The following is a 112038-nucleotide window of genomic DNA, read 5'->3' as shown; positions in this document are numbered from 1 at the left end:
CATCAAATCATGGTGATACATTCTACAGTATTAAATTCAGACAAGTTTCATTTACATTGTGTTTGGATAAAGAAAGGGGAGGGAGGAGAAGAGGAGGGGAGGGAAGAATGTTGGGTTTTCCTTCCAAATCTCTCCATTGTTGGAGAGATCAATTTCCTACAATTTAATCCCTCCATTTCTCTCCCCTCCAATTCCCTTCCTTCCTCATTTGTTATACAAATGAAAGATACCCTATCTCTCCATTTCCCTTCCCTTCTTTTCCCTCCATCTCCTTCAATCCAAACACACCGTTAAGGCTTAACGAGCTAAGGATAAAAGTCCAACACTTTTGAGTTCAATTCAGGGAGTTAGGGACACATAACTACGAATCGAAACTGCAATAAGTTCATACTCAGTATAAGATAAGTTCCGTTCGTATAAGTTCAATCAAAGCAACAAAATTAAAGCTAAAACATTCACAAATCAACAAATTAACTAACAAAATCAAGATAATACTACTAAGAGTAAGTAACAACATAAATTATGATAAATTAAGAGTAGAAAAATAGAGAATTCAACCTTCCATCCATAAATTGATTGAGCTGCTCCTGCAAATCACAAGGAAAAGCTTCAAGAGCCAAAGAAAGAGTACGATTACTCTCAACACATCTCTTCCTCAAATTCTTCACAATCTCAACCTCTAACTCCTTATCGCCGCCAATCGGAACTTGCTCCGCTTCACCTAAATACACAATTCTCGCATTCATCACCTTCTCCCACACCTTACTCTTATCCTTTCCAACCGCCAACGGCTCTCCAATCGCCGTCGCATCGTATATCCTCGACGATATCTCCTCCACCTTCTTCTCCGGCGGCGGCGGAGTAATCGCCGCTTCTGGAAGCTTCTCGTCTGCCTTAACAACCGCCGATCGGAGGAAACCAGCGCCAACAGCTAGCAATGGTGTGAAAATAATACCTCTTCTTCCGCGGCTAACTTCCTCGGAATTCTCGTGGTTTTCGCCCGAATTTCGGATAGTTAAACGGCATCTTGAGGTTAAAACTCGCCGGAAAACACGGTTATTCGCCGGAATTTGAGAATTTTCCGGCGAGAATTTGGCGGCGGAGTGATGGAGAAGCCGTGGAGTGTAATCAACGCCTCGGTGAGCTTGAAGCTTCATTGATGGCGAGGAGAGAGAAAGTGATACATTCACATGGCAACTCAAAGAGCTTGGTGAACAAATGGAAGGAGAATAAATGGAGATGATAGAACAATGTCTACTCCAAGAGGGGGGTGAATCGCAGACTTAAAAATTTTTGCGGAATTAAACTAACTATTAAGAGAGAAGACACTCGAGATAGGCAATAAATTATTTCACTATGTAAAGATGAATTACAAACGTAAATATTCTGCCTAGACTCAAGTTCCGTGAGGAACTCAAGTTACCCAACTACGATCCCTCAATCGCAGTTTCACACTCTATGTAATTCGACTCTGAATCACTTGTACAATGTGATGAACTCTCTCAAGCCTCACACTTACAACTCTCACAAACCCCAATCCCAATTACAAAGTAATCACAAGGATTTCCCTAATGTACTTAAGAGACTCTAAGGATGGAAGGAACTCAGTTTTAAAACACTTAGAAACTTTTTACGCTCAGAAAACTGAAGTTGTTTTTCCACACTTTCAAAACTTAACGTTGATCTGTTTTTATAAGGAGAATATTCAAGCTTCCATCAAATTCCCACTTCCCCCTTAATCCCACGTTTTCTTTGACTGAGAAGTTGGGATGTAGGGAACAACAAAGTTTGGAAGAATTGATGATGAATGCAAGCTTTCAAGATGTCCTCACAACTCTATATTCTTAGTTACTCAGTGTACGAACTTAAGAAACAAAAGTTTTGGAAGGTATTAAGAAGAAACTCGAAGTTTCTGAAGGAACCTGAAGTTCTTGAAGGAACTTGACGAATGACTCAGAAAGTTTTAAACGAAAGTTTTAAAACAGTTTTCATATCCCTTAATTTAAGGAAGTGATAAAAATCAGTTTTGAAAAAGATTTAAAAAGATTTTATAAATAAATAAATAATTCATTAATTTAAAAAGATAAGTTTTACAAGTTAAAAATCAGTTAAAGACTTATTCAAAAGATAATTATTTAATAAAAAAGATAATTATTTATTTATTAATTAAAAGATAAATAATTAATTAATTTAAAACTTATCTTTTTAAATTAATGAATTATTTATTTATTTATAAAATCTTTTTAAATCTTTTTCAAAACTGATTTTTATCACTTCCTTAAATTAAGGGATATGAAAACTGTTTTAAAACTTTCGTTTAAAACTTTCTGAGTCATTCGTCAAGTTCCTTCAGGAACTTCAGGTTCCTTCAGAAACTTCGAGTTTCTTCATAATACCTTCCAAAACTTTTGTTTCTTAAGTTCGTACACTGAGTAACTAAGAATATAGAGTTGTGAGGACATCTTGAAAGCTTGCATTCATCATCAAGTCTTCCAAACTCTGTTGTTCCCACTCCGGAACATGTATTTGTGTACCCTGAATCTTTCTGTTCAACCAAGACTCATAAACATCATTAGTTAGAGTTTGTTTTATGTAAGTCAATCATCAAAATATTAAGGTAGTCAATTCAACAGGAGACATGGATAATTTTCTGCCTCAAAAATAAAATGAAAATGAATTTTGTTTTCTAACGTGGATTTTGCGGCGAATTGATTTGCTGATCTGTACTAGTTATCGTCCAATAGAGGAATTTTGTACTTTTTGTCAGCATTTGGGTTTAGCTAATTATCCAGTGTAAATTCATAATTTCTTCAAGAAATTTTTATTAATTTTTAATCCTCCATATATAATTTCAATGGTATGTCTTTTTTCTAGAAAATTTTATAGGATAATCTAGTGATGGAGAAAATAACTTTGTGCACCTAATCATGTAAATTTTGACTAAACATGTTAATTTTATTCTATTATCTTGAATATGGAGTATCATTTTTTTAAGAGAAAATACAAGTTTTCTCAATCAAAGGGGTATGCTCGTCATTTTCAATCAATAAGTTAGATAATATTGTAATTTTGTCTCATAAATAAATGATTTTTGAGCAATAAGAGCAGCTTCAATGAAGAACTTAAGAACGACTTTTCTGGACAGAAAGTTCGGTGAAGAAATCGTACCGGAGCTTTAATGAAGGATGTTGCATCTACCCTTTAGGGTTAACCATGACCCTTATTTCTCCATTGTTTCTTAGGGTTTTCGTTTAATTTGGCGGCAAAGCCGCCGAAAACACGGTGTTGGAAATAGTAGTTCACGAGAAAAAAATCGACAGCTTTAATGGAGATAGAGGTGGGTTGCGGGTTGGGATCTAAGGAAGATGATGAAGTTGATTTGTGGACAAAGATCTAAGGAAGAAGGAGATGAGGGGGAAAAGTAATATATATATATATATATATATATATATATATATATATATATATATATATATATATATATATATATATATATATAATATTAATAAAGTTTGTTTTAATTACAAAATTGTCTTGAGAAACCTTAGTGTTTCTCCTATTGAGAAAGTGGGGCATGCCCTTTTTTAAAAAACCTCAAATTTGCGATCAGGATTGATTTCGGACTTTAAAGTCCTTTGGATTAAGTTTAATGGTACGATATAAATGGTAAATAAAATGTGGCTTATTTATGAACAAAAAAGAACATTATAATGCCTAAATTATTGGAAATGAGATGACAGCACCTACTACTCTACTAAGAATACTACCACCAGTCCACCATAGTAATCGAAGCTGGATGCAAATCAATCCAAAAATTGTGTAGCCATGAACTTAGTCGCCAGTTCAATCCAAGAAAGCAAAAGGAAAATATAAATTTCAGGAAGTAGTAAAAACTTTGTCACATCCCATGATATGAGCCAAAATGATATTCTCATTCGAACCCAAACGCAAGCAAAAAAAGAGAGAAAGAAGGAAATAGTATGAAGTTGTAATAATTGAGATTAGTCTTAAACATGAACTCATCATATGTTGTATCATGTGGGGGTTAGAACTCTATTGGAATCAACAATGGCCAAAGCGTAAAAAACCCACCATTACAACTCTTACATGTACTACAGAATTACAACTTTAGGTTCTCATAATGATATGGGTTAAGTTGTTAATTAGATGGCTAATTTAGAAACTAACCACATATATACAAACTTTTCATTCACAAAGATTCTCGATCTCAGCACGTCAATACATCACAGTATCACACCGCAACAGCTGAGAAAAAACATCTTTTCCCAACGGCCTTCAGGTCAGTTAGTTGCCATCCTTTACCTTCAGAATAACACTCCGCCTACCACCAAAAATAAAGGCAAGAGAGAAATTTGTTATCAATGCTACAAATTATTGTAATCAGCGAAGTTTACTTAAGAAAAGCATGCTTAATTGCTTACCGTGTCCAGGATTTCCTCATTCTCCTGCATCCCACCTATTGCGTAGATAGTGTTTTCAAGAGTCACACAACCCATATATCCTCTGGCATATTTCATCGGTTCCAACATTGTCCATGAACCAACGCGAGGCTCGAAAACTTCAACAGTGGGCACCATTTGAGCTCGATCATACCCACCAATGGCATACCTACACATGAAGCATGCTAATGAGTTTGTCTGTGCATTTGGTGCATGTGACGTTCACACTTTATAAAAACCAATATAAAACAAGTTTTATAGTAGTAAGCATTAGAGTAGAGACTACACTGCAGTTCTTTAATTCTTAGTAGAGCGGTCATGGGAAAGAAATCATTATAACAGCACATTCTGGCCATGAACATGGCAAAACCATCTAAATGGAATTTCCATCCAAAATTTCACATTATAACAGAGATAGAGAATACAGTTTAGATAGAAATTGACAGAAACACTATCTCACATTAACGAATGGGAATCTAGAAAAGTACATTAAGGGAATTGTGATAATTAATTGACCTATTGAAAGAACGACAAACTCTAAATTTCTTGTTTATTGTATTTATACTTCGTAAAACAAGTCTGCTGTAGTCTCTTAGCAACTGCTAATACTAGGCTACATGAGAGAGGTATCTAAGTGATCGTCCTTAAATCCAATTTATATGAATTCCAACGTGTGCAAGTATATTGTACTCGTAATAAGTAATTCAGAGTTCAGAAAGGCAGAATCCTAAAATTACACTCTGTAGCCATTGCTGTTTCACTAGTCTCTTATCCCTCTTACTAGAAAGAGTAGGTGACTGGTGAGTGTAGTGACCATTTTTTAGATTACCAAGTATATCAAAGAAAGGAGGGGGGAGGAGGGTGGGGGAACCTTGATCAACTATCACAAATTCCGAATATGAGAAAGAGTACTTACAACTTTTCATTCAGAACAGTCAGAGAGTGGCATCCTCTTCTTGTGTTCATACTCTTTAATTTAGTCCACGATTGTGCACGAGGATCAAATCTTTCCATGGACCTGCAAAGTGAGTGTTAAATGATTTTCAACCATGACAAAAAATTTAAAGAACAAGCCATTTCAGGAGGAGGTAGACAGAATTTTTTAACAAATATATTACAACAATTACATCTGACAAGGACCTGCAAACAAGAAATACAGGATCATGAATAAACCAGTAATGAGGAGCCACAAAAATAAATTACTTCAGAAAATTCTCTAAGATTTATTTTTAAAAAAAAAGCTCGAAGAAATATGTCAGAATTAATCTACACTGATATAATCCTAGAGCAAAAGGATATAACTCTATCCCCTACCTTCATTGGTAAATGACTTTGAGATTAGATTCATGTCATGGGGAGACCACACAACTCAAACTTTTTTTTTATCAAAATCCTACTTTATAGAGTATTAATCTAAGTTACATGGACTCGGGTACCCATGTCCGACACGGGTATGTGTTCAAGTGTTTGACTAGGCTATTTTGTGAAAAAAAATCCATGATTTTAAACTAAAAGTGAAGTGTCCAAGTGTTGAGGGTCCGACATGGGTACTTGAGGTGAAATGAAGAGTCCATGTAACATAGGTATTAATTGTATAAATGATCTTGGTTAAAAAAGAAAAAATTGCATAAATGATCTAATATCTTAAGTAATAATTGTAGTGTCTCCAATAATATACTGATGATCTTGTCACAACTCATAATAAATCTTGCACTTGCAACATACAATTGGTGGCTTGGTAAATGATTTGACCTAAAAAAAAAACCAATATCTTCTAGACAAATAGTCTTAAAATGCCTTGCTTTTTTTTTTTCATAAAGTGACATATATACCATTTTGAAACACTAACACAGAAACCACCATGAGACTCCTAAATATCACAACAGATTTCAGCAAAAAGAAAAAAAAAAGGTCATTGTGAAGGGACAAGACATTATACATCACACAACCAACAATGGAAACAAGGAATGTAAAGGCATTGTAACTTACCTTAAGTATTCACGACCATCATATCCACCAACAACATAGAGCACGCCATTTAATTGTGCTGCAGCTGGGCCAAACCTCTGAAAGTTCACAAGAATAGAATCACTCTATTGGCTATGACAGAAATTAACACTTTGTTTGGATAGAAGGAAATGGAAGGAAATGGGAAGAGAAAGGGAGGGAGACAAAATCTCTTGTTTGGGTAAATGATTGGGGGAAGGAAGAGGAAGGAGATGGAGGGATCCATTTTCCCTCTCTCTTTGATAAGCATAATCCCTCCAAAACTGGAGAGATTTGGAGGGAAAATGGAGCACACCTCCCCCCTCCCTTTCTTTTCCCTTCCCTTCCTCCTCTTTCCCTCCCCTTCCTTTCCTTCCTTAGTTTCTATCCTAACAAAGCATAACAGATGAAATATTTATTGAGATAGGCCTCCTGTTCCTACAATACCACACTTTGGACAGAAAACACTTGAATAGTTCAACGTGCCTACTGATACTAAAGATTGGGGGAAACCTCTCTTATGCTTCTAGATAAGAACAATGCTTATAAAATTTCAAAATTTTGAGAAAGAACCAAGCCATATTATAAAGGAGAAAAGGCAAAAACGTATACTTAAGCGAAATGCTGATGCTGATCACTCATTCCACAAACTACGCCAGCTAGCAAGTAAAAACTTTGGGACAATTCAGCAAGACTAAAAATAAGTGACAGTTAATTTTCTAGACGAACAAGATATTCAGCTACACAATCAAAATGCAAGAATGGATATTCAAATGTGGTTTTTGCATGTAATTGAACCAGAAAGGATTGCTTACATAAAAGCATATAATCAGAGGTAGAGCAAAAACTTGATAGTAGCAGGATGAACTATGTACATTACCTCTTGCGCCATTGACCTGGTAGGGACCCACTTTCCAACATTCAGATCAAGTAGTTCAACCTCCGAGAAGCAGTCACTAGCATTTCCACCTCCTATAGCATAAATTTTCTCAAAGAAAGAAACTCCTGCCAAACTCCCTTTCTTCTTGTTCAACGAAGGGCAGCTCATCCACTGATCCTTTTCCAGATTATAAGATTCAACTTTAACCATGAAAGTAGAATCAAAATTAATGATGATACATTATAATATTAGCATTAAACAATTGGAGAAAAAGATGGAATGAGTCATATGTACATGATTAGTACCTGTGTCATACCAGGATGTACCATATCCACCACCTAAAATGTATAATGCATTCTTATGTTTCACCACAGAAGCATATGGACGGATAGTATTCATTGGTTCAAGAGATTGCATCACATCTTCACAAGGTAGGTAAAAATCCAAGTCCCGAAGCCAGGAGGAGCCACTAAATCCACCCACTAAAAGTATGGATTGACAGGAATCTTGAGAGGTTCTCTTGAACTGTAGATCCTCAACATGTTCACATGAATGAGAGGTCAGGGCCATACCCAATCCCCGAAAATTTTCCAACTCGTAAACCTTTTTTTTGGTTTCTACCTGCATGTCAATATAGTCACATTCAAACAAAACCGTTAGTTCTTGCACATCATCTGATCAGAAGCTAATGTCCATTATATAAGCGCAGCTGGAAAAGAGGGGGGGGGATATAAGTCGTAAAAAACAGTGGCCAAACAATCTGGAGGACATTTCTCTTAAGTAACATCATGCAAAATAACATCATGCAAAATTATTATTAAGTTTGCAGATAGAGCTTGTGATTTTAAAGATTGCAGTTCATTTTGTATCGTATTAGTTATTCCTGTTTTGGGATCTGTACCCTCGGGCTTTGAATTCAAGACCACTTTTGTGGTTTTTGATAGTTAACCACTTAGCCAAAATATAACAATTATAAGGTGTAAATTACAAACAAAAAAAAAAAAGCAACAAAATTATACTGGAAAATCCCTACCAATTCTTGCTCCAAGCTCTGGATTCTCCGCGTTTGATCCAACTGAAATGCTTTCATCTCCCCAATGGCTTGGATCAACTACACAAAATAGATACTCAAAGGATCAGCAACACTAAAAGATGGAGAGAAATGAGAAGAAACTGATGTTTAAAAAAAACAAAAATAATCAATAAAATAATTATTCTGGCACAAAGTATGATGACCAATAAAAATTGCTTCGATCAATAAAAGCATAAAGTGACAAGTATGGTACCTTGTTAACACCAGTAGGATAATCTGTGTTCAACTCTGAACTGATTTCTTCAATAAAATAATTCACTTCTGATGGAATAGGTGATTCATTAACATAGGTCACTTCTGACACATCAGGAGCTTCTTCAAATTGAGGCACTTCTGTCATAAGAGGAGCTTCATCCACACAAATGGCTTCAGACATAACAGGAGGAGCTTCATCCACGCATATGGCTCCAGACATAACAGGAGGAGCTTCATCAACACAAATGGCTTCAGACATAGCAGGAGAAGCTTCATCCATGCAAATGGCTTCAGCCATACCAGGAGTAGCTTCATCTTCTGACATATTCGAAAAACCTTCACTGTTGGAGTCTTCTTCTTCCTTTTTTGGAGTAGAATCAGACTGAGGTTTAAACAAAGAGCTCCATGATTTCCCTTCAGAGGAAGTATTACCATTTGCCTGCCTCACCGCTACATCATGATCAGCTGCAGCTTCCATTCTTTGTTTATCTTTACCATTTCCCAAGTTGCCATGTTCTTGATGAACCATTGGAGAAATCGCTTGTTTAAACAGAGTACCCCACTTAGCTGTAGTGCGAGGTACTGCTACACTTTGGCTAACTGGAGAAGCTGAGAACAAAGAGATTAACTTATTGGTTTGGACTTTGTCCAACTCAAACCAAAAATGGTTGGGCTCATAGTTTCTGTAATTATTAGCAAGAATAGGCTTGTATTGCTCTTCACAAAGAGGTCGGCATGGCATACGAACCTTCACACGAACCTTATAACAAGCACAAACAAATTTATGTCAACTTTAAAGTAGCTAGAGTTGTCTGGATAGCTTTAACTACAGTAAAGAAACAATTTATATCATGACAAAAGTACCTGTGCAGGAAATGGGGTCTCATCTTCGCCATTTAAGCTCCATGCATATGGATTAATGTTCAATTGACCGGGAGATATTGCCTCAAATATCCCATGAAGTTTTCTGTCACTGTAGTTGAATAGGAATAGAGGCATGCCTGGAGTAACATGTTGCACATACTGAATATGTGCAGAGGGTAAGCCTGTTCAAGAATGCAGCAAATTGCTTGATCAAAAAGACAGATAGTTGAATACTAATAGCAAAGTGCAAATTATGAAAAGAAAAATCAATTTTAATAGGTGGCTAACAAACCAAATAGCTGTTTGATAACGCATTCATTGAAAGTGGCATGTTTGCAACCAAAGATAACCGCAACGAGGTCTTTCTTCGGCAGTCTACGAGCCGACCAGGGATTTTGATTAATCGTATGTTGCGGAGGTGGCTTACTCTGCAACGGTAAAGACTCTGTCTTCCTACCAGCACCCATCCTATCAACCAAGTTAATACATATTCGGTTAAGAAGTTATAGCCAACTCCAATACATATTTACACAATTAAAACAAAACGAAACAAATAATGAAGGAAAAAAGAAGCTTGGTAATGGTAATAAAAGAAAGCAATATAAGTTTCCCAGGATTATAATTCCTAAGCACAAATCATAAATTTATACACATCCTTTTCAGGCATCCAGTAAGGCCGTAACATGATTCTACTGTTAACTTAAAACCGACATTATGTTTTAACAAGTTATCCTAATTTCTCCAGGGAACTGGTAAGATATACAGCATCCACCATTCAGATCATAAGCAGTTAAACACAATTACTGGTTAATAATGTGCTGGGTTCAAACTACCAATGAGAAAAAACAACTTGATGTAACCCTGTAACTCTGTAAACAAAGTAAAACCATCATCACCAACTTTTACTAAACACCCAGAGGTTTCAAATGGCTGGACCTGAATAACTGCATTAAACCTTAAAATTACTACACCCTAAACACACATCTCACAGACATTGTTGTTGACTGCAATTTACCACTAGACAAAACCAGCTGGGTCAGTTCACATAATACTTGAGCAGTTGAGCTAATTATTGGAAAAAAAAAGGTCAATTAATCATTTTGTAACCAAATTCAAATATAGGAGTGAAGAATCTGAAGATATGAGCTAATAATCTTAGTCACCCTAACATACTGCATACTGTGTTTACATATGCAATTTTCTAAACAATGCTGTATAATCAACAACGTGACACCATCTTTCTCATACTCAACCCAATAACAGAAATCGCTCAGCAAAAATTTCAAACCCAAAGAAAATCGTTGCATGCAGCATAATACTCTCTCCATCCATATATAGTACTCATTAATAATTGCACATTCGCACCAAAGATAATTAAGAACATGATTCTACTAAAAGAACCTAAAGTAAAATATCTCTCTTACACTCTATCCATCACACAATTTCAATGGGGCTTTGGGAAATCCAATTGTCAATCATCACAATTTCACATAAAAACATACATTTCTTTCGGACATCCCAAAGTAGCATATGTGACTATTACTGAGACTGGTGGGGTATTTTCTAGACAAGGACCATAAAGTAGAGCAACTTCAATATTGGATGTTCAAAATTACAATTCTCTAACTCAAACGTACAACAATAGCCATTACTCTAATAAATCACAATCCATTCAACATCAAGGCAAAGCTACATCATCCATAATTTAAGCTCAAATTTAGTGTAATTGTATAGTGAAATCATCAATTTAAATCGTTAAAGGTGACAACAACGCTTTAAACATCTATCAAACAAGTAAATTCATCAAATTTAACAACATGAACCTAATAACTTTCCAAAACCCACAACATGTATCCCTAAGCACATCCAATGAAATAAATAAACTAAATTGAAGTATAAATTCACATTATTTTCCACAAATTCATCGTCAAAAATAAATTATTTTCCACAAATTCATCGTCAAAAATAACATAGAAAACAATACAAAATCAAAGTTTTTCAACAAAAACATCAACATTTCCAAACGCTTAATAGTAATAATACTAATAAACATGATAATTCTACAAAAATGCAAACAAACAATGAAAAAACTCATACAAAACAGCATCACATACACAATTTCAGCAGATTAACAAAAAAGAGAATATTTCCAAAAATAACCAAAAAATAAGATCAAAATTATGCCAAAAATGGAAATTAAACCTCAATATTACGACGATCAAAAGCGAATTCACGACGTTTCCAGTAACTTCAAAAGCAAGAGACGAAATTCGGCGGCGTTTAACGGAGAAGTAGTACCGGAATTCTGGAAAGAGGAGAGAGAAATGTGAAGTATGCGTAAGAGAAGTGGAAAAGGTGGTGGTGTAAGTGTGTAACAGTGTTGGGGTTTATGAGGCGCGAAAAAGGAATAGTACGTTGTATAAGGAAATGTACGGGATGAACTGACAAGATATACGAAAGTTTACGGTTTTACCCCTATTTTTGTTGTGTAGCTTTAATGGATTTTGCCATTTGTGATATTGGTTTATACAAAGCTTAGGGTATCCCTTTGATTTTTATGCAATTATTATTGGAATTTTTTTTAATGTACTTTCTTTTAAAATATTGGAGAGTAATTTTTTTTATTATGTTTTTTTTTTTTTTTTTTTTTGAGAAAAATAAATAATCTAGTTTTGACTATTGTTTTAAAAAAGGTAAACTATATACAATGGTAAAATAATATATACTTCTACAACTATGTATGTAAAAAAAATACATAAAAGAATTATGATCGATTCTCTCTTACAAATGAAATTGATCATTGATCATAATCTATAATATATTTTTTTTAGGAAAATAACCATAGATATTTTATTATAATAGCAAGAATAATAAAATCTAAGCTATAATTATATTTTAAAAAAATAATAATATGAAAAATAACAAGAATTTAGGCTACAGTTATATAAACATAGAAATAAAAAGTTCCTTAAAAAAAAGATATTGCCCTCTTATAGTTATATAAGTGGTTTATATATACGTAGTATATATGGTATTTTAGAGCAAGATTAGCGCAGTCTTGTTTTAAAACTTAAATATATTGCCACATCCGCTATTAACTTAAATTTAATTATTTTTTTAATTTAAAATTATGCTAAGACTCCTTAAGACTCAATCAGATTTATCTCTTCATCCCTAAGACTCATTCTAGATTTCTTTAAAAAAATTATTATTTTTTTCCCTTTAACATATTATATTTTAATATTAGAATTCACATTATGCAATATAGATGATGCATAAAAATAAAATATAATGGAATTACATGAAATTAAAAGATTTCAAAATATATGAAAAATAAAAAAAATAAAAAAACACATATTGCATTAAAATAGTTGTAATGTAAAGTAAAATTGACTTATGTAAAATTGATCTGAATTCAAATATCACTTCCCCCAAAACGACTCCAAATATGTTCAACCAAATCATGTTGCAATTAATGATGTCTTCTAGTGAGTCTTGCTGCAACAGGATGCATATATACACTTTGTTTCCAAAAAAAAAAATACAACGTACATTTACCAAAAAAATTTATATAAATCAAATAATTAATGTTTTTAAAAAATAAAAAGTTAATTAATTTTTTTTAATCAAAACACTGTGTTTTGATGTGTATATAGTTAAAAACACAATGTAGAAGTCTTAAGTTGACTTGAGATTTTGTTAAGACCAAGCCACATAAATGCATAAAAAAATAAAAAGTCTTATCTTAAGACCACATAATCAAAAATTGATGATGTCACCTAGAGTCTTAAAACCTAGGGCTAATCTTGCTCTTAAGGAAGAAAAAAAAAGCAATCCATTGCTAATGGTGTTCAAACTGCTGACTAAGGAACTTTGAACTCATTAATTTACCCTAACAACCAAGCTACACAAACAACATGATGATAAATGCATCTCTAAATTAAAAATATCTATATTCCTGAACTTAAAAGCTGAAAGCTGGGCCCTCTTTTTCGGTGGGCCCTGGGTCAGATACGGGTGTGGCTATAGTGCTATACTGGTGAAGGTTGGGGATCTGGAATCAACGAATGTTTTGTGTGATCTTGGGGCTAGTGTTAGCCTTATGCCTCTTTCTATGGCCAAAAGGTTGAATCTTGGGGAGATAAGCCCCACCAAAATGTCAATCCAACTAGCCGATCACTCGGTTAGAGTCTCATTGGTAGTCTTAAATGACATCTCAATTCAAGTGGGAAAAGTTCTTGTGTCATGTGATTTTGCAATGGAGATGAATGAGGACTCCAAAATACCTCTCTTATTGGGTAAGCCCTTTTTGAAAACCGCGGGTGTTAACATTGACATGAAACAAGGGCGACTTACCTTAAATGTTGGGGATGAAAATATCTCTTTCTCATTTCCGAAAATTCAAGTGAGCCCATGGTGAAATAAGCTCATCGGATTGATGTTTTGGTTAATACTTTGAAAGAAGACATGGAGGAATCAAAAGTGCTCTGGTATTGGTCCGGTTAACACCCGAAGTCGCTCATTTGACACACACACACACACACACACATATATATATATATAGTGGTTTTCTCATTTTCTCATTTCTCATTCTAGCAATTCCATATATATATATATATACACACACCTAGGTGAATAATGAGAACTAAGAACCAATCTTAGCTATTGATCGCGCTCTATCCGATGACTTACGTTTCACCCGTTCTCATTAATGGCATTTTTGTAAATTCGCAACATTTCAAACTTTTTTTTTCCAATTTTTAACTTTTAAGGCAATTTCATTTACTTTATGACTGATTTCATTTACTTTTACTAAGTTTTCATTTACTTTTTAGAAATGAAACTGGAAACTACTTTGTAAAGTTGAAATATTATGAAAATGCCATTAATGACACGAGAAGCACATGGACCGTTCGATTAACATGATCCAAGGGCCTAGATTAGTTCATAGTTCTTATTTTAGCCCTGGTTCTCATTATAACTTGATTATATATGTTAGATAATCTCAAACTCCTTAGGTTGGAGTGTTTCTATTGATTCATATATATATGGTTACAAATAAAGACGAGTCCTAATCACGTTAGGAAATCTCAAAAGATATTTACTGAATATTCACAAAGATATATCCTTCTATACAGAATAATTTCTAGAATATTTATCATATTCTATCACACCCCCGCAGTCATAACGGAAGGAGGACGTACGCTGAGACTAGATCTGAATTCCAAAAATAGTTGTCGAGGTAGGCCTTTCGTGAAGATGTCTGCAAACTGATAATGAGATGGAACGTGCAAGACCCGTACATGCCCCAACGCCACCTTTTCTCGAACAAAATGAATGTCCATTTCGATGTGCTTGGTGAGTTGCTGTTGTACGGGATTATGAGATAAATAAATTGCACTGACATTATCACAATAAACAATAGTGGTCTGCCGGAGAGGACAATGTAACTCCAAAATAAGATTACGAAGCCAACATGCCTCGGCAACAACATTTGCGACGCCTCTATATTATGCCTATGCACTTGACTTTGAAAGAGTAGGCTGACGCTTAGAAGACCAGGAAATGAGATTGTCCCCTAGAAAACAACAATAACCCGAGGTCGACCGACGAGTTTCATGACACCCGCCCCAATTTGCATTAGTATAAGCGATCAAGTGCATGGATGATGAAGAATATAAATGTAACCCGTGATCAATGGAGCCCTGAATGTGACGCAGTATGCGTTTCAATGCATCATAATGAGCCTGTCTTAGGTCATGCATGAATAAACAGATTTGCTGAACTGCATAAGCTATGTCAGGGTGAGTAAAAGTGAGGTACTGTAATGCACCTGCAAGACTACGATAGAGTGTTGGATCATGAAATTTAGGTGATGTCTCTGCACTAAGCTTGGATTGAGTATCCACTAGAGTCACCACAGGTTTACAACTAGCCATTTCTGCGAGCTCTAAAATTTCCTGTGCATATATATATTTCTGCTGAGACAAAAACAGATATGAAGGAGTACGAGTAACAGCAATGCCCAGAAAATAATTCAGAGGACCTAAATTAGTCATTGGAAATCCGGTACGCGAGATGATGCGGTCACGTAACAAATCTAAGGATGTAACTAACACAATATCATCAACATATAATAGCAAATATGCCATGTCTTTCTCATGCCGGAAAATGAATAAGGAATTGACACTTTTAGCAATGACAAACCCTATCTGCAAGAAATAGTTAGCCAACCACTGATACCAAGCTCTTGGAGCTTGTTTAAGACCATATAGAGCCTTGCGGAGCCTGCAAACATATCCTAGAAACCTCTTGTCAACAAACCCAGGGAGTTGATGTATATACACACACTCATTTAAATCACCATGCAAAAAGGCATTTTTCACATCAAGTTGGTGAATAGACCACTTACGAGCCATAGCCAAACTCAAAACTGTGCGTATAGTGGCTGGTTTTACAACCGGACTGAAAGTTTCATCACAAACTAAACGAGTTTTGTGTCTTTCAAGATTACCATTAGCATTCAATTTATGACGAAACAACCACATACAATTAACAATGTTCACCCCCGTAGGTCTAGGAACCAAATCCCAAGTCCCCGTTTCAACTAAAGCACTATATTCATCACGCATCGCAGCATTCCAATTTGGGTCTGAAAGGGCTTGTTTGTGATTTTTTGGAAGCGAGGAATAAATAAACACGGTTAAACCAAACTTGGGGTTAGGTTTAAAGATGCCGTGTTTTGATCGTGTTTGCATTTGGGGTGAGAGTGATGGTGGTCGAGTAGGAGATAAGTTCACTTATTTCAGGTCAGATAAGTTCAATTCAGAAAAAATAAGTTTTGATAAGGGTTGCCTAAGTTCAAATTATAACTAAAATAAGTTAAAATAAGTTCAGGTAAGTTAAGATAAGTTCAGATAAATAAAAATCAGGTGAATAAAATACACTCTATAGTGTCACAAAAAAGGGGATAGTATTGTCTTTTTAATAGTTTAGAGAATTCCCCCCAATTTATTACCTGCCCCCTCCCGGGTAATAAAATGTAGGAAATACAAGCTAATTATTCCAAGCCTATTCCCACTTTATATGATAAAATTCCACCAACCAAATATGGGTTTACGAAGACTAGGGATTATTATTCCCATTCCCAACCCATAATCCCACATACCAAACAACCCGAAATAGTTGTACATAAGAGTTGTAGACCTTGTAGTATTCTAGAATGTTCTAGAGTAGTCATGGAGGGAAGTGTGTAGAACCTCCTTGTATGAAGTTCCTTTGGAGGTGGGGACAATCTAGAGAGTAGGAGTCTAAAGCCCTCCATTTGAGGAGGTTAGGAATTCTCTAGAATCCTAGGGTAGGAGCTTGGATGCTTATAAATAGGTCATCCCCATTCATTTGTACATTTATCCAACACCTTCAATTATAAAATTCTCTCAATTAATTAAAATCTTCTTTGAAATCTCTTGTGAGCATTACTTAGCCAAATTCGTAGCACACTTAGTCTAGTAAAACAAGGGGAGTCCTGACTAGGAATGGAATTTAAGGTTGATGTCAATTTTAGGGCTTTAAGTCTAATTTGTCAAATCAATTCCGTCGTAATCGGCAATACTCAATATTATTAATTATTTAGTATTCTTTATGAGTTCAAAATCAATATACCGTAAGAATAACAAATTATATTAAATTCTAGCTGGAAAATACTAACAAACCACTCCATATATTAGAATTTTGATCTTTTTTCTTGTGACCAAGCCAAGTTCATTAACACTCCTACAATATTGAACAAATAACGCATTAAACGCAAAAAAATAAAAAAATAAAAAATAAAAAAAAAATAAAAAAAAATAAAAAAAATAAACCTAAAATAATTAGAAAAAAATTACTATGTATAAAAAATTCAAAAAGATGATGATAAGAAAAAGGAAAAAAATTGAGGCTATCTACGAAAAAGGGAGAATTGAATATGTCAAGAAATTAAAAAGAGTTTCATGTAAGAATATTATGAAAATTCCATTTTATAACATTGCTTGCATGTCGTTGGGTCATTATTTTCAAGATGTTAAGCGCACTCTATGAGAAATTGATTTGGTAAAGAACTTTATATTTGATGTAAAAATATAAAATTATGACAAGGTTTGATAATTAGTTTTTTATACGAATTATTGATTGACTACTATGTAATTAGATAATTTGATTAAACAATTTTTAAGCCAATTATTTTTCTAATATGTCAAAAGATGATGAAATGACGTTATTCAAGTAATTTATGAGTTTTAAGTATAAATGATAGCTTATACACAGTCTGTGTGTATAATGGGCCTAAAAGCTAGTTTATATAATTAACCTAAATTATTAAATAAGAGTTAATTGAAAAAAAAATGACAAATTTGTTTGAAAAGGTCTTTTAAGTTGGTCTTATTGCATAATTTTAGACTTCGTACTATTAATATATTAAATATCATCTCTCTTACAGAGCTCAACAGATTTCAACTTTTCGCCAAATGCCGTGCCACGTAGGTAAAAACTAATTATTAGTATGACATGTAAGATAAAAATGTTGGATAGTTTTAGATAGATTTTGTAAGGAAAAAAAGAAGTTAGTTTAGAGTTTAATCTAATATATATATATATATATATATATATATATATATATATATATATATATATATATATATATAAATATATATATAGGCATTTTTGGAGAGCATTCAGAGCGCCACGTAAAAAAATATACTTATTTCGACCAATAAGAAGAAAGATTTGTATTTTATTTTTGAATTAAAAAATTATGTCGCCACCTAGATAAAAGTAACGAATTAGATTTGATATATCTAAAATTTTAATGCCACGTAGATTATAATCCACGAATTAGATTATTTTAGAAAAAAAATAAAGGAAAAATATAGGAAAAGATAAATTTATTAATTCAATACTACGAGTATAAGAAATCAAAAAAAAATATACTAAAAAATATTTAAATGATAAACGCTTATAATAAAGTGTGATACCTATCATTATAAGATAAATTTTGATAGTATTTATGATAAGAAATACAAATTGTTCGTTAATTATAATTAAATTAAAATTTGTGATACCTACCATTATAAAGTTGACACATCATACAACACAAACAAAATTTCGTATCAATAAAAAACCCCATCAAGTGAATTTTGTGTTAGTAATTTTGTGCTAATTTTTGGTCATCAATGGGTGGGTAATTTTTAGCTTAATTTTTAAAATCCTATGTTTAAATTAGTATTTCTAATTATTACTTACATTGTATTAATTTGGGATACTCAACGATAATATGCTTATGTTTTATTTACTAAATGTTTTTTTACATGCAGATCTAACACATCATACGATACAAATAAAATTCGTATCAATACAAAACCCCATCAAGCGAATTTTGTGTTAGTTTTAGGTCATCAATGTCCGGGTAATTTTTAAAATCTTATGTTTAAATTTATATTTGTAATTATTAGTTACACTGTATTTATTTAGGATACTTCACGATTATTTGTTTATATAATGGCATACGATTAGATGTTGTATACTTAATATATGGATGACTTTGGTTATTTTTGGAGATGATGAAGAAATTCCGATGCATAGATTTGATTTTATATCGCAACAATTTTTCATTTCCTGGTAAATATATTGATTTATCTTATAAAAATATAAAGATTTAATTTATATCAATTTCAGTTTGGCTAACATTTCACGGTTCAATTTATCCATTGATGTAGTAGGTTGGTTGTGGACGAGGTTGGTGATTCTAACAAAATAAAAGATATGGTAAAACAATGAATAATGATTTAGGATTTAAATTATTAAAAATTTATCATTTCACATTAAAGATTTTATATAACAAAAAAAATATCATATTTACAATATATTTATATTTAATAAATTCATTATAAATTATAGTAAAAAAAAAATATTAAACTTTTATACTTTTGTCTAAAATTATTAAATACAATAAATCAAATAATTAAAAATCTTAGATGAAAAAACCGTGCATCGCACGGGGTTCCATCTAGTTTTCAATAAAATAAGGATAGATTTTTAGGATCAAAATGTTGATTTAGAGTTTTATTTTCAATAAAAATTCCAATATTTCATACATATAAATTAAATTATAAATTTCAATAAATATCTTATAAAGTCGATAACTTCTCGCTATGTCGCACACGACAAATAAGCATTAATGTGATATACAAGATCTCCCACTTAGCTACCATATGATGAGCAGTCGTATTATCCACCTGTCAACCATGAGTACAATTATTGACATGAAAGATAACATATCTTAGAAATATCGTCCAATAACATGAAAATAGGTGCAACTCAAAACTGATTTCTTTTCATTGTTCTGACCATGCTACTTGCGTCACTTTTAAGAGCCATCAGATAGCCCAAATTTTTTCCCAAAACCACCCACAACTTTATGAGTAGTGGTAGTACTATTTACTTAAAAAAAATTTACAAGTACGAGGTCAATTGATTATTGTTTCTTGAGTAATTCCTAACAGAACCCTCAAGTAATCCCTGACCGAATTACTCGAGTAACCCCTGACCGAACTCCTTGAATAACCCCTCACCGAGTAACTCGAGTAACCCATCACCAAGTAACCCCTAACTGAGTAACTCTTGACCGAGTAACTCGAGTAACCCCTCAAGTAACCCTTGACCGAGTGAACCCATCGAGTAACCCCTGTTAGAACCCCTCAAGTTACCCCTGACCGAGTAACTCGAGTAACCCCTAACTGAATCACTCGGGTAATCCCTAATAATATAACTCGGGTAACGTTTGCCACACGGTGACACGGTGTAGCCTGTTGCACCAAAAGTTGCTGAACATTGTTTGTATAAATAATATGTTTTAAAATTTGGCATATAGCTAAACAATCTGGACATCGCCCGAGGCACAAAGCTAGTTTTTACATATTAAACATAAAGGAAAAATTGGTAAAAATAATCCCAACTTTCACGTATTCACTTTAAATAATACGAATTTTGAATTATTTTTTAATAATCTGAACTTTGGGATGTATTCGCTTTTATTGGTTCAAAGTGACCGTTAACCTGTTAAGTAGGTAATTTTTTTGTTTATTGAGATACCATTAATTTTTCTTTTTATTTAGGAAATAGAATTACCATTACTTAGTACGGAGTGATATATTTCAAAAAATCAAATAAAATAATTAATTACGGAGTAATAAACAAGGATCTTCTTCTTTTGTCCTTATCCTCCTCCTTCTCTTTCTTTTTTTTTTTTCTTTGTACAAAATAATTCTAAGGACGTCTTCCGTTTTTAAATACTTGCTCCATTTCTCCATGCGCGGAATTTTAGGAGGAATTGGAGAAAGTAATAAAATATGGATATAGTGGGATAGGTGGAAGAATAAAAAAAATATAAAAAGCAAAAGTAGTTGAGAGAATTAGAGAGAAAATATGAAAGTTAATAAAATACGTAGTATGATTTATATTGGGTCCACTAGTTGAGAAAAATGATTAAATATTATAAAAGCTTTCCAAATAAGAAATTGGAGCAAGTATTTAAAAACGGCCGTAAACGAAAAGTGGAACAAATATTTAAAAACGGAGGGAATATAATTGATATGACGACAACTTGACAAGTTAGGGAAAAATTAGCTTTGTTACAGGAAGCCTTGGTAGGTCAGCAACTTGGAATGACATTGATATCAAATCAATTGATCAACATGAACCTCAAGGTGTGTTTTACAACCAAGGAAGTTTTTCGCAAGAATCTAGTTCTTTTGCTTTAACAAAGCAAGAGTAAGATACAAATTCGATAATAAAAAAAATCTATAGATAGTGTAGATACTAACTTAACTTACAAAAAACTTACGAAAACACGAGAGTTTCCCTCATACAAGTAACAAAAGAAAATAACACTACAAGAAGAGATGCCTAAATTAATATTAAAAATCCATAAGTTTGTAGTCAATCAATCGATGTGTGTGTAAGTGGTTTTTTTTTTCAAGAAATAGAAATCATATATCATGCATGTATGATAAATCCAATAAGTGATTGCAGTTACCAGTGAAAATGCAAATAGAAATAGAAAGAACAACTAAAGCTCGTAAAATTTAGAGAAATACCTGCTTCCAAATCCAATGTATCAAGAAAGATCATACAACACTGAGATACAAATGTAACAAATCGATATAATGTATGATTGTTTTTTGTCCAACTAAGAAAATCATCGTACTGTAATTGAACAGATTCTTCATACCTTTTGCTTCAAAATGCTGCTAAATGGCAAGAAATACCTACATCTAAGTTCTCTTTTTAATTGAAAAGTAACTGAAACATTAGGGTGGCTGAAACGAATTGAAATAAATGCAGAATCGACAGATCAAAGAGATAACATTCATCTGAGGCCGTGAAATGATGGCAAAACAGCAATAAGGGGGTCACCATAGCCTACAGCTTCTGCAAGAAACAATTGCAGAGTAAAAAAGTTAGAAATTGTAAATAAAGAAAGCTGAAAAAGAAGCATTTTTGCTAGGGGCAGCCTTTATGATTATTATGGTTTATTTATGCTTTATAAAAGGTTTGAATACGAAAATCATCTGTTCACATACCTCCTTCCTCAAAGAGCAGCTTCAGGACTTCACCAGCTACATCCGACTGCTCATTCAATAATTAAATTAGTATCGAGAATATACTTGCATTGTCAATGCGAATGTAAAGGAAAAAAAGCAAGTTTTGAGCGAGACTGTCTCGCCCTGATCACTCATGAGAAATTAAAAGCCCCACTCCACCCTCCCCAAAAAAGTAAGAAGTCGCCTTTCAGTTACTTTTAAAACCATACAAGCTTTTTGCCAAGAAAGAATAACTGACAGAAGCTAACCTTGACAGGAAGCTCAGTTCCAAATTGATCAATGTAACCAATCACTTGTCCCTCTTTGATAATATCACCCTGCATTTCATTGGCAGCAATATGAGAAGGGTTTGTCCGATTAATAAATATTTAGCCACATTTCACTCACACGAAAAACCCAAATCAAAATTGAAAATTCAACATGATACTGCCTCAGCTATAAAGCATTATTCAAGTTGGGTTAATTAGACATTTCTCTCATCTTATGAATGTCAACAAGTGCAAGAATATCAAGCAATTCCCATTGCTTCAGGCCTTCAGTTCAGGAATAAATAATCTACTTAGTCAGTTTCAACAAAGATGTTCTCAAAAGATCAGCTGGATAATCATATATTAATGCAAACAGCCTACTCCATATTCAACTGTTACCTGTTTACAGTTATTAGGCTGCCTTTTGCCCTTTACTGTTCTTCCTCTCCGGAACGAGCCCACCTGAACAAGGGGTAAAAGATTTAGTGATACACTAGTCTCTTAGTTGTTATATAGAGATGGAAATTTAAATACATACTGTTGGCGATGATACTAATTTAAACCCATTGGCTCCAGAAGAGGCTTCTAGTGAGGCCAATTTTGAAGATACTGCCGAGGAGGCACTTGGAAAGAGACTGGTCTTTTCAACAGAGGGTTTTGGAGCTGATGAAGGTGTGGCAGGAGCTGATTGAACCATGGGTTCACTTGGTATAGGTGGTGCAATTGGAACCGGAGCATTCACTGCTCCAACATTTCTCTTAAGATGCATCTCAAAATCTCCAACCTGCAACACATTACAAGCTACAAACTTACACAGCTGTTGATTAAAAGTAACTCCCCACCAACAACCCCCCAAAAAAGGCCAAGCCCATATGTCAAACAGAACACTACATTCTCATGAAGATCACAGTTCCACGTCAATGGTGCAATACTGAACGGTTCGAGAAAAAAAAAAACAATTGTACTGTGACTCTGAGAAGTTTAAAGAATAAAAGTTTCTATGACAGCACAGTGAAGAAATTTTTGGGTACTAGAAGCTCCAAAATGAAACATTTAGAGCGTTGGATGAAATATTGGACATTAGAAAAGGAGAGCCTTCTGACATGCATAACTAGCCATCAGTAGAAGCCACATAAAGGCTCAGCTCAATGACATGTAAATCTGCACAAGTGTTAGAAATCCCAAACATTCGAGGTGATCAAACAAACAATGATTTGGGGCGATTCTTATATGTTGTACTATACATATTTGTTTCCAGAAATATTCTTTTTCTTCTGACATGGCTATAATAGAACAATCACAATTTCATGAGTATATATCTATAGGATTCAAAGGCCATCATGTAAAAATAAGTAGACTCACAGTCCGGTATCCCAACTACTCCCAGTAAAAAAATTCATCTCACAAACATTAACCTAATCAACAAAACAGTAATCTTTTTGGGAATGGATACAAAACCCCCTAAATTTGCAACTTCAATTCAGGAGACCTTAGCATGAAATATCAACTCAAGACAAGTTTGTTTGACTTCCATCATTATAACTTTAATTAAAGCATTAGTAATCAGTTGGAGATCTCAAAACTCGATCCCTAATAAACTTCAAGAATACCTGAGAGAGTTTAACATGTAAAAAGCAAACCATCTATTACATTTGAATTAAAAAGCATTACCTTTAGCTGTACCTCAGCAACACTTGTTTCATCACAAACCTCCAAGAGAAATGCCTGAAGAAAGTTTCAACCATTAAAATAGTTTGTAATTAAACAGATGAAACATGTGAAAATTAAGCTTTCATGATTTTCCCCCTAAAAGCATTTATATACTAAGCATCAATAACAAATGAGAGGTAGATACCATCGCCCCAACGGCCCTACCTTTTAAGGTTGTAAAATTTGAATAGTATCAATTAAAATATTAATTTAAACATAATGAATAATTGAATACTCTATTATGATTTTTTTTTTCTTAAAAGTTGTATAGTGGCTTACCAAGTCATGATGGATGGCATTTTAGTACTTTTATCATTATTTGTTCTCTGAAAAAGTCGAGTAAATAAATGTGCAAGGCAAACCAGCTATCTTTCTACCTTCAATGAGTTGGAATGAAATGCACCAAGCATGGCATTTTGCTCCTTTGTTTCTTCAATTCTCAATACTAGCTAGAGGTGTTAAGATGGTGCTAATAGATAATATAAGTGAAGGATGCACACATATCGTATGTAAATGATGAGTGTGACATTTATAACATAATGCTTTGAATATTTTTACCTTGTAATCGTCCCTTGCATGAAAGACATGGGTTTAACTAAAGAGTGCTGCCAATGTATATTTTTTTGGGGAAAAAATTCTCTTTGCACATAATGCACAAATTATGTTAACATGCATCATGAAAAAGCATGTTGAAAAGAGGCCAACATACCTCAAATGCATTGGGGAAAGTAGTGCGCACAGCATGTTTCTCTGTTGAGCCTTTTGATCTGTTGTTTACTGGAGCTGTCCCAATAAAGTCATTAAATTATAGTCAATGGCTCAATGTATGACTATAGAACAACATATTCATGTACTGCTATCAAGAAAGCTACTACAAAACAAACAAAAGAGAGTTGCAAAGATTCTGCTCCCTCTGTCCAATCAAATTATCCACCTTGAAATTTCTGACTCACAATATTGCAAGGCACAAATTTTCAGGTGGATGAATTTAATTAAGTAGATAATAGAAACATTCAATTATTTCAAATTGAACTGTTCATAATACTTATTTAAGAAGATATCCATGGCTAAAGTCAAATCAGGAAGGGCATACTTGAGGGAAAAGAGAGAATGAATGTTAGAATTTAGAAGATAACATAAGCTAACAATAAAGAACGCACCATCAGAATTGGATGACACAGTTGTTTCAGGTGTCTTTGCACATGACACTACAATTCTTGCTTGCCTTGAGGAGGAGGTGAGCTTTCCAACATTGAGGGTTTGGCACTGAGATTGAACCACAGTGGGCCAGGAAGCCAGACCAGGCTTCTCAAGCGAAGAACAAGCATGTGAAATGCTGCCAGCAGAAACTATGATGCAGAAACACCAAGTTCCACACAGAAAAGCAGTGTTGTCTCAGTGTCATACCATAATTATGGCTTATGCTATTATAGGCCAATTAAAGACAAAATGACGCATCAAGAGATAAATCTACACAATCACATCATATTTTCATTGCTCCTAAATAAAGACATAGAATTCACAATGCAGAAGAGGATCTGGATATTATAAATCTGGGACCAGTAACAACAATTAAGCACAGAATGAAGGCAAAATATACATTATATAATTTACAGAACAAAGCCACATTTTCATACAGTTCAGCTGAATAGGCCTAAATCCAAATTTTATAAAACAAATTTCGAATAGAGACAGTCCATTCTCACTGATTTTTAGAGAAGAATAAAACTAACGACAGTCTTAGTAACCAAAGATATACGTGTTCATTGGGAAAGTAGTAGTAGTGGGTGTTTTAATATTATCACCACATCCTAAAGGCCAAAAGAGTGTTCAGAACTTGCTAAAATCCTCCCTTACCTTCAATAAAAACCACTCCAGACAGGTCAAATCGGAGTTTTTCCAAAGTAAATGGTCTAAATTATGTTTATTTGGAGCATAAAACATGATATTTATATATAGATCATGTTATCATGTGATCATGTTATGTCCTCTTCCATATAGATCTCATCCCAATCACCCCATCATAAAATAACTAGTATGTATGATAGAACTCTGAAGAGTATGTAGGATGAATCCACAAATCCCTCACTAACCATGAAACTCCAAGTGAATTAAATACTGAATTAAAATGATATTTATATTTTTGTATCCCCTGGAAAGCTTAGAATGCCAATGGCTTTCACACTATTAGTAAATTTTAATCATCAAGGTAGGGTAGCTGAGACAGAATCCACAATGAAGGCATCCAAAGTAGGCACAAATCCAAAGAATGTAGAAATGGGATAATGCCATAATGGTGATATCAAAAGAAGTTGAGGAAGACAGTGGATAACTTAATATGAAGCGGTATAACAAGACAAGACACAATTGAATCTCCAAGATCACATAACATCAGTTATAGATAAACACAAGATAGTATTCATATGAGCGATTCATGTGCGTTCATGTAGCCAACTCCATCCTTTTTTGTATCAACTCTCCCAGTCTCCCTTAGTCCCTTATTGTCGTTAAAATCATCAAAAGCCTCAACTACTGGGCAAATGTTCATAGAGGTGCCAATCTACACTACAACCCAAAAAAGTCTCTAATTTTGCTATCCATAATCACAAATGTAACAAGCAGGAAACCATATTTCGCAAAATTTGATATGCTTAATGCAACATTACTTGGCTACATAATCAATAACTTCCATCAGTCTATTAGGATTGTCACTAATTCGACACAATCACCTCAATTGCCACTAACATAAAGGGGGAAAATTAGTCATTCAAAATTTCCCAAATTGTATCAATTAGAGATATGACCAACCAATCAAAAATCACAGGTTTAAGTTAAAAAATCATAAAACAGAAGATAATTTGTGATAAAATCTAAACACCCCATCAACACAATTACAATTCCAATCTAGAAAAAGCTGGGAAAAGGGGTTGAATGGATCAAAGATTACACCAAAAACAGCATAAATCAAACAAGAAAGTGAAGGTGAAAATGAAGAACAATAGCATACAGAAACAAAAGTGAAGAGAAAGAGAGAGAGGATAGAGAAAGGCTTACGACGGAAGGCGGCAGTCTCCATGGAAATGAAATGAAGAATCAAACAAGAAAATGCAGGGAAAAATGGAGGAGATCTGTGGGAAGAGAGAGAAAGAAGGTTGGGTAGTAAGAAGAAAGTCTAAGAAGTTGGAGAAGGTGAGGAAGTAGTAGTATGCCCAATATTGCTTCGAAATGTCCGCCCCTCTCTCTTTCTTTGTCTTAACTGTGAAAGCCTCACTCTTTCTTCACGGCCGTGCGCATGTTCTTATTTTTAGATATCAAAATTATTCTCTAGTTAGCAGACAAAACGCATTAAAAATGGGGGAAAGGGTAAAGGAATCCCCGCTTTTTAGAGAAAATTATTCCATAACTTCAAGGTTGTGAGATAGAATCCTTACCATTAGACCATGTAGTGCTTGGTTCTCTTGAGCAATCCTCACTAATAATCATTTTAGTATACTTTCATTTAAGTTAATGACAGGCGTTGCTCTGACAAAAATAAATTCTAAAAAACCACTATGTGTAGAGCTTGTAAAAAGTTGTGTTGTGTCTTGATCTCGTGTACATTTAATGTTTTTCACAAAACTTATCAAAAACTATGCAAAATTTCGGATAATTGCATGATTGACTAGCTTATCAAAACGTGCCATGTTTAGGTTAGTTTCATGTCGCATCATGTCAACTTTGTGTTTTCTTTCGTGTTCGTATCGAGTCAGTTCGATCATGTTATCGTGTCGTCATGTAAAAGATGGCTAGCTCTATTTACATATTTTTGCTCATCATGTTGAGTATAGAGAGAAACATAGGGTAAATAACTAAATATTGCCACATCAAACCATTTTCCAACTCCAATTTGTGTGTTTAAATTATACATTGTACTCGTATATGTTAAGACCTTTCGGAAACAAAAATAATGCAGAGTACAGTATAAATATTTTCAAAATTGCACGGAGTGAAAAATAATAACGGGACAATTTTTTAAGGCACGGAGTGAACAATTACCAAATCATACCTCTACTTAAGCAACTAACAAAGGAAAGGCTAAAGTGCCGAGTCAGTGGCACTTCTGCGACCTGGTATTGGCTATTAAACTTTATGTTCTATAAATGTATGATTATGTAATTGCATTATTTTTTCTTGTTCAATTTGATTGGTAGTTGAATTACTAGGGTTTAGATGATCGAAAAATTTCATCATTTTTTGTACGTGTAATTCTTTTTGATTTGTTAGTTCTTGTTTGTTATCATAAGTTAGTCACTTGAAAGTTGAAATCCAATGAAAAGATGATTGATTATGACCTTTTCTTTTATTGCTAATCGATTGACTTGTAAGTAGACTACCTTATAATGTCTATTTCCAGAGATGTTTTTTTTTTTGGTGTTTAGAGAGCCACAAGGGCAGGGTGAGAATCGATACCAGGATCTCCACTAGATAAAGACTTTATTGTGGATTATAGACTCGTGTCGTCTATTTTTGTTGCGCCACCGGTTGTAGTTGTACTAACTAGAGTGATCGAAGAAAACGGATGATCAACTTACTGCCCTCTAACTGCTTCACAAGCCAATGAGCCATACAGGTGTGTAGGTTAAATCGTTAATTACTGGTAAAATTTGAAAGAGAGATATATTACATTACAGTGCAACATGACATTAGAGATTGGCTAAACTTGAGTTTATCTACATGGTTAACTCTAATCAATCTACATTAGTGTGAGCTGCAGAGTTTCTCTAAACTCGGCCCTCCTCGTTTCGTTGTAGAATGTCCTGTATTTATTTGGCCAGTATGTTAATCCAATACAACCTGCTAGTTCCCATTCCATTGTTTTCTTCCCGATAGCTGATTTGTCCACCTTCCAACATACCGTCTCTGCATACTGATCTCCTGCAAATATGACCCCTCCCTGTCTGGTAAAAGGCCTGTATGCACTAGAATACCGGTGTTTAAACCACGCCTTAGGCTGAAACAATTTCATCGGAGAAGGCTTAGATGAAAAGACCTCTCTTCCGTTTCCACTGTCATGCAGAAACCAGTTCAAACCCCCACTGTCACCCTTTGCAGTCTCTTCAAATTTCCATGGTTTGAAGACTGTTGTTGTTGTCTCTCCTGCTGATACCTGTACTCCCACTTTGTTTAGAGGCTCGAATGATCCTTCTATTGTCTTCTCTATTTCGATTTCCTTCTTGGGATTCTCCGAAGACTTGCTCACTGAGACGCTTAAGATGTCTGCCTGAGACGCTGGAGTGACCTGGAGTGAGATTCTTGAAGGGAAGTGCTTTTCTGCTGCCCCTGCTCCTCGATCATTTAGAATTTTCTCACTTACAAGTCGGATGACATCTAATCTGTAAGAGAAGATTTAATATAAAACATAAATCAAACATTGTACTTACAAGATCGAGCAAAATACTTTAATAAAGCCAAGAAGAAAATGGTATGGAGTACATTTCAATACTTTCAGAATATTGAAGATTAATTCTAATAAGTAAAATCTATTGTAAGAATTGCAGTATGTGTACTAGAATGATTTTCCTTGGTATTTTTTGTTTTTGTAACTGTAGTTGAGATTTAAATGTAGTTTATTTTATTTTTGTATGAATTGACATTCGTATTAGTGCCCTAATCAAAATAAAAGTATATAGGTTGTGTGTGTATATATAGTGAATACTCCGTACCTTATGTTGTCGATGTTTACCATTACTTCAATCCATTTCTCCCTCAGTATGGTTTTACAGTTGAGCTGCATGACACCCTCCAGATGGTGGTAGTTTAGAGAAAAAGCTAAACGCTCATCAGCTGAACCGTTTGTGTTCTCAACTTCCATGGTTATTATAGGGCAATATAGCTGAACTTTCCACAACCCAGAAGTTGAAAATCCATGAGAATATAGAGGAGAAGGTCCTTTGAGGATGCGGTTGGCTGCTTTTAGCTCCATTTTCCAGTTTGTGATAGCGAGATTTAGACATCTCATCCATTGCTCCTCGGTTTTAGACCCTAAGAGCCTTATGAGTTGCTTTGAGGCTTCACGAGATTGGGAAGTCGAAAGCATATCTTTTAGAGATTTAAGGCAATTGTAACGAAGATCAGTAGGAGCTTCATAAATGCAAACTAAGAAAACTAAGGTAAGAAAGGAAACATTGAAGATGTCTTTCAAGTTAGGCGAAGGATTAAATTTGGGGAGTATGAAGGGATGAGTTTGTTTGGTAGGTCCATATTTGAGAACGTCTTGGATGAAATTTGAAATGAGATTGTATATCGTGTTATCATCACTCAGGAGGTTTGAGGAAGTAGAGATATATACTGGTTTTGAGATCCAAAGGGTTACAGGGAGGTTAAAATTTGCAAATATGGCAAAAGAAAGTGATTGGGTTGAAGTGTTTCTGGTTATGTTGAGACTAAGGGTTGCCAATGATGTGTTTGATGAGCATATGCATGTTGACATCGAATCCTTCATCCATTGAGTTGGTGGTGGAAGGTTTTGGATCCATGCCCATATATCGGCATTTCCACATGTAACAATAGCCATGTTTACTCTCTGTGATTCAAGGACGAGCTTTGAATCTATTTATAGACTCAGAATTGATTGGGAGGAAGAAGCTTTTTTTGCAGCTAGATTCCAGCAAGGTGAAAAAGTCAAAAGAAAGCAATAATAATGCTAGAAAGTCTAAAGAACATAGAACCTTAAGAAGGTTGATTAATTATATATGAGGCCTATGATTGGTGAATCGCGCAAGAAATCCATTCTTTGGGGATGTCTTGTACAAGAATGAGATGCCTTGTAGCATTTTGGATATGAACAAGCTATATTTGGTAAAATTCTGTTAGCTGAAGTTACTGCAAGCTGAAGCAATATGCCTAAGTAAACACCTCCTCTGAGTTCCTTATGAGATTGTACTGCTGACATCTCATAATCTGATGAGTCAGATATTAACCGCCTTAAAGTCGTGGAGTTTTAATTAAGGTGATTAGATGATATGATTAAAAATCTAGTTGGACTTATCTGAAAGTCTGTTTACAATCACATTTACAGTTTACTAATAAAGGAAATGTATAATATGAGGAAAGTAATTGTATATACATTGCTAAACTTAGTAATGTATGATATCAGCTGGAGTATAACATGCTCATGTCATGGCATCTTTGATATTTCTGCTTGCTTGTTGAGCATAGGAGGGAAAGCCTGGAAAATAACTGATGTTTAGGTAACAATTTCATTCTTACTTTGTTTTTTTCGCTGAAGCATACCTGTTTTTACCCTTCATTTTTAAATTTGAGGCAGAAAATTAACTGCTTGTTTTTGCAGGTATAAGTGTTACACAAGTTAGTTCAAGTTAGCTTATGATAAATGATTACCGTTCATATTGGTACGTTGTATATAGAAGATGAACACAAGAACATGTATACATGATGTAGTCGGGATAGGCAAAAATACTCTGTTTTTTCTTTTTTCTTTTTTTTTTTTTTTTTTTTTTTGGATTATGGTTTGTAGAAATTATATTAGGAAACCTCTTCATGAAGGGAAAATTTCATATGATAACATTTCACAAGAATAACAACTATTTATTGTGAGGCCCTTAGTGAATTGTTACCTTTTTGGAGCAATATTTCATGTTTGCATTTAATTACTATTATTAAACGGTCTTATTTAAAACTTTCTTATTCAAATGTCCGAAATTTTCTCATGCATACATAGGCCTCTAATCGCCATGATACATTTATTTTTGATATCCTGGTCGATTATATTAAATGGTTACAGTCATGGATTAGTACTCATGACATCAAATTGAATATCATCTACACCATGTCTCGCTTACAACCTTTTCTACTCCAAATGAAAATAATGCCTCCTCATAAGGTACCGTATGTGTAACCTAGCTACACCCACCAAGAGATAATCGTATACGTATATGTTAATACCAATATAGTATTGGTGGATCTGTTCAAAATTAGAGGCTGATATCTTCTCATCTTCTTCACGCCAAGGAATGTTTGTTACTATGTTGGTAGCCGAAATAAATAAGCAAACAATTTGAAATGCGAGTCAAAAGATTGATGTAAGCTAAATAAAAAATAAGGGTTAGGCAAAAATTCTAGTATATCCTCAATGGGTATGCTTGAATACTTGATATAAAGCTCAACATCAATCATATGCCAGAAGACAAGATTATAATTACGATAACATTTGAAGATGATAATGCATTCATGTATAATTATATAATTCTAATTTTAGAAAGGGTAGTGATAGAATTTTACGATGGAAATTTCGTAGATATTTTAAATGTTGAATAACATTATTTTGACTGTAATTTTAAAATCACACTAATTAATTACTATTATTGTATCATTTTATCGCCTTCTAATGAATCAACTTCTCTTTTTATAGGACACTTCTGTCACAACTCACAACAGAGGGAAGATGGATTAAGATGTCTATTGTTCAGATGTACCACAGATGTACTAGAATCACACTCATTTTTCCTAGAGTTTATAAACTAATTTAACTTGTTAAATCTTGAAAATGGTATTAAAGACTTGAAATTAAAATCTCGTCTACATCATACATGCGAGCACGTTTTGCTATTACATGTGCTAAAATATCTTTGAATTAGATCAAATATATCCCTTTTTATTTTTATTGGTTTTAAGCTCAGGCATATGCTTCTTAGAATCAAAGTGGCATCATCTTTTTCATATATTTATGACTTTTTTGGTCATAAATTTCCGCCAAAAAAGTACTTAGTTTTAGGTAGTGACTTTAGAACTTTGAAGCTAAAAGGGTGAGCACACCCCACAGGCTATAATTAATGAATCAAATGCCAACCTAACCCAAGCTATGTTTATAGTAATCTCACATTAATAGCACCTATCAACATCAAATTGAAAATACTCTGAAATAAGGAATACACAATTAGTCCTAGAATGTAAAGAGGCTTAAAAAAGTTGCAAAACTGTACGAACAATTAGTCTTAAAAGGATATAGTTTTAACATGAAGCAGAAAAAAGAAAGACATGCGCAAAAATTGTCTTGATTTGCAATCTTGAATTTGCGTAGTTACAGTATTACTAAGGTATTGGTCACAAAGAGGAATGCCAAAATTAATATCAGGAGTGTGAAAATCATTTCTTGGCACAACATAACTACTCCCTCTGTCCCTATTTTGCCCCATTTGACTGTGCGCGGTCTCTATGACGCGTTTTAAAACGTCTATATCTTTATTTTCATATACGTAAAAATTATAAAAACATGATATTAATAAAATATACAATGAGACGAATTTAACAAGATCACGCATGACTATATTATCTTTTATAGATTAACAGTAAATTATGGTCAAAGTTTTCAAAGTTTGACCCAAAAAATGGCAATGGGGCAAAAATAAAGGGACAGAGGGAATATAATGAAACAATTGAGCATTGACGCAAAAAATCTTAATTGCCAGCTACACCATTACCTTCCATGGTCGAGTGAAACCACTTCTCATAGCAAAATATACGAGCATCAGAATTGATGAATGCATTTCTTGTACACTCTATTCCACATCAGCAAAACCAGAGACAAAGATTTGATAAATCTCAGTCATCCATGTCGAGAACTCTGAAAAAGAATGTGTTGGCTTGTTGCCCGGTCAAAAATACAGCAAACAACACAACACCTCTTAGCAAATAGAACAACCCTCTTGGAAAAACATAATCTTCTGTAGACTGTAGTACTTATTCCTTTTTTGGGTGTGGAGGAAGTTGCTTCATCAGAACATCATCAAATTTGTTGACGTCTGAACAACAAAAGGTTCCATTAACAATCGAGTCAAGAAGTAAAAAATTACCCCTAAAGCAATTGAAATAGGCAAGGCTGGTAGCGCTCGACGACACACGGACAACAAAATGAGAGTACAAGCAAGCCCTGATATAATAGCAAGGTAACAAGCATATACTGTCATAAGATCATACATTGCAGCTCTACCCACAAGAACACTGTAAAACACAAAATCTCCCAGTCCAAGTTTGATACCAGCAGTCATGGCTTCCTCATTACCATCACCGCCATCTCTCCCCTCCCCAGCAACCATCTCCACAAGGGGTGACCTTTCTTCATCTACCACGCCAATCTCACTTGAGTTCGCTACCACCAACGGTATTGTTTCCCCTTGATCATCACTCCTTTCATTCCTCATTCTCTCTCTTTCATCATCAACTGCAATCTCCTCATTGGAATGATTTCCAATAGTTGTTGCCAGATTCTGAAGCTCCACTGACGAATTATCTGAAACCCCACCAACCAAAAGCCCCAAACCCCCATTTCTTCTTCCCCCGCCACTAGACGTAGAAACCGTAGGCCTTGCCTCATAAACTAAAGCTGGAAGATCATCATCCCTCGACTGAGACAGTTCCACTAGAATCTTCAACGGACCACCAGGAGCTAAAACTGCAACCAAATCATACAACGCCAAAGCAACCAGCAGCCCCCAGGTAGTCCATTCAGGTAATTGGGTGAACCAAGCAGCAGTAATGATCCCCAAAATCACAGTGTAAGTTTGGGTAATGATAATTGGAACCCCTCTGCCGAATACTGAGACAACCCCAAGTACAGAGAAGTTAAAAAGAGAGAGAAAACACGTGGGGGCATCAAAGGGGAGAGAGAAATGGCTGATGAGAGAGAGAAAAATGGCACCCCCCATAGTGGTGAGGATGAGAAAAGCAGATAGGCGCATATAGTGTTTGAGAAAGTTGGTGAAGTTATAGTAGTAAAGGAGGACAAGGATGAAGGTGACTACTGCAATGAGTACAATAAATACAGCAGCATTAAGAAGAGCGCCTTCAAATTTTTGGGTTGTAGAATCGGATGGATTTTCTGAATAGACTAGGTTGGCCGCAGTGACAATAGGGGTTGGAGTAGGGGAAGATGGGAAAGAAGAGGACGGAGAAAGAATGGATACCAAAAGAACAACTAGGAGCATGCAAATTGAGACAGGGGACATTACCCCGATTAGTTCTTTGCCAAGGGAATCAAGGATGCTCCCCTCCATTGCAGCTACTTTGTGCAGATGAGAAGAGAAGGGACTAGAAGGTCAGGGACCCGCCATTGAGGGGCTTTTTGAGAGGAGAAATGATGAATGAGCCCAAAAAGAATGATTCATCCGCACAAATTTATGAGCTGTATTTATTGAGGTGTTCCATGAACTTTCATTTGTCCCGTTAGGCCTTTACCCTAGTTATTTCAACATGGACAAACAGCAGTGTTGATAGATGTCCCATGGAGTCCTACTAAGATCTGCACAGAGTAGCAACCCAAAAAATTAGTTCAAGACACCATAGCAGCCAACATTCTGAATGAATTACATCTAATCCTATCAAATCCAAACGCTTCACAAAACAAACTATACAATAATTCAATTGCAGATAACTACATCAATTATAAAATAAGTATACTCAAGCAATCATCACCAATAATGAAAATAACATGCACAAGTTCCAACATGAAACCTAAGAACCCTGTATACATTGCACAAACAACAAAGCCAATTGCATCATTGTCAAATAACTAACAACTTAGTTAAGCAAAGGCAATATGGTAGCTTAGAAAATCACTAATCACTAACAAACAACCTATGATCCCACAGATTAGTATAGCTACGCCAAGTACTTGAAGGGAAACAAATCCACAAGATAGAGCCACAAATTCACACAGAAGATGAAGAATAGAACCAGTAATGAGATGTTATATTCTCTCAGATCATCTGTCATTGTCTCCTGCAAGGTTCAAACATCAAAGAGGTTCCTGAACAAGAAATCTAATATCTCCGCCTATTATTTTCCTTCTTTTTATATTGTAAATGAACTAGAGTAAATTGCACTTCTATACATGCTAAATTAGAGAAGGTACAATACATCTCTTGTGATCAGTAAAAAAAGTGGTAAGTCCTCAAATTGACCTGATTGTAGTCACTGGCCAAATTTCTCCTTAACATGTTCTGCACAGATGCATGTTAGAACTTCAGAATGCAAGAGAAAGTGCAGTTGATGGTAAATCACTACATCAGAGACTCAGAGTAATATATCTGATGAAGGTAGACGCACACTAGAACTTCAGAGTGCAAGAGTGAGTGCAGAAGATGATGAAAAACTAATCACTGCTCATCAGTCATACCCCTAATGAAGGCAACCTAAAACTTTTAGTAATCTTTCTTTAATATCATTATTTTGATTGTAGGCAATCTACAATAAAACTGAAACTAAGTTATACAGACAAGGTGCCTTGAGCAATCCTTAAACTAAACTATCCGTACGCTAAACTACCTCTACACAAACATAGTAGTTTAGTATAATGATGTAGTTGAGCCTCTAATTGAGAGCTGCATCAATGAGTTTGTCATCTAGAAACCCTAATTATAACAACACATAAATAAGGAGCTAGATCTAGAAATCAAGAAAGAACAATAATATTCACTCTCTTCTTCAAATATCAATCTTTAAAAAACCCCCAAAAGCTTACAATTATCACTAAGTCATGGTTATTAGACCACTGAAGCCAATCTAACATAGGTTTAAAATTTTATTTACAATCCCAAACTTACATTTTTTTTTTTCTTTCTACTCAAAGAAAGAAACTTATACTTGGAATTAGAAATATCAACCAACACCAATGAAAATGCATACGAGCATGGATTTTCAAGCATTTGCAGCAGTACAACAAAAATCTAATTGGAAAAACTTAGCCCAATTCTCTAACTTTCAACAATCATGTAACCTAACTAATTGGACAAACCCTTTAAAACATCAAGTGCTAAAAATGGCAAAACCCATTTTCCTTCTAAATCATTTAACCTAATTGTTAAATAACCCAGAAAAAAGGGTCATAAATTTCCTTAATCACTAGTCTAATTAAAATTATTTAGTATCAAATTCATTAAGTACACTAAATGCCAATAATCATTCATAAAACTGTAAGTTAACCCAAAACCCATAACAGAAAAATCAATTTGAATAAAATTACTCGTAGTTCATTAATTAATAATTAGAGATTAAGAGTCTTACCTAGAATGATTATCGAGCAAAAAAACCCACATCAACAGAGATAGATTAAGTAGAATTCCTCGCCAATTTGAAGCTGATTCTGCATTTGAAGCTAAATTTCAAGAAAATAAATCAAATTTAGAGAGAAAAAAGGGAGAATACAAATGAAACGTTTTGATCTATAGATTGTAGTCAGTCTTACCACATGAGGTAGATTTGCGAGAAAATTCAAAGAAGAATGGCCCAGTTATTTTGAGCTTCTACTCTGCCCTGTTATGCTTAAAAATAATAATTAATAACAATAATATTTAATATTTAATAAAAATAATAATTATTATTATTATTAATATTTAATAATAATAATTAATAATAATAATAATTAATATTTTATAATAATAATAATAATATATAATATTAATTGATAATAATAACTAATGTTTAATGATAATAATTAATATTTTATATTATTTAACACAATTTTTAATATTATAAAAAGAGTTAAAAATCAAATAATAATAATGCGATGATGATAATAATAATAATAATAATAATAATAATAATAATAATAATAATATTTACTCTGCTCTACTTTGCCCTACTCTATCAGAAGCTCAAACAGGGCCTGAGAGAGAGAAGGAATGAGAGAAAGGGCTAAACGACATCATTTTTGCTTGCTGCCTTTTTTTTTTATAAGCTTTGTTGCCTAATTCTGTAAGAAAAAATTTACTTTTTTAAAAAAATAAATGCATAGAAAATAAAGGGCCTTTTTAGGGAAAAAGTTAGGCATCATTGTAAATTAAGATTCGCCATAGTTATTTTGATTTAGGGAAAGAATTCATAAATAGTTAACTACTGAATACTAGAGGTAATGAGATACCGTATTTCCCGCCCTCTTAACAGATAAAATAACAAAATCACTAATAAAATAAGGACGACTTAACCCTATCATGAACCGAATTAACGAAGACTCCCAAATTCCCAATAGTTTAATTGTTGACCACTTTTAATAGGCCTTGTACCACATTAATTACATCACCTTTAATCTAATATGGAGTACATTGTAATACCAACTTGAAAACCAAAACGCCCTACAGCTTCAGGCTTTTGGCCAGTCACACACACAAGTAACTTTCAAGACCATTGTCACTGATGGATAAAGAAGAGTGAAGGGATGTTTCACACTTTCACTAGTCTAAAATCCCTCGATCATATCTTTAGTCCATTTTAAAATCTCGAATAACAGAATTACACTTTAATCATACCATCATAATCGAATAACTACATATCAATACCATCCAAACAAAATAAATTCATTCCATTGGAATCAAACAATTCATTTGTCACCTCACTCTCCCACTTAGAAATTATTGAATTGATTTGTTGTATCACCAATAATCATGTATCTCCATCTCGTTCCACAAAGAGCCAATTACAACAAGGTCTACAACTATAAGATCAACAATGTGTATGTGGGACCCCACCGACAACAGCCATTGTTAAGCCAAAACACTCCCTTCTCAAACCACACACCCAATCACTTCTTCTCCCATCATCTCCTCAACCAACCCATCTCCTCCTCCTTCTTCTTCCTCCCTTCAACCGCCGGCAAACAATGTCGTCGCCGGCGACACTTCCGATGACCACCCAACAAGCCACCACCGCCGACAACAACACCGCCATCACAACCCCCGCATTTCGCAGCTTCATCTCCCGCTTAACCACCTCTCTCCGCCAAACCTTCGCGCAACGCCGCCCTTGGTACGAACTCCTCGATCGCACCGCCTTCACTCGCCCCGAGAATCTCTCCGACGCTTTCTCTCGCATCCGCAAAAACGCCGCTTACTTTCGCGTCAATTACCTCTCTCTCCTCGCCGCAGTCCTCGCTTTCTCTCTCATCTCACACCCTTTCTCTCTCCTCGTCCTTCTCTCTCTTCTCGCTTCTTGGATCTTCCTCTACCTCTTCCGCCCCTCCGATCAACCCGTCGTTATCTTCGGTCGCACGTTTTCCGAGCGTGAGACGCTTGGGATTCTCGTTGTTTCTACTGTGGTTGTTATCTTCTTGACGAGTGTTGGGTCGTTGTTGATTTCCGCTGCTTTGATTGGGGTTGCCATTGTTTCTGTTCATGGAGCTTTTAGGGTTCCTGAAGATCTGTTTTTAGATGAACAAGAAGGTCCTAATGCTGGGTTATTGTCGTTCCTTGGTGGGGCTGCTTCCTCCGCCGCTGTTGCCGCCGCGAATCCCGCCGGAAGAGTCTGATTTTGAATTTTGAGGTATTCGTTTTTGTTTGATTTGATTTGATATGATCTGATATTAAAGGGGAAAATTGGTGGATTCTTTGGTTATTAGGGTTTTGTAGCTAGCTATTTTAATAGTTGATCTGGATCTAATACAAGAAATGTGTAGTAGATCTTTATATTTGCTTTTGATCAATTTGCTAGCAGTGCAGTGTAATTTCTTTTTACTGAATGTAGTTATAATTCGATGAATTTGTTATATGAAATATTATCGCTTATCAAAGAAATAGTATGATGAGCTTGTTCACTAATGTTAATCACTGATTGTTATCATGAATTATGATGAGTTTGTTCTGGTGAAGATTCTCTCAGTTTGATGGGCTGAAATCTGAATTGTTATCTTTGGCAGTGTAGCATATTGAATTCATTCCTTGATTTGTCGAAGAGATGATGATTGTTTTTGGATCGAGCTCTTAATTAGTTTACGCTCGTTCTTATGTTGTTTTATCGTTGAAGGATGAATGTACGAAAAATTGTGCTCTTGTGATTGTTGCCAACCATGTTATGCACCTCATAGATCGAATGAACTTGGTAGGTTACATGTTGTGGAGTATGCTTTTTGACTTGACTTTTACATAACAACTCATAGATAATGAGATGATAATCGTGTTGTTGAGATGGATCCTAATGAAAATGAACTGAAGATAGATGAACAAAGCATTGTACATGATAGTCTTTACCGGGCTGCAAGAAGTTGGCTGGGGGATGGAATTGGGGTGGTGTGGTTTGGTGTGGTGTTGCTGGGGTTTAGATTCCACTAGTATTGCTAAATTTGACTAAAGATTGGTGACGAAGTGTATGCATACGGTGCTAATGTACTATTTACCGTGAAGATGAGTTATAATATTTGAATTAAAGGGATGCAAGAAAATGGAAAATCATGGAGAATTTGTTGAAAAACCTTGAAAGATTAAAGACCTATCATGGACAACAGCTGCCATATTGAGGTCTTTTGTTAGGTGTTCATTTCTAAATATGTCAATTCCATTGATTAGGTTATGGAGTATTCTACCTTGAAAAATTCCATTGATAATGGAAAATCATGGAGATTTTGTTGAAAAATCTTGAAAGATTAAAACCTATCATGGACAACAGCTGTCACATTCTTGAGGTCTTTTGTCAGATGTTCATTTCTATGTATGCCAATTCTATTGATTAGGCTATGGAGTATTCTACCTTGCATTATCTGAGATGAAATTTTTGGTTGGGAGGGCCAGCAGTGTAAGGAAGGAATTTAGGTACCATTAGCTGGTAGGGTTAACAAAATTGAACGTAAAGACGTAACTTAGTACAGTTGGTGGTGCTTTTTCCCTGTGAGAATTAGAGCCATAGAGTTACAAGTAAATCATGAATAAACTGGTGAGGGAAGATGTTGCATTATAATTTAGGCTATTCAAGTATTACTGCTAGCTTTCTATTGCTTCCTGTACTGTTCTTGTTAGCAGATAGGAGATTAGCGAGTGACTGGTGTTTCATTATGTTTAGTTGGGGGGCAAAATTTTAAATTGGGTGAATGTCTCGTGTAAAAAATTGCAATTGCAAGAAGCTACCGACCAAAGGGCTGCAGGGGCTTTTGTTTTCTTATCATTTTGACTGTAGCACTGTTGGTTAAACCTGAATCAGTAATTGACGGACTAGTTGTTTTAGGGATAGTGTAATTTTCATCCCATGAAGGTGCAATGAATATAGGATGGCAATATCATAGGAAACTTTGTGGGTGTAGGAATTTAAAATATGGAACAGAGCTTTCATGACTTTGATGTTTATTAGTTCAGAATGTTTTGTGTTAAAAAACGTTTGACCTGAGGAATGATGATGGATGGTAAGATTAATGGTGGTCGCTTCCTGGGAGCTCTCTGGATATGTAGTTGGTGAGAGAAAATGAAATTGTGTGCTGTTTTTCTTTTAAATTAACATTCTCGAGAACAAAAGATTTGTGTATCTCTTATTTGCTGTATTTTATACTCCTGCAACATATCTGTTGGTTTGAGCTACTGCAATTAATGTGACGCACCAAATCTGTGAAATCTCCTGCATGAACTCCAAGCTCTAGCTTTCTGGGAAGACATACTCACTTGTTGAAATGTATAATGCAGACGATGTGACTTAACTGGTAGCAAAACATTCTTCATGATTTACATCTATAGGTTGATGTTGTGATTAGGCATCAAGCGCACGATCATTCTGCCCGCCACAAAAATTCCTTTTCAGACCCAGTAGGACTAGGAACAAGAACAAAAAAGGCAAGTCCTCCACAACTGATTCCACAAAACGACTTTGGCCATATTCAAGAAGTTGAACCACTTGTGGAGAACTGGCCATTTTCCTGGTCGCGACCAATTGATCAATGAGGACATAGTTTCAAATTGGATGATAATAAGTGTTGATGGGCATCAAAAGCAGAGATTATTATTGGAGAGCATAGTTTATACAAAGTACTAGTAAGTCTTGGAGTAGTTCTATTCGTGAATGTTACTTTGTCAGCACTCAGCAGTATGTGCCAACCTGGTATTATGAATTTCTGTCAAAAAAAACTTGCACCTCTTAAAAGGTTGCGGCGGGCTTGAACAAATTTTGGGCCACAACATCATACAGCACCAATTTGGGCAAGCAGAGTGGGCCAGAGACTATTTTTGTTAAAAATGTGGGCTGAATAGGTGAAGTCCTTTTTTTTTTTTAAGGATTTATCTTATGCCTACATTTAGATCTTCTGCTTAGAACTTTAGATTATTGTTGTCATGAAACTTTGAAAGCTCTACTGTACGTCTGTACCACTCTAGTCAATAGTCACAGAGGACGGATGGAAACTTGGAGACAAATAGCATCAAGCTTTCATGATCATCTTAAAAAGTAGAGGCTCATCGGCTGAATAACTTCGTTCGTAGGTCGAGTTCACCATGATTTGTTGATGATGAACTGTATGTAGGCTAAGCAATTTTGATAAATCCTACTCGTAAGTTTTATTTTTATTTTATTTTTTCGTTTCTTGAGCTTAATCTCACATTCATAGATCATAGGGGTAACATTCATAGATGTAACCGATCAAGTACGGACTAGTTTAATTTTGGGCTAAGGCCATCACTACCCACACCTACTCCAAGGCTCCACCCTCCACCTAACCAAACTAAACTTTAAATTGGATTCAGTTTGTCACCCACACAAACTAGACACAACACTGTACAATGTTTTTAACTCTAATCCAACAAAATCTAATATTTGTGTCATATAGTAACATTTTATTAATTATTAATAACTAACAATATGGATTTGACATTGATTGGGAACATGCAAATGAACTGTCTGCTTGAATTGTTAGGTCAGTTTTAAATACATTGTTTTAAAGAAGTGTATCAATATGCAGTTTTGATTGTACTCTCTGTTTCATAAAGATAGTTGCAGTTTGAATTCTTTCATTGTTAACAAATTCTGCTTTGACTATTGTCTGTGATTTATATGCAAGGCAAAAATAACCATGTGAGATCCTGTCGTATTAATCTCAATATGTATTTTCGATATCAACTTCTTATTATTTTTACAAATATATGTTTAGAGATATCAACTCCCAGAATTTACATAGACATATGTGGAAAAAAAAAGTGTATTTATCTTTGCAAAATGAAAGAAGTTTGTTAGTAGGGTACTAGGGTATGCATTATGTATAGTCAAGTCACCCTTTAAAAAGAAAAAAAGCCTCAAGATATCATAAAAGACATCCTTTTCCTAAGGTCATAGAAAAAAGTTACCTTATATGGCTATATCTATAAATAGTTAGCCATTTACTAGTTAAAGGCTTTAATGGGTTAGAAGGGTAGAAGGAAACTTGAGTGCAAGAGATATGAATGCTCTCCAAACTTTATACTACAATGTTTGTAGTGAGGCAAGTCAGGCAACTTCAACCACCCCATATCCCCATCAGTAGTAATTTGGTTGATAATGAGAGAACGCTACTAAAATTTGATATGTTCATGTATTTTTTTTTTCCTTCAAAATGGCTAACATATGAGATGTACAGACATACGACATGTATAATACCAAACCATTTTCAAACAAAAAATATTGCTAACGTGTTGAAAGAACTTAGAAGTCCATTATCATTGCGATTTTACGATTTTTTTTTACCCAATACCAGATCATAAAAAAATCTCACATTTAAGGTTTGAGCAGAGTTAGGACTTAGGAGTCTAAGGCTCATACCAACAAAAAAATGACACAACTTCTATTGTTAATGAACTATAATAACAAGTACTCTAACAACAACAACAACAACAACAACAACAACAATAATAATAATAATAAAAAGAAATATAGGGTGAAAATGGTAAAATCAACATTTTTAGTTTAATTTTATTTTACTACCTCCGTTTTCCAAAGTCTTACTCACTTTTCGTTTTCATCCGTTTTTTTAAGTTCTACTCATTTTTTACTTTATTCCTTTTATGATGACTTTTTATTCATTTTTTTATCATCCACAACCCCACTTGTAGAGTCCAATTTTATATAATAAAATCTCTTACCCTCTATCTCTCTCCTCTTTAATACAAAAGTATTCACATTTATGGTCTCCGTTTTTACTTTTTTTTAGTTTGCGTAACTATGATAATTGAGTAAGACTCAACAAAACAGAAGTAGTATAAAAGTTAGCATTTAATTTGAGAGAAACAAATAACATCTAATGAAAACTATGTTAACAAAGACAAGTATTCCATCAATCCTATGCAATACTCCTTAATTAATTCTTTCCATCAATTTTACACTTTCATAGAAATGGAATTGAAAAATTGGACCACTATTTCTATAATGTACAAACAAGATAACGACCCTCTCTAATCTCTACTTTCTAGGTTATTCAAGTATTTTGTCTACAAGTATACCTAAGATTGTATTTTGTTTGAAAGCATCATTCTTTCACACACTTGAATTATGCATTTAAAGCTTCATGTCATAAACTTCCAAATCTCAACACATAGAACTTCCAAACTCATTACTTTAATCGTATTATAAAAGAATAAAAAAAGCTGGTAACAATTTTATGTATTACAAGTAACACATAATAGTAACAAAAATTTAAAAAGTAGTTAAAAATTACATTATTGTATTAATAAAAACAGCAAAATGACACTCAAATAACTGTTGGGATTCAACCTCGTATAATCCCCCCAAAAGTTCACTTTTTTATGCACTTATTAATGAACCCATGCAATTACCAATGGCATTTTCTGTAATTTTGTCAAGGTTCAGAACATAAAACTCACATAATAACCAGAAAAAGTAGCCGTTAGATTTATTATAAAGATTCAAAAAATTGACTCATTTCTCAAAATTTTAGAGAGAGAATTTTTTTTTTTATAGAGAGAAATAGAAAGAGAGGAAAAAACTAGCCGTTAAGAGGCGCCTCTGAAGCATTTGCAACTCTGACAGTTTGTCCCGGGTTTTTTAACTTTTCACGTGAGTTTCTCTCTCATCACGTGCTGTTATGATACTCAAAAAACGTCAACCTTAACTACAAAACCCTCCACTTCTCTGTTTTATTCCCTGTTTCATCAACTCATTTTCAGCTCCTCACTAAAAACCCAAGTTTTTAATTCTTTATTAAAAAAAAACCCATTAAATTTTTTAAATTTTAGAAAATACCCAATTTCTCAAATGTTGATTGAAACTCAAAAAAAGAAGGGTAAATGGAAGATACAATCCAAAGAAAAAACCCCATTTGGTGGTTTCGATTTTGGTTTCGGGTTTAAGTACAAGGTGTTGATGTTGGTGCAATTGTTGATGATTTTATGTGAACAAGGTTGTTCAAGTGAGAGTGGATATGATGGTGTGGTAATTACACAAGCTGATTATCAAGGTTTACAAGCATTTAAAAATGAGTTAATTGATCCAAAAGGGTATTTAAGGAGTTGGAATGATAGTGGAATTGGTGCTTGTTCAGGTGGTTGGGTTGGAATTAAATGTGCAAAAGGTCAAGTTATTGTAATTCAACTTCCATGGAAAATTTTAGGTGGTAGAATTACTCAAAAAATTGTCCAATTTCAAGCACTTAGAAAACTTAGCCTTCATGATAATCTTATCACTGGTTCAATCCCTTATACTTTAGGCCTTCTTCCTAATCTTAGAGGTGTCCAACTCTTTAATAATCGCCTTTCGGGTTCGATTCCAGCTTCATTAGGCCAATGTCCTTTGCTTCAAACCCTTGATCTTAGCCATAATTTTCTTACAGGAAAAATTCCTCCTAGCCTTGCTAATTCTACTAAGCTTTATTGGGTCAATTTGAGCTATAATTCCTTGCAAGGTCCTATACCCAGCGAGTTAACTCGTTCGAGTAGCCTTAATGTTCTTTCTCTTCAATACAATAATTTATCAGGACCATTGCCTTCTAATTTGGGAAAACTTTCTAGTATTATAACATTAGATTTGTCCCATAATTTTATCAAGAGTAGTTTTCCAAAGAGTATTTCAAGATTATCCTCTTTGAATACATTGAATTTAGAGAGTAATTATCTTGTAGGAGATTTGCCTGAAGATATAGGTAACCTTCATAATTTGTCTATGCTTAATCTTAGGAGGAATCGAATCGAGGGCCGAATTCCTCAATCAATTGGCAATCTTTCTACCCTCAATCAGCTTGATTTGTCCTTCAATGATTTCAGTGGAGAAATACCAAATTCACTTTCTAATTTGGAAAATCTTGGTTTCTTGAATGTGTCATATAATAGCCTTTCTGGTTCAGTTCCAACTGAACTTTCTGAAAAGTTTAATTCAAGCTCATTTATTGGGAATCTTCGATTGTGTGGGTTTAGCCCTTCATCTCCATGCCCTTCAGAAGCACCATCACCTTCAATTGGCATCTCAGCAGAAGCGAAAAAAGCCCGAAAATTGAGCATTAAAGACATAATTCTGATAGCAGCAGGTATACTTCTAGTGATTATGCTCACACTTTGCTGCATACTACTCTTCTGCTTGATCAGAAAAAGGTCTGTGTCAGGACAAGAGAAAGAGGGGGGTGTTGCTGCCGCGGGGAGGGCCTCACAAGCCGAGAAGGGAGGCCCGTCTGGTGGACCGGAGGTTGAGACAGGCGAAACCGGGGGTAAACTGGTTCATTTTGATGGTCCAATGGTGTTTACAGCAGATGATCTTCTGTGTGCTACTGCTGAAATCATGGGGAAGAGCACATATGGAACTGTTTATAAGGCTACATTGGAAGATGGAAGTCAAGTTGCTGTGAAAAGACTAAGAGAGAAGATTACAAAAGGGCAGAAAGAATTTGAAGCTGAAGTTAATATGATTGGCAAAATTAGACACCCAAATCTTTTGGCATTGAGGGCCTATTATTTAGGGCCTAAAGGAGAAAAGCTTCTTGTCTTTGATTATATTCCTAAAGGAAGCCTTGCAAACTTTTTACATGGTAAGAAACTTGTTAATTCTTATTGTAAAAACTTATTTTACTTTCTAATGTTGTTAATATGTGATTGGAAAGTAATCTGCTGTTTTCGATTGCAGTTCGAGAGCCAGACACACGGGTACACTGGCCTACAAGAATGAGGATGATACAAGGAATGGCTAGGGGACTCTTCCATCTTCACAACAATGAGAATATAATTCATGGCAACCTGACATCAAGCAATGTCCTCATTGATGACAGCATCAGTGCCCAAATTTCAGACTATGGACTGTCAAGGCTAATGACAGCATCAGCTGCAGCTAATGTGATTGCTACTGCAGGAGCATTAGGGTACCGAGCTCCAGAGCTGTCGAAGCTCAAGAAGGCCAACACGAAGACTGATGTGTATAGTCTAGGGGTGATCATCTTGGAGCTACTGACTGGGAAGTCACCCGGGGAAGCGCTGAATGGTGTAGATTTGCCGCAGTGGGTGGCTTCCATTGTTAAAGAAGAGTGGACTAATGAGGTTTTTGACTTGGAGTTGATGAAAGACGCGTCAACTATTGGTGATGAGTTGCTCAACACCTTGAAGTTGGGCTTGCATTGTGTTGACCCTTCGCCAGCTTCGAGGCCAGAGGTTCAGCAGGTTTTGCAGCAGTTAGAGGAGATCAGGCCGACTGATACTGCAACTACTTCGGGTGATGACGGTGGTGGTGATCCATCAGCTAGTGATTAAGGAAGATTTTGAGGATTTTTTTAGGGATTTTTGGTGTTTTGATTAGTAGTCTTGATCATCTTTTGCTAATTGAGCTTTGTATATAGAATTTTATTACTATTTATTAGTTGCTCCTAAATGATCATAAGTTAGTAGGTTTGTGAAATTCTCTTGTTCCCGTCCATTAAGGAACAAGAGACCTATGTTTTTATTCTAAGCAAAGTCCATTCTTTAATGACTTCCAATACTTCGGTCTCTGTTTGATTATTTCTGAATTGCTGCTACACCTGAAGCTCAAATTGAAACTGTATTGCCGCTATAATCTCAGTAAAAAAATTCTTCCGTGTTTAACTGCATTAGGATTTAGGAATAATAAGCTAGAATCTAAAATCGAGCTTACTAAAAAATAGCAAGTGACTATAATTTTAAGGCAGGCTAAAATAAAAACGAGACATCTGAGAATTTGCTGCTTCAATTCAAAATAACATTCACAAACCACAACAGCAAAGCACAGTATCATACTTCGTAGTATATACAAGGTTGAATACATTCTGAATGACTGAATTAAGTTGTAATGTGATGGTACACAGCTGAAGCCTCAGACAATGCAACAGATTTGATTCACAAGATTCTCAAAACAATTAGTGAAAGAGGTAACACAGACCTCTTCAATAATTAGCTATGTACAGAACGTGGAAAAGGGTGCTATAAAATGAACTTAACTGTTCTCAATTGTACAGAAAATTAGACTACAAAAACAACAGAACAAAAATTGTACAGTATATACATGAAATACATCAACTAACACCATTTCCGTATTCTTTTGTTTCTTCAGCAACCTTTTCCCAAACACTAGCCATTTTTTCTGCAAATCCCGCCTGCAAAAGCAAGTATTATTTGGTTAGATTTTGCCAAATAATAACCACAGGAAATACAAACAATTACATAATGCACTAACATATCTATGCATGATAGTAGAAATGGTGTTTAGCTTTGAGAGTCACAATGTTTGCTAAAGCAATATGCTACTTCGTTTAAATCACTCCACCATATCATACTAACTCAAAATTAACCAATAAAAGAAGGGAAATGATTGCTCCCTATCCTAAATTATACCGCCATTGCTCCCTCCTCCATCACTTCACATCACCCCATTATGGGACCAACGATTTAACTTTTTGGAGCTATTTATAACCACCAAGGTTTTCAGCTCTAGGACTTTAATAGCTATAATTGACTTCAAAAGGTTTATCTAATAAGTAATAACCAATTTAAAGATGACATATTCAAAGAGGTATCGGGTATGTCATTGGTATTCTTTCTGTGGTTTGTTTCTTGATTTCTTTTCTTTGATTTTCTTTAATAATGGTGGTGAACTGGTGATTGGTGAGGCAATGGAGTTGTAGCTTGATGTGGCAATGATGGGATGATGATGCTTCCGATGTATTGGCTGGTGGAGCTCATGGAAGTGGTGTTGTAAAGGTGTTGTTAATGTTGGTGGTTGGTGTCGTTGGATGTGATTTAGGGAGAGGGGGGGGGTGGATTAATGTTGGAATTCTTGGAAATGCTGTGGTGGTCTAACTGGCAGTGGTGTTGTGAAGGCATACTTAATATTATCTCAAATTGGTACAATATGGTGCTTAAAATAAGCATTGAGTATCAATAGCTAGAGACGATATTCAAAATCAGTCGCAAAAAGAAAGAGAGGGGTGGGGGTGGGGAGTGCCACAGTATATATTAAGCTAACTAATTACTTAAAGAATTGTATGCCTCAGAAGTATGGATTAGCCGATCAACTAGGATTTAATATTCAGTTGGTTAAAGAGGCTGAAGAATGTACCTGATTAACAACAAAGCCTTTCAGCATGCTCAAAAAGTCTGCCTGCCTTTCTTTGTCTAGTCTAGCAAGCTCACTCCTATTATTTTCCTGTAAATTATTAAAGGTTTTACACATGAAGTATCAAAATTAGAAAAAGATTACAAAAGCCCATGGACAGAACATGAATTTTATCACACAGCCACAATTACTTAATTAAAGTGGAGGCCTCACCTCTAACAAAAGACCACACGAGTATCACAACTACTTATAATCCTAATTAATGATCAATATAATTCAATCACAAAATGGCATTTTATGTAACAACAGCCTCATCTATAAAGTATAGCATGACATGTTTCCACACATACTGCATAATGATTAGGAAAACATTGACAGAGAAAGATGGGCCAAAGAATAATCCTTAGTGCAAGACCAAATACTACTATAGAACAGAAAGAAAAAGGAATTCTGTGACAGTAGATGGCAATCCACATTTACACAAAAAAAGATGAAAGAGGAAATTTGGGAGAACATTCCTACACTGGGTATATACTGACAGAACAAATACACATCAGCATACAAAGATTCCAAACAGCTACAAAAAAATGAATAATTATAGCATGTACTCCGCTGTTGATGGGGTATCCAACCCTAGTTCATTATGCCAGAAAAAGAGACATCTAAAGCTAAGTACTTGACAATATACATATTCAGCACAAATATAAGCATAGCCTGATAACTAAAAGGCATCAATTCCTACCTTGATTCTTTCATATTCCTTGACTGCACAGCATCTGGCATCCTCAGTTGCTTTAATTGCTTCTTTCAATTCTTCAATTTTTCGCATTCTGGACTTGTCACCACCAAAAATTTTAGATGAAGCAACTTCTAGTTTTTCGACTCGTGACTCTAAAGAAGATAGTTCAGATACAAGAGTTTGGACAGTCAGCAAAGCATTGGACCGGTCAGTAAAGGCATTGTCAACAGATAGCATCATCCCAAGATAATCATGGAGCTTGTCCTGAAATAAACAATACACCAATCATTAAAACTTGGAAACCACACTGAAAATTCATTCAAGAGTGTGCACACATTCCCACTGACAACTTAATGCATCAATTAACCACAAGAGAATCTGAACTATCCAAAAATAAACACTGGCTATACAATTTCATATAACATTCATAATGAACACGGAAACTGATGTCCAAGAGTCCTATTTGGCAACCTTTGCATCGATTTATGGCCACAATGTTATTCTGAACCACCCAGAACAAGCACTGTCTATATATTTCCCATACAACATAAAAATGAACAAAGAAACTGAAGTCAATAGACCTTTAGTGCCCTTCAGAATATTAAGATGTCAGAAGAGAACTGGAACAAGAGAGCGGAGCAGACCCAGCATCGTCATATGCTATTACATCAAACTAAACATTTCAAGAAGAAAGTCACAGAATAACATTAGTCTACCTATCAGTCCATGTTAAATGGTAGCTGCTGGATCTACTTCTACAATGTCCAATTTTTGAGACACACGACATGCATAAATGCATTGTATCCTCATCAAAACGCTATTTCTCGTATCTACCTCTTATTTGTGAACTCATAAAAGACCAACAACAAAACTACTGCACTAGTTTTAAATATCTAGTGAAAATACGGACTATGAACAAACTGGTATATGGCATGTGTTCAGCCATACAATAGTCAGTAACTGTCTCTATGATAAACACTCAACATAATCATCAGCATGTGTCAATAACTAGAAATGTAGCTAAACTAATGATTTGTCTGATCACATCCAATATACTTGGTAAAAAATTCAGGTTTAGAACCCATTAATCAACAAAAAATTCTACCACAGAATATTATAATAACATGCAAATCTTTACCAAATGCTTGACAGTCTGAGAATTCAGTTCACGATACAATCTACTCGCTTTAACTGCAGCTGTTGCCATATTCTTCATGTCAGCTGCCCGCGTTCTTTGGCATTCATAAAGTGCTTCCTCGAATTCAAACTTTGTCATCTTAACAAATACCAAACCCAACTCCCCCATTGTCTCACCAATATCCTGCTGTGCTTTCACTAGCATTTCGGCCTAAACAGATAACACAACTACCACACATCAGTCTGAATATACGATATCTCAAAACTTCTTGACCACTAAATAAATAAGAGATACAACTAAGTGCTTGCATGACTAAACACAGGAAGTGAGATATAGGTATACACTTTTCCCTTACGTACTTGCAATTTCCAGTGGACTAAGTAACATTCTCCACATTATTGTTCTTTTTCTAATACTCACTTCCAGCTATTCATTATTATTGATTCTACTAACGATTATTGACCAATACTCTAGTAAAATGTTTGATTTCCTAAATAAATTTTCCTCTATTTTATGATAATCTGATAATTATATACTTTCTCTCTGCTTTTGTCAGCCACAAAACTTCACTAATTAGATACAAGTACACGATAGAATTAATATAGACAAAAATAATGATCATTATCATCACTAAACAGCTAAAAAATGCGGTACCTGTTGAGATACATTGCTAAGCTGCAGTTCAAGATCATTAAGTTTCTCTTTCTTTTCCAAAAACTCTTTATCCTCCTCAACAATTGTAGGCTTCACACCACCCCAATCATTCGACACCGCCTGTCTTAACTCCTTAAACAACCTAAACAAATCCCTCCCACTCCTGGCAGGTTGCACCACCTCCTCGGGCGCCACGGTAGACTCCCCCATAAGCTGCCCTGGCAACTTCACCACTCCATCAAGCATCCTGGACGCCACATCCGTAGTTTTAACAAGCGGAAGCCTCCCTTCCACCTGCAAAAACACCTTAAACTCGTCGCTCTTTCGAATAACAGGATGAGCTGCCAATTTCTTCAAGTACTTCTCAATGGCAACTCTCCTTTGTTCAACAAAATCATTCGTTTGCATCATTTGACTCTCCATTATACTCTTATCTGGCCTCAATGGAATAAAATAACCTCGAAACGTCTCCGATAATCGCTCCGAAAGCGTCACTACTTCTCGAAACCTCCTCTTAACACTAAACTCAGTACTTTCAAACTCAGGCAAATTCGTTCTAGTTGTAATCAAATAAGTATAGTAAGAACCACTACCTGGAACCAACGAATTCGAAGCTTCTGGAACTTTCTCAGGATCCGACACCGAAATGTAGATGTACTCCGAATCCGACAACCGCGAATCACTCCGATCATGACCGTTGATTTCTCCGACAACATCAGCATCCGCATCAAACGATCGAAACATCGCATCTGCATAAGACGGAGGTTCAAGGAACGAATTGAGCGACGAATTAGGGTTTTGGATATTGTTCTGATTCGATTGAGTTAGGGTTTCGGCCGAAGAATCATCAATGGCGGTAGTGGAGATCTCGGGAGGAGGAGAAAGAGGATTCTGAAAAGCGCCATTGAAAGACGATTGAAGAGGAGGAAAGTTATCATTGAGAGCTAAATTCTCCATTTGAGAGTGAGAATCTTCATCAGTTGAATCTTGATCGTGTCCCATCATTTTCGAAAACCCTAAATTTTAGAGAAAATTGGGGATTTTTGAGGATGAAGATGAAGAAAGTTGAGTGTAGGAGAGAGAAAAATGGATGAATTATCTATCTATAATTAGAGGTGTACATAAATAGGACCGGACCTGAAAACCGACCTGATCCGGACCTGTAGATTCAGGTCCGGTCCCGGTCCTTAAAATTCAAGGTTTCCGGTCCCGGTCCGGATCAGGTCCAAACCCGGGGTTTTCAGGTCTGGACCTGAAACCCGGTAAAAATGTATTTTTTTAAAAAAAAACTTTTTTTTCCCAAATATCAAAACAAGAAGTCAGTTCATTTCTAACCCTAACTTAATCACTCACTCCCTAACCCACTCAGCCAACACAAGTCACACAACACACTTACAAACCCACTCCCTCACGCTGCACACTCCTCTAGCGACCACTGGATCGCGCGACTCTAGCAACCCCAACCACTAGAACGTGCGACTCTAACAACCGCAACCACCACATTGCGCGACTCCAGCAACCACATCCACCAAAACACGCGACTCTAGCGACCGCAGCCACCAGATCGCGCGACTCCAGCGACTGCAGCCACCAGAACGCGCGACACTAGAGGCCGCAACCACCAGATCGCGCGATTCCAGCGAACGCAGCCACCAGAACGCGCGACTCCGGCGACCGCATCCACCAGATCGCGCAACTCCAGCGACTGCAGCCACCCAATCATACACCAATCGCCCTCTTACTCGCTTCACGATCTACCCCGACCTTCCTTTGCGACCATCTACTTTGAAGGTGGTAGATCTGGTGGTTACTGTTGTCTAGTATTTTTGGTGTTTGGGAATTGGGACTTTAGTCAATTTATACAATTTATGTAGTATTCATGATTGATAATATCAGATTTTATGTTATTATTTATTTTATTTTTTAAATAAAAAATCAAAAAATAAATAAAAAAACAGGTCTATTCAGGTCCGAACCCGGACCGGACCTGATTTTTCAGGTCTAACCCTGAACCGGACCTGTTGAATCAGGTCCGGTCTCCGGTCCTCAAAATTCCCTGATTCGGGTCCCGGTCCCAACAGGTCCGGTCCAGGTCCGGTCCGGTTTTGGACCGGTGTACAGCCCTATCTGTAATCTTAATTAGATTAGTTTAAGGCATTTGTACAAATTAGCTGAAATTTGGAAATTTAGGGGTGGGGCAAAATAATTTTTCCAGAAGTGAGTAATAATGAGGAAAACGAGGGACTAAGGTGAGTACTATGATTGACGTGGTAACAGGAATTTCATTGGTACACCTTGGCACGTCTCTGCCACGTGAGTACAAATATTTTTAAGTGTCCCACTCATCAAAAGAGGCCGGTTTTTTAAGTGCTCTATTTTCAAATTTAATAACCTCACTCATATCATATACGAGTATTATCATTTTTTTTATTATGATATTTGAATTCTCACAATCACTAAAACATGCATTAGAAGTTTTACCATCTCATCTATTTGATTAATCATGTTTTTATATTCGACTCATAAATACATATATAGATTAGAGATCTGAACATTTAGTAGTTGTAATTTAAAAAAATCGATTCTATTATTTGCTAATAATACTCATCCAGGTAATGCATATAAGGAAAATTAGCTATTGTTATAAATCAATTTTAGTTTTTTATTTTTATTTTTATTATTTTGATATTAATTATGTCTTTGTTTTCATTATATTATAAATTATATACGAAGGACATGTTTATATAATTAGTTAACAGTTGTTTCATAACTAATTTTCAAAGGTTTGATATTATGAAAAATTATTCTAAATAAACAAATAATGAATAAATAAATAATAAAAAATGAACCTATCTATTAAATAACAAGTGTTCAAAGTAATAATTCAAAGCATCGTCCGGGCCCCACACTAGTTTATATATTATTTCACTCTTTTACCTATACTCCGCGCATTATAGCTAAGATCTCTAATCTTGTTATCGGAAATTTTTACTTGTGTATTTTGCATATTTTTTTAATGCAATTTTCTTTCTTTTTCTTATAATTCTAGCTGTTGATTCTTCCTCGAGATAGGAAAACCACTAGTTGCTTTGGGATTTTCATTGTGATAAGATTCATAAGAAGATCATGAGCACTGTGTCCCTTCTAGCTTTCCTCTAAAAAGAAATAAAAATTCCATGAATGATAAGATGATTATAGAATTTGGTTTGACTAGTCGATTATATTGATTATCATGGTAAAAGTTTTTGGGAAAGTGTAACAAATACTTGTACTTCGTAACAATTAGTAAAATCTTATATTGTTGTGCAAACAAGTACTAGCCCATAGGCTAAAATGGCTACAGGTTTCTTAAAAAGTTAGAATGGTAAACGCCCAATGGGCAAAGTAGCAAGCAAACGTAAGAATCATAAGATTAGAACCTTAAACTATACCAACCAATATGCCATGAAAAAGCCCAATAAAAATTGGCCCAATAAGACAATAAGGCGTATACTATATAGTATGGGCCGAGACTACAAATTTCATAACAAACATGAAACACCACTAATTGTCTTACATAATCATTAATCAAAATAATTTGGATCAAATTAATGAAAAAGGATTAGTCTTACTCATTAAGACGGTCCTTTCTCAAGAATAAACATGCTCAATCAAGATATTGTACTACTGGTGACTTGGTGAGTGGTGAGTGGTGACTGGTCTACTGTAGTAGGTTTTCAATCTTAGAATTTTTTATATACACCCGGGTGTACGGTATACCTAACAAAATCAAAGTTAGTTTTTGTTCTTAGTTTTATGATTAAATGATCAATAATCATCCAAGTGAGTAAAAATTACTCTTAGGTGTACCATACAGCCGGGTGTATATAAGAATTTCTCTTGAATCTAGGTACCAAATAATAAGTCTTTTATGCATCAAACAAAATCTTACAAGTAAGAGCAAAATAGAAGGACGAGTTGCATATATTTTAAACAAAAAAAAAAAAAAAAAAAAAGAAAGAAAAAAAAAATGACGGGTTAGGATCTTACACGTAAATTTTTTAAGTTTGAATGTGCAATTTTTGGTTCAATTTCAATGGTTATGTCCATTACATTTTTAAAGCTTAATTGGTGTTTTATTGTATTGGTTTATTTTATAATTCTTATCATTAAGACAAAGTTCGATATATCGTAGCAAAATAAATTCTGGCCTTTGAAAAAAAAAATTAAAAAAAATCCTAAAATACACTTATTTCTGACCAAAGAGAGTAAGTATGAATGATATTAATTATCATTATAATTTTTGCAAGCAAATACGAATCTAGATAATGACATGCACTTAGATAATACGAGTAGTGTATTAGTGTTCATTGCTTGTGGGATACTATCATACTAATATACAAAAATACAGCACCAAACCTATAACTACCCATGAAAAATGGGAGCTCAAGTAATAATAGATAATGCCTCAAATGAAATACCAAAGCAATGACAAAAAAAAAATTAATAAGCATGAAAAACAAGTCATTGTAAACACCAAATTAAAGTATAATATAATTATTATTACTACCTCCACCTTTTTTATTGATTATGTAAGGAATCTATATTTTAAGGAGAAGAAAATGTTATAAATGGAATTGCACAAATAAAATAGTAAGAACAATGTTATCGAGAATAAGACTGAGTCGCGGACTATGTCGCTCTCTTTAGAACATTCGCGGCACTGCCTCAAACTTGTGCAAGCAGCTCGTACCAAACCGGATGCCCCCAGGATAAAACAGTCTTTCACAAGTATAAAATACCGGCGGTTTTGCACCGAACCACCGGACAACGGAACACCAGAAAATCAGAAAGAAACTGCTCGACTGTTTTGAGAGGAAGAGAAAATATATTTTGCAAAGTGGTTTTCTGTATTTTTTTCGTGTGTTTTTAAAAACAAAGCTGAAACCGTCCTTTTATAGGTAAAGATACGTAACAGCTTAAGCATGAAAACGGGAGAAAGATTAGCAACGTTTACTGCAATTAGTGTATTCGTTAAGCAAGAATCAAGGCATTAAATCAGTGTAACGGTGCAACGTTTAGCAGTAAAACAGCAACGAGAATCAAGCAATGTAACGGAAAAATTTAAACCAAAACAGTAAAACGTTTTGTAACTGAATATTAATCAAACCGGAAACAAAAATTAAGTTTGTAACCCAAACCCGACCCAGCCCGGCTCGGCGCGCGTGTGTGTGATATATGGTTTACCATATAGGTCCTCCCTCTCCACAAAATGTGGGTAGTCCAAGGGCCACACCCCTTTAGCCCACTCTCTATATTATAAAGAGAGTAAAACTCTCATTTCCCACCAATGTGGGACTTTGAGTTTTTTCACAAAATTCACACACTACACACTTGTTGTTCCAACAGAAAAAATTTACTCTGTAGTTAAGAAGAATCTTTGTGTATAATTATCCTATATTCATGTGAGATCTTGTTGGATCCGTTGTAATGTGTAGCTTTTAAATATAAACTTTTTTTTTTTGTAATTTTCTATGATGCTTAATTGAAGATATTGATGGTAAATTATATATACTAAAAATTACGCAAAATAATGAGTGTAACCAACAAAAAGAGGCAAACGAAAGAAATACTACCTAAAATAGCAAAATAAAAAGTGTTGACAAATAACAAGTGAGATTTGAAGAGCACTTTGACGGGCAAGGTAGCTTTCAAACTACTAAAATTTCTCTCTCTTCCAATACTATTATTAACGACCTATACTATTGATTCCAACTAAGAATTATGTGTTGTTTTCCATCAAAAAAGATTTAATAAAAGTCAGTAACGAACTCACCAAACTTTGGGTTTGATTATATTTGTTAGTTTGCTAAGTTTTTCGTTCACCTATCTTAGTCTATGTCTTGTAATTTCCTCGTTTTATCAAATAGTGTGTAACGTTTTGTAAATTTTATATCTAAGTCTTTGTATATGGGCAATATATAGCACTATGTAGGTTAGTTTCAACGAGAATATAGAGTAATTAATCATTACACTTTAGACATAATTATCGCATGAATCATTAATCCCTTGTGCATGAAGATTTTATTTGTAGTAATAATGCTTGTTCTTTTCATTTCAAATCTTACCTACAGTTTAGATGTTATTGTCAAAAGATGTTAATCATAATGTCAATTTGTGCCAATTTGCCCTACATTGGAACAAATTGACGGGAGTGCCGCTCTATTAGGATGGAAATAGGACATATAAACCGGGTCTCTCTAATGATTTTACAATTGATTATATTGGTTAGCTGGACTAATACCATGTTCTTTTGGACTTTTTTTGTAGTTCAGTTTAGTTTAATTCAGATCATTTCAGTTCACTTCAATTTAGTTAAAAAAATAGGGCCTAAGCTTTTCACTAATTATTATTATTATTATTATTATTTTATTTAAAAAAAAAAAAAAAATTAGAACGTTGAAATTTTTCCAACGCAATATATTTACATTTGCAATAAGGCCATAAAAGTTGCACAGTATAAAGATAGGGTCGGTATAAAGTTGATGCATGTAAAAATTTAGCATGTCCGATCCTTTACTCCCATTGATGGAATCCCTAATTAAAATTGGATTGGTCAAGAATTGCAATTTGTAAAATTTGTTGATGTTTCTAGGGTAGTTGGAATGCTTGATACGTATTCAGCTAATATCAACTAGTTTATGCATAATTTAGCTAATGAAACTTACTAATGACTAGCATATTGGAGCAATTCACTGTCATTACGCAACATTACTAAATTCTTATAGAAAATCAAAGAAAGAATCTTTAGATTCGCTACTAATTTAAAGTCATAGCCAATTCAATTTTTACCTAATGATTTTGATATTTCTTGTGTACATTCTCCAATTTGGCTAAGAATTGTACCTTTAATATTTGGCATGGTAAATTTGCTGATTTTTTTTGGCTCATTCTACATTTCTAGATTTATTTTCTTCTACCAGGTAATTTCCATGAACGTACACATCCATGCAATATTTCATACATTCCGGCTAACGTAGGTTATTTTACCACTACTACTTGAAACAATGGACGTGGTAGAAAATACATCAAAGTAAATTCTAAGTCGGATAACATTTGGTCTATACGATATTGATCAACTATAGATTTATTGCATGGAGTAATACCAAGCAAGCAAAACAAGTGGTATCATAGTAGTATATATTTATATATGAGTAATAAAGCACTGAATACATAAAATGTTAGGTGTGTTCAATGACATATCGCTAAATAATCTATTACCGGACCATCACTTATTTTGCTAAAATAGGTACAAACGTTAAAACACGTGGTGGAATGAAAAACAAGTAACCAGCTAAACACACTAAAAGTTGCGTGAGCTAAGCATTTCGGATCATCCACCACGCGACACAAACTAAAATAATAAATTCCATAGATCAAAAACTAGTTGTCAAAACTATGTAACGCGTCATATGAGAAACAATATAGTGCCAAAATTCTTCTAAAGGTTTATAAGTAGATCAAATAAAAGTATAATCTAATTCTAATACTATAGTCTATATCAAGTTGTTTGAAAAAGATAGCTAGGATTACTATTGAAATTATGGACAGTCTACCTAATTAAAGGGAAAAATACATAATAATATTCTTACTTGAATTATTATTTGATCCGCCAAAAGACCACTGGTTGTTAACTAAATTGCAGATACGAATTTTTGTTGAGGCTAACCAATCGCAAGTCTAGTCAATAATTATTTATTTGTTGGTATCTTTAGCTAGTTAAGCTAGATTAGCTAGCATAATATGAAACATGATGTTCACACCTTTCTTTTTAAGGTATATTTGGCTTGATTCATTATAATTAATTAGTTTAGCTAGTAATTCGTATAATAAAATCTATTAGACTCTGGCGAATTTGAACTCAAGGTAGATCGAAATTTGGACAAAGGAAGTTTTCCTATTAAATCAATTAAATCCTTGTTTGGTTGACATAAAGAATCATATAAAAGATGTAAGAAAAAATACAAAAAAGTGGAAAAACATAGAGTTATTTGGTTGATAAAAACATAGGATATTTGTTTTCTCAAGACTCTAAACCCGAGTCAAAAGGGAACATACAATTCCTATACTCCGTACGTATAAACTTTCATACGTCCAAGCATTATTTTGGTCTAAATTTATGCAGTAGTTATATGAAGCATAATGTTGACTCTCTCTGAATTCCAAAAGAACACGCTTCAATCAACTAATTTAGAGGCACTTATTATCAATAAGATTGTTTTGATGATTATCAATATGCAATTGTACTTACATTCATGTACATATTTGGAAGGAGATAGGGCGTACATTATATTGGTGAACGTAAATTGCATTTACTGCCTATACGTATACTTCGTATATCTTAGTTTCTCCTTCATTAATTAACTTCGATCCTTAGAAGTAATACTTGTGTCATTGTTAATAATTCAAATGGACTTTTTACACTGTTTGATAAACGTCGTTCATATTCCCTAAATTTAAAGAGAAATCGAAAACAAGTATTATTCTCCCGTGAAATTATATCGTATTATTAGTCAAAAAGAGTTAGAATTATGCAACAACTAATTTCGAATTGAAATGAATGGAATAAGATTATATCATTTGACGTAGACTATGTAGAGCCGCTGCGCTGACTGATGTATGCGTTGAACAACTTATTATAAAATGTGGATGTTGACTTACATATTCCTCAGAGATATACATTTGACGTTAGCATTTAGACAAAGAAATTTACAGTTAAATATTCAAAAATGACAACAGTTAAGTCAAAAGAAGTTTCTAAATTGGAGTATAACTTACGTACTAAAGCACCTTATATATAGGGATGTCAATTCGGGTAAACAGTTCAAATTTGGGTTGGGTTATAACGGGTCGGTTTATAACGGGTTGAAATGATTAGCGGGTCGGTTTGGATCGGTTTTGAAAATCATCGGGTCAATTCGATTTGATTTTTTTTTATTGCGGTTTCTATTCGGGTCGGGTCATAATCGGGTTGGGTTATAGTTGGTTCGGGTCATAATCAGTTTAGGTTGAATTGGGTCGGTTTGAAAACGGGTTTAGCCGGTTTAAAGTGGATTTCGATTCAAAACAGTTCGGGTTCTAATCAGGTCGAGTTGTAATCGATTCGGGTCATACAGTTTGGGTTAAACCGAGTCGGTTTGAAAATGGGTTTCGGTTCAAAACAGATCGGGTGAAATCGGGGGTCTGATCATTATTGGTTCAGGTCATAATCGGTTTGGATTGAACTTGGTCGGTTTGAAAACGGGTTTACCCGATGTGAAGCGGGTTTCGGTCCGAATCATATTGCGTTAAAATCGAGTCGCATCATTATCGAGTCAAGTTAGTCAGATAATGGGTAGGAACGGGTCATGTTATAACCAAGTTAAGTCATAAATAAGTTAGGTTTATCGAGTAGTGGGTTGAAACAGATCATATCATAAACATATTAGGTTACGGGTTGTAAACGACTCAGTCATAACGGGTTACCGGTCGTAAACGGTTCGGTCTCAACGGGTTATGGGTTGGAAACGGTTCGGTCACAACGGGTAACGGGTTGGACCAGTTCAGGTTTATCGGATTTTTGCCGAGTTTAAACGGTTTTCGGTTTAAAATGGATCGGGTTACTATCGGGTTCAGACGTAATCGGTTCGGGTGGTTTTCAGTTTCGGGTTGTAATGGTTTGGCTTGATAACGGGTCGGATTAGTAACGGTTCGCACAAATTCGGTTCAGTTTAGTTTCGGGTTAGAAAAAATTGGGTAGGGTTGGTTTTCGGTTTCTAAAAAACAGGTTTTTAGCGGATCAGTTCCTTTTCGGATCAGTTCGAAACAGTCGAATTTAACAGTTCGAGTTAGAAACTGACAGCTCTAGTTATATATGATATATATAAGTGTATAGTAGTTGGATTTTGGAGAAAAAAATAAACAAAGGAAAAAGGAAAAAAAAAAAAAAGGTACCGAAAGACGTTATTATTGTTCAACAATCTAGAAACTATACATATTATCTTTAAAAAAAAAAAAATATATACATATTATGCAATTCAACCTTGAGACTTAGCTTGCATTGTTTGCCTTTTCTTCTTCTTGCGCCTCCAAATTTCCTCTCTTAGGAATTCAATTAATAGTCACAATCCGTGTATTTGGTTTGAATTATGTTTAGAAGTTTAAAAACAGTAATTTACATAAGCAAATACAGTGTATATACTACTATATATGAAGCTCGTATTAGACCTATGAATCGAATATTAGTTAAGATGATCAGGTTTAGATTAAGTCACTTTTAATTTGGGTTATAGATTAAAAATCATAGTGGACCTTGGACTTTTAAAAGGTACATTAGTTTTGTTCATATAACTTTTCTGTCATTTGGTATAATTTTTTTGGTCTCATTAAAACAATTATTAAAAAGTAGACTTATTATTTTGTTCTTATAATATGAGAATCAACCTATATAGTTTTTTTTGGATAACTTTTAGCAAAAAAAAAAAAAAAAAAAAAAAGCATAAAGCAAGCTAGATTGCTAACATATTATGGAGTCTCATTTTTCTATAATACAAGTTAACAAATTACATACTGTAATAGCTAGAAAGTTACACGGAGTACTTGTACTGTGTAGTCTAACCAAATTATGTGTAATTGATAAAATCAAATACTAAATTTTAGAAACACGTTTGATAAAACTTAATAACGTAGAATTAATTTTCGTTTACATCACTACTTTTTTTGTTTTGTATAAGTCGCCCATTTGTTCTTCAAAATTGAATATATATTCTATGTACGAAGTATAAGTTACATACGGTTCAACCAATAACCTATGCATTAAATGTATATCTTGCATGAAGACATCAGATCAATAATAATGCAATCATATAATCAATCAGAGAGATAGAAATATAATGTGTGGCCCTCATATTTCCCCATCCTCACCCTCCAAGATTTATATTTGTTGATCCGTGCACAATTTACATTGAAATAATGATAGACTAATGATAAACCTATAATTGGATTATAAATTTATAGCTATTGAAAGTACTATGTACTCTATCATTTACGAGAAACTACATCCACAATTGGAGAAATGGTCGGGATCAATTGATCAAATATAGAGAGGATTAATTGGCAAGTCATTTTGCCTTTTGATATAACTAATTCTTTGGGCAAAGCTATGTGAACTACACGCGTGGTTTTTAATGCAATATTATAGATAATAACAACTATAAATTTTTTTCATAAAATTTAATATTTGGAAATTAAAAAAATGAGACAAATCTACTAAGATCTCTTGATTATGTTTTTTATTTCGTATGTATTTATCATTTAAAAATTATACTACCTCCACTCCTATAGCTAAAAGTTCAATTCATTTGAACTCTTGTTTCTAGGAATGTTCAAGAGCAAAAAAAAAAAAAAAGAAAAAAAAAAAAGAAAGAGATGCAAGAAAAATACGGATAAAGTAAAAGGTGGTGTGTATAAGAAAAAGGTGGACAAAGTAAGAGAGAATGAGAAATTGAGTGAAAATGATGAGTAGACAATAATGTAAAAGGGTTTGCCAGAAATGAATTGAAATATAGTAAAAGTAAGTCAAACTTTTTGAAACATCTTTAATCAATATGTGAGTTGTTCTTTTGGTTTCGGAGGGATTTCTACATTTGCATTCGACAATCCAAAGGGGACGGGATCCGAGTACATGTTAGCAAATTAGCATTAAACAATTTAAGGAGATAAAAGCAAGCATTATTTGCATAAGCAAAACCATAGTCTATGTTTAGAAATTTCCTTATAATCACCAAATATAGCTGGTTAGACTTTAATATACCATTAAACAAAAATCCAAAAGATAATGATCAATTCAGGTGGAAAATCAAAGCAAAGACAAAACATACAAGAAGAAATTAGGAGGATACTTGCAAAGCAAGAATTGCTAAAAATCAACTTTTTTTCCTTACTAAATTTTTTCATTCTATTTTTCATTTTAATTTTTACTTTCTTTTGTTGTTACCCTCTTGATAGGCCAGTGGGTGCACCAAACACAATCTTTAGAGAGTTGAACATAATATTTCATGTTAGTAATAAAAGTTGTCTAATTAATTAAGCTGACATTTTCCTTGCTGATTTATACTCAACCTAATCTGCCAACCTCAAAACCACCCTCCTCTCTATCTCTTCTCCTCACTATATAATCACCCCTCACTTCTCCTCTTCTCTCACGCTTCCATTTCTTCTCAACCTACATTCTTACCTTAGACAAACACATCAACAACGAACCAACACACCGCGACAACTCTAGTAGATAGGGTTTATTATTAATCCAACACATACACATGGAGTTCACCTCTAGCAAGAACCATAGAATGGTTTCCTTTGTGCTAGGACTTGTCTTGTTTTTTGCTACCGCGTTCTCCTTGGCTTCGGCTAAAGTTCAATACCATGATTTTGTTGTAAGTTGCATGATTATTTCCTAGCTATTAGTATAACAATGCTTTACATAATTTGAACTTTTTGAGTTTAATGCATGGTTCGTTTTATATGTATGTAAATAGGTACAAGCAACACCAGTGAAGAGGCTGTGCAAAACTGTGAATGCCATAACAGTAAACGGCCAATTTCCTGGACCTACTTTGGAGGTTTATGAGGGTGACACTCTTGTTGTCAATGTTGTTAACAGGGCTAAATATAATGTCACAGTTCATTGGTAAATATGACATTTAATTTACATGCAATAATTTTGCATACATAATATGTAGTATGACAAAATTAAAAACAAAATTTCTCTTATCTAATTTTTGAAAATTTAATTTACTAGGCATGGTGTGCGACAAATGAGGACCGGATGGGCTGATGGACCTGAATTCGTGACTCAATGCCCTATTCGACCAGGGGGTAGCTACACGTATCGATTCACGATTAGAGGACAAGAAGGGACTCTGTGGTGGCATGCTCATAGCTCATGGCTAAGAGCCACTGTCTATGGAGCTTTAGTTATTCGTCCTAGGCCAGGAACTCCGTACCCATTCCCTAAGCCTACTCGCGAAACACCAGTCATTCTTGGTAAAATCGTTATAATATTCTCAATAATGGACTAGACTACCCGATTGAAATAATGTACACACTAATACATACAATTCATATGTTGGTGATGCTTATGATAACAGGAGAGTGGTGGAACCGCGACCCCATTTCCGTGGTTAGACAAGCTACTAGGACCGGAGCAGCCCCAAACGTATCCGATGCCTACACCATCAATGGTCAGCCAGGAGACCTCTACAACTGCTCTAAGCAAGGTTTGTACTATTTACTTTCACCTGAATTATTGTAGTCTACATGACATGCTAACTGTTTTTACCATACAAGTAACCATATACCAAATTCATCTTTATAAAATATTATGAAGTGGACTTTAAGTATGAAAGTACGCATAAATTACCACATATAGTTCGTAGCTAGTGTAAACTTTAATAAAAAAGTTCTGTTACTTTAATTTCAGGAGAGAAAGTTGTCTATTTTTGATCTAAACCAAATTTTTTTCTTTCATAATCTATTCATGGGTCAAAATTTAACTATTTAATGAAAATAAATCCTAATGTGAAAAGCATATTTGTCAACTTATTATTTTTTTCTCTTTTGAAGAATAATGGATCAACCAAAAAGGCAAAAAAGTGTTTTTGCTCTGATTTTTCCCCTGTTTCTTGATACATACACCTAGCATATAGTTGAACTAACCAAATATCAACCATCTGCAGACACTGTCATTGTCCCAATCGACGTAGGCGAGACACATCTTCTACGAGTGATCAACGCGGCCTTAAACCAAGAGCTCTTCTTCTCGGTTGCAAACCATCCATTCACGGTAGTAGGGGCCGATGCAGGCTACCTCAAGCAATTCACAACCAATGTCATAATGCTCGGACCAGGCCAAACCACGGACGTCCTAATCTCAGGAAACCAAGCACCAGGACGATACTACATCGCTGCCAAGCCTTACCAAAGTGCACAAGGAGTAGCCTTTGACAACACCACAACTACAGCCATACTCGAATACAAGTCACTCCCTTGTCCTCCTAAGGGAGTTGCCAAGCCTACCCCTGTGTTCCCACCCCTACCGGCCTTTAATGACACCGCGACAGTCACCTCCTTCACTAACAAACTCCGGAGCCCAAGGCGTGTCCCAGTGCCCCTCGAGATCAGTGAGAACCTCCTCTTCACCGTGGGGCTAGGCCTACAGCAATGCCCACCAGGCTTCAGCAGTAGCCAGTGCCAAGGACCGAATGGCACCAGGTTTGCTGCCAGCATGAACAATGTCTCCTTTGTACTTCCCTCAAACTGGTCCCTCCTGCAAGCACACAAATTCGGTATCCCTGGGGTGTTCACTACTGACTTTCCGGCTCAACCTCCATTGAGATTCGATTACACAGGGAATGTTAGTCGCACTCTCTGGCAGCCTCTGAAGGCTACTAAGCTCTATAAGATGAAGTATGGGTCTACAGTACAGATTGTGATCCAAGGTACTAGCATAGTTACCGGCGAAAACCATCCTATGCACATTCATGGTTATGACTTCTACATCATTGCACAAGGATTTGGCAACTTCAACCCAAGTACTGATACCAAAAAATTCAACCTCATTGACCCTCCTATGAGAAACACTGTTGCTGTTCCTGTCAACGGATGGGCTGTCATTCGATTCGTTGCTGACAATCCAGGTACTAAAACATGAATCCAAATCTTCTATCTCACTTTCTATGTTAATTAGAGCTGATCATGGGTCGGATCGAGTGTCTGACAAAATTGTACTGGATATCTGACTGTTTCATATGGTTTGGTTAATTGCAGGAGTATGGTTGATGCACTGTCACTTGGATGTGCACATTACATGGGGGCTAGCTATGGCTTTCATAGTCGAAGACGGAATTGGAGAGTTGGAGACTCTAGAGGCTCCACCAGAGGATCTGCCAATATGTTAATGAAGATCACAGAAAAACAGTAAAAATTGGAAATAACACTCAAAAGTATAGAGAAGGGAAATTTTTTTATTCAGTGCATAGAAAACAAAGAAATACTATTCTTCATTATTTGAAAAGCTGTTCATTAGTTCTATTTTGTTGTAATTTTGCTTCATTGTTTGTTTTGTAAGGATTAGATAAGTCAGGGAGTTAAAGAGTAAGAGGGCTGAAGTTTTCTGTTGTTTGTAAAAAACAATCAGGCAACTGAAGATTACAGGGTAGATGTTTAGCCTGACATATTTTGGTGATTTATATTTTTGATCAGTTGTACACTTGTACTATAATTGAATTCAGTTACAAAGAAAAAAATTTCAATTTTTGGAGATATATCATACAAGTACTGTATTATGTAATACTATGCTGTTCTTTCCTCAATCTAAGAAAAAAAAATCTCCAAATTTCCCATGATATAAAAAGTGCAAAGGCAATTTTAAAATTCTAATCCGGGGTAAATATGTCAAACAGATTGGTCTGCTGATTATATTTTGGAGCATTTTCGGATTATACAAATCATGTTCAAAACATTGACAACATCATGCCTAGCTAAATGATGCAGAATGTAGTGTCTATTGAGTACCATAAGTCATATGTTTGAGTCAAATGCAAGTTCTACAAAACTCTATGTTTATCTATCTCAGAGTGTCCATTTCTGATAAACATCCATTCAAGCGTGAATGCCTTGGAGGTTGTACATATATAATCGAGGCAAAAATGCTCACCAATCCGCAATTTTTCCTAGTATGCCTTGAGAGGAATTGAGGATTGTTTTGTTTTCCTCTCAAAATCATTGAACAATGATCATCATTCATCACCTTCCAACAATTTTAGATCTTTTAGTTTCTCTTCCAATGTGCCTGCAATGCTGCATGACCAAAACAGATGTATTCCCCCAGTGATGTTCATTGGAAACAAATATTTCACCTATGAAACCTAACTCCGGTTTCTCACACAAAACAGACAGTTCTTGCTCATCTGCATCGGTCTCACCATGGCGTCTCCCCACCATCACAAGGTCATAGTTGTTGTCAAATGACCGAACCACATCAAGTGCTTGTAGCCAATCTTCAACATGAATCTCTTGGAACACATGAGCACGTACCTTACAAGTAACCGTATTCTTAAACAAACTCACCCGTGATTTATCCAAATTCTTGGCATCCCTATTCACATGACGAAATTCATTTACCATAATTCGTATCAATGTAATGCTAACACGGGGATGTTTAGACATCCGTGTAGCAAATGCTAACACCTCCCTGTCATCTTCTCCTCCAAAGAAGATCACTGCAACGCGATAAGAAAAATTTTCTTGGTTACTCTGTAGCTTATTAGCCTTGTCCCTATGAACCAAAATTCCAACTGTGCAGGGCATCTGTGACTGCAGCTTGCGATTAAGGTCACTTGAGGCACTTTTGGCAGCTTCAGCATGACTCTTATACTTAAAAGGGACGATAATAAGAGGAATCATTTTGTCCTGAGCCAAAAACCGAATACCTTCAGGTATACTCTTAAAAGGCGTGATCATAGTCATGAGTTGAATGTTGACACCACCCTTCGAACTTTCATAGAAACTGTTTAAGGCACTTGCTATGTAAACACAACCATTGTAATCACATATCCTTCTGTGCTCCCCGTGATCCATTAGGACCGGCACTGCTTGACCAGCAAGCTCGGTTAAATGTACCAAGTAAACACTAATAGGGTCAGATTCAGTAGGGTGTGTAGCATTGAGCAAGGTAAGGATACCGGCTATCTCATCTTCGCTATCAATGCATGCAAGGATCTGTAACTGCCAACGAGGAGCCCCTAATACTGCTAGGAATTCTAAGTCTAAACCTTCATCAGAAATGCAAGGTCTTGTCGGACGCTTCTTTTGCAGATAGACTGATAGTGGTGTTACCAATGCTGTCACAACCAAACTATTCAACACAAGATGAGAAGCTTGGTTGCTATACATTGTCTGCATATCATCAAAACAGGACGCTTATCAGAATACAGCAACCTAGTTAAAATTATCGCGTTTTCTAATAACACACAGTACATTTCAAATTGGATACATCATATATGCATTTGTAAATTGAAAACAAATTAACTTAACCAACCAGATGATTTACTTGTATGTACAATTCAAGTCAGAACTTAAAATTTGGACATATAAATCGGTAAAGAAAGGAAAACCAAGCCTACTAAACGTACCTGACGTAGTGTATAACTGAAGAACACCATAGTATTTAGCACACCACTTGTATTCATCAATAGACCAAGCGCCAAACCCAGCCTAGGAGTGAAACTATAATACGTAGCAACCATCATAGTAACCAATGTCTTTACGCAATATCCAATAACTAGAATAGATTGGTATCCGATATGGACTTTAAAATTCTTAATGCCATATATATCTGTCATATCACCAACAGCCAAGTAGAAGAACGGGAGCAAACAATTCTTGATAAACAGTTCACTTCGATCTTGAATTATTGTGCCTAAAGGAGGTCCGCTTGGTATTACCAATCCAAGAAATGCAATTCCTAGAACAGGTGATCCGGCTACAATATCACTTACAAATGACATAATGAGAGCTCCAAGTAATATACCGAGAACATAGACTTGTTTCACAGGTTCACCCTGAGGCAAACTCTTAATAAACCATTTTAAGGCCGGCCTTAAAACAAGCACAATAAATCCCACAACAGCACATAGTGGCATAACACCATTACAAAAACTGCGAATACCAAACAAATATGACACCATGAGGAACATCCAAAAGCACCATGTCACGACTTCATTAGTCATCGATGAGGCCAATGCGAGTTGGCCCATCTCCGTGGTCAAAAGATTAAGCTCCTCCAACATTGGAGCTAGGTTCGTGAACAAAGTGGAGGAATGTTGAAGGGAGAATACGTAGACAAGGAAAGGATACTTGAACGTAAGGGGGTGTAGAAAATCATTGAGTGAAGCCGTTAGGAAGAAAGACGAGGCAAGGGATGATAATCCTATAACCCAAACCTTCCTGTCACTTCCTTTGAGCACACCAAAATTGGTTTTTACACTAATGAGGAATACATAATATAGTACTCCAATGTAAGCTCCAACATTGATAAATTGTACTTGGCCTGGCCTATCTGTAACGATCTTGTACCTCTTGTAAATTTTTCCTAGAACACTAGGTCCTAAGATAATTCCCGTCTGCACATATCAAATCAAACTCAAATTCAAAAGAAACTACGACTATTTTTTTATACTATTCATATACTAACTTTGACCTATATTATGCAAATATACGAGATATTAATGGTCACAATCATGCAGTTGATAGAAGTGGACAAATAAGGTTGGATGGTATATAGAATGTTACAATAAATGGGACAGAGCATTTTGACTCTCTTGAATAGACTCCATAAAATTGACTCGTATTCGATTACAAGCCCAATCATTACGTAATAATACAATACATGAAAATGACCTGTTTGGGCCCAAATTTCTTACTCCATAATATAATATTGATCGATGTATCATAAATTTGTAATAAACTTATTGCAAATAAATATTAGAATGACCCGATTGGATCCGAAACCAAATCAAATTACTCATCGTACATATAACAAACAAAGAAGATTAAAAAGAAGTAAATCATACCAGCAAATTGCAAACAAATTCAGTTTGCTTAAGAGGCTTGAGAAGACGAAGAAGAGACTGAGAGATAGCAAAAAATAGGGTTAATCTGATTATGGTGAAAGGAAGCACCCTTTCAAAAACATCATCTCCATAAAAAATACCTCTTCTTAATGCAAATAAATGCATAAAATGATTCTCACATTGTATTTTAAATAGGAATTTCATATTATATGAATCCTTGTTTATTTTATTTTATTTTATTTTATGTTACAAAATACGATTGAAGAATTTTAAGAAAGGGAAGAAATTTTTTAGTGGGTGGTGAGAAAAAAAATATTATAGGAATTAACATCCTTAGATGATTTGAGGGGCAAAGAAATGGTAAATTTGTGAAATTTAGATGAAATATAAAAAGATGACAAATTGTGTGATATATAGATATTTTACAAAGAAATTTTTTATGAAGGAGGCAGAGCAAAAGGTAGAAATAATCGTAAAAGGATTCATTATGAGTTTTTGTGAACCATTTGTGAAATCCCTAATTCTCGATGATTAATGCCCAATTTAGGAGGAAATTAACAGTCCTGGTAGACCTATCAAATTTAACACGAATCTACTCTAGTACGAGTATTATATCGACGTGCAAAATTGAATTTGTTTGTTAGACCCTTTTTCCCAAGGTATTTTAAATTAGATATAAGCTCGTGCAATGCACTATTTTTTATACATAAATCTCTAAGAAAAAATAATTTTCTTAGTTAAATCATATAATTTTTTAATTATTAAATTGAAAATTGTGAAACAAATTAAAAACGTTAAAAAAATTAACATTAAAATTTACACAAATTTATCAATAACTATACAATAATCATTTACCCATTTTGTGCAAAACCTATGATCATGGCTAAGGATGTCAGTGGGGCGGATCAAATAGGAGATCCGCCCCATCCCCGCCCCGTTGAGTGTTGGTTTGGCGGTTGATGGGGCGGGGGTGGATTTTAGGTTGTACCTGCCCCACTTTGTACCCGTCTCATCCCCACCCGCCCCACTTCGTACCCGTCCCATCCCCACATCCATATATTTTTTAAAAAAACAAAATTATATACTTTGGGAGGTGGATATCCAAGTGGGGGGTGGGGCGGGGATGGTTTTGGAGTTGTACCTGCCGAGGCGGGGATAGAGATAAATTTTAGACCATCCACGGGGATGGGAATAGGTATGAAAATTTTAAGTGGGGATAGGGATGAGAAGACCAACATTCGCCCCGTCCCATTGACATCCCTAATCATGGCGTTCCAAGACACCCTAGTCTTATTCTCTAAGCTTTCAAACAATTCCACTGTCTTATCAACCTTTAATGAATACATGGTAATCAAGGTGGAATTCGATAGACACATTAGAGCCAAATCCTAATTGGTCCGACATTTTATAGATGACCATACCCTTCTCTATACACAAAGTATTCTCATTAATTTTGGTTATTGACTGGCTTCTTATATATAGTTTCTTTGGCTATAAAAGTTGTTGGCACTTGGGATAATAATCTCATAAAATTGTATGTTTTTTATGTGGGTATATGGGATTATCATTAGATGGTTATATAGGGATTGAAAAAATGATAAATATTAAGTCAGTTATAAATTTTTATCATTGAATATGATAAAGTTTGTTCTTGATTAGCGAATATTTTTATTTTTGCAAGATAAAAAAAGAGGATATTTTTTTTTTACTCTATGTGCATTTATATATTTCTAATCTCATTCGTTCATTTTGCTTTTGTGGTGATTGATTTTTTTTATTCTAAAATAAAATATGAATCTCATTTTTTATTGGTTAAATTAATGTTTTTGCTTATGTGGCGCGCCGAATGCTCCCGAAAAATGCCTACTTTATATATATAATATTAATATTAGATTCAACGGATATCCATAAGTTAAAAATAAAAAAAAAAATAATAAATAAAAAAATTCCTGGTAGACCTATGAAATTTATCACGAATCTACTCTAGTACGAGTATTATATCGACGTGCAAAATCGAATTTGTTAGTTAAGACCCTTTTTTCCAAAGTATTTTAACTTTAGCGGAAATTGATTTCTATTAATATTAATGTTTGTCGTTTTCTTAAAAAAAAAATACTCAATGGATATCTATAATAGAGCTATACATGGACAATCCGACCCGTTAAAATTTGGGCTAGGACACCTTTATTAAAAATAAATAAATTAATGGACGGGCTAAGCCCGGACCGTTTGTTGAAATGGGTGGGCATGGTCGCAAATGGTAACTATATTTCGGGTCGGCCCGTCCGTTTTGTAGATTATTAAGGGACCGTTTGATTTGCACGGGGTAAACGGAATGGAATGAACAAAGGGGATGAAAGAGAATGGAATGAAAATCCCTCAAATTTAGTGTGTTGTTTGTTTTAAAAATCAAAGGGAATCAGATCCACCACATCACCACCACACCACCACCACTACACAACCCCCTCTTTCTTCACTATCCTACTTCTCCGGTCACCCCGCCCCTCGCCGCACCTGCCCTGCCCCTCGCCGCACTTCCTCTCCTCCCAAACAGCTTTCCCCTCCCCCAAAAACCTTCCCCCACCCTCGAAAAAACCCTAGAAACCCTTCCCCAACCACCCTACCACCCTCGAAACCCTTCCCAACCACCCTCGAAGCCGCACTTCCTCTCCTCCCAAAAATTGATTTGCTTTCCGGCTAGACTAAGAAACCGAACGAAGTACAAAAAAGGTCGGCGGGGGGTGGGGAAGTTGAGGGAGGGCAGGCTAGCCGTTTTACGGAGATGAGGAGGGTCGGGCGACCATTTTACGGAGAAGAAGAGGGTTTTTTAAGTAGTGGTGGCGGCTAGGGACGACTCTAGTGGTGGCTAGGTAGTGGCGGCGGCTACTAGGGACGATTCTGGTGGCTAGGTGGTGGTTTTGGTGGTTGTGTGGTGTTATAAAAGTTGTTGAAGGGTAGTTATTAAGTGGTCTTGGTAGTTGGGTGAAGAGGAGTTTGGGGGTGAGAGTGATTCCATTGGGGGGGGGAATGAGAGTTGAGGAAAGTTGGGGAATGAGATGGGTAAAGGAAATGATTGATTTTGTCAAACAAACAGCAACAAAAGGATTCAAGGTACTTGATTATCTTTCCCTTTCTTAAATACCCCCAACCAAATACACCCTAAATAAGATTTTTTTAAGAAATATATATATAATAAAGTACAAAGTATATACGATATTACGAAGTAGTAGATACTAGATATCTAGAATAATCTTTTTATATTTGATTGTCATTTATCTCTCTCCACAACATAAACAAAAAAATCTAACATCTTCATCTTTTCATTACTTCATAGTTCATATCATACATACTTATCACAATGAAAGGCATGATCTTTCAAAGTACAAGATATACAACTTGAATAGTAAGATAATTCTACTAATCTGCTAGTATTAAGTAATTTTGTTGGACGATTGTCCAACTTGTACAATCTAATCTATATTAAACTTTTTCTTTACTCGTGAACTAAATTAGATAATTTAAAGGATAAAAACATGTGATTTTTTTTTTTTTTTTTTCAATAGTGAATTTCAACTTTTAAGCTAAGGCTTATATATATAATGGCTCCTAATATTCCTAGTGTTTAATGGGGTTGTAACTCTTGTAATCCATTTATTAATAACTTTGTTAATTTGGTTTATTCAAACTATATAATTTAGTTTCAACTTTCGTGTGTATTGTTTTCTTGTGCTTATTATTGTTGTCCTATTGAGTGTAATAGTATATGCAGTATTAATTTTCTTTCCCCCTAATTTATCAGGTTATGTATAAGTATTTAGTTTACAATCGACTAATACACTACTTTTAATTTTTAGCTTTATGCATTTTCTATTTCAGTGTTCATACAATCATACTCTTTATATTTTAAGAATTTAAACCATCAATAATTATAGTTGCAAATTTGTAAGAAATAAATCCACCGAAAATAACAAAGGTCATTAGGCCCATTAGCCCGTGGGTAAGCCCGGCCCGTCTAAGAGGGCGTGTATGGACAACATGTTAAGCCCGTTAAAAAGGGCTTGGACTTGCATATTAAGCCCGTTGGACAAAATTATAGGATTTGCCTGGCCCATGTCCGGCCCAAGCCCGCAGTTGAGCAGCTCTAATCCATAAGTACATAGAGGAGACTTTAATAAGGGCACCATCATTTTTCTTTTTTGTTGGTGTTTAGAGAGCTACAAGGGCGGGGCTGAGATGAATCGATCCCGAAATTTCCTGAGACCGAGAGGGAAACTCTAACCACTTAAACTGTCCCTCACTCTCTAGCACCATCATTTTTCTCATTTAACATGAGACCATGAAATTAAATTAAAGCAAAAGAAGGGCTAAAAAATAAAACATTATTAAGAATACAGTCCAAATAAGTGATATAAGTACGAAATAGCAATCTTGATGAGACAGAAGAACACCACTTGACAATCGGTGTCCATAAAACCATAATAATCTTATCCAGCCGTACTCTTAACTCTTGAGCTAATTTTATTGCACAAATGGACAACATTGGCTGTAAGAGCACAAATTGCACCTTTTTTAGTTTTTAGTGTAGAAAAGTGCTGATGTGAACAAGATTTGATCATGAATCTTGAATATCATGATAAATATTTTGACTTACTAGTTGATATTCATATAAAAGATGCTCTGTACAATATTTGAACTATGGTTGAGGATTTTTTTTTTTTTTTTTTTTTTTATGGATGGCTGAGAATCTTGAAATGCACATAACAACATTATCTAACGTGTCTTGTAAAAAAAAACATTATCTAACGTGGGTACACCGTAACGTACACATAACAATTAGACCAACGATATACACAACGACGTATGCTACAATATCGTGATCAAAGAGTGACAAATAATGAGAGAGTGAGGGGATGAGAAATAACTCTAGTGGTTAGAACTTTCCTTCCAATTTCAAGAGATCCTGATATCGATTTTCATATACGTCGTTGTGACTTCATAAACACCAAAAAAGAGTGAAAATAATTTATATTTCAATAGTGCAGTTGTTACCGGGCCAACATATAGTGGGCTGGGTATTGTTTGAAATGGACTTGTTGAGGCCCAAATTCTGCCACGTGAATAAAGGAAATGCCGAAACACAAAATAATAACGTACGTCACTGCTGAGATAATACATCATAATAATAAATGGGAGGAAGTACTAATGTAGGTTTGATATGTATGTGCAAATACATATCAAACATTAAAATATTGAAAAGTATTGTAAAGCACATGGGGGTGGGAGAAAAGGAGGAGAGAGATGGGCATGTGGGACCAGTTTTAAATGTACCACTGAAAGCTTATATAATATCATTGACTATGTAGTGATTCTATTTCTACACGTAGTTAGTACCACTGAATGAATATACAGTACCATTGAATGAATATATAGTACCACTGAATGTTCAATGATACTATTTGATCATCTAGTGATACTATTAATCACGCAGTGGTACACTTAAATTTAGCACATGAGGGTGAGAGAAAGGAGGAGAGAGATGGGTAAATTTCATGCGAAATGTCTCTTATGCCCCTTGATATGTATGTCTAGGTACCTATCAAACCTCCCTTTGGAAGGCCTCAATAAATGGATACGAGTAGAGCAGATGAACACATATAAAGCGTTGACACTTGGTAAACATGCACCAACTTATACCCAACTGTTGAGGAGTGCTGCCTCTTTCACTTTCACATGACATTACTTTGCACAACTATTTTAACGCAGCTAGTTGGGCTAACATGGGAAGGTTGGAATCATATTTGATAAAGTGTTCTATTGCAACGTCTACTATGTACGCACCTAGTTTTAATTTTATGCTTATATACTTATCCTCCACCTCATCCTCTCTCTATTTTTTTTATTTTTTATACGGCAAGATATGGGGGTATTTGATTTCTCTTTAATCATCTATATTAATAAGTGGATCGCATTGCTTAATAAGCCTCTAGCTTATGATACTTTAGTATTGCTTGGATGGGTTGACTCCAGAATATCATTTAGCTTAATTGGTAGTTGTGATGAATACTATTTGCAATTTCGATATGATATCAAATGGTATTCATAGTGTTGCGTAGAAAATGAATAATAAGTACTACCTCTGTTTCGGGGTTTTCTGATGTCCTGCGGGAGAGTTACAATTCCGAGACTGGAATCGGACGCCTGTACCTGCAAAATAACGGAGACTCCTGGGAGCTCCGCCTCCAACGGTCAAGTTAGTACTTGATTAAGGAGTAATTAATGCGGAAATTAAAGTGATTAGGTCTCTCTAGGTGAGAGTGATTAACGTAGGTAATCTGCTTTGTTAGCGAGATCAGCCGTTATTACTGTGTGTAATTAATGTGTTTTTCCCGTAATGTTTCTGTGTTTTTTGTGTAATCCCCCTTAATGAGGATTAAGGGAGGTATTTATAACCTTGGGAAACGTGCCCATCCTAGGTTTAGGTAAACCTAGGGCCGATTGGGCTTCCCTCGGAAGTTGGGCCTGGGTGGCCGGTTTCTCCATTAGGCATGGAGTATGCCACATGTCTTGACATAACAGGTCCAAGGTGGACGAATAAGCGCGTGCCACGTGGGAAGCCCTGACTGTTCCAACTGGGGGACACTTGGCAGGTCCTGATTGGTCCACGTGGCGCATTCCGATTGGTGGGAGCAAAATCCCCTAATCATTTGCCCCTCACAGGTGGCACGTGATTGGTCACGTGTTACCTGTGACAGGTGTCGCACTGTAATAGGCGACGGCCTGCTACAGGTGTCAGTCGGCGAAAGGACGAGAGATTTTCCCGCCCAAATTTTGAATTCTGAAAGTGACCCTTCGCCTTCTCACTTCCCCTATATAAGGGAGAGTTGTCTTAGGTCATTTTCATACTTTGAGAACTTTTTGAGAACATTCGGACCCCTGAACTTGCTCTGACATTTTGGACCTTTTCAGCCTACCGCCTGTTCTGACAAGCCGACTGCACCGGATTTCCAGAACTTCATCAACCGTCACTCGTTCAGGTAACTCAGTTCTCTTACTCCTAATTTTCTTTTTATTTTCTGAAATGGCACCACGGAAGCACACGACACGACCTAGGTTAGTGATCAGCCGGTCACCGGGGACGGCTGAATCCAGGACTAGGAGTGCCGCCTGCCCTTTTCCGGACCCATCTTTGCCCTTTATACAAAGTCCGACTGTATCTGTGTCTATGCAGAGCAGGATGGCCAGAACGAAAAAGACAGCTAGGATCTCAAATTCAGACGGCTCCTCCCACAGGGTGCCGCTTAGTGAAACATCTGACAAGGCGCCAGATGTGGAAGTGAAACAAGGCGGCCTGGATGCCGGCAATTCTGTGGGGGGAGTCATAGTGACCCCTTCCCATTTAACAGTTAACAAATCTGCTCCTTTTCAAAGAGAGGAGGCGGGCTCCTCCGGGAGAGGGGAGGAGTCATCCTCCTCGGACTCGTCGGAGGACGATTCCGAGTCAAGCTCTTCTGGCCATGCTTCTTTGGGTACAGAAGAGAAAAACAGCCGCCTGCAAGAGGCGAGACTTTCTCACGCAATTGAGAAGGGGGACAATTGGGCGGAACCATCCGCCTCTTACCGAGAGCTAAATACCCCCTACTACTGCACGGTACCTCGGGGCCGAATCACAGCCATGCAAGAGAAAGTGGAGAGCTTTATTGCAAACCACACCATGGGCCCCGACTTTCTAGTGTTTGTGCCGGATCCAGAAGACACAGTCGTCTGGCCGGCTGGTTCCAGTTATGAAAGCTCCTGCTTTGGCTGCTACGAGGCGGCCATCAAGGCAGGGCTTCGCTTCCCATTACATCCGGCTGTTCAGCGGATTTTGGATGGGTATGAGTTGGGGTTATGGCAGTTAGCCCCAAACTCCTGGGTCAACGTACTCGGCTATGTGGCCGGGTGCGAACTGCACGGGGTGGAGCCGAGCTTCAAGGCTTTCGCCCATATGAACTATCTCAGCCGGACCCCTAAGACAGGCGGTACCGGCTGGTATCAATTGACAAGCCACAGGGGCTACCTCATGACAAGAGGTAAAGCAAACAAGTGGAAGGACTGGCGGAGCACCTTCCTCATCATTGAGAGTTTTGACATTGAGCAGAACAAGCGCTTCAATAGGTGGAACAGGAATCCGCCCCTTCTTGCAGGCGGCCGTAGCATGCCGCCTGTTCCCCCCAAGGCTAAGAAAGAGATCCTTGATAAAGGACTCTTTAAAGTAGAGTCGAGGGTCGACTCTACTTCAGGGGTACGAGAGCAAGTACCCCTGCACTGGGTCCCGAGCTTCAAGTGGCTCTATGACGAGTACTTTTTGGCCGCCTGCGGCCTCAGCAGTCGGTGCTCAAGAGGTAGTCGGCCTGTCGAATACTCTGTTGTTCCATACATTTGTTGTTTATCTTTTATTAACTTTGCTGTTTGTTTTTGCAGCTGACGCCATGAGCAAAATCACCGCCTCCAAGACTGCGGCGGCCATGTTGCGGGCCTCCATCATGCAACAAGCTTCAACCGACTCCCCCAAGAAGGGGGCACCCTTGGTGAGCTCCGAACCTTTCACCCTCTTTTTGGAGTGTTTATGCATATACTGACTTTTTTCTTCTTTTTTAGACGGGTGCTCCAAGAGCTTCATCTTCTCAACAGCCGGACCCCAAGGCCCGGAAGACGACTGTTGGGAGCTCTCCTGGTTCTGCCAGGAAACAGGTGGCGGCTGAGAAACAGCCGACCACTTCCTCTAAAACTCCAACTGGGCCGCCTAGAGGTATGAAGTTGTCCTTGTAAATTTTAGACTTGCTCCCTTTGTTACTAAGTCTAATCCGTTTGTTTATGCTTGATGCAGCCGGCCCCCAGGAGCCTGACTTGGTAGAGATGGCCAAGTCTATGATCAGGGCAGTTCCTCCAGCTGAAAGGGAGGCGGTCAGGGGTGTCGGCACCCTTGACCTTGACGGGATTGCAGGGGTCCTTGCTGAGGTATACTTAGCATATTTTTAGTATTTGAATTTCTGGACGCCTGTTTTCTTTTTTGTTTGGAAACTGACGCCTGTTTTTTTGTACTTAGGCCCTCCTCCGAGTTAACGGCCTTCGCAAGCCGCTTGATCTGAAGAACAAAGAGGTAAAGGCTGCAAAAGCTATGGCCGCCTCTGACTGTGATAAGACAATGTTTCAAATTGCCCAAAATGAAGTACTGACCATTGATATTCTTTATTATCAGGCGCAGGCTACCGCCGCTGTTCGGGCTCAGTTAGAGGCGGCCCAGAAGAAGAATGACGAGCTGGAGGCGACCATCACAAATCTCAAGGCCGAGATGAAACCTCTTCGCCTGAAAATGTACTCTTACGAAGCCATGGAGAAATCCTTGGCCAGCGTAAAGGAACGCCTGGTGACCCAGGAGAAGAGTCTTACCCAAGAGCTCTCGGAAAAGGCTGAGCAAGAGAAGAAAGAGCTGGTCCGGGAGATGATGGAAGACTCCGCTCAAATCCAGCGCATGACCTGGGGCCGCCTCTTCCCCAGTGCCGACTTTGCCTCTTGGGAAAGAACGTACCGCCAGTGTTCGGAAACATATAATCAAGAGATCCTGGCGGCTGCTGAAGAAGAGGCGTTGGGGGAAGCGTTGGAGGAGGAGGAGGAGCCGGTAGTGGCGCTTGTGCCGCTTGGGGGTAAGGCATCAAAAAAGGATGCAGCTGAAGCCGAGTCCAGCAAGAAGAGTGCTGACCAGGTGGCAGCTGCTAATACTGAACTGCCCCCTTCTTAAGCTTTATGTATTCTTTCCACGGCCTGCGTGCCGTTTGCTTTGTATTTACCCGGCCAGGGGGCCGGGGCTTTGAATATTTTGCTGGTCTTTAATGACCGGCTTATTTTTAATGAATATTTGTTTTGCTTCAAATTTGTCTAAGTATTCCATATCTAATATCCAATTGTTCACTAGACCGACTATTTTACATGGCCGAACGTTGCAGACAGGTACGGAGAGTTAGTACGCCGCCTATGCCCCTGGACGACTGGTTGTCTGTTTCCAGGATAGACGATCAGTCGGCCATTTATCCAATCAGTATTCGAACTATTTTGTCTGGATCCTTTTTAGGCAGGCGGTCCTGTCATTTGTAAATTTAACCAAGTAGGAAAGTGGTCTGACCAAGTAAATAGAGTATTACCTAGTCGCCAAGGAACTGAGTAGTAGAGATAACAAGTGGCGGGTACCGCTTGTTTCCCTTTATTGCCAATGTTTGTTGGCTTTTAACTCATAATTTGTTAACCTAGCAAGAGTAGTGGTTGAGAGCCCCTGTTTGTTAAAAACAGGCGGACGACTCATACCTTTTAGGCCTTAACTAAGTTGAGTGACTATTAAGTTAACATAGGAGTTACTTAGTCTTCGTCATCTTCTAGATTGAGTAGTAGAGGTACCAGGCGGCGGATGCCGGCTGATCCCCTTGATTTGCCAATGTTTGTGGGCTATTAACTCAATAGGTTACCTAGTAGGAATAGTGGTTTGAGTGCCCCTGTTTGCCAAAAAAACAGGCGGTCTACTCAAACCTTTTAGGTTCCATACCAAATTTGAGGGAGTGACTATGAGTTAACGTTGGAGTTACTCAGTCGTCGTCACTCTTGATTGAGTAGTAGAGGTACCAGGCGGCGTAGGCCGGCTAGACCCCTTGATTCGCCAATGTTTGTTGGTTATTAACTCAAGAGGTACCCCCTGCATTTATCCCAAGTAATACAGGCGGTCATCTGACTCAGATGTCAACTGCTACCACTGGTTTGGTTAGTGATAGAGTTATCCTTGTCTCAAAAACGGCTACGTGGTTACCCTTGGGGACAGTCGTATAGGTGCCGTGTAATTAGTTTATAGAACAATGTTCCACCCAAAAGGGAGCTGCTCTCTGCGACGAATTTCATCCGGAGGGATGCCGTCGGACGCCTGCTATGATGTTGGGACAGGTCTTATTAGTTTTATAGATTTGATCAGTTGGCTTGGCGCCTGGTCTGATCATTCGGCCTGTGGCCTTGGTTAGTTCTTGGTGAACGTAGGTGCTAAGTAAAAGGAGGGTAGCCGCCTGTTAGGCACAGGGTCGGCCAGGCCCTAATCTTTTTAGCTTAGTATTAGGGGGGTGGCTATATGTTTGGAACCAGTCGGCCATCTTATTATGGAGAGTAGCCGACTATATGCCCAGACGACATGCCCCTATTGTGAGTAAAATACTCAATGGAGAGTAGCCGACTGTAAAGTTACAGACGGCATGCCCCTCTGAAGATAGAGTGAAAAACTCAATGGAGAGTAGCCGACTGTAAAGGTACAGACGGCATGCCCCTCGTAGTACAAAATTGAATAGTAAGTGCAAACTTTTATTAAGTAGCTCTTTACTTTACATCATTCAAAAGAAATATTTCTTAAGATTATCTACATTCCAAGTTCGAGGCAACGGTTGTCCGTCTGGTGTTTCCAGACGGTAGGTACCGTCCCTGACTTCCTCATAGATTCGGTAGGGTCCTTCCCAGTTGGGAGTTAGTTTGCCAGACTCATTAGCCCTACCAACTGCTTCCATTTTTCTAAGTACAAAGTCCCCTACTTTGAGTGGACGCCTGTGTATTTTTTTGTTGTATGATCTAGTCATTCTCAGGCGATAGATCTCATGGCGCAAGATAGCATTGCCCCTCTTTTCAGGAAGTGAGTCTAATGCCAGGCGCATGGCTTCCCAGTTTGCCTCTTCGTCATATAGCATTACTCGAAGAGTCGGCTCGTAGTGTTCTATTGGAAGAACAGCTTCCGCACCGTAAGTTAGGAGGAATGGAGTTTCTCCAGTCGCCCCTTTTTCAGTCGTCCTAATGGCCCAGAGAACATGTGGTAGTTCATCCGCCCATAGGCCGCCTGCTCGTTCAATCTTTTTCTTGAGACCGTCTGAGATGATTTTATTAAAGGCTTCTACCTGGCCGTTTGCTTGTGGACGGCCGACAGATGCAAAGTAGTTTGCAATTCCTTGGTCACCCAACCAGCTTTTGAGAACAGGCGTCTCAAATTGGGGACCATTATCAAAAACCATAGACATGGGAACCCCGAACCGAGTGATGACATTTTTCCAAATGAATGAAATTACATCCTTCGTCTTGATTCCCTTTACCGCCTCCGCCTCTACCCATTTAGTGAAGTAGTCAACGGCAACAAGTATGTACCTCCTGCCGCCTGTAGCAGGCGTATATGGACCCAGAATGTCCATGCCCCACTTAGCAAACGGTAGTGGGCTGTGAATGGTAGTGAGGTCAGTAGCCGGACGGTGAATTAGTTTTCCAAACCTTTGGCACTTGTCACATTTTTTCACCATCTCCATTGCATCTGCTTCCAAAGTAGGCCAAAAGTAGCCATGCCGCCTTGCCCTTTGAGCAAGCATCCTACCACCTATATGAGAAGCACAATAACCAGAGTGAAGATCATCTAGTATCTCTCGTCCCTTTTCTGGAGTAACACACTTTAAGAAGGGCTGAAGGTATCCCCTCTTGTGAAGTTCTCCCTTTATCATTTCAAAACAGGTGACTCGTTTTTTCAGTGCTGTCGCCTGTTGAGGATCATCCGGCAGTGTACCGTTTGTCAGATATGCCCTGATTGAATCCATCCAGGTTGAGCTTCTGTCTAGGATTCCAATAGGGTTTTCCTCGATGCTTCTCTTCTCCATTACTTCCCAAAAAACAGTTCGAGGAGTATCAGAGGAGGCGGATGATGCTAATTTTGACAGTGCATCCGCCTGGTTGTTTTCTGATCTCGGCACTTGGATCAGATGGAAATCCTCAAGGGAGCCGACTGCTTGTCGGACCGCCTGTAAATACTTGATCATGGCCGGATGGGTTGCTTCGTATTCGCCATTGTACTGACTCACTATCAATTGTGAATCAGAACAGGCGTCTATTTTTCTTGCCCCTGCCGCCTTGCACATGCGGATCCCGGCTAGTAAAGCTTCATATTCTGCCTCATTGTTTGAAGCCTGAAAACTGAAGCGTAGAGCATACTCGTACCTGTCGCCCTCTGGCGACTGACATATGACGCCTGCTCCACAACCATTTGAAGTAGAGCTTCCGTCCACATATACCTTCCATACTTGGTCTGGAACTTGAGAGTCAGGAGGACGAGTCATCTCTACAATAAAATCAGCAAAGGCTTGCCCCTTCACTGCTTTTCTAGGCTCGAATGTAACTTCGAGGCTCTGTATTTCTATGGCCCATTTGATCATGCGGCCTGAAGACTCCATGATGGTAAGTGGCCGCTTGATAGGTTGGTCAGTATACACGACGACTGCATGTGCCAAAAAGTAGGGCTTCAATTTTTTAACAGCCATGAAGAGTGCAAGACCAAATTTCTCCACTAGGGGATACCTCAACTCGGCATTTTTCAGTACGTGACTGACAAAGTAGACCGGGAGCTGACAGTCGTCCCTTTCAGCAAGGAGAACAGCGCTTAACGCATGATCAGAGACGGCCAGGTACATGTAGAGAACCTCTTTGGGCAAAGGGCTGACCAGCCTCGGCAAGGAATGCAAGTGAACTTTTAATTTCTGGAAGGCGGCCTCAGCATCCGGCCCCCATTCAAACCTTGCCTTTTTCTTAATTGCCTGGAAAAAGTATAGGCATTTGTCGCCTGATCGGCTTAGAAATCTTCCCAAGGCCGCCAGACAACCTGTTAACTTCTGAACCTCTCGGATGGTACGAGGCGACTGCATGTCAATGACCGCCTGCACCTTCTCAGGGTTCGCCTCTATTCCTCTCTGATTGATAAGGAATCCGAGAAATTTCCCAGACTCAACTCCAAATACACATTTCTTGGGATTGAGCATGACATGGTGCCGCCTGAGTGTGGCGAAAGTTTCTCGGAGGTCCGACAGATGATCTTTCTGAAGTTTAGTCTTGACAATCATATCATCAATGTATGCCTTGACGTTTCTCCCAATCTGATCAAAGAACACAGTGTTTATCATTCGTTGGAAGATAGCCGGGGCATTCTTAAGACCAAACAGCATGACCGTGTAACAGTATAACCCCTAATCAGTGCGAAGGCCGTCTTCTCCTGATCTTTCTTCCATAAAGGAATTTGATGGAAACCAGAATAGGCGTCCATAAAACTCATCAAGGCATGGCCGGCTGTTGAGTCGACCAGGTTATCAATTTTAGGCAGAGGGTAACTGTCTTTGGGGCACGCCTTGTTTAAGTCTGTGTAGTCTACACACATTCGCCAGGTGCCATTCGGCTTTTTAACAAGCACCACATTTGCAACCCAGTCTGGGAAGTAACATTGCCGAATGAACCCTGCATCAAGTAATTTTTTCACTTCGGCGGCTGCCGCCTGACTTCTTTCTTCGCCATGGTTCCGTTTCTTCTGCCTTACCGGCTTCTTTTTTGGATCCACAACCAGTTTATGTACCGCCAGATCAGGACTAATGCCTGGCATTTCATGGACTTCGAATGCAAAGATGTCCTTGTATTCTTTCAATAGTTTGTGAAAGTTGTCACCAAGGTTTCTCAGAGCAGTCGTCCCAACTTTGACTGTTCGGTCAGGACGTGAGTCGTCTAAGATCAGGTCCGCATGCTCACCAGCCGGCTGAGGGCGGAACTCATCCGGCCGCTCCTCTGCCAATGATTGCTATTTTCTTGCTTTTCTTGCGGCCCCTGTCTGGGATGCCTTTCTCTTTTTGCCGCCTGCTTCTTGAACAAGCGCACTCTCCTTGACATAGTCAAGGTCTGTTTTTTTACCACTTGACCCAGTGGCCATAACAGTGGGCTTGACATCCGAGAGATAGCACTCTCGGGCCATCCTCTGATCTCCCCTTAGGGAGCCGACTGTTCCATTATCCCTCTCAAACTTGAGCAACATAAGAGATGGGATTACAACAACCTTAGAATTATTCAGGGTAGGTCGACCCAGAATCATGTTGTAGGCCGAGAGTTCCTCTACTACCAAGAACCGGACTACCATGTGTCGTCCTTCCCCTTTTTCGCCCAAGCGGGTGGGTAAATCGACTCGTCCCAGTGGGTGGACGACTCCTCCTCCAAACCCTACTAAAGGGTGGGAGGCCGGATGTATGCAATCAGTCTGATATTTCAGTTTCGACAGACATTTGCTACTGATGAGATCTGAGGAGCTTCCGGTATCTATGAGGATTCGGCCAACTCTCTAGTTGGCCACTTTACATTCAATAACGAGAGGGTCGTCATGCGGCCCCCTTACCCCTCATAGATCTTCTTCAGTGATGACAATCTCATGAAATGAATATTTGGACGACCGTTCTTGGTGAACGGAATTTATATCTAACCGCCTGATATTGTCTTTGTTGCCCCTAATAGTGGGGCCGCCTCCTGAGAAGTCGCCTGCAATGGTGTAGACGACTGCATCATCTGTATCAGAGTTGTCGGCCTGCTGATTCTTTTTGGCCGACTGCTTTTTTGAGGAAGTGTTCCCCGTAGATTTCTTGACATAAGTGTCAAGATCACCTTGCTCAGCCAGGCGGTCTAGGTACCGCATGAGACTGATGCAGTCATTGGTGTGATGACCAACATCATCATGATAAGCACAAAATTTATCTTGGTTCCGGTTGTTTGCCGAACCCTTCATGGGGACCGGCTTCTCAATTGAGATCCGTCCCTTGATTTCTTTTAGGATAAACTGGTTATCCTTGTTAAACGCATACTTTGGGGAGTATGGTTTGAATTCTTTTTTCTTTTTCTGGGCCGGCTGTTTAGAGGAATCAGCCGCCCAGACCTCTTTTCTTTTCTCATCTTTGTTAGACGACTGTTTCTGTCGTCCTTCTCTTTTGTCGAATCGTTTCCCGTCCGACTGTTTTATCGTACAAAGATCAGTCGCCTGTATATAGGCTTCTGCTTCAATCAAGGCCTCTTGAAGAGTCGCCACCCTTTTTCGAACCAAATCAAATTTGAAGGTAGACCCGTCTTTGAGACCTCTGAAAAAGTCAGTATAAGCTACCTCATCCGGTAACCCTTGAATCTGTATTCTCATCAGGTTAAACCGCCTGATGTAAGAACGAAGCCCCTCCTTCTCGCCCTGCTGAATTGTTCCCAAATCAAGGGTCGTTTTCTTCGCAGGGATGTTCATGGCGAAGTTGGAGGCAAATAAGTAAGCAAGCGTCCTGAAGCTATTTACACAACCAGTCGGCAGGTTGCCGAACCATTGCTGTGCGATTCCTTTGAGAGTCGCTGGGAAACACTTGCACCAAGTGGGATCATCCAACCCTTGAAGGTACATCAGGTTGGTGAATGCCATCAGATGGTCTTCTGGGTTAGTAGTGCCGTCATAGGCGCCTACTAGTACATTTTTCACTTTGGCCGGCTGAGCGGCTTCAGTAATTTCCTTGGAGAAGGCCGACGGCTGTTCACCAAGTCTAAGCAACCGTAGCTGCCAGTCCATAGGTTGGACGTTTTTTGCTGCAGGTCCACCAAACGGAGGTGGCTGCAAAAAATACTGTTGTTGCGGCACAAATGGTAAGTTTGGTACCGCCTGGTCACTATGAAATCCGGACTGACGGGAGGTGCCGCCTGACTGACTCTCATGATACGACTGAGTATGCCTCATCGAGGCATTTCGCAAACTGTCTTGAAAGTTTGAAGTAGAGGCCGACTCTGACAATCGGTCACTCTTCTTCTGCTCTAGCAGTAGCCGAGCATCTGTGAATGTTTGCTTCGACCAGTCCGCCTGAATATGACGAACAGGTTTCCTATTTCCTGTAGGATAACGGAATTTTGTGAAATCAAGGGCAGGTGGCTCCCGCTTCCTAGATTTAGGATGAGGAGTCGCCTCTCGCCCTTGAACTGGCTTCCTCTTCAGTGAAGTGGAGGGTTTCTTGGCTGACTGCTCCTTGACTGGAGCAGGCGGCTTCTTGTTGATCAACTCTTGAATCTCTCCCTTGAAGTCCCTCATGAAGGTTATGAGTTCGTTCCTTGTGATGGGAGCAGACCCATCAGTCAGCTGTTGCCGAACAGGCGGTGCGCCTGCTGGCTCGCTTCCTGTTTGAAGATGTTCCCGTTCCCTCCTTTCGGTATGACGGGTACGTCGGGCCCTTAGGGTCCCGTCTGAAGCTGTATGAGCTTCAACTTCGAATTCACTTTCGGTATCATGGTCCGACTGAACTTGAGGGTCGTGTAGGGGACGCCTCTCTTCAGGAGTCGGTACAGACTTGGATGCCATCTCAGAAGTACTCTCCCCACAGACGGCGCCAAATGTTTCGGGGTTTTCTGATGTCCTGCGGGAGAGTTACAATTCCGAGACTGGAACCGGACGCCTGTACCTGCAAAATAACGGAGACTCCTGGGAGCTCCGCCTCCAACGGTCAAGTTAGTACTTGATTAAGGAGTAATTAATGCGGAAATTAAAGTGATTAGGTCTCTCTAGGTGAGAGTGATTAACGTAGGTAATCTGCTTTGTTAGCGAGATCAGCCGTTATTACTGTGTGTAATTAATGTGTTTTTCCCGTAATGTTTCTGTGTTTTTTGTGTAATCCCCCTTAATGAGGATTAAGGGAGGTATTTATAACCTTGGGAAACGTGCCCATCCTAGGTTTAGGTAAACCTAGGGCCGATTGGGCTTCCCTCGGAAGTTGGGCCTGGGTGGTCGGTTTCTCCATTAGGCATAAAGTATGCCACATGTCTTGACATAACAGGTCCAAGGTGGACGAATAAGCGCGTGCCACGTGGGAAGCCCTAACTGTTCCAACTGGGGGACACTTGGCAGGTCCTGATTGGTCCACGTGGCGCATTCTGATTGGTGGGAGCAAAATCCCCTAATCAACCTCTGTTTCATAATAGATGCAATATTTTTTACTTTCTGCACTATTTTTCTATTAACTTTGACTACTCTGTCACTCTATATGTATATTTAAAATTAAATATTTATGTATAAAGTATTAATGGTTAATCTCAACGTGTACAAAATTAATAGTCAAAGTAATGTAAAAAAGATAAAAAAAAAAAAAAAAAAAGAAAAGAAAATCAAAATATTACATCTATAAATCTATTGTAAAACGAAAATAGTATGTTCTAATTATTGGTTATAGTAGTAAGGATCCACGATAAGCAGTATTACTAAGCGAAATTAATTAGTTTACACTATGGATAAGATTGCATATACCTGACCTCATTCCTTTCGTCCTAACTTTAAAACATTATTCACCATTTGATAGGCAGTAAACTAAAAAGTTAATGTACTCTATTATTTATATACTCCGTAATATTATTGACCTTTATGTACTTCATATGTCCCAATTAATAGTCAATTATATATTTCCTTCTGCTTTAATATTATAGTCTTGTTCACTTTTTGCACAATTATTAATTTAACATCTAAAAATAATAAATACTTGAAGTGCTAAAAATAATGAAATCGTTTTTTAAATCTACAAATTTAGACAAATTAAACAAGATTTCAACTGATATTTTTTTCCTTACATTTATTGAAACTAAATTTCTTTTTTCTTTTTTTTAATTAGAAAATTAAATGTACGTACAAAACCAAATAAAAGTACTCAATATCAATTAGAATAGAGAGAGTACAATAATTAATTTAATTAAAGAGATTGATCCAATTTATTTTTAATTCATATGAACTTCTTAAAATAAAACCCATTGTTAATAAACTTGAAGTACACCTATCAAATCTTTTTACTCGTACTCAGCAAAAGCGAGTAGAGTAATGAGATATGAGCTGAGCTTAGTGAGTAAGAGTACAGTAAATTAACAGAAAGGAAAGACGTGGGACCCAAACTAATAAAATACTCCTTGTAAATGAAGCGATCATCTCAGAAAAATCGAGTGGTTCGGGAACATTCTATGGGCACGTGTCAAATCAACAGCCGTAGAAAGCTCACGATAAACTCTACAAAATCGCCACGTCATCGAATAATATTATTTTATACACCAAAATATCCGATTTCGTGCTAAAATATCTTGCCTTCTAAAAACTCCTATATATACCCCTCAATTGTTGCTTGCTTGAAGCTTTCTGAATTTTCTGGTTTTTGCGCTCTCTACAAATCTCTCTTTAAAACCACTCAATTTTTTCTCTCTCATTCAAAAACAAAAAAGAGTAATCAAAATCAAAAATCAACAAATTTGTTAATCCCTAATTTACGAAGAACAGTTTATTTAAAGATAAGATTTCGGTAATTTGGTGTTCGAAGTCGTCGACTCGTCGTATGTCAGCGATTTTTGAAAGGTTGGTTGAATTTTTCATCCCTGTTTTATTATTTTGTTAATTAATGATTTTTTGGTTTTGTTTTAGGGATTTATTGGGGATTTTGTAGTTGTTCGGTTGAAATTTTAGAGAATTTACTGTGTGTGTGTGTTTTTTTTTTTTATTTTCGATGGAAGAATTAATAATCTCCTTTGAAGAAATTGATTAATTGTTTATGAATTGACAATATTATCGGAAATTTATACAATTAGGGTTTTTGTTATTGTTTGAGCGGCAAAGGTGATTTAGGGGTTGGGGTTAGGGTTTTATTGATCAATTGTTTATGAATTGACAATACTATCGACAAATTAGGGTTTTATTGTTGATTTAAACGGGAAGGTGATTTAGGGGTTAGGGTTAGGGTTTCTATTTTATGTTGTTAATTGGAACATTTTGATTTAGTTATGAACTTGTGTATCGATTTCTTAGATTGATTTGGGGGGAAAATGAGTTTTAAGAGGGAAGTTGTATTAATTGATTTATGCTTAATGATTTTCTGATTGATTGTTCAAGTAATTAGAGCTTAGCTTGTTATCTCATTTGTTGCAGATTTTGAACGAACTAATTGTGTTGAGGGCAGTGGCGACAATAATTGATTCTAATTTGCATCACCCTTATTTGAATTGTTCCTTGGAGAGGTGTGGTGCTTGCTTGCTGTGCTAGATCTACTCAATTTTAACTTGGATTTTTCTTTAATTTACCAGGATGGGCACTTTTGATTTCGACAAAGCTACTTCTAACACACATTGTTCTTCTTCTGTACCCTTTGATTACACCAGGAGAAGGAAGTCTCGGAGAAGGCGTGATGGAACCGATTCCGTGTCTGAAACTCTTGCTAGATGGAAAGAAATTAATGATAAACTCTATGAAGACAAGAATGATGACAAGCCTGTTAGAAAGGCGCCTGCAAAGGGTTCGAAGAAAGGGTGTATGAAAGGCAAAGGTGGGCCAGAGAATTCCCTTTGTAAATACAGGGGAGTTAGACAGAGGACTTGGGGTAAATGGGTGGCGGAGATTCGAGAGCCCAACAGGGGTAAAAGGCTCTGGCTCGGTACTTTCCCTACTGCCCTTGAAGCTGCATTGGCTTATGATGAGGCTGCTTGTACGATGTATGGGCAAAGTGCTCGACTGAACTTGCCACATTACCCAGCATCTTTGATGGAGGATTCCAGAGATAATTCTGCTACAACAGCTACTACAAATACTGCCTCATATACAACGTCGTCTGATAATCACTCTGATGTTTGTTTTGGATATCAATGGGATAGTAAAATGGATGGTGCTGGCGTGAAGCAAGAAGATGCTGAAAGTGACTCACAGTTTGATGTTAAAAATGCTGCAATGATGCTTAACGTTGGGACACCAGCCTCAACAGTTAAGAAAGAAGCAAAGGCAGATAGTGAAGGTGGCATTGACATCAATGACTACTTGCAAAACTTAACAATGGATGAAATTTTTGATGTTGATGAGCTACTTGGAGCTATAGACGCTGGCCCTGTTTCTCCTGCTGATTATGTAACCAACCAAGGCCATTCAACGAACCAAGACTATACGACGAACCAAGGGTATACAATGAACCAAGGGTATGATGCTTTCAGGTCTCAAGTTGAGAACAACTCAATACAATTAGAGAGATCGGAGAGCTGGTCAAATCAGAGTCAGAATCCAGATATTCTATATCAGTTCCAAAGTCAAGATGACGCCAAGCTGTTGGGAAGTTTGAACTACAATGATCAAGTAAACAATGGGGCCGACTATGGATTTGACTTCTTGAAGCCTGGTAGACAAGAGGATTCTTCTCTAGCTGTTGACGATCATGGCTTCTTAAATCTTGCAGAATTGGGGTTCAACTATTAAACATAGCAGTCTGAGTAATTGTTATACTGCAGCAATCACAAAGAGCAATACTAAAGAATAGATAGTGTAGACTTCTAATAGTCAATTCGGTTTCTGGACTGCTGTTAAAGTTGGTTCATTTTTTAGTCTTCATTGCTGTTATCATGAGAATGAAGACCTCGAAGCAAGCTTATTCTCAGTAGGTTTTTGATATTGGAGAATTAAGCTGTGTTCCTTTCTTTTCATATTGTTTATCATGTAGAGCTAGAGCTGTGAAGCATGAATATACTCCGAGGGAAACTGATCAGTTATTCTTTTTTGTACAAACTTAATCAAGTTACTGACCTTACATGGAACAGGGTACATAGATTACATCTTTTGCAAATTCTTTCCATTGTTCAATTTTCTTTGCAGCTTGAGTTTTTTCTTTTCGCATCCCGTTTGATACTATTGTTTTACTGAAAGGATAAAGCTAATTTTTGTCCAACAGAAAGTGCACTCTTTCTGAATGATTGTGATCGTATGCAAATACAATTGCCTTCTTTCTTTATTGCATGCATTGATCTGTTATAATTTTCGGGCAAGGGAGGTGGATGAGTTGTCGAACCCAGAACCGCTGTATTTTTCAATTAAGCTAGACCATACCCTTGTAGGAATTGATCATTGGATCAATATGCTTGTGCAGTTGTTGTGCTACTATGATCCAATTTTTGCTAAAATGGTCATTTGCATTTTGTATATTATTATTTTCTGTACTTCCCTGAAGCACTAATCTGATCTTACATTAAGGCAGTAAGCCCCTAAGTATGACTGACTAGAGCCTCCAACTGTAAGTCTGACCTAGTGGTTGTAATTCTAGTGGATCAACCTTAATCATGCAATGGACTAATGGGCTGTCCGATACTTGTTGGGCTCATTTTGGTAATGCCTAAGCAAAGTAAGCTTCTACTCTTCAAATGGACTACGGGAGAGACAACAGCCCAAACAATGAAACGATCATTTAACACTAATTAGAAGTGATGATAAGTTGAAGTTAACCTTGTTTAAACTTGTTTACAACTATTAAGTTTTAAGAAAATGTGGCCTATGTGGGCATAATAGAAGGAGAAATGAGTCGGAGCGATAATAGAAGGAGAAATGAGTCGTAATCTAGCGATATGTCTAACAAGGTACTCCCTATTTTTGGCTATTTGATCATATTAAAAAGCCAAATTTCAGAAAATAAATAATTTATGTAAAATATCACTTTGTCAAACAAGGTTATTGATCCTTAATCCTTATGATGTTTAGTAAGTACATTAAGAATCTTTGAGGGCATGACTTAACTCGATTCGTATAGCAAGTTCAAGTTACTTTTGAAAAAAAATTATATAAAATGTCACTCACCAAACAAGATTATTGATCTTATATATGATGTTTAGTAATTGCATTAAGAATCTTTGAGTGCATGACTTAACTTGATTAGTATAATCCTTAGTCTTTGGCAAATTCATGTTACTTTCGGTCAAGAGATCTAGAGGATAGGGATCAAAACAAGTGCTTCATATATTCTTGGCCCTATTTGGCTATTTGGTTTGGCGAAGAGGGGAACAAGCACAATTGGATTTATCAACGATCACATCTCAAAGATTTTTAATTTGCTTCCATTGTCAACAAAAAAAAAATGCTAGTGTAGCATTGGAGACTTCAAAATAGTCTTATAAAGTCCTTTATCTAAATAATGTTGGGAAATTATCTAATTCCCAAAATACAGCCAATCTTTTTTTAATTTCCAATCTACCATCCACGTCAGCTAAGGGAAAAAAATCGGGTTTTTTATCGGTCCAGCAACAAACCGCTACTTGAAGTAGCGGCGTTCTGGGTATAAACCGCTACTTCAAGTAGCGGTGTTTTAGGTATAAACCGCTACTTGAAATAGCGGTTTCAATTCATACACGCGGTTTGTCTTAAAGATTCTCATTCATCAGTCTCCCCATTTTCCTCTTTTTCCCTCTCCTCCAAACCTTCCTACTTCCTTCAATGGCGTCTCTTGCCATCTCCTTCTCATCTTCTCTCTCCTCCACCACACCCACCGCACCACCAACGCCGAACCATCGAACCCACCAAAGTAGCCCCAGCCACCCTCACCCAGCCACCAGCAGCGAAAACAACAGCCTAATCCCCGAAAACAACCACGGCTCCCACCAGGACACCTCAATTGAGCCACCACCATCAAACCACCACCGCGACCCAACCCACGACCATCAGCGTTCACAAAATCACACCACCTCCAGGCGTCGGTGTCCGTCGCGGCGATGACCGTCCGTCAAGCCGACCTTCAATTCCCCAACAGTAGATTGTGAAGTTGATATTCGATGATTAAAAATAAAAACTTACCACAAAAGCTGCTTTAATGGAGGAGAGAGAGGTGTTTCAATGGTTAGATTAACAGTAGAAATCTGCATTCAAAATATAAAAGGTGCTTCAATGGTCACTCACAATTTTTTATTTATTTTGTAAATACCTTAAACCGCCACTTCAAGTGGCGGTTTACTGAGATAAAAACCGATAATTCAAGTAGCGGTTTTCTAATAAACCGGTTTTAAAAATAATTCACACTGAACTAGTGTCGTGGACGGTAGATTGAAAATTTAAAAAAAAAATTGGTTGTATTTTGGGAATTAGATAACTTTCCAATATTATTTCGGAAAAGGAGAAATTTGTTACAACTTATAAAATTTCTTGTAATTCATTTTGCTTGGTAAACAAATCTCGAATTCAAGTCTTTTTATATCATATTCAATTCATGTGTAATATGTCTCAAATATAAGGAAGTAACATAGTAAGAGTGAGGGATAGCTCAAGTGGTTAAAGCTTCCCTCTCGGTTTCAGGAGATCTTGGGATCGATTCTCACCCCCGTCCTTGTGGCTCTCTAAACACCAAAAAAAAAAAAAAGGAAGTAGCATAGTATTTTCACTCCTTTAGCCCCCCAACCGCCAAAACAACGCAAAGGGGTTAGAGCAATGGTTCATTCCTCTAGTTTTCGGGTGAGACACATAGGAATATAGGATCGATTCTTGCTAGACTCGTCTTAGCGGTTAACCTGTTGATAAATTTGAGCTAGCTTTTCATATAGACATAAGTAATTTCTCACTCTTTAGCACCATGAACTTCTCAATTTCGTTTTTTTAATTTTTGTATTTTTATTCGAGGGAATCCTCAATTTCACTTATGCCTTATCTTTTGGACTTATTATGATTGAACTAAGAATAAATAAACTGAACTGTAGTATAAAACTGAATTGAACTTAAATGTAATGTAAGGTAAATTAAGTATGAGAAGAAATTAACCAACATGAATTGAACTTTAGTACTTTACTAAACTGAAATGAAAATAAGTTCAAAACAATATAACCTTGAATTGTTAAAAGAAGAGAATTTTCTACCTTTAATAATTTGTGTCATGAATGACTCTAATAATATGACGCTTGTATTATATTGAGTTTAGATGGTATCATCTAAATACCAACAAAGAATTATATCAATACCAACAAAACATTTTTGCATTCATTGATACCACTGAATAAGTATTTTGGTATTATGATAATACCATTTAAAATATGATTTAATAGCGACACATGTTATTACAGTCAGATTTAAATTATCATAGGCTGAGAATTCATCTTAAAAGAGATCAACTAAATGAATAAAAAAACATTGTTTTTGGGCCCAAACAAAATGTACTAGTAGTTCAAAATATGCTTAGTAGTAGTGAATTTCAACTTTCTTGTTTTTTCTCAAAATGATAAAATGATTGGATGCGCAAAACCAATTGAATGTTAGGTGGACCTCTTTTCTATCTTTAATTCAGTACCTACATATTTCTATAGACTAGAGAGGAAAAGAATATTCAACTTTCTGCTGGAAATACAAAAGTTCTATACTTTTTCAACCATTATAAAGTTACTGTATAATATACTCCATTTTACGGGTACTCCATAATTATTTATATTTCTTACACCAATCAATTGTTGGTCTACTGATTATCAATAAGAAACGGACCGTTCAATCTTGAGGTTAACGATTCAATTCTTTACTAGGACATTTTGAGAGTGAGGATCCCTTATCATTTTATGACTCTACACTTTATATCCCACTCTTTAAATTTTAGTCTATTAATCTGAGCGAGGTTGATATGTGAGAAATTCAGCACCAGACAAAAAACAACCTTAAGTATTAATTAACCAAAAATAATACGGAGTATTCCGTTAAAAAAAACATATATATATACATAAATACTATTTACGGTTTATAAATATTTCTCAAATAAATAAAATAAGTACTCGGTATAATTCAATACAAGTAATGTAGATTGTAGACTATATATGAGCAGTCACTTTTAATGTTTCATTCATTCACAATTCACAGACTTATAAATTGAGTCAGAACTTTAAAAATTATAGGGCTTTTGCCCTTTAGATATTTTCTGCAGGTCCCATTTATCTGAACTGTCGTTTTCTTCTGCCCAAAAATGTTACCAATTTTAACCCCTTTTTCAGGCAATCACTCCATTTGGGCCAATCAATATTTAGAAATTTTTTAAAAAACATAAAGTATTAAATAAACATCGCCATATACGAGTAATACGAGTACATATACTAAAATTACGGACCGTATTATCGTGCATTTAAAAAAAAAAAAAAGTTACTTTGTATGTTATAACAAGCTACAAATATGAAAGGAAAAAAAAACAAAAAATTATAGTGTATACTGTATAAATAAAGGTAGGTAAGCTAGACACAAAAGGCAAAAACTTATTTTATAAAGAAAAAAACAAGCTTCAATTAATTACTTTAGTTCAAAAATATACTCCGTATGATATATTTTGTACTCTTTATACAACCGACAAGAATTTATGACGTTACTTAATCAGAATAATATAAATTGACAAGTTTGTTATTTTCTCTCCTCATGAGATAACACTTCAACATGTCTTAAAAAAAAAAGATAAAACTTCAACATTATGATTTCGCCAAAAATCATCTAGTGACATCTCATGGGTTTAAATTCTCTGTCTCACTTTTCATGCCCAATTTGTGTTCAACTTAAATTTGATTGGTTGTCATAATTACAAGGATCTAATTTTCAAACTTTAATAGACAAAAAAAATATTATGACAACCAATCAAAATGAGTGGAATACTAATGGGACATGAAAAGTGGGACAGAGGATTTAAACTAAAATAGATGAGTTTAAATCCTCTGTCCCACTTTTCATGTCCCATTTGTGTTCCACTTAATTTGATTGGTTGTCATAATTACGAGGATCTACTTTTCAAAATTTAATAGACAAAAAATATTATGACAACCAATCAAAATGAGTTGCATAGTCTTGTAGTTGCTAACTATGAGATTATAGTTTTTGTAAACTAAAATAAATATATTGTACTTGTATAATGTTATGTTAATAAGGGTTTACAAGTATAAGCTAATTGAAAGATAAAGTCTTGAGATGTATGTTTTGAGTGATCATATGAATTCATGATTCATTCAAAAATTTACCTGAATAATGTGAAATCGTCCTTCATTCGGACATCATCCCAAATCTTACACATATATTCACTATGGCGGGGTAAACATGATGAAAATTTGAGAAAGAACTTTAGCTAAAGAAATAGAAAGTAGCTAATAATTCATGCATCAAATTGTGAAATTGTACCATGATTTTGTCACAATCTAAAGGTCTTCATAAAATTCCAACTAACCATGGGACCAACATTGAGTAAATAGACCAGCTATTTTCACATCAATATTAAATAAAGATAGGTAAAATAGATAAGTAAAGATGAAAAGTCTTAGATATATGTCTTGCAATATATCTTACAAAGTAGTATTTGACGAGACTGATGGATAACTCACGTGGTTAGAGCTTTTTTTCCAATCTCAAGAGATTATGGGATCGATTTTCATCATCCGCCCTTGTGACTCTTTAAACACACACACACACAAAAAAAAAAAAAAAAAAGGAAGAAGAAGAAAGTAGTATTCGATAATGATTATAACTAGCAATTGGAAACAACTTTGCTTCATCCACAAATATGTTTATCTTGTAATTTCATTTCATTACATTGTGACATTTCAATATGTTACTTTTTCTTATAAGTAAATCTTACAAAAAAGTATTCTATATGTTTACTTTTTATTCAAACAAAGTTTAGCAATTTCCACGCACAGACTTAAGTGGCTCACATAGTCACATATACCTTTTTTTACCCGCCACCAATTTCACAATAATATTTTATATGTGTCTCAGTATAAAATGACTATGGAAGTACGGAGTAATAAATAAAGAGATAAGGGTGTTTCAAACTATATAGAAGTAGGTTCGAAAAAGACAAACAAATAGAAAACTCAATTATTGATAAATTTACCAAACACTTCTACGTTATGCTCAAGTAACCACTTACATTGATAATGTGACAATGTAAAATGCAAACTTACATTGGACTATAAAGTGAAGGTTAAATTTTTCACAATTATCTATTTCGCTATTTTAACATACATTATTTAGAAGTGTAAAACTCTAACCGTGATAGGGTTAGGATGTTACCATAAGTCATTGCTACCAAAAACATAGTCTCAACTCACAAGTAGTTGGTCTATTGATTACAAAGAAACAAATCTAATTGATAATTAGTTAGAAATTTTGTCTTAATTGGTGAGTAAGTAATGAACCAAAAGTAATTGGTAATGATATTTCAATGATTCTCGAAAACACTTGGAATTATTTATTTATTATTTTGACGGGAACGCTTAGAATTAAATAGAAGTAGGTAAGTTAGACACATAAAGTTGGAGAAAGTTTCCATCAACAATTAAATATTAATTGTATACACTATTATGAAATTACGTCGTAAGAATAAGACAAAAATATGTCATTCATATAATTTACAAATTTACTACGGAATACTTTACAAGATGATATTTTAATATTGCTCATGAAAAGAAATATTTCAAAGAGGGAAAAATGATATTCCTTGTTACAAGATGAGTGAGCTTAGCACATAAAGTAACATCATATCATTAATGACTTTCCTTTACTACAATATATACAACTAACAACTAGGAGCGAAAATACTGAAAAATTAAACAAGGTAACATTTCAATATCACACATAAGAGGTAGGTCAATTAAACACACACATCTCGAGAATCATTTCATTAACGACTTCACTAAACTCTAATCAAGTCATTACAACATTTCAACATCGCATATTTGACATTTCCTCAGCTTTTCCCTAACCAATAAAATATTTCATCTTTATTCCTCCTCATTTAACAATCAAATTCACCAAATTATCTAGCCTTTATAACCAAGTTTAGAGGCAAAAACCCTTCTAAATTATTGTTTTTGTTTTTGGTTAATTCTTCACCAACAACTTATTATTAACCTTGCATTGTATTTAACAATTTTGTGTTGCTCAATAGTATTAGAAGAATCAATAGCAAAAAAGAGAGAGAAACAACAATTTTAGATCGTCTCAATATAATTTGAAGTGGAAGGTCGTCCTTGAAAGTGAAAAATATGAAAGGTTAGTCCTTGTCTTATGTTTAACTCGTAAATAATGTCTACTTTATAAATTTTTATTTTTTATTTTTATTTTCCAATTTCCAATACCTTAATTTTCTACATTATCCTCATCCCAAAAAACCAAAAATAAAAAAATTTCCCAACTCCTAGAAAAAAGTGAACGAGAAGGGACAGGGAGGTCCTTTTACCGCGGGATTCCCAACGACTTTTTCATATATCAGTGCATTATTTTTGTAGCCATTTATTTATTTTTTTCAACTTTTATTTCATAATTTCCGTGGTTTCATGCATAAAATTAAACACATTTTCTTACTAAAATTTAATAAAGACAACCCTTATATAAAATCCCAATTTCTATTTCTTTGATTTCTCCGCTTTTTTTTTTCTCACTCTCTTCAATCTCACTCTACTACTCTATTTCACTAGAAAAAAATAAATTAGCACCCTTTTAATCACCATCTTCTTCACATTTCTCCTCTAAAAATCGGTAATTTCTACTAATTTAATCATGCCCGGGTAATTGATTTTGATTTATTCCTTGTTTTTTGATTTTAATCATTGATTTCTTTCCTTTTTAGTTCAATTTGATCATGATCCTCAAATGGGTGGATTTAATTCAATCGATTTTGTTAAAAACAGGGTACTCTGTTTTTTATTTTTATTTTCCCATTTTTTTTTATAATTTCTTTGATTCATTTTTGTTAGTCATAATCGGGTATAATTTTTATATCGAAAAAAAAGCTAATTTAAGTTTGTGGGTATTTCCATGTTTGTGTGATTTACTACCTTTTTTTTATTGCTTTGGTATTATTTGGCCTTTTTAATCGATAATCTTTTTATGCTTCCTTTTTTGGTTTTATATTCTCTTATATTTTTTTGCTAAATGTTACTAATACTAAGATACAGTGAAATACTACCACAAAAACAGAGCTTTTTCAATTTTATATCTATTTTTCTTGTTTAAGTTGTTCGATCAATCTCGAAATAGTTGTATTTCATTTGAAAGGATGATTAAGGTTTTATTAATTTTTGATAAAACATTCTCAATTGAGAATTTTTTGTAAGTAGATTTTATTTGGGTTTTATTAATGTGGGATTTTGAGTAATTTTATTCTTATCAATTTTTGTTAATTTAATTAATTAATTTTGGTGATGATTTTGGTAGGTGAAGTGTGTGGACTAATAAAGTGAAGGAGTTTACCAGGTCTATTTCTGCTGTGCTGACATCTACTTGTGGTCCTCGTGTGTGTAAGACTGTTAAATCTTTCAATTCTGTTTCATAATAATTAAATTCTCTAAGTTTATTTATTTATTCTGATTAATGCCATCATTAAATTTATGAATGTTGAGGTCCACATTCTAATTATTTTCAAAGAAATTAGTTTTGTATAAGAGGCACAGAAAAAAAAAAAAAAAGACTCAGAAGGATATGGGGTTTCAGGGTTTGTAATATTTGTATGGATGTATGGTACTAGGCCTACTAGCCACAAAGGAAAATCGTGCAATAATGTAGATTAGATTCGATCTCAGGGCTAGTTGGTTTTAGATGCCATTATTGCTTGTATGGCAATGTGAACACTTTGGTCTCTTAGGTCTTAAAGGACTCAAACTATGTAGAACATCTTGTCACAAGAGAGGGATGACTATTGACTTCAGTTTAATTCTACAATGAGAATAATGAGATGATTTTTATCTAAACGATGTACTCCTTCCATTTTTTTTAAGTGCAACAATTGTACTTCGTGCACTACTCGTATTTATTAACTGACTTTGACTTGAATTTATTACTAGTGTATAAATGATACTCCGTAAATGTTATCATAATATCATGTAATAATGTCATATGTTAATGGATTAGTTACAATGTAAAATTTCATAATATCAAAATTTTGTAATTTATACAAACCTCCATTTTGGTGAATGTTACTTAGTTACTACAGCTACGCAAACCAAGAAAAAATGAGGACCATACACGTGGGTACCTTTGTATTAGAGAGGAGAGAGTAAGAGGTTTATTAAATAAAATTGGGCCCCACAAAGTGGAATTGTGGATGATAAAAAAATAAATAAAAAAATGTTGTCATGAATCAGGTAAAAGTGGGTAAAACTTGAAAAAGTGGATGAAAAGGAAAAACGAGTAAGACTTGGGAAAACGGGGTAGTATTAATGTGAAATTAAAGATATTAATGGTCAAAATTGTGTATGGTATGCTGGTGAATTTGTTACGCTTAAAACAACAGGGTGAATATTTGGCTATAGCATTTACAACTGGTCTGATAGGCGGAGTTTTAATGTGAATGCATTATTGTTACGGAGTATAAACAATAATGCGTTGTGTATTAGGAAAGGGATCCAATTATTTCGATATGTTACACATTATTTTTTTTCCAAGTATAAACAATTATTCATTGTATATTAGGAAAGCGATCTAATCATTTCATGATGTGTTACATATATCTGTTACTGAGTGTAAACAGTAATGCATTGTATAATAGGATAGAGATCAAATTATTTATTGTGACATGCTTAGCTTGTCTGGTTAATCTATTTATACTTTGTACAGTTATTGAAGGGTTTTACAAATTCTTCCATCACCTGCAGTTTAAGCACATCAAGGGGACACAATGAGGAAAAGAAGTCTTCATCTGGCTTTACATCCTTTCGATGATCATCGTAAGAAACCATTTCTATCTTCTAAAATTTCTACCTGTTTTTGTGCTTAACTTTATCTTGATGTACAGACTCAGATTGCAGTACTAAATAAAAAGTCATGAAATGGATTTTGCATTCATGAAAACTTATGATTTTTTTTTAATCATTTCTGTTATTTTGCAGCCTTTGAGGTATTCTACCAAGGTATGTGGAAAACTGTGGATAGATTAAGAATCAGTTCGGGGACTATAACATTTAGCTTCTTGGACCTTGGATATTTGTTTGAGGAAAAGAGTTTTCTTTCTACCCTGAGGCTTCGGCCAAGAAGAGCAACTTTGACTGACTGCACCTGTGTGCTAAGACCTGGTGCTGATGTTTCTGTGTTCTCTACACCTGATGATGCAGAAGAATCATCCGAGGAATCGCCCACAGTAAGCTTCTTGACACCCCCCCCCCACACACACACTGACACACAAAGAAAAGTGGATATTACACCGTGCTTATTATTTTCTTCATGAAATATTATCTTGCAACACCTCATTCCTTGCGCTGTGTTGACGATTATCTGTTCTGTATCAGTGTATGTCATTTCTGTTACGAGTATAATCTACATGGGAATTGATATTAATTTCTCATTAAAGAAGAAGATAGAGGAAGATTAACATACAAATCTGTTGTGGGTTATTTTACCTAATTGCCAATTATCTTGCACCACCTCATTCCTTGCGCTGTGTTGTCGATTATCTGTTCTGTATCAGTGTATGTCATTTCTGTTACGAGTATAATCTACATGTGAATTGATATTAATTTCTCATTAAAGAAGAAGATAGAGGAAGATTAACATACAAATCTGTTGTGGGTTATTTTACCTAATTGCCAATTGATTTTAGGATGCAACTTTGCTGGGCGTGTGTGTGGTTAGACTTTCGTAAATGATGATGGTTATGGTAACAAATCTATTTGTCGCAAGAAAAGTATGTTGTTTACGTTCATGGAAATTCCTGTCCCCCTTTTATTATCTACTACCAAAGGGGCCGTAATTGTCATTTTCCGACATGTTATCCTTCAAGGAAGAAGTTTAAGTTTGTGAGAAAAACAATGTTTTGATCAACATAACTTAGAGAGTATTAAAGGATGCTTCCTTGGACATATGGAAAAAAAGAGGATCATACTTTACTGGAATAAGTCTTCAATCAATCTGTCGTTAGAGGCTATTCCAGTTCTTTTTCTGGAGTACTATATAAACCTCCTAGTTTTTAACCTATCCTAATTCTGCTATCAGTTTCCATTAAGAATAATAAAGCTCCTGTCCTCTACCTTGTGAATGTAGTTTAATTAACACTGTTATTGAATCACTTTTACTCTGTGTGTGTTCTTGTTTGTTGTTTTCTTAATACTTCTCGCATCCATTATAACATATCAAAGCTTATAACTTAGGAGAGTATGCTTCCAGTAGGCACATACTTTAAGAAAGTCCTCCTAACTCTTCAGAGTTCAGGACAAATTACAACTAGTTCCTTCAATCAATGTTGATTGAACTTGTACTTCAGATAGGGGTAGATGTGTATGTTATATTACCTTGTTTTTTGTTTTGTGAATGAGGAAGATGCCTGGAAAATTCTAGTACTACTGCAACTTTGCTAACTTTTGTTTAACTTAAATCCAAATTTAGGGGTTACATTATTTTTCACTTGAAAACACTCCTAATTAGAACTTATTTGAATCTATCCGAACTAATTAGCCCTCATCGAACCTCTATTTAGACTTGATGAGTGGCCTCTATCCCTTGTTTGAACTTACGTTATTAGGTGAAACAAAGCCTATCTGGATGACACTGTTGACCACTCTTTTGAATACAGGGATGGTTTGATGCAAGAATAACTTCTGTTGAGAGGAAACTGCATGACTCTGAATGCAACTGCAAGTTTTATATCAAATTCTACTACATCAGTGATGACAATGCAGGAACTGACAGAAAAAAACTTAGCAAGGAAATTGAGACTGTTGGGATCAATCAAATATCCGTCTTACAAGTTCTCGAGCAAAGGCCTTCAGAAAATACACATTATAGGTGGAATCTGGCAGAAGACTGCACATCATTGTCGAGGACTAAACTATTTCTGTCTAAGTTTGCTTCTGATATATCTTGGCTTCTTGTGACATCAGTTCAGAAGCAGACTGTATTCGATGTAAGAGCGATAGAAAAAAAGATAGTCTATCAAATATTAGACACCAACTTCAGTCCTTATTCAACTTCTGTCCGTTTAAGTAGTGTGAATTTCAGGACAGATGGTGATATTACATTCTCAGCTGTTTTCTCATTTGTTCCGGTGGACAATGAACAAGTACCGCCTGTCCCAGAGGTGAAGGAGGAAGAGGATCCTCTTTCTGGATATGAGCTTACAGAGTTAAGGCGATCAAAACGTCGTAATGTACAGCCTGAGCGATACTTGGGTGAGATTGGTCTCGAGGTGACTGATACTACTGCACTCAGAATAGGGTACAAGTTTTGGAATCAGGAAGATTTGGCCATTGTGCTTGTAAATAATGACGAAGATAGAAATTCTGTTTTAGAAGATCCTCAACAAAATCTCCAACATGCTATTGAGTTATATTCAGGGGATCGCATTGGAGTTGAGACAATAGACGAGAATCTTGTTAAAGATTGTACTAGTGATGAAGACAGTCAAAAACAAAAGCAGCGGAAGCGAAAATATGTCAGAAAAGAGAAGGAGAACAAGAAAAAGAATGCTGAAAAAGCAGGAAGAGAGAACCAACTTGCTATTGTTCCTCTATCAGATGGTAACAATCAAATGCCCCGGGAACAAAGTCATCTCCTCAATGAGATCCGACAAAATCCTCTCGACATTGATGATGATAATGTTCCTTTAAAGTTCTACAAGCGAAGATTTAGAGAACGGAGAACTACAACTTCAACATCAATGTCAGGACGTATGAAGAAAATCTCAGAATTAGATGATTATGATCATGAACCAGGACATGGAAGAAGGAACTTTAGTCATAAACAAAATCAGAAGTTTAAGCATCGCCCTTTTGCTTCTTCCAGGAGTGATAAGCACTCTGAGGATCCGTCGAGAAACAAAAAGAAACCATTGGATATTTCTGCTTACAAGGACCTTATATCAACTTACATGAAGAACATACAGTTGACAATAGAGAATAAACAGCCTATTTCTACTGATGCGTGGAAAAACCTTCAAGGAGCGTCGTCTATGTATGAAAAGAAGGCTGCTGATGAAGCTCGACCTCCCGAGGAAGTAGAAGAAGAAGAAGAGTCTGAAACTGAGATGTTGTTTAGAGAAATGGACCTTTGTTTAGCTTCAGCATATTTCGAAGAGGAGGTACTAAATGCTTAATGTTCTGTTTAATAACCAATTGCAAACATCTTTAAGGTACTAAATTTTTATGTTCAAAATATACTATAATAACTAAGCATTTGCAACTTATGGTGCAGCATTCAAAGGCTGAAAATGGTGATGAACCAGCTGAGAAATTCTTCAAAAATGATGGATCTTGTCAGCATGTGTTCACCATAGATGATGAGATCGGGATTCTATGCCGGTTGTGTGGATATGTAATCACCGAGATCAGAGATGTTACACCGCCATTTGTAAGTGAATTTGAGGTTAATTTATTTAGATCACTTCTATTTTGAACTTCTCCATAATAACATCACAAATCACAATTACCATATACTCTATATTTTCTTTCTTTATATATGTTCTTTCTGGTGCACTCAGATGCGACAATCAGGATTTACAGCAAAGCATGACAGATATGATAACAAGACTGAAAAAGATGATACTGAGCATAAGCTGCTGGATGAGGCCTGTGCTGATCTTGTCTATAATCCCGCCTCCTATGAGACTCTTGTGTCCGAATCAAACGACAATGTCTGGGGTCTAATCCCAAGTATAAAGAAGAAATTACATGATCATCAGAAGAAAGCATTTGAGTTCCTTTGGAGAAATCTTGCAGGGTCTTTGATACCTTCAGAAATGGAACCATCAAGCAAGAAAGTTGGTGGTTGTGTAATTTCTCATGCTCCTGGTGCGGGGAAAACTTTTCTTATCATCGCATTCCTTGTAAGTTACTTGAAGCTATTCCCAGGAAAGCGACCTTTAGTTCTTGCACCGAAAACGACACTTTATACATGGTACAAGGAGATTATAAAGTGGGAATTTCCGGTTCCAGTGTATCAAATACATGGCCGAAGAACCTACAGAGATAGAATTTACATGCAAAAAGTCGGGACTGCTTCATCAAGTCTTGTACCAAATGGAGATATCATGCATGTTCTTGATTGCTTGGAGAAGATACAGAAGTGGCATGCTCACCCTAGTGTTCTTCTCATGGGTTACACCTCCTTTTTATCACTTATGCGAGAAGACTCTAAGTATGCTCATCGTAGGTATATGGGTCAGATTCTGCGGGAAAGTCCAGGGATTTTGATACTTGATGAAGGACACAACCCGAGAAGCACAAAGTCGAGGCTGAGGAAAGCTTTAATGAGGGTTGACACAGAATTCAGAATTTTACTCTCAGGAACTTTGTTTCAGAACAACTTTGGTGAGTATTTTAACACCCTTTGCTTGGCAAGGCCAAAGTTTGTCGATGAGGTGCTTCGAGTGCTTGACCCAAAGTATAAGAAGAAAATAAAGGGGCAGAATAAAACTCGAACTTCCATTGAAAACCGTGCCAGGAAGGTTTTCATGGACATCATTGCAAGGAAGATAAACTCAAGCGAGACAGAAGAGAGAGCTGATGGCCTAAACATGTTGAAGAACATGACAAACAAGTTTATTGATGTATATGAAGGCGGAGGCTCAGAAAACCTGCCTGGCCTTCAGAGTTATACTCTGATGATGAAGCCAACTCCTTTGCAGCATGAAATTCTTGTGAGACTTCACAAACACATGAATGTGGCTCGAGGATTTCCCTTAGAACTCGAGCTCATGATCACCCTAGGATCGATCCATCCATGGTTGATCAAATCTGCTGTTTGTGCAAACAAGTTTCTTAGCTTGGAGGAGCTCCAGAGCCTCGACGAGTTTAGGCTGGACCCTACAAAAGGGTCAAAGGTGAAATTTGTCCTTGGACTGGTCCAAAGGTCTATAATAAGGCGAGAGAAAGTTTTGATCTTTTGCCACAACATAGCACCAATTAACCTCTTTCTTGAGCTTTTTGAGAGAATTTACGGGTGGAAGAAAGGTCACGAGGTTCTAGTCCTTCAAGGGGATCTCGAGCTTTTTGAAAGAGGAAGGGTGATGGATAAATTCGAGGAACGTGGAGGGCCATCAAAGGTATTACTCGCTTCAATCAATGCTTGTGCTGAAGGTATTACTTTGACAGCTGCCTCTAGGGTGGTCTTATTGGACTCTGAATGGAACCCCTCAAAGCAAAAGCAGGCCATTGCTCGAGCTTTTAGGCCCGGTCAAGAGAAGGTGGTGTATGTTTATCAACTATTAGTTAATGGTACTTTAGAAGAAGATAAGCATGGTAGAACAACATGGAAAGAATGGGTTTCTTGTATGATATTTAGTGAAGAACATGTGGATGATCCTTCCAAATGGCAAGCGGAGAAGATCGAAGATGCGTTATTGAGAGAAATTGTTGAGGAAGATCATGCTAAGTCTTTCCACATGATTATGAAGAATGAAAGAGCTTCTTATGAGAATCCTTTGAAGGTGATCAGTGAGGAATAAGACCATCACCCTCCAAAAACTGTAAAATGTAAGAATCCTCTTCTTTGTTTTTCATCCACATTGCATATTTTTGTTTATTTACGAACTCGTTATCCTTGATTGAGCAGAACTATTGTATAGAACCCGGAGGATGATCATGGATGTTTGCGTTCAATAAAGCGGGAATGTCAAAGATGATTCTGATGTAGTTATGTTTATGACTAACTATTTAGATGCAAATTCTGCATTTTCCCTGATGCTTATGCGGCAGAGTTCGCGGATCATGATAGTGTAGTCTAATGTTATAATATGCAGCTCATAACCTGAAACTGATGCTCGGAGAGGTACCCCTTCCATTCCAGATTAGTGTTTTTAAGGTTGTGCATATATTAAGGAAATGTTAGTTAACTGGTGTTTGAACTTATTTGAAATTATTAATCCGTATATTAACTTATATTAGTTGTAACTTGTGTACCTTGGGCTCTTGGCTTTATTTGAACTTATCCGTCTTTATTTTATCGATAAAGGAATAAGATTTTAAGTTATAACTATTGCTTGATTTTGAGTTAAATACATGGGCTTATGAATTTAACCAAGAATGTATAGTGGATTAAGCTGTGCACAACTTCACTGTACAAAGTTGGGCTTTGGAAAGTTTGTACTTCGTACATTTTGAACTTGGGCTAACCGGCTAAGAAGATAATAAGTGTCTATGATATCGGACATGAAAACTATTCGCCCCAAGTACAATGGGGCGAGTATCGAAATTGTCCTTAATTGATTTGCAAAAGTGGTGGCCTTGGACAAGTATGAAAGGGTACTAGAGAGTCAAGAAGCCTTTTCAATAGAAATTCGAATTTTTCTACGAATTTTTGAATGGAGTCTTTATATACTCCTCATGACTAAACGTCTTTATAAGCAATAAGTTTAGTTTGATGTCATCGTCATTGCTTTCGTTGAATTTCTACTTCTTTATCCCATCGACAAACTTAATTATAAAGGTCTCATTAACGTTTATTTTTTCCTTTTGTGCATAGAAAACTACAAATAACAATGATATATGAAGGACTCAATCTCAAATCTTAGATATCTCCTTCACAAGTACCGAGTATATAAATATTAGAGCGATATGAATGGGACTAGTGTATCTCTAGCTATCATCATAAATGGAAATTAAAAACCCAATGGACCCCTAGGAAGGTGCTTGGGACTTGAGAATTTTTTCCAATGTTGTAAAGATATTCTTACTGCATGTTCCACATCAATAACAGTACAAATTGCTAGACTAGTAAACCAACTACTCCGTAGTAAACATAAAAGGTGTTCATCTTATTCATCCGAATACCAAATTGTAATATAAAATGTAACAGTTTTTTTTTTCCAATAATAGTCTAATATTGACCAACTTATATCTAAGTACATACATAACGGAAATTCAACCACCCTTTTCATATATGATTCTTTTTTATATTGAAATTAAGAAGAAAATAAAGTAAAGAGTGATCTTTATCGATTATCCGATTATTCTAATAAGACCACGTTAAATCTTTTTCACTTGTACAATTGATGGTCCAAAATCATAAAGAAAATACCTTGGGATCTAATTATGTTGTTAAAATTACGTTTTTGTCATATACACGTGGTTAAAGGTTATTCAATTTATTCCTTTGTTATTCCTATATAACTAATTACAAGAAATGCATGTTGTAATGTTTTAATGTAGGGCGACTCAAATTAATATGGTATGGAGTACTTGTATATAATAGAATCTCCAACTTATGATCTTTATTAAGAACAATAATCAAGTTTGATTTGTGTTTAGGGGCAATATATAGGAATATATACAGTTTAGAATTCACTTACAGAATTCAAATTACTCGGTATTTTTATCCAGATATACTCCTTAATTCAATTTATGGCCTTTATTAAGAGCATTGTATAGAGTTAACAATCGACTATGCATATTCCCACATATAGCTGGACTTAGGCCCTTCCATTGTAACTTCAAGTTCTCAAAGCTTAGCTTCTTTACTTCTTAAGGTTTTTATTAGGAAACTCTCCATATTGCGAAAAGTAACTATTGGATAAGCCCAAGTGACCAAGTTTAGACAAAGAGCCAATAAATTAAACTTTGATACGTTCCCATAAGAAGGATTCACGTGAAAAGAGCAAGGTCTTCACGTACTATATTAGAGTGACCGAGGGATTGGCAAGCTACTCCATATATACACATAAAAGAAAATAAAAGAAAAATATGCATCCAATGTACCTTGAAGCAAATTGCAAGAGGGTGCATACTATTCAATGCCAAACTTCATCACTGCATACGTACATAAATATTCTATTCAATCTTTAGAGGATATTAGACCTAGTAGTAGTTGGAAATTTAGTTATTGATTTTCATTTTTAAGAGCTATATTTGGGAAGGCTTAGATCAAAGACTTGGCTCTTAGCTGCTAACTCAAGCTTCTAGCAGTTTAGTTTCTTGATATGCACTAATGAATTATAAGGTACGTATAGAAACTTCAACATTAATGTGTAATCAATTGTATTGTTTGTACATAGTTGTTAACAATGTAACAACTAAATCCAAATAAACGACAAATTGTAGTTTGTCAATAGTTATACTATCGCCCTACCAATGTACGTAACTAGATCATGTCTCATATCAACGTGACCCATGCATGTTACATGCATATGATATGCATACATTAACTCAGCCTGAATAAATACCGCTACCAATTAAAGGCTAAAAAATTCATTAAGTTGCAAGAGGTGAAATATTATTGCTTTGACATGATGAAAGAGATCGAAGGGTGGGTGTAGGAGGAGATTGATTAAAGTTAAGGAGGAGAAAAATAATGGAAGAGTTTGGTAGGGTTTTAATTTTTGAAAATCAATTGAGCTTCAAATTATGAAAATGAAATTGCAAGTTGATCCTTATAATTACTGCAGATGAAAGAGATGTTTTAAGCACTTTCATCATTAGCTTCATCTTTAATTACTAGAGCTACTTGTTTAGTATGGAATAATATATTGAGAAGGTTCAACTTCCTAATTACAAATAACGCTAATAGTATAGATGTATAGTACACCCAGGTGCACATGAATATAGATCAATAATTATTTTCAGAATAAAGTGCACTTTGCAAAACAATTTTATTTAAATAGTATTAGATCGACCTTTTTACTAATGAACTACGAGACATTTCTCATATTCCGAGAAAGAAATTGAATAACCACCTTTACTACAACTCGTAATACTTTAAATTTACCGCTCTTATACAAGCTTATGATCATGAAATGGCCTAGCAAGTTTAATTTGAAGTCCTGTTACTACAAATTTCAACAAGTTTAACACTAACTTAATTAATTTAATAGCAAGGAGTTCGTATTAATACAATTATGAACAAATCTTTGAAAACTAAACAAATAAAAATAGTACTATCTTACTTTATTTCATTTGCTTTAAGTTAATTAATCCGTACGTACTTAAGTTTTTAAGGTTGCGTCACGAAAAATAAACTCATTAATGCTGTATATAAAGTGGTGAGAAAAGTTCAATTGCACATGTAAATATAAGCCAAGTAGCATGTCTTTTGGAAATGAATAAATGTGCTTATCTCAAATTTAGTTTGAATGTGTCCATGCTAGCTCACTCTATCGATTTTCCTTCTATAAGACATCGACTTAATGATTATTAAATTGCCATTCAATTAATTTGGAAAATGTTTTCTTCAAAAAAAAAAAAAAAAATTTTGGAAAATGTTAATGGCCCCAAAACTTTTGTTATAACAAATAAGTACTATTGGTGTACATTTGGAACACTATATAATGGTGCAATTTTATACCCTCACATATTTTATTTTCATTCTAATTCATATCTTTATCGTGTGTCGAATTTATAGAGACAAAATGTAAAATTGGGTGTTATACTATTATTTGTACATTCGAGTGTATTATAAACACTCTCCTTCGATAATATAACATGAAAATCAAAACTATGAGAAACAAGAAGGAATTGCATGCAAATGTGTCTCGTCATATTAGAGCGGATCATTTCTTTTAAAGGTTGAAATTATATGCTTTGTTTATCAAATTATACCTAGTGTTATGATTTTACTAATCCATGCAATATAATCGTCGTATTATTTAGATTGCCTTTTTTTTTTTTATTGGTGATTTTAAGTGAAAAATAAAATTGCTTATCATAAAATTTATATCCACTACAATATTAGATCAAATAAATAAGTGGTGAAGTGAATTTAGTTGGTAAAGTCTTAAGGGTAATACTAAAATTACGGATCATGCATATTATTAGTAGTCCATTTATGTCATGCTCTCAATACCACTAGATTGTGCTTAGTACTCACTATAATGTTATAATTAGTGTATTAATTTTAATTTGAGACGCAAAGTTCTTGTTATTATTATAATTTCTTTCAACATAAAAAACATACCATCATAAATTACACTCATAATCTCTAAGACAATAACGTTTTTCAAAATTTAACACTAC

General features: G+C 36.0%; 12 protein-coding genes and 1 pseudogene across 20 annotated transcripts in view; 5 read left to right on the top strand and 8 right to left on the bottom strand.

The window, feature by feature from the left end:
* Positions 1-1288, bottom strand: part of LOC110699353 (protein RETICULATA-RELATED 6, chloroplastic-like) — an 8592-nt gene extending 7304 nt beyond the window's left edge. The window contains exon 1 of the mRNA XM_021876875.1: positions 559-1288. Within this exon, the coding sequence (XP_021732567.1) occupies positions 559-1157 (599 nt within the window). The 5' untranslated portion in view covers positions 1158-1288. The remainder of the gene's footprint in view (positions 1-558) is intronic.
* A 2680-nt stretch (positions 1289-3968) lies between these two features.
* LOC110699352 (ring canal kelch homolog) lies at positions 3969-12262 on the bottom strand. Its single transcript, XM_021876874.1, has 11 exons — positions 11681-12262; positions 9771-9946; positions 9479-9660; positions 8613-9374; positions 8360-8437; positions 7632-7947; positions 7327-7526; positions 6450-6526; positions 5377-5478; positions 4443-4629; positions 3969-4342 (listed from the first exon to the last, which is right to left on the bottom strand). The coding sequence occupies exons 2-11, from the start codon at positions 9943-9945 to the stop codon at positions 4253-4255; spliced, it is 2169 nt and encodes a 722-aa protein (XP_021732566.1). The 5' UTR covers position 9946; positions 11681-12262; the 3' UTR covers positions 3969-4252.
* Positions 12263-14994: 2732 nt separating this feature from the next.
* Positions 14995-16110, bottom strand: LOC110699435 (uncharacterized mitochondrial protein AtMg00810-like). The gene has a single exon (XM_021876947.1). It carries the CDS (start codon positions 16108-16110, stop codon positions 14995-14997), a length of 1116 nt encoding a protein of 371 aa, XP_021732639.1.
* Positions 16111-21591: 5481 nt separating this feature from the next.
* Positions 21592-27343, bottom strand: LOC110699351 (biotin carboxyl carrier protein of acetyl-CoA carboxylase-like). Its single transcript, XM_021876873.1, has 9 exons — positions 27129-27343; positions 25235-25423; positions 24784-24857; positions 24036-24089; positions 22903-23148; positions 22764-22826; positions 22365-22433; positions 22096-22141; positions 21592-21943 (listed from the first exon to the last, which is right to left on the bottom strand). Exons 1-9 carry the CDS (start codon positions 27148-27150, stop codon positions 21882-21884), a joined length of 825 nt encoding a protein of 274 aa, XP_021732565.1. The 5' UTR covers positions 27151-27343; the 3' UTR covers positions 21592-21881.
* A 1368-nt stretch (positions 27344-28711) lies between these two features.
* Positions 28712-30853, bottom strand: LOC110699350. Its single transcript, XM_021876872.1, has 2 exons — positions 29777-30853; positions 28712-29446 (listed from the first exon to the last, which is right to left on the bottom strand). The coding sequence occupies exons 1-2, from the start codon at positions 30625-30627 to the stop codon at positions 28807-28809; spliced, it is 1491 nt and encodes a 496-aa protein (XP_021732564.1). The 5' UTR covers positions 30628-30853; the 3' UTR covers positions 28712-28806.
* A 698-nt stretch (positions 30854-31551) lies between these two features.
* On the bottom strand, positions 31552-37394 carry LOC110699349 (presenilin-like protein At1g08700). The gene is made up of 3 exons (XM_021876871.1): positions 37315-37394; positions 37134-37224; positions 31552-35370 (listed from the first exon to the last, which is right to left on the bottom strand). The coding sequence occupies exon 3, from the start codon at positions 35123-35125 to the stop codon at positions 33848-33850; it is 1278 nt and encodes a 425-aa protein (XP_021732563.1). The 5' UTR covers positions 35126-35370; positions 37134-37224; positions 37315-37394; the 3' UTR covers positions 31552-33847.
* Positions 37395-38363: 969 nt separating this feature from the next.
* Positions 38364-39684, top strand: LOC110699348 (PRA1 family protein B1-like). The gene has a single exon (XM_021876870.1). It carries the CDS (start codon positions 38725-38727, stop codon positions 39367-39369), a length of 645 nt encoding a protein of 214 aa, XP_021732562.1. The 5' UTR covers positions 38364-38724; the 3' UTR covers positions 39370-39684.
* Positions 39685-44741: 5057 nt separating this feature from the next.
* On the top strand, positions 44742-47740 carry LOC110699347 (probable leucine-rich repeat receptor-like protein kinase IMK3). Its single transcript, XM_021876869.1, has 2 exons — positions 44742-46809; positions 46905-47740. Exons 1-2 carry the CDS (start codon positions 45051-45053, stop codon positions 47519-47521), a joined length of 2376 nt encoding a protein of 791 aa, XP_021732561.1. The 5' UTR covers positions 44742-45050; the 3' UTR covers positions 47522-47740.
* A 247-nt stretch (positions 47741-47987) lies between these two features.
* Positions 47988-52966, bottom strand: LOC110699346 (sorting nexin 2B-like). Its single transcript, XM_021876868.1, has 5 exons — positions 51869-52966; positions 51215-51424; positions 50080-50340; positions 49341-49427; positions 47988-48378 (listed from the first exon to the last, which is right to left on the bottom strand). The coding sequence occupies exons 1-5, from the start codon at positions 52871-52873 to the stop codon at positions 48298-48300; spliced, it is 1644 nt and encodes a 547-aa protein (XP_021732560.1). The 5' UTR covers positions 52874-52966; the 3' UTR covers positions 47988-48297.
* An 11045-nt stretch (positions 52967-64011) lies between these two features.
* Positions 64012-67209, top strand: LOC110699345 (laccase-12-like). Its single transcript, XM_021876867.1, has 6 exons — positions 64012-64320; positions 64423-64574; positions 64686-64930; positions 65035-65163; positions 65623-66582; positions 66713-67209. Exons 1-6 carry the CDS (start codon positions 64204-64206, stop codon positions 66841-66843), a joined length of 1734 nt encoding a protein of 577 aa, XP_021732559.1. The 5' UTR covers positions 64012-64203; the 3' UTR covers positions 66844-67209.
* Positions 67210-67323: 114 nt separating this feature from the next.
* Positions 67324-70722, bottom strand: LOC110699344 (annotated as a pseudogene).
* An 18790-nt stretch (positions 70723-89512) lies between these two features.
* Positions 89513-91979, top strand: LOC110699343 (dehydration-responsive element-binding protein 2C-like). Of its 4 annotated transcripts, none has more exons than XM_021876864.1 (2): positions 89513-89740; positions 90538-91979. In XM_021876864.1, exons 1-2 carry the CDS (start codon positions 89721-89723, stop codon positions 91613-91615), a joined length of 1098 nt encoding a protein of 365 aa, XP_021732556.1. In that variant the 5' UTR covers positions 89513-89720; the 3' UTR covers positions 91616-91979. The 4 variants fall into 4 exon arrangements, with proteins under 4 accessions (XP_021732556.1, XP_021732554.1, XP_021732555.1 ...); XM_021876862.1 differs by having other exon boundaries at positions 90463-91979; XM_021876863.1 differs by having other exon boundaries at positions 90308-91979.
* A 6746-nt stretch (positions 91980-98725) lies between these two features.
* LOC110699341 (SNF2 domain-containing protein CLASSY 2-like) lies at positions 98726-108070 on the top strand. Of its 6 annotated transcripts, XM_021876860.1 has the most exons (9): positions 99263-99649; positions 99741-99802; positions 100328-100410; positions 101726-101835; positions 101998-102245; positions 103674-105176; positions 105290-105445; positions 105576-107568; positions 107648-108070. In XM_021876860.1, the coding sequence occupies exons 4-8, from the start codon at positions 101787-101789 to the stop codon at positions 107538-107540; spliced, it is 3921 nt and encodes a 1306-aa protein (XP_021732552.1). In that variant the 5' UTR covers positions 99263-99649; positions 99741-99802; positions 100328-100410; positions 101726-101786; the 3' UTR covers positions 107541-107568; positions 107648-108070. The 6 variants fall into 6 exon arrangements, with proteins under 6 accessions (XP_021732550.1, XP_021732552.1, XP_021732551.1 ...); XM_021876858.1 differs by lacking the exons at positions 99263-99649; positions 99741-99802 and adding an exon at positions 98726-99163; XM_021876859.1 differs by lacking the exon at positions 99741-99802.
* The last annotated feature ends 3968 nt before the right edge of the window (positions 108071-112038 follow it).

This window comes from Chenopodium quinoa, unplaced genomic scaffold, assembly GCF_001683475.1.
Source record: "Chenopodium quinoa cultivar QQ74 unplaced genomic scaffold, ASM168347v1, whole genome shotgun sequence".
Lineage (NCBI taxonomy): Eukaryota > Viridiplantae > Streptophyta > Magnoliopsida > Caryophyllales > Amaranthaceae > Chenopodium > Chenopodium quinoa.
This window is presented reverse-complemented; position numbering and strand designations above follow the sequence as displayed.

What these genes read in the sequence shown, in the direction of transcription:
- LOC110699435 (XM_021876947.1), bottom strand. Translation starts at nt 16,110, where the DNA reads ATGCGTGATGAATATAGTGCTTTAGTTGAAACGGGGACTTGGGATTTG.
- LOC110699341 (XM_021876858.1), top strand. Translation starts at nt 101,787, where the DNA reads ATGAGGAAAAGAAGTCTTCATCTGGCTTTACATCCTTTCGATGATCAT. An exon ending in ACATCCTTTCGATGATCATC is followed by an intron (nt 101,836 to 101,997) that starts GTAAGAAACCAT and finishes GTTATTTTGCAG; the next exon opens with CCTTTGAGGTATTCTACCAA. An exon ending in CATCCGAGGAATCGCCCACA is followed by an intron (nt 102,246 to 103,673) that starts GTAAGCTTCTTG and finishes TTTTGAATACAG; the next exon opens with GGATGGTTTGATGCAAGAAT.
- LOC110699348 (XM_021876870.1), top strand. Translation starts at nt 38,725, where the DNA reads ATGTCGTCGCCGGCGACACTTCCGATGACCACCCAACAAGCCACCACC.
- LOC110699347 (XM_021876869.1), top strand. Translation starts at nt 45,051, where the DNA reads ATGTTGATTGAAACTCAAAAAAAGAAGGGTAAATGGAAGATACAATCC. An exon ending in CCTTGCAAACTTTTTACATG is followed by an intron (nt 46,810 to 46,904) that starts GTAAGAAACTTG and finishes TTTCGATTGCAG; the next exon opens with TTCGAGAGCCAGACACACGG.
- LOC110699345 (XM_021876867.1), top strand. Translation starts at nt 64,204, where the DNA reads ATGGAGTTCACCTCTAGCAAGAACCATAGAATGGTTTCCTTTGTGCTA. An exon ending in TATAATGTCACAGTTCATTG is followed by an intron (nt 64,575 to 64,685) that starts GTAAATATGACA and finishes TTAATTTACTAG; the next exon opens with GCATGGTGTGCGACAAATGA. An exon ending in CTACAACTGCTCTAAGCAAG is followed by an intron (nt 65,164 to 65,622) that starts GTTTGTACTATT and finishes AACCATCTGCAG; the next exon opens with ACACTGTCATTGTCCCAATC.
- LOC110699351 (XM_021876873.1), bottom strand. Translation starts at nt 27,150, where the DNA reads ATGGAGACTGCCGCCTTCCGTC. An exon ending in TTGCTGAGGTACAGCTAAAG is followed by an intron (nt 23,149 to 24,035) that starts GTAATGCTTTTT and finishes AATGTGTTGCAG; the next exon opens with GTTGGAGATTTTGAGATGCA. An exon ending in AGCCTAATAACTGTAAACAG is followed by an intron (nt 22,434 to 22,763) that starts GTAACAGTTGAA and finishes AATGAAATGCAG; the next exon opens with GGTGATATTATCAAAGAGGG.
- LOC110699349 (XM_021876871.1), bottom strand. Translation starts at nt 35,125, where the DNA reads ATGGAGGGGAGCATCCTTGATTCCCTTGGCAAAGAACTAATCGGGGTA.
- LOC110699352 (XM_021876874.1), bottom strand. Translation starts at nt 9,945, where the DNA reads ATGGGTGCTGGTAGGAAGACAGAGTCTTTACCGTTGCAGAGTAAGCCA. An exon ending in TACATCCTGGTATGACACAG is followed by an intron (nt 7,527 to 7,631) that starts GTACTAATCATG and finishes TCATGGTTAAAG; the next exon opens with TTGAATCTTATAATCTGGAA. An exon ending in ACTGTTCTGAATGAAAAGTT is followed by an intron (nt 4,630 to 5,376) that starts GTAAGTACTCTT and finishes CTTCATGTGTAG; the next exon opens with GTATGCCATTGGTGGGTATG.
- LOC110699346 (XM_021876868.1), bottom strand. Translation starts at nt 52,873, where the DNA reads ATGATGGGACACGATCAAGATTCAACTGATGAAGATTCTCACTCTCAA. An exon ending in TTAGCAATGTATCTCAACAG is followed by an intron (nt 51,425 to 51,868) that starts GTACCGCATTTT and finishes TTATCTGTTTAG; the next exon opens with GCCGAAATGCTAGTGAAAGC. An exon ending in AGGAATATGAAAGAATCAAG is followed by an intron (nt 49,428 to 50,079) that starts GTAGGAATTGAT and finishes AATAATTTACAG; the next exon opens with GAAAATAATAGGAGTGAGCT.
- LOC110699350 (XM_021876872.1), bottom strand. Translation starts at nt 30,627, where the DNA reads ATGGCTATTGTTACATGTGGAAATGCCGATATATGGGCATGGATCCAA. An exon ending in GTAAACATCGACAACATAAG is followed by an intron (nt 29,447 to 29,776) that starts GTACGGAGTATT and finishes CTTCTCTTACAG; the next exon opens with ATTAGATGTCATCCGACTTG.
- LOC110699343 (XM_021876862.1), top strand. Translation starts at nt 89,721, where the DNA reads ATGTCAGCGATTTTTGAAAG. An exon ending in ATGTCAGCGATTTTTGAAAG is followed by an intron (nt 89,741 to 90,462) that starts GTTGGTTGAATT and finishes TTAATTTACCAG; the next exon opens with GATGGGCACTTTTGATTTCG.